General features: G+C 47.2%; 1 protein-coding gene, 1 long non-coding RNA gene and 1 pseudogene across 2 annotated transcripts; all 3 read left to right on the top strand.

The window, feature by feature from the left end:
• The first annotated feature begins 22,262 nt into the window (after nucleotides 1-22,262).
• LOC138428087 (COP9 signalosome complex subunit 2 pseudogene) lies at nucleotides 22,263-23,607 on the top strand (annotated as a pseudogene).
• Nucleotides 23,608-41,240: 17,633 nt separating this feature from the next.
• PARD6G (par-6 family cell polarity regulator gamma) lies at nucleotides 41,241-118,284 on the top strand. The gene is made up of 3 exons (XM_069568971.1): nucleotides 41,241-41,570; nucleotides 81,879-82,101; nucleotides 115,479-118,284. The coding sequence occupies exons 1-3, from the start codon at nucleotides 41,499-41,501 to the stop codon at nucleotides 116,297-116,299; spliced, it is 1,116 nt and encodes a 371-aa protein (XP_069425072.1). The 5' UTR covers nucleotides 41,241-41,498; the 3' UTR covers nucleotides 116,300-118,284.
• Nucleotides 43,058-45,010, top strand: LOC138428330 (uncharacterized). Its single transcript, XR_011252387.1, has 2 exons — nucleotides 43,058-43,354; nucleotides 44,357-45,010. It is a non-coding gene; the product is annotated as an uncharacterized lncRNA (long non-coding RNA).
• Nucleotides 118,285-129,754: the final 11,470 nt, after the last annotated feature.

Genomic DNA, 129,754 nt, shown 5'->3' on the forward strand with positions numbered 1-129,754 from the left:
CTGAGAGCCAGACATCCTGGAATGTGAAGTCAAGTGGGCCTTGGAAGGCATCACTACGAACAAAGCTAGTGGAGGTGATGAAAACCCAGTTGAGCTATTTCAAATCCAAAAAGATGCGAGCTGGACAGAGTAGATGCCCACTAAAAATGACATGACTGCCATACTTCAGTCCATATGCACAGAAAACTAACAATTCAAGCTTAATTCTATTTTGTTCAGTCATAGTGATTGCTTATAAGTGATAAGATAACCATAGCAAAGCATAACATCCTCTGTGTCTATTACATTCTAGGATGGGATCTTGATTCAACTGGTTCCTAGTGTGTTTTCAGTACAGATACATTTCAATGTTTTGCTACTCATCATAATTGCATATAACAGATGGCCTTGTACGGATGTTATTGGCCTTAGTAAATTGATGATTATTTAAATAAGTTGATGAAAGTAGTAATAATTAAATAATTTTAGTTTAAAACATGTAATTATATATCCATTTGTCAATCTGCTTTATGTACTACTGGGGCCATTTCTCTGTTAGATTTCCTAAGGAAATTGTATTTTCTTTCCTGATTAATGTATATCATAATTCATCCATTTTTGTAATCTTTTAAGAAAAAAAAAATATAGAATTTAAAAATACATGTAAAAAAAAAAAGATGATGCTGTGAAAGCGCTGCACTCAATATGCCAGCAAATTTGGAAAACTCTCCGTTGGCCACAGGACTGGAAAAGGGCAGTTTCATACCAATCCCAAAGAAGAAAAATGTCAAATCACACTCAAACTACCACACAATTGCACTCATCTCACACGCTAGTAAAGTAATGCTCAAAATTCTCCAAGCCAAGCTTCAGCGGTACATGAAACGTGAACTTCCAGATATTCAAGCTGGTTTTAGAAAAGGCAGAGGAACCAGAGATCAAATTGCCAACATCCACTGGATCATGGGAAAAGCAAGAGAGTTCCAGAAAAACATATATTTCTGCTTTATTGACTATGCCAAAGCCTTTGACTGTGGAAAATTCTGAAAGAGATGGGAATCCCAGACCACCTGACCTGCCTCTTGAGAAACATATATGCAGGTCAGGAAGCAACAGTTAGAACTGGACATGGAACAACAGACTGGTTCCAAATAGGAAAAGGAGTACGTCAAGGCTGTATACTGTCAACCTGCTTATTTAACTTCTATGCAGAGTACATCATGAGAAACGCTGGGCTGGAAGAAGCACAAGCTGGAAATCAGATTGCCAGGAGAAATATCAGTAACCTCAGATATGCAGATGACACCACCCTTATGGCAGAAAGTGAAGAGGAACTAAAAAGCCTCTTGATGAAAGTGAAGGAGGAGAGTGAAAAAGTTCGCTTAAAGCTCAACATTCAGAAAATGAATATCATGGCATCTAGTCCCATCACTTCATGGCAAATAGATGGAGAAACAGTGGAAACAGTGTCAGACTTTATTTTGGGGGGCTCCAAAATCACTGCAGATGGTGATTGAGGCACGAAATTAAAAGACGCTTACTTCTTGGAAGAAAAGCTATAATAAACCTAGACAGCATATTAAAAAGCAGAGACATTACTTTGCCAACAAAGGTCCATCTAGTCAAGGCTATGGTTTTTCCAGTGGTCATGTATGGATGTGAGAATTGGACTGTGAAGAAAGCTGAGCGCCGAAGAATTTATGTTTTTGAACTGTGCTGTTGGAGAAGACTCTTGAGAGTCCCTTGGACTGCAAGGAGATCCAACCAGTCCATTCTGAAGGAGATCAGCCCTGGGATTTCTTTGAAGGGAATGATGCTGAAACTGAAACTCCAGTACTTTGGCCACCTCATGTGAGATGACTCATTGGAAAAACTCTGATGCTGGTAGGTATTAGGGGCAGGAGGAGAAGGGGACGACAGAGGATGAGATGGCTGGATGGCATCACTGACTCGATAGAAATGAGTCTGAGTGAACTCCGGGAGTTGGTGATGGACAGGGAGGCCTGGCCTGCTGCGATTCATGGGGTCACAAAGAGTCAGAAACGACTGAGCGACTGAACTAAACTGAAAGAAGGACTTGCAACAATAGCCAGAATTTTTGTTTGCAATATTTATCCCACCCTCCCAAGAGGGACACAATGATTTTATCAATGTAAATGCATTTGGGTAAGGAAATAATCATAATTTTCTAAAACTGCTGGACACTTTATTTTGAGGGCTCCAAAAACAGGGCAGATGGAGAATGCAGCCATGAAATTAAAAGACGCTTACTCCTTTGAAGGAAAGTTATGACCAACCTAGATAGATATTAAAAAGCAGAGACATTACCTTGCCAACAAAGTCCATCTAGTCAAGGCTATGGTTTTTCTAGTAGTCATGTATGGATATGAAATTTGGACTATAAAGAAACTAGAACACTGAAGAATTGATGGTTTTGAACTGTGGTGTTAAAGAAGACTCTTGAGAGTCCTTTGGACTGCAAGGAAATCCCACCAGTCAATCCTAAAGGAAATCAATCCTGAATATTCATTGGAAGGACTGGTGCTGAAGCTGAAACTCCAGTACTTTGCTTATCTGGTGTGAAGAGCTGACCATTGGAAAAGACCCTAATGGGAAAGTTTGAAGGCGGGAGTAGAAGGGGACAACATAGGATGAGTTGGTTGGATGGAATCACTGACTTGATGGACATGAGTTTGAGTAAGCTCCGGGTTGGTGATGAACAGAGAAGCCTGTTGTGCTTCAATCCTTGGGGTTGCAAAGAGTTGGACACAACTGATCCACTGAACTGATCTGAACAGTGGTTGTGAAATGACATTGATTCCAAGAGACCCAAATTGTCACTGTGGTCATCAGTCAAAGCAGAATCTTATGGGGGTCAACTGCAGAGTGTTCCTGAGCTCATTCTATAGCTATTGTCCAAGTTCCAAAATGTATAATTAGAATAGATATTCTTAGCAGTTGGCAGCACCCCGACATAGGTTCCCTAAACTGTGGAGTGAGTGGTGTCATGGTGAGAAAGTCCAAATGGAAACCATTAAAACCGACCATTTCCTGGAAAATTTTACAGTAATACTACTTTCCTGGAGGTACAGAGATGGATGCTCTCTGGGTGCATGCATTTGTGCTGAGTCACTTCATTTGTATCCTACTCTTTGAGACCCTTCTGAACTCGATAGGAGGCCTGATAGCCTTGTTACAACTTGAGAGAAAAGCGGAGTTCCATGCCTCAAAACGAGACAAGGCATGACTCCCCTGTTGAAACTCGATAAGAACCCCAAGATGCCTGTCGCAACTGGAGAGGAACCCTGAGTTTCCCACCTCAACTCAAGATGAGGCCCTATTCCCCTGCAGCGACTCAGGAGGAATCCCGAGGTGCCCCTCGAAACTTGAAAGGAGGCCTGACTTCCCTGAGGCAACATGAGAGGTTCCCTGAGGTCCCTGTCGCAACTGGAGAGGAACCCAAAGCTTCCCGAATCAACTCAAGAAACACCACGAGATTCCCCCCTCAATGCGAGATGAGACCCGATTCCCCTGCAGTGATTCAAGGAAAATCCCGCGCTTCCCCTCACAACTTGAAAGGAGACTTGGCTTCCCTGAGGCAACACAAGAGGTTCCCTAGGAGCCCCATTGCAACTCAAGAGGAACCACAAGCTTCCCGCCGCAACTTGAGAAAAAAACACGAGATTCCCCCCTCAATGAGAGATGAGGCCCTGTTCCCCAGCTGCACCTTGAGAACAATCCTGAGTTCCCTCTCGAAACTTAAAAGGAGGTTGGACTCCTTTTATGCAACTCAAGAGGTTTCGCGAGATACACATTGCAACTCGAGAGGAAACACAAATTTCCCGCCACAACTTGAAAAGCGCCCCATGTTCCCCAACTCATCTCAAGATGAAGGCCAATTCCCCTGCTTCAACTCGAGAGGAATAAAGACTTTCCCCTCGAACGTCAGGAGGAGGTCTGTCTCACCTATTGAAACTCAAGGGGAACCCTATGGTTCATGCCACAATGACAGGACACTGGGTTCCCCCTCAAATCGAGATAAGGCCTGATTCCCCTGCACTGACTCGAATGGAACAACGAGTAACATGAAAGAAGGTCTGACTCTCATGTTGCACCTCTATATAAAAAGCCCAAATACCCAACCTGAACTCGACAGGCGGCCTCAAACCCCTTTAAAAACTCGAGAGAAAAGCGGAGTTCCATGCCTCAACATAAGACGAGGACTGACTCCCCTGCTGAAACTCGGTAAGAACCTCAAGATCTCTGTCACAACTGGGGAGGAACCCTGAGTTTCCTGCCTCAACTCGACATGAGGCCCTATTCCCCTGCAGCACCTCGAGAGCAATCCTGAGGTGCCCATCACAACTGGAAAGGAGGCCTGACTTCCCTGAGGCACGATGAGAAGTTCCCTGAGGTCCCCATCACAACTCAAGAGGAACCCCAATATTCTCGCCACAACTCAAGAAACACCACGAGATTCCCCTCACAAAGCAAGATGAGGCCCAATTCCCCTGCAGTGACTCGAGAGCAATCCCGCGCTCCCCCTCGCAACTTGAAAGGAGACTTGACTTCCCTGAGGCAACAGGAGAGGTTCCCTGAGGTCCCCATCACAACTCAAGAGGAACTACAGCTTCCCGCCGCAACTCCAGAAAAGCCACGAGATTCCCCCCTCAGTGCGAGATGAGGTCTTTTTCTCCGGCAGTGCCTAGAAAGCAATCCCAAGTTCCCTCTCGAAACTCAAAAGGCTTGACTCCCTTTATGCAGCTCAAAAGCTTCCCAAAGATACCCGTCGCAACTCAATAGGAACCCCGAGTTTCCCGCCAAAACTTGAGAAGAGTCCCATGTTCCCCACCTCATCTCGCGATGAGGGCCAATTCCCCTGCTTCAGTTTGAGAGGAATCCCGACTTTCCCCTCGAATATCAAGAAGCCCCTCTCACATATTGAAAATCGAGAGGAACCCCGTGTTTCCTGCCCAAGTTGAAAGGACACTGTGTACCCACTCAACTTGAGATAAGGCCTGATTCCCCTGCACCAACTCAATGGAACCCTGACTATCCCCTCACACAGGAACGGAAGTCTGACTCCCCTGTTGCACCTCTTGAAAAAGCCCAACTTCCCCCCCCCCCCAACCCGAACTCGACAGGAGGCCAAACACCCATTTCACAACTCGAGAGGAAAGCGAAATTCCATGCCTCAACTCAAGATGAGGCCTGACTCCCTATTGAAACTCGGTAGGAACCCTGAGATCCCTGTCGCAACTGGAAAGGAACCCTGAGTTTCCCACCTCAACTCGAGATGAGGCCCCACTGTCCTCCAGCGACTCCAGAGAAATCCCGAGGTGCCTCTTGCAACTAGAAACGAGGCCTGACTTCCCTGAGGCAACATGAGAGGTTCCGTGAGGTCCCCATTGCAACTTGAGAAGAATGCAAAGCTTCCCGCCACAACTTGAGAAACACCATGAGATTCCCCCCTCAATGCGAGATGAGGCCCAATTCCCCAGCAATGACTCGCGAGCAATCCCTCACGCCCCCTCACAACTCGAAAGGAAACCTGACTTCCCAGAGGTAACATGAGAGGTTCCCTGTGGCCCCCGTCGCAAATTGAGAGGAACCACAAGCTCCCGCGGCAACTTGTGAAAAAACACGAGATTCTCCCCTCAACGCGAGACCCATTTCCCCTGCGACGACTCGAGAGCAATCCTGAGTTCCGATTCGAAACTTGAAAGCAGGCTTGACTCCCTTTGTGCAGTTCAAGAGGTTCCCTGAGATACCTGTCAAATCTCGAGAGAAACCCCCAGTTCCCTGCAAAAACTCGAGAAGAGCCCCGTGTTCCTCACCTCATCTCGAGATGAAGGTCGACTCCCCTGCTTCAACTCGACAGGAATCCCGACTTTCCCTTCGCACCTCAAGAAGAGGCCTGTCTCACCTATTGAAACTCGAGAAGAACCTCACAGTTCCTGCCGCAATTTGAAAGGACACCGAGTTCCCCCTCAACTCGAGATAAGGCCTGATTCCACTTCACCGACTCAAATGGGACCCCGAGTATCCTCTCAAAAAATGAAGGGAGGCCTGACTCTCCTGCTGCAACTCTAGGAAAAGCCCAAGTTCCCCACCTGAACTCTACAGGAGGCCTGAAAAACCCTTTTACAAATCGAGAGGAAAGCGGAGTTCCATGTCTTAACACAAGACAAGGCCTGACTCCCCTGTTGAAACTCGATAGGAACCGCAAGATGCCTTTTGCAACTGGAGAGGAACCCTGAGTTCCTGACAACTCCAGTTGAGGCCCTATTCCCCTGCAGCAACTCGACAGGAATCCTGAGGTGTGCCCTTGCAACTTAGAAGGAGGCTTGACTTCCCAGAGGCAACACGAGAGGGTCCCTGAGATCCACATCACAATACGAGAGGAACGCAAGCTTCCCACCACAAGTCAAGAAACACCACAAGATTACCCCCTCAATGAGAGATGAGGTCCAATTCCCCTGTAGTGACAGGAGAGAAATCACACACTCACCCTCGCAACGCAAAAGGAGACTTGACTTCCCTGAGTCAACACGAGGTTCCCTGAGGTCCCCATCTCAACTCAAGAGAAACCCCAAGCTTCCCTCCACAACTTGACAAAAACCAACAGATTCCCCCCTTAATGCGAGATGAGGCCCTTTGCCCCTGCAGCTCCTCGAGAGCAATTCTAGTTCCCTCTCAAAACTCGAAAGGAGGCTTGAGTCCCTTTTTGCAACTCAAGAGGTTCCCCGAGATACTTATCGCAACTCAAGAGGAACATGGATTTTGTGCCACAACTCGAGAATTGCCCCGTGTTCCCCATCTCATCTCCCCTGCTTCAACTCAAGAGGAATCCCGACTTTCCCCTCGCACCTGAAGAGGAGGCTTGTCTCACCAATTGAAACTCGAGAGGAACCCCACGGTTTCTGCCACAAGTAGAAAGGACACTGAGTTCCCCCTCAACTTGAGATAATGCCTGATTCCATGTCACCGACTTGAATGTAACCCCAAGTATCCCCTCACAACACAAGGGAGGTCTGACTCCCGTGTTGCACCTCCAGAAAAATCCCAAGTTCCCCACCTCAACCCCTCAGGAGGCCTGACACCCCTTTTACACCCTGAACGGAAAGTGGAGTTCCATGCATCAACAGAAGATGAGGCCTGACTCCCCTGTTGAAACTTGATAGGAACCCAAAGATCCCTGTTGCAACTGGAGAGGAACCCTGAGTTTCCTGCCTCAACCTGAGATGAGGCCCTATTCCCCTGCATTGACTCAAGAGGAATCCCAAGGTGCCCCTCGCATCTTGAAAGGAGGCCTGGCTTCCCTGAAGTAACTCGAGAGGTTCCCTGAAGTCCCTGTCGCAACTCGAGAGGAACCCAAAGCTTCCCGCTTCAACTAGAGAAACACTATGAGACTGCCCCCTCAAAGCAAGATGAGCCCCGATTCCCCTGCAGTAACTCAAGAGCAATCACAAACTCCCCCTTCCAACTTGAAAGGAGACTGGATATCCCTGAGGCAACATAAGAGGTTTCCTGAGGTCCTCTTCGCAACTCAAGAGGAACCACAAGCTTCCTGCTGCAACCTAAGAAAACCCAGGAGATTCCCCCTCAATGCTAGATGAGGCCCATTTCCCCTGCAGGGCCCCGAGAGCAATTTTGATTCCCATGAAACTCGAAAGGAGGTTTGACTCCCTTTATGCACCTCAAGAGCTTCCCTGAGATGTGTCACAACTCAAAGGAACCCCGAGTTTCCCATCACAACTCAAGAAGAGCCCCGTGTTCCCCACCTCATCTCGGGATGAGGACTGATTTCCCTGCTTCAACTTGAGAGGGATCCCAACTTTATCCTTGGACCTCAAGAGGAGGCTTGTCTCACCTACTGCAACGTGAGAGGGACCCTGAGGTTCCTGACACCAGTTGCAAGGACACATAGTTGCCCTTCAACCCCAGATAAGGCCTGATTCTCCTGTAGTGACTCAAATGGAACCCCGAGATTGCCCTCACAACACGAAGGGAGGTTTGACTCCCCAGTTGCTCCTCTAGAGAGAGCCCAAGTTCCCAATCTCAACACGACAAGAGGCCTGACACCCCTTTAAAAAAAGGACAGGAAAGCGGAGGTCAATGTCTCAACACAAGACGAGGCCTGACTCCCCTGTTGAAACTCGATAGGAACCCCGAGATCCCTGTCGCAACTGGAGAGGAACCGGGAGTTTCCCACATCAACTCAGAATGAGGCCCTATTCCCCTGCAGCAACTCAAGAGGAATCCTGAAGTGCCCTTTGCAACATGAAAGCAGGCCTGACTCTACTGTGTCAATACAAGAGGTTCCCTGAGGTCCCCATCGCACCTCGAGAGGAACCCCGATTTCCCACCACAACTTGAGAAAAACCACAAGATTCCTCCTCAACCAAACATGAGGCCCAATTCCCCTGAAGTGACTCAAGAGCAATCCCGAGTTCCCTCTTGAAACTGAAAGCAGGCTTGACTTCCTTTATCCAACTCCAGAGGTTACCTGAAATACCCATCAAAACTTGATAGCAACCCCGAGTTTCCAGCCGCAACTCGAGAAGAGCCCCGTGTTCCCCGCCTCATCTTGAGATGAGGGCCGATTCCCCAGCTTCGACTCAAGAGGAATGCTGACTTTCCCCTCACTCCTCAAGAGGAGGCCTGTCTCACATTTTGCAATGTGGGGGGAACACCAAATTTCCTTCCTCAAGTCGAAAGAACACCGAGTTTCCCCCCAACTGGAGTAAAGGCCTGATTTCCCTGCCGCAAGTCCTATGGAACACTGAGTTTCCCCACACAACATGAAGGGAGGTCTGACTCCCCTGCTGCACCTATTTTAAAAAGCCCTTGTTCCCCGCCTCAACTCAACAGGAGGCCTGACACCCCTTTCTCAACTTGAGAGGAAAGTGGAGTTCCATGCCTAAACACAAGATGAGGCCTGACTCCCCAGTTGAAACTCCATAGGAACCCCGAGATCCCTGTCACAACTGGAGAGGAACCCAGATTTTCCCGCTTCAACTCGAGATGAGGCCCTATTTCCCTCAGCGACTCGAAAGGAATCTAGAGGTGCCCCTTGCAACTCTAGAAGACACCTGACCCCACTGTCGCAACATGAGAGGTTCCCTGAGGTCCCTGTCGCAACTCGAGAAAGACCACGAAGGTTACCTGCTCCACGTGAGAGGAGGCCCATTTGCCCTGCAGCACCTTGAGAGCAGTTCTGAGTTCCCTCTCGAAACTGAAAAGGAGGCTTTACTCCCTTTATGCAACTTCAGAGGTTCCTCAAGATATCCATCACAACTCGAGAGGAACCCCGAGTTTCCTGCTGAATCTCGAAAGGAATCCTGAGTTTCCTGAACAACTCTAGAAAAGCCCTGATTCCCCACCTCTTCTCAGATGAGGCCCGATTCCCCTGCAGTGACTCAAGAGCAATCCCGGGTTCCCCCTCCCAACTCGAAAGGCTTGAGCCCCTTTATGCAACTCCAGAGGTTTCCTGAGGTTCCCGCCACTACTCGAGAAAAACCACGAGATTCCCCCCTCAAAGCGAGTTGACTCCCTTTCCCCTACAGCGCCTCAAGAGCAATCTCGACTTTCACCTTGCACCTCAAGAGGAGGCTTGTCTCACCAACTGCAACTCGAGAGGAATCCCGAGGTTCCTGCCACAAGTCAAAAGGACACCGAGTACCCCCTCAACTCAAGATAAGGCCTGATTTCCCCCCAATGGAACCCTGAGATTTCCCTAACAACAGGAAGGGAGTTCTGACTCCCCTGTTGCACCTCTAGAAAAAGCCCAGGTTCCCCGACTCAACTTAACAGGAGGCATGACACCCCTTTTACAATTTGAAGGAAAGTGGAGTTCCATGCCTCAACACAAGATGAGGCCTAACTCCTGTGTTGAAACTTGATAGGAACCCCAAGATTCCTGATGCAACTGGAGAGGCAACCTGAGTTTCCAGCCTCACTCGAGATTAGGTCCTATGACCCTGTAGTGACTGGAGAGGAATCCTAAGGTGCCCCTCATACCTCGAAAAGAGGTCTGACTTCCCTGAGGCAACACGAGAGGTGCACTGAGGTTCCCATTGCAAAAACAGAGGAACGCCAAACTTCCTGCCTCAACTCGAGAAAAAACACGAGATTTCCCCCTCAATACAAGACAAGGCCCTTTTCCCCTGCAGCCCCTCAAGAGCAATCACACGTTCCCTCTTGCAACTTGAAAGGAGGCTTGACTCCCTTTATGCGACCTCAAAAGTTCCTCAAAATACCCACAGCAACTCGAGATGGATCCTGTGTTGCCTGCCACAACTCAAGAAGAACCCTGTGTTCTGCTCCTCATCTTGAGATGAGGGCTGATTTGCCTGCTTCGACTTGAGAAGAATCCCAACTTTACCCGTGCACCTCAAGAGACAGTCTGTCTCACCTGTTACAACGTGAGAGGAACACCAAGCTTCCTGCCACCTCTAGAAAAATACCTGTTCCCCACCTCAACTCAACAGGAGCCCGGACACACCTTCTACAACTCGAGAGAAAAGCGTAGTTCTCTGCCTCAACACGAGATGAGGCCTTACTCCCCTGTTGCAACTCAATAGGAACCCAGAGATCCCTGTCACAGCTGGATAGGAGCCCTGAGTTTCCCGCCTTAAAACGAGATGAGGCCCTATTCCCCTACAGCGACTCGCAAGGAATCCCGAGGAGCCCCTTGCAATTCGAAAGGAGGTGTGACTCCTCTCTGGAAACACCAGGTGTTCCCTAAGGTCCCCAACGCAACACAAGAGGAATCGCGAGCTCCCCACCACAATTCGAGAAAAACCACGAGATTCTCCCTTCCCCTGCAGTGCCTCAAGAGCAATCCCGAGTTCCCTCTCACAACTTGAAAGGAGGTTTGACTTCCTTTATGCAACTCCAGAGGTTTCCTGAGATACCTGTCACAACTTACGTGGAACCCCGTGTTTCCCGCCGCAACTTGAGAAGAGCCCTATGTTCCCCACCTCATCTCTAGATGAGGGCTGATTGCCCTGCTTCAACTCGAGAGTAATCCCGAGTTTCCCTTCGCACCTCAAAAGGAGGCCTGTCTCAACTCTTGAAATGTGAGAGGAACCCTGAGGTCCCTGACGCAAGTCCAAAGAACACCAAGTTGCCCCTCAACTCGAGATAAAGCCTGATTCCCTGGCAGCAACAGGAATGGAACCCCGAGTTCCCCCTCACAACATGAAGAGAGGTCTGCCTCCCCTGTTGCACCTCTAGAATAAGCCCGACTTCCCCACCCCCACCCCACTCAACTCAGCAGGAGTCCTGACACCCCTTTTACAACTTGAGAGGAAAGCGGAGTTCCATTGCCTCAACACGAGACGAGGCCTGACTCCATAGGAACCCTGAGATCCCTGTCGCAATGGAGAGGAACCCTGAGTTTCCCGCCTCAACTCACGATGAGGACCTATTCCCCTTCAAAGACTAGAGAGGAATCCCGAGGTACCCCTCACAACTCGAAAGGGGCCTGACAACCCTGAGGCATCATGAGAGGTTTCCTTAGGTCCCTGTCACAACTTGAGAGGAACCCCCAGATTAGCCCCACAACTCAAAAGAACCCCTTGTTCACCACCTCATCTTGAGATGAGGGCCCATTCCCCTGATTTGAATCTAGAGGAATCCCAAATTTCCCCTCACACCTCAAGAGGAGGCCTGTCTCACCTACTGAAACTCGAGAGGAACCCCAAGGTCCCTGCCACAAGTCGAAAGGACACAGAGTTCCCCCTAAACTCTAATAAGGCCTGATTCCCCTTAAGCAACACGAATGGAACATTGAGTTTCCCCTGACAACATGAAAGGAGGTCTCACTCCCCTGTTGAAACTCAATAGGAACTCCGAAATCCCTCTCACAACTGGAGAGGAACCCTGAGTGTCCCGCAACAACTCGAAATGAGGCCTATTCCCCTGAAGCGACTTGAGAGGAATCCTGCGGTGCCCCTTGCAATTCCAAAGGAGGTCTGACTCCACTGTGGCCACATGAGAGGTTCCCTGAGGTCCCAGTCACAACTCAAGAGGAACCGCGAGCTTCCCACCACAACAGGAGAAAAACCACAAGATGCCCACGCAACGCGAGATGAAGCCTGATTCCCCTGCAGTGACTCATGTGTAATCCCACACTCCTCCTTGCAAATTGAAAGGAGGCTTGACTCCCTTTACACAACTCCAGAAGTTCCCCGAGATACCCGTCGCAACTCAACAGGAACCCCAAGTTTCGCACTGCAACACAGAAGAGCCCCAGGTTCCCCACCTAATCTCAAGATGAGGGATAATTACCCTGTTCTAACTGGAGAGGAATCGTGACTTTCCCCTCACACCTCAGGAGGAGGTCTGTCTCACCTATTGCAACTTGAGAGGTACCCAGAGGTTCCTGCCACAGGTCGAAATGACACCAAGTTCCCCCTCAACTCGAGATGAGGCCCGATTTCCCTGCAGTGACTCGAGAGCAATCCCGCGTTCTGTCTCGCAACTCGAAAGGAGGGGTGACTCCCTTAATGCAACTCTAGAGGTTCCCCGAGATACTCATTGCAACTCAAGAGGAACACCGAGTTTCCCGCCTCAACTTAGAAGAGCCCCATGTTACCCACCTCATCGCAAGTTAAGGGCCGATTCCCCTGCATCAACCCCAGAGGAATTTTGAATTTCCCCTTGGACCTCAAGAGGAGGACTATCTCACCTTTACAACTCAAGAGGAATCCCGAGGTTCCCCTCAAAATTCCAAAGGAGGCCTGACTCCCCTAAGGCAACAGAAGTGGTTCACTGACATCCCCATTGCAACTCGAGAGGAACCCTGAGATACCTGTCACAATTCGAGAGGAATCCCGAATTTCCCACCTCACTCGAGATGAGGCTGGATTCCCCTGAAGCTATTTGAGATCAATCCCAAGTTCCCCCTCAAAACTTGAAAGGAAACCTGACTCCCCTTAGGCAACACAAGAGGTTCCCTGAGGTCCCCATCGCAATTTGAGAAGTACCCCGGCTTCCTGCTGCAACTCGAGAAAAACCACATCACCCCCTCAATGCGAGATGACGCCAGATTCCCCTGCAGCGACTCGAGAGTGATTGCAAGTTTCCCCTCGCTACTCGAAAGGAGGCTTGACTCCCTTTGGCAACTCAGGAGGTTCTCCGAGATTACTGTCACAACTCAAGAGGAACCCCAAGTTTCCTGCCACAACTCTAGAAGAACCTTGTGGTCCACACTTCATCTCAAGATGAGGGCTGATTCCCCTGCTTTAACTTGAGAGGAATCCTGACTTCCCATCGCACCACAAGAGGAGGCCTGTCTCACCTATGGCAACTCTAGAGGATCCCCAAGTTCCCCATCACAATGCAAGTAAAGCTCCAAGTTTCCCACCACAACTCCAGAAGAACCCCGAGATCCCTGCCTCAATTCGAGATGTGGCCCAATTCTCGAGTCTGCAGCTACACAAGAGGAACCCCAAGTTCCCCCTCGCAGCTAGAAAGGAGGCCTGACTACCCTGAGGCAACATGAGAGGTTCCTGATGTCCCCGTTGAAACTGGAGTGGAACCCCGAGCTTCCCATCATATCTCAGGAAAAACCACGAGATTCTCCCCTCAATGTGAGATGCATCTCAATTCCCCTGCAGTGACTGGAGAGCAATCACAAGTTCCCCCTCCCAACTCAAAAGGACCCTTGACTTGCTTTTGGCAACTCGAGAGGTTCCCCAAGATTCTCACTGCAACTCAAGAGGAAGCCCGAGTTTTCAGCCACAAGTCGAGAAGAATCCCGTGTTCCCCACCTCATCTTGAATGAGGGCCGATTCCCCTGCTTCAACTCGAGAGGAACCCTGACTTCCCCCTCGCACCTCAGGAGGAGGCCTGTCTCACCTAAGGCAACTCCAGAAGATCCCTGAGTTCCCCGTCGAACTCAAGAGAAACCCCGAGTTTCCAGCCAGAACTCAAGATGAATCCCAAGTTCCCCACCTCAATTTCAGATGTGGCCCAATTCCCCTGCACTGACTTGAGAGTAACCCCGAGTACGCCATCCCAATTCAACAAGGACCCCAAGACCATAATGCAACTGCAGAGGATTCCCAAGAGGAACTTCAGTTTAGTTCAGTTCAGTTCAGTCACTCAGTCGGGTCCGACTTTTTGCGACCCCACGAATCGCAGCACGCCAGGCCTCCCTGTCCATCACCAACTCCCGGAGTTCACTCAGACTCACGTCCATCGAGTCAGTGATGCCAGCCAGCCATCTCATCCTCTGTCATACCCTTCTCCTCCTGCCCCCAATCCCTCCCAGAATCAGGGTATTTTCCAATGAGTCAACTCTTCCTATGAGGTGGCCAAAGTACTGGAGTTTGAGCTTTAGCATCATTCCTTCCAAATAAATCCCAGGGCTGATCTCATTCAGAATTGACTGGTTGGATCTCCTTGCAGTCCAAGGGACCCCCAAGACTCTTCTCCAACACCACAGTTCAAAAGCATGGATTTTTCAAAACTCAGCTTTCTTCACAGTCCAACTGTCACATGCATATGTGACCACTGGAAAAACGATAACCTTGACTGGATGGACCTTTGTTGGCAAGGCAATGTCACTGCTTTTCAATATGCTATCAAGGTTGGTCATAACTTTCCTTCCAAGGAGTAAACGTCTTTTAATTTCATGGCTGTAGTCAATATCTGCTGTGATTTTGAAGCCCAAAATAAAATAAAGTATGACACTGTTTCCACTGTTTCCCCATCTATTTGCCATGAAGTGATGGGACCAGATGCCATGATATTCCTTTTCTGAATGTTGAGCTTTAAGCCAACTTTTTCACTCTCCACTTTCACTTTCATCAAGAGGCTATTTAGTTCCTCTTCACTTTCTGCTATTATAGGAGACTGGTATGCAAAAGTAGGAAGTCAAGAAATACCTGGAGTAACAGACAAATTTGGCCTTGGAATGCAGAATGAAGCAGGGCAAAGACTAATAGAGTTTTGCCAAGAAAATGCACTGGTCATAGCAAACACCCTCTTCCAACAACACAAGAGAAGACTCTACACATGCACATCACCAGATGGCCAATACTGAAATCAGATTGATTATATTCTTTGCAGCCAAAGATGGAGAAGCTCTATACAGTCAACAAAAACAAGACCAGGAGATGACTGTGGCTCAGATCATCAACTTTTTATTACCAAATTCAGACTCAAATTGAGGAAAGTAGGGAAAACCGCTAGACCATTCAGGTATGACCTAAATCAAATCCCTTATGATTATACAGTGGAAGTGATTTAAGGGCCTAGATCTGATAGATAGAGTGCCTGATGAACTATGGAATGAGGTTCGTGACATTGTACAGGAGACAGGGATCAAGACCATCCCCATGGAAAAGAAATGCAAAAACGCAAAATGGCTGTCTGGTGAGGCCTTACAAATAGCTGTGAAAAGAAGAGAGGCAAAAAACAAAGGAGGAAAGGAAAGATATAAGCATCGGAATGCAGAATTCCAAAGAATAGCAAAAAGAGATAAGAAACCTTCTTCAGTGATCAATGCAAAGAAATTGAGGACAAGAAAAGAATGGGAAAGACTAGAGATCTCTTCAAGAAAATTAGAGATATCAAGGGAACATTTCATGCAAAGATGGGCTCAATAAAGGAAAGAAATGGTATGGACCTAACAGAAGCATAGGATAGTAAGAAGAGGTGGCAAGAATACACAGAAGAACTGTACAAAAAATATCTTCACAACCCAGATAATCATGATGGTGTAATCACTCATCTAGAGCCAGACATCCTGGAATGTGAAGTCAAGTGGGCCTTAGAAAGCATCACTACGAACAAAGCTAGTGGAGGTGATGAAATTCCAGTTGAGCTATTTCAAATCCTGAAAGATGATGCTGTGAAAGTGCTGCACTCAATATGCCAGCAAATTTGGAAAACTCAGCAGTGGCCACAGGACTGGAAAATGTCAGTTTTCATTCCAATCCCAAAGAAAGGCAATGCCAAAGAATGCTCAAACTACTGCACAATTGCACTCATCTCACATGCTAGTAAAGTAATGCTCAAAATTCTCCAAGCCAGGCTTCAGCAATATGTGAACCGTGAACTTCCTGATGTTCAAGCTGGTTTTAGAAGGCAGGAGAACCAGAGATCACATTGCCAACATCCACTGGATCATGGAAAAAGCAAGAGAGTTCCAGAAAAACATCTATTTCTGCTTTATTGACTATGCCAAAGCCCTTGACATTGTGGATCACTATAAACTATGGAAAATTCTGAGAGAGATGGGAATACCAGACCACCTGACCTGTCTCTTGAGAAATCTATATGCAGCTCAAGAAGCAACAGTTAGAACTGGACATGGAACAACAGACTGGTTCCAAATAGGAACGGGAGTATGTCAAGGCTGTATGTTATCACCCTGCTTATTTAACTTATATGCAGAGTACATCATGAAAAACGCTGGACTGGAAGAAACACAAGCTGGAATCAATATTGCCGGGAGAAATATCAATAACCTCAGATATGCAGATGACACCACCCTTATGGCAGAAAGTGAAGAGGAACTAAAAAGGCTCTTGATGAAAGTGAAAGTGGAGAGTGACACAGTTGGCTTAAAGCTCAACATTCAGAAAACCAAGATCATGGCATCTGGTCCCATCACTTCCTGAGAAATAGATGGGGAAACAGTGGAAACAGTGTCAGACTTTATTTTGGGGGGCTCCAAAATCACTGCAGATGGTGACTGCAGCCAGGAAATTAAAAGACGTTTACTCCTTGGAAGAAAAGTTATGACCAACCTAGATAGCATATTCAAAAGCAGAGACATTACTTTGCCACCTAAGGTCCATCTAGTCAAGGCTATGGTTTTTCCAGTAGTCATGTATGGATGTGAGAATTAGACTGTGAAAAAGGCTGAGCGCCAAAGAATTGATGCTTTTGAACTGTGGTGTTGGAGAAGACTCTTGAGAGTCCCTTGGACTGCAAGGAGATCCAACCAGTCCATTCTGAAGGAGATCAGCCCTGGGTGTTCTTTGGAAGGAATGATGCTAAAGCTGAAACTCCAGTACTTTGGCCACATCATGTGAAGAGTTGACTCATTGGAAAAGACTCTGATGCTGGGAGGGATTGGGGGCAGGAGGAGAAGGGGATGACAGAGGATGAGATGGCTGGATGGCATCACTGACTCGATGGACATGAGTCTGAGTGAACTCCGGGAGTTGGTGATGGACACAGAGGCCTGGCGTGCTGCGATTCATGGGGTCACAAAGAGTCGGACCCGACTGAGTGACTGAACTCACTTTCTGCCATAAGGGTGGTGTCATCTGCATATCTTGGTCTTGAAGCTTTTTTTTGTACAGTTCTTCTGTATATTCTTGCCATCTCTTCTTAACATCTTCTGCTTCTGTTCAGTTCAGTCGTGTCTGACTCTTTACGACCCCATGAATCGCAGCACACCAGGCCTCCCTGTCCATCGCCATTTCCCGGAGTTCACTCAGACTCACGTCCATCGAGTCCGTGATGCCGTCCAGCCATCTCATCCTCGGTCGTCCCCTTCTCCTCCTGCCCCCAATCCCTCCCAGCATCAGAGTCTTTTCCAATGAGTCAACTCTTTGCATGAGGTGGCCAAAGTACTGGAGCTTCAGCTTTAGCATCATTCCTTCCAAAGAAATCCCAGGGCTGATCTCCTTCAGAATGGATTAGTTGGATATCCCTGCAGTCCAACACCACAGTTCAAAAGCATCAATTCTTCGGCGCTCAGCCTTCTTCACAGTCCAACTCTCACATCCATACATGACCACAGGAAAAACCATAGCCTTGACTAGACTGACTTTAGTTGGCAAAGTAATGTCTCTGCTTTTGAATATACTATCTAGGTTGGTCATAACTTTCCTTCCAAGGAGTAAGTGTCTTTTAATTTCCTGGCTGCAGTCACCATCTGCAGTGATTTTGGAGCCCAGAAAAATAAAGTCTGCCACTGTTTCCACTGTTTCCCCATCTTCTGTTAGGTCCATACCATTTCTGTCCTTTATCGAGCACATCTTTGCATGAAATGTTCCCTTGGTGTCTCTAATTTTCTTGAAAAGATCTCAAGTCTTTCCCATCCTGTTGTTTTCCTCTATTTCTTTGCATTGATCGCTGAGGAAGGCTTTCTTTTCTCTTCTTGCTATTCTTTGAAATTCCAGATGCTTATATCTTTCCTTTTCTCCTTTGCTTTTTGCTTCTCTTCTTTTCATAGCTATTTGTAAGGCCTCCCCAGCCAGCCAGCCAACTAGTAGGGGTATAAACTGGATGGCTCTTTTTGACTGCGTATGTGCTGTGAGAGGTACAGTGAGAGTCTGGTTGTTAGGGACAATACTCATCTGGGGAGTGAGGAAGGCTAAGGTGCAGATACCCATCTAATTGACAGGTAGACATAAGTAAGCATCTGCCTCACAAAGAAAAGGCCTTGATGAGGGCGGCACCTTCTGTTACAGTACAGGACACCAAAAGGCTGCACAGCAGCCTGTGCATAACAGATAACTGAAAACTAGCGAAAGGTTTCCTCCCCATCTTTTGTGCCAGAGGCCAACTCCAGCAGCCAGGGATTCAACCTGAAGAGGTGAACAGTGTCAGCGATGAGACAGCCTCTCATTTTTCTTTTGGACTGCCTGTTTATTCCAAGTTTAAGATTCTCTTTTATACTTTTACAAAAACATTAGGCCAGAGGTTTGACATTTTCAGATCCCCCTCTGGCAGACTTATTATCTCCATAAATCACTGTTGCTCTTCAGGGTTCCTGCTTCAGTGATTCTCTCGGAATCAGCCTTATCATCTATTATCTACCTCTTCTAATGTGTCCTATAGTTAACCTGTGATTACATTTTAACTCATGCAACATTCTTCAGTTTATTTCTTATCTTTCTAAATCCTGTTTGACCCTAACATCCTGAGCTCACTATCTCTTAAAAAGGCTTCTAGCTATCATTTCAGTTCAGTCACTCAGTCGTGTCCGACTCTTTGTGACCCCATGAATCGCAGCACGCCAGGCCTCCGTGTCCATCACCAACTCCCGGAATTCACTATCTGAGTGAATCTTCACGTCCATCGAATCCGTGATGCCATCCAGCCATCTCATCCTCTGTCATCCCCTTCTCCTCCTGCCCCCAATCCCTCCCAGCATCAGAGTCTTTTCCAATGAGTCAACTCTTCACATGATGTGGCCAAAGTACTGGCCACATCAGCTTTAGCATCATTCCCTCCAAAGAAATCCCAGGGCTGACCTCCTTCAGAATGGACTGGTTGGATCTCCTTGCAGTCCAAGGGACTCTCAAGAGTCTTCTCCAACACCACAGTTCAAAAGCATCAATTCTTCGGCGCTCAGCCTTCTTCACAGTCCAACTCTCACATCCATACATGACTACTGGAAAAACCATAGCCTTGACTAGACGGACCTTTGTTGGCAAAGTAATGTCTCTGCTTTTGAATATACTATCTAGGTTGGTCATAACTTTTCTTCCAAGGAGTAAGCGTCTCTTAATTTCCTGGCTGCAGTCACCATCTGCAGTGATTTTGGAGCCCCCCAAAATAAAGTCTGACACTGTTTCCACTGTTTCCCCATCTATTTCCCATGAAGTGATGGGACCAGATGCCATGATCTTCGTTTTCTGAATGTTGAGCTTTAAGTCAACTTTTTCACTCTTCTCTTTCACTCTCATCAAGAGCCTTTTTAGTTCCTCTTCACTTTCTGCCATAAGGGTGGTGTCATCTGTATATCTGAGGTTATTGATATTTCTCCTGGCAATATTGATTCCAGCTTGTGTTTCTTCCAGCTCAGCGTTTCTCATGATGTACTCAGCATATAAGTTAAATAAGCAGGGTGACAACATACAGCCTTGACATACTCCTTTTCCTATTTGGAACCAGTCTGTTGTTCCATGTCCAGTTCTAACTGTTGCTTCTTGAGCTGCATATAGATTTCTCAAGAGACAGGTCAGGTGGTCTGGTATTCCCATCTCTCTCAGAATTTTCCATAGTTTATAGTGATCCACAATGTCAAGGGCTTTGGCATAGTCAATAAAGCAGAAATGGATGTTTTTCTGGAACTCTCTTGCTTTTTCCATGATCCAGTGGATGTTGGCAATGTGATCTCTGGTTCTCCTGCCTTTTCTAAAACCAGCTTGAACATCAGGAAGTTCACGGTTCACATATTGCTGAAGCCTGGCTTGGAGAATTTTGAGCATTACTTCACTAGCGTGTGAAATCACTGCAATTGTGTGGTAGTTTGAGCATTCTTTGGCATTGCCTTTCTTTGGGATTGGAATGAAAACAGACCGTTTCCAGTCCTGTGGCCACTGCTCAGTTTTCCCAAATTTGCTGGCATATTGAGTGCAGCACTTTCACAGCATCATCTTTCAGGATTTGAAATAGCTCAACTGGAATTCCATCACCTCCACTACCTTTGTTCGTAGTGATGCTTTCTAAGGCCCACTTGACTTCACATTCCAGGATGTCTGGCTCTAGGTGAGTGACCATACCATCGTGATTATCCTGGTCTTAAAGCTCTTTTATGTACAGTTCTTCTGTATATTCTTGCCACCTCTTCTTAATATCTTCTGCTTCTGTTAGGTCCATACAATTTCTGTCCTTTATTGAGCCCATCTTTGCATGAAATGTTCCCTTGGTATCTCTAATTTTCTTGAAGAGATCTCTAGTGTTTCCCATTCTGTTGTTTTCCTCTATTTCTATAAATGATTACAGCCAAGTGTTAATCTCCTGGTTGTACATCATGGAGCATCTGACCTTTAATCCAAAGACTAGTTATTGAGATAAGCTTTGGAAACAATCTTAGAGTGTCCTTTTCAATAACTTAATTAAAACTTTTAGCAATATAACATAACAAGGAACTATCTCAGAAGTGAGTCTTAGTAAGCACACACCTTAATTAACAAAACTAGAACTTAATACTTAGTGACACATAATTTTTTCTTTTTTTTTTCTTTTTTTTTTTCTTTTTTTTTTTTCAGAACTCATTGTGAGGGCATTAACAATGTAGCCATGTAAGGCTTTAACCCATCAAATAAAACTAAGGACTGTCAGAGAACTGGGAAAAGCCAAGCAGCCATCTTAGATTTCCCATAGCCCTGGCTCTTTGATTTTCAGTTGTTGTTTATCTATTTTTAATTTCCTGATTTAAGAGCAGACTATCACCATGTTTTAAAGATATCAAGATAGTAAAAGTCTAACCATGAGGGGTTATCTTTTGCAGAATTTAAGTTTTTCCACCAGCTTAAACTCATTTAGGTAAACTTAATTAAATTTATTTTAAATTTAGTCAGTCCTAACCATGCACAAAACTTTTTCAGGGTCCACCTTCCACAAACCATTTAATCACTTTCTGTAACAGCTACCTGTAAATCAGACTTACTTTCTTTTCCCCTTATAAAATGTAATTTTATTTTTTACATTTTCTTTATTAAAAACATGCATCCTACTTTCTTATTAGATTACCAAACAAACATTAATACTAGATATTTAACACTGAATATTTCCCAGTTCACTTGAATCTGAAATTTATTTAGATTAATTTTTCTTGTATTTAGAATTGTTTAATTTGTAAGGGCTTACTTTTCTTTAGGCCAATTAAATTATAACTCGTTTACAATTTCAATGATATTATCAGAAAAAAGATACATAGTGAGACATACATAAATCCAGACAGACTGATTGACTGAGATCTTATTGTTTTTTGCTTGAGATTTAAAATATATCTTTGGGTCCCAGGAAAGGTCCATCTAGTCAAGGCTGTGGTTTTTCCAGTGGTCATGTATGGATGTGAGAGTTGGACTGTGAAGAAAGCTGAGCACTGAAGAATTGATGCTTTTGAACTGTGGTGTTGGGAGAAGACTCTTGAGAGTCCCTTGGACTGCAAGGAGATCCAACCAGTCCATTCTAAAGGAGATCAGCCCTGGGATTTCTTTGGAAGGAATGATGCTAAAGCTGAAACTCCAAAAATAATAAATAAAAAAAGACCAAAAATAAAATAAAATAAAAAAATAAAGCTGAAACTCCAGTACTTTGGCCACCTCATGTGAAGAGGTGACTCATTGGAAAAGACTTTGATGCTGGGAGGGATTGGGGGCAGGAGGATAAGGGGATGACAGAGGATGAGATGGCTGGATGGCATCACTGACTCAATGGACGTGAGTCTGAGTGAACTCTGAGAGTTGGTGATGGACCGGGAGGCCTGGTGTGTTGCAATTCATGGGGTCGCAAAGAATCGGACACAATTGAGCTACTGAACTGAACTGAACTGAACTTGGGCCCCAGCCAAGATGTCTGACATGGAGAATGATTTCACATGCAATGAGGAGGAGGACTACGACATGGAATACTCTGAAGATAGTAATTCTGAGCCAAATGTGGGTTGGGAAAATCAGTACTATAATTCCAAAGCATTAAAAGAAGATGACCCAAAAGCAGCAGTAAGCAGTTTCCAAAAGATTTTGGAACTTGAAGGTGAAAAAGGAGAATGGGGATTTAAAGCACTGAAACAAATGATTAACTTCAAGTTGACAAACTTTCCAGAAATGATGAACAGATATAAACAACTATTGATCTATATTCAGAGTGCTGTCACAAGAAATTATTCTGAAAAATCCATTAATTCTATTCTTGATTATATCTCTACTTCTAAGCAGAATTCTGGTTTTTTATGTCAGATGAATTTACTGCAGGAATTCTATGAAACAACACTGGAAGCTTTGAAAGATGCTAAGAATGACAGACTGTGGTTTAAGACAGACACAAAGCTGAGGAAATTGTATTTAGAATGAGAGGAATATGGAAAGCTTCAAAAAAATTTTATGCCAGTTACATCAGTCCTGCCAGACTGATGATGGAGAAGATGACTTGAAAAAAGGCACACAGTTATTAGAAATATATGCTTTGGAAATTCAAACATACACTGCACAGAAATAACAAAAAACTTAAAGCACTCTATGAACAGTCACTTCACATCAAGTCTGCCATCCCTCATCCATTGATCATGAGAGTTATCAGAGAAGGTGGTGGTAAAATGCACTTGAGAGAAAGTGAATTCGAAAAAGCACATGTTGATTTTTTTGAAGTCGTTAAGAACTATGATGAATTGGGAAGTCCAAGATGAACCACTTGCTTAAAATATTTAGTCTTAGCAAATATGCTAATGAAATTGGGAATAAATCCATTTGATTCACAGGAGGTCAAACCTTACAAAAATGATCCAGAAATTCTAGCAATGATGAATTTAGTAAGTGCCTATCAGAGTAATGATATCACTGAATTTGAAAAGATTCTGAAAACAAATCACAGCAACATCATGGATGATCCTTTCATAAGGGAACACACTGAAGTGTTTTTGTGAAATATCAGAACACAAGTGCTTATAAAATTAATTAAGCTTTACACGAGAATACATATTCCTTTATTTCTAAGGAGTTAAACATAGATGTAGCTGATGTGGAGAGCTTGCCGGTGTGGTGCATATTGGATAACACTGTACATGGCCAAATTGATCAAGTCAACCAACTCCTTGAACTGGATCATCAGAAGAGGCGTGGTGCCCGATATATTGCACTAGATAAATGGACCAACCAACTAAATTCTCTCAACCAGGCTGTAGTCAGTAAACTGGTTTAACAGAGAACAAGCTTTTACAGACATGCTTAAGGCAACAGGGCAGAGATGTAACCCTTAAAAGAACTGGGAATGGCAAAACTACTGTCGGCTGATGTGTCCTGAAAATTGTTGAAGTTATGGCAGAAGTGCTTTTTTTGATCAACTGGTTTGTGTTTTGCTGCTGCATTTATCCCAAAGGGGGGGGAGGGGGGTGGGAAACAGCTTTAATCTCCAGAAGAAAACCAAAATGCCATGGAATTTATGCTGTATTGACATCTTGCCCTAAAACATACAACATCATAGTAATTTGTCATGGGCAACATGACCAGAGAGATTTTTGTCATGATTTTAAATACACTGACATGCTACTGTTGGTTAAATTTAAACATGTTTTACCTGCAGAAATTCTCTCACAAATAACCTGCAATAACTTGAAATGCATACCCTTTTGAACATACCCTTTTCTCATGTATAAATTAAAATGTTTGCTGCATTTTGCAAAAATAAAATAAAATATATCTTTGACCCCTTTTTTCCTTCGCTTGAAGTTTTAATTTGCCTAAGGCTGAGGTCTCAGGCATAGCTGGCTGTGTATTTCAAGGACATGGAAAGGGTTAACTTCAAGCTTTCCCCTGGGCAGGTCTTTTCACAAGCTCATTGTTTTTAATTGCATATGCAAAAAGAATTGGTTTTGCAGTTTCCAAAAAGAAAAATTTCTCTCACTCTGTTCAATCAGCAATCACACACTCACAATCATCAGAGGCTATCACAATGCTTTCCTTACCCTGAGTCCCCAGGTCTCCCAATCTGTTGCTCCCTTCCTGGGAGCCCAAGGAGGTGATCAGTCTCTTCTTCCACCCGCTGCGGTAGGTTCCTGCCTGGGGATTGGCCCTGGGGCCTTACCTTATCCTGTGGCCATTCCTGGTGAGTTGGTCCATCCCTCCAATGAGTACAGTTGGAGCTCGGCCGTCTGGAGAGTCGGAAAGCCAGTATGAAAGAGAACCCGGAATACCGTCAGGTGGCCCGCCTCCTCCTTCGTCTCCGGGTTCCTTCACTCCAGCCTGGCCGAGTCACCAGTCTGGTGCCTCAAGGGGCTGGCGTGGTTGGAATCTTGCTGGGGCCTCAAGAAATGTTGCAGAAACCAGTACTCAAGAAACCAAGCACCACACTTGGAGAGTTGGAGAACTCAGGTTTATTATGCCAGCAGGCCCAGAGGAGTTAACACTTCACGCTCTGAGCCCGGAACAAAGGGATTAGAGAGTTTTAACAGACAGACTGTAGTGGGCAACACTAGCTGTTAATAGGCTGGTTTAAACTAAGGAAAGGGTGTGTGAGATAAACTCCAGTTCCTAGTATTGCAAGTACCCACTTTCTGAGACTACGTGATCCAGACTTTTCAAGGGGCAAGGTGAGTTACAGAGGCAGAAGGAGGTAAAATTTTAACTTTTCCTCTTCAGGAGGAGAAGGGTATGACAGAGGATAAGATGGTTGGATGGCATTGCGAATTCTATGGACATGAGTTTGAGCAAGCTCCAGCAGTTGGTGGTGGACAGGAAAGCCCAACGTGCTGCAGTCCATGGTGTTGCAAAGAATCAGACACATCTGAGTGGCTGAACTGAATGGAACTGGACAGCAAAGAGATCAAACCAGTCAATCCTAAAGGAAATCAACCCTGAATATTCATTGGAAGGACTGATGCTGAAGCCAAAGCTCCAATACTTTGGCATCAGATTTGAAGAGCTGACTCATTGAAAAAGACCCTGACGCTGGGGAAGATTGAGGTAGGAAGAGAAGGGGGCAAGATGGTTGGATGACGTCACCAACTCAGTGGACATGAGTTTGTGCAAACTCTTGGATTTAGTGAAGGACAGGGAAGCCTGGTGTGCTGCAGTCCATGGGGTTGCAAAGAATAGATGCAACTTAGCCACTGAACAACAATAAAAATGAAATTACCAAAGAAAAAAAATTGGGGAGTGAAGAAATGCTGCCATCTTGTAGCCGTTCACTGTAACAGCAACTTTTAAGGTGTGTTTGTGGCTCAGGAATGTCTGATTCTTTGCAACCCCATTGATTGTAGACTGCCAAGCTCCTGTGTCCATGGAATTTCTCAGGCAAGAATACTGGAGTGGGTATACATTCCCTTCTCCAGGGGATCTTCCTGACCTGGGGATCGAACCCAGGCCTCCTGCACTGCAGGCAGATTCTTTGCCATCTGAACCAGCAGGGAAGCCCTTAAAAGGTGTGCTGATGGGCATTTAATGTTCACATGGCCTGTGGGGCTGTAAGTAAAACTCACCTGCCCTCAATAAATGTCATAGGCATGGTCATCAATTTTTAAAAATCCAATACACAGCAGAAGTTCAAGAAGCCAATTTCAAGAGACATGTTTCACTCACACCCTTTTAAAAAATCACATGAAAAGAAAGATGTCAGCATTGCTAAATATTAGAGAAATGCAAACTAAAACTACACCAAGGTATCACCATAGAGTGGTCAGAATGGCCACTGGCAGAAACCCTACAAAGGATAAATGCTGGAGACAGTATGGAGAAAAAGAAACCCTCCCACACCGATGCTGGCCATGCAAATTGCGAACAGCCACTCTGGAGGACAGAGTGGCGCTTTCTCAAACAATGAAAAGGCCAGTGAAATTAGAATACTCCCTAACACCACACACAAAATTAAACTCCCAACAGTTTAAAAATCTAAACCTAGGGATGGGTACTATAAAACTCCTGAGGAAAATATAGGGAGATGTAAACCACAGCAAGTTCTTTTGGGATCTACTGCTTACAATAATCAAAAACAAAACAAGAATAAACAAATTGTGCCTAATTAATCTTAACAGCATTAATCTGCACAGCAGAGGAAATCCTAAAATAAATTCATTTCTTCTTCTCCAGAAAATAATTTAGGATGCACTGTAAATATAACCACAAACTGAGTCAAATATTACAGTAATGCTTTCTTATTATCCAGACAAAACATATCTTAGAGATGTTTTCTTAGGAAACATATATATATATGTTCTTAGGAAATATATATATATATATATATATATGTATATATCTGTAACAGATATTCAATCATAAAAGAGTCACCCACTTGATTTTCTCCTAACCCCCACCTTTACAGATTAAAGTCTTGGTGACCAGTGACTATTTAATAAATACATTTAAGAAATTGTTGGCAGAGATGGATCTTTTAAACAATAAATTGTAGTTATATCTCCGAACATAATTTACCTACAAAAAACACTTTAAGTATAGGGAAAGATTGCTTCTGTTTCCCTCAGCTGCAGGGATGACTGCAGTGGCGCGCAGTCTCCCCTCACGTATCACCCTGGGCAGGCCTAACCCTCAGTCGCTCACTGGAGCTCAGCTGCAGGGCTGGCCCAAGGAGCCTCTTCTGTCGAGGGGGATTCAGACTCGTGCTCCCCTAAGAGCCCACAGCACATGGAGCTAGGAGTGCTCACTGCAGCCCCCAGGCTACATGGTCTCATGAGGAGCTACTGTGGGAACAGAGGCGGTGCAGGCCTACACTCCACATCAGTTCGATTTGCCAACTCTGATTTGTGTCCTGAACTGCTTTTCTTTCCTTCTTCTTCTTTCAGAAAGCTATTTTTCTGGTTTTATTTATATTTGTGTCACAGCGTGGTTTTCGGGATCTTAGTTCCCTGACCACATTGGTGCCCCCTTGCAGGGGAGGCCGGGGAAAAACCACAAGGGAACTCCCTGGAACTGCTGTGCTTGGGGTGGTTCTGCTATGTCTGTCTTTCACCCTTTAATTTTACATAATAACCATTAGAACCAGTTTTTAGTTGAAGACAAAAGGATGATTTTTCACTAGGAATTAGCCAGTTATTTTGCACATCCCTTGGAAATTCAAACATTGGTGGGTGTTCCTATTTGCAAACAGTTATTATACAAGACCAAATGCCATGTTACATGGTTAGATGATGTTGTCAGGCAGAATCCACTTGCATGTAACAACTTGCACCTGGAAGGACCCAGAAATCCCAGGCCCCACTTTGTCCCAGGCCCTGCACCCACCAAGGCTGGGGGCACGTGGAGAGAAAGGTTTGCCCTGCGCATCCTGTTCTAGGACCACCGGTCCAGGATCCAGGCAGCTGCCATCAGTCAGCCAGCACACGCAATGGAAATTCACATCCACTGGAAAGGACAGACAGAGAAACAGAAAATGACAATGTGGCGTGGCACGTGCTATGAGAGGGGACATTCAGGGGAACAACTCAGACAACAGGAGGGCCAAGGGGGTGTGCAGGGCTGGCCAGACCAGGGTGGAGCTGTAGAGGCTCGAGGAGGTGGACACAAAGGTTTCCTTGAACAGCACAGGGGTCGGTGTGACCAGGAAACAACCAGCAGGGGATGCTGAGGAGCTGCCCAGGCACCAGGAAGAGATGGTAGCTGGCCCAGCTCAAGACAATCAGCCAGCACCTTGGGTCACCCAGGCCTGCTCTGGCCTTCTGTTTCCCTGGACACAGGCCACCGAGACAGCTCTGGGCAAAACTGTGTCTTCGCCCACCTCCACTCACTCCCTCCTCACCCACCTCAGGTCTTGCTGAGCCCAGAGCACCAGGGATGCCCACCATCCTCCCAGTTGAAGCCCTTCGAGGTCCTGCCAACACACTCACATGGGTGGTCACGAGATGCAACTGGAGTCCAAATCGCACAACCACTCATTTCACCTTGAGTTACTAGGAAACAGCTCTTTACCCATGAATCACACTTTGCATTTGTACTTCCATGCATTTCTGGTCCTTTACAAAACACATTTTCTTACGGACTTTTACACTGAAGTGTCTTTTGCAAAGCAAACATTCAGTTACAACATTTATTTTGGTACAGTTTTTTTATGTGCATAGATGTGTAGTTAAAGAGGGCCATGTATAAAATGAGCTGCTTAGTTTGCCATTTGTTTGAAGTCTGAGGCACCTGAGGGTGAGCTCGCCTGGTGTTTAGGATTGTTTTCTTAGAGTACTGTCTCCCCACCTTCAGCTCCAGACACAAGGGAGATGACAAAACAGGTCCGCATGCTAAAAAATGTCTTCAGGAATCTTCAAACCCAGCTTCTTCCAGGAGTTCAAGGTTAGGGACCAGGACAGTGAGAGGGTGTGTGGGGGAGGGAACAGCAAGTCACCGAAACCAAGTGTCTGTGACCAGCCCACCTTCTGTCAGGAGCACCACCTGGAGCTGGTCTCTGCATGGGCCAGCCCTTGTGCTGAGACAGGGGGAGCAGCTGACCCCAGAAACCACCAGCTAAGTGCTTGTGAGACCAACTGTAAGCCCCAAGCTAAGGTTAAACCGTAACTACATTTACCTGCATATTTACTGTGACAGGCAGTATGCTCAGTACCCTGAGTGACTGTATTCTCCCCTATTCTATTTCCTATAAACCCACTTTATGAAGGTATGATTGACATACAGAAAGCTGAGTTTGGAGAAAGGTTACATCCATGAAGCCATGACCACAGTCTGCACCGTAAACATTTATTTGTAATTACCAGTATCATCATCATTTATGTGTATGGTAAGAATACTTCAAATAGGCTCCATCCTATCATAAATTTTAAGTACACGGTGCAGTATTGTGAAGTACAGGGGCCATATTTCACAGCCAACCTCCAGGACTTATTCATCTGGCGTCACTGAAATGTGTGCCCTTGCACCAGCACCTCCCAACTTCTCAGGGACTCAGGAGGGTGAAGTATTGCCTTGGGCCTTTATAGCTGGGATTGTAGCAGCAGAGACTTGGTGTCTTCCTGCTCTGTCCAGACCTACCTGAGGTCGGTAAATGCTTTGCTCCCGACCCCAGCCCCTTGCTCACACACTGTGGTATAGAGCCCTGAGTTTGGACCCCACGCCCACCCATTCACTAGCAACAGAAGCCCTTGCTCCCTGGACCACTCTGCTCCTCTTTTCTGGTCTTCTCTCCCCCTAACATGCCCCTCCTTGCTTTCCACCAGAGAAGGAGCTGGTGGAGAAAAGGGAAGCCATCAAGCTACAACAATGGCTCACACATAGGTGTTTCCTGGCGTGAGGGGCTGCTCTGTGTGTCCTGTGGGGTCACACATTAATCTTCATGACAACCTCATGAGGGAAGTTCCCATCACTACGTCCACTTCACGGATGAGGGCCTGAGGAGGGGCAGTGCAGGAATAGAGCACCCTCACACACAATGAGACCCAGACATCCTTAACCTGTGGCTCACCTGGCTTCAGCCACTGCATCCTCGTGTTCTTGGAGACTCTGCTAGGTCCTTTCCACAAATCTCCTCAAGACTTACAGGCTTTTAACTAATCTATATGGGCAAGTTACTTCAAGTTTTCCTGAAAAACAACGCCAAGCAGGCTTCTACCCAGCTATGAGCACATGGGCGGCTGCAACCGGTGCACATAGCACGGCCGAGAGGAGTTACCCCACGTCCAAGGTCAGGGGCAGAAGCCAGGAGGACCTCATGCCTGAGGGACGGTGGCCAAGAAGAGTTACCCAACGTCCGAGGTCAGGGGCAGCAGCCGAGAGTGCCAGTCTGCGATGGCACAGGAACAGCCGAGAGGAGCTACCCCAGTCCGAGGTCAGGGGCGGTGGCCAGGAGGAGCAACCCCACGCCCAAGGAGCAGTGGCTGCATGGGCGCAGGAGAGCCTAGAGGAGCTATTCCATGTTCAAGGTCAGGAGGGGCGGGGGTGAGGAGATACCCCTCGTCCAAAGTAAGAGAAACCCAATAAGATGGTAGGTGTTGCAAGAGGGCATCAGAGGGCAGACACACTAAAACCGTAATCACAGAAAACTAGTCAATCTAATCACTCTAGGACCACAGCCTTGTCTAACTCAATGAAACTAAGCCATGCCCTGTGGGGCCACCCAAGATGGGCGGGTCATGGTGGAGAGGTCTGACAGAATGTGGTCCACTGGAGAAGGGAATGGCAAACCACTGCAGTATTCTTGCCTTGAGAACCCCATACACAGTATGAAAGGCAAAATGATAGGATACTGAAAGAGGAACTCCCCAGGTCAGTAGGTGCCCAATATGCTACTGGAGATCAGTGGAGAAATAACTCCATAAAGAATGAAGGGATGGAGCCAAAGCAAAAACAATACCCAGCTGTGGATGTGACTGGTGATAGAAGCAAGGTCCGATGCTGTAAAGAGCAATATTGCATAGGAACCTGGAATGTCAGGTACATGAATCAAGGCAAATTGAAAGTGGTCAAACAAGAGATGGCAAGGGTGAATGTCGACATTCTAGGAATCAGCAAACTAAAATGGACTGGAATGGGTGAATTTAACTCAGATGACCATTATATCTACTACTGCGGGCAGGAATCCCTTAGAAGAAATGGAGTAGCCATCATGGTCAACAGAGTCCGAAATGCAGTACTTGGATGCAGTCTCAAAAATGACAGAATGATCTCTATTCATTTCCAAGGCAAACCATTCAATATCACAGTAATCCGAGTCTATGCCCCAACGAGTAACACTGAAGAAGCTGAAGTTGAACGGTTCTGTCACGCGAGTGTATGTTCCTCGATTCTTTGTCTCGTCACAACAAAGATTTGGAGTGACCGACATTAAAGCCCCCTTGGCGTGTCACAGCTCTCAGGTCTTGGATAGACCATGTTATAGCTCTCAGGTCTCGAATGGACCATGTTATAGCTCTCAGGTCTCGAATGGACCGTGTTATAGCTCTCAGGTCTCGAATGGACCGTGTTATAGCTCTTAGACAAATCAGTGCTACAGCTCAGTGTTACAGCTCTATTTTATTTAGAAGATAGCAGGAAAATCCATCTTTCAGGTGTGAGCACGTCAATCTAAAGAGACGAGGAGAAGAGCGCCCCAGCGCGTGGGAGAGAGAGAGAGAGCTGGCTCTGGCTCTTCTATTTATATGTTTATCTCTCCCTGGGCCTGTCCTATGTAAATTAGGCCAGCCAGGAGTGTTGTTTGTTTTACCTGAGGTTCTCACTCTGGTCCTCGGACCTTCTTTTGTTTCATTTTCCACGGCTTTTCCCTTCCTTGTCTGTAGCCACCACCATTTTGGACTCCTTTTCCCTGTTCTACCTACTGAACAGTTCTGTGAAGACTTCGAGACCTTCTACAACTAACACCCAAAAACGATGTCCTTTTCATTATAGGGGACTGGAATGCAAAAGTAGGAAGTCAAGAAACACCTGGAGTAACAGGCAAATTTGGCCTTGGAATGCGGAATGAAGCAGGGCAAAGACTAATAGAGTTTTGCCAAGAAAATGCACTGGTCATAGCAAACACCCTCTTCCAGCAACACAAGAGAAGACTCTACACATGCACATCACCTGATATCAACACCGAAATCAGAATGATTATATTCTTTGCAGCCAAAGATGGAGAAGCTCTATACAGTCAACAAAAACAAGACCCGGAGCTGACTGTGGCTCAGATCATCAACTTTTTATTACCAAATTCAGACTCAAATTGAAGAAAGTAGGGAAAATCGCTAGACCATTCAGGTATGACCTACATCAAGTCCCTTATGATTATACAGTAGAAGTGAGAAATAGATTTAAGGGATGAGATCTGATAGATAGAGTGCATGATGAACTATGGACTGAGGTTCGTGACATTGTACAAGAGACAGGGATCAAGATCATCCCCATGGAAAAGAAATGCAAAAAAGCAAAATGGCTGTCTGGGGAGGGCTTACAAATAGCTGTGAAAAGAAGAGAAGCGAAAAGCCAAGGAGAAAAGGAAAGATATAAGCATCTGAATGCAGAGTTCCAAAGAATACCAAGAAGAGATAAGAAAGCCTTCCTCAGCGATCAATGCAAAGAAATAGAGGACAAGAACAGAATGGGAAAGACTAGAGATCTCTTCAAGAAAATTAGAGATCCCAAGGGAACATCTCATGCAAAGATGAGCTCGATAAAGGACAGAAATGGTATGGACCTAACAGAAGCAGAGGATATTAAGAAGAGGTGGCAAAAATATACAGAACTGTACAAAAAAGAGCTTCACGACCCAGATAAACACGATAGTGTGATCACTCATCTAGAGCCAGACATCCTGGAATGTGAAGTCAAGTGGGCCTTAGAAAGCATCACTATAAACAAAGGTAGTGGAGGTGATGGAATTCCAGTTGAGCTATTTCAAATCCTGAAAGATGATGCTGTGAAAGTGCTGTACTCAATATGCCAGCAAATTTGGAAAACTCAGCAGTGGCCACAGGACTGGAAAAGGTCAGTTTTCATTACAATCCCAAAGAAAGGCAATGCCAAAGAATGCTGAAACTACTGCACAATTGCACTCATCTCACACGCTCAAAATTCTCCAAGCCAGGCTTCAGCAATATGTGAACTGTGAACTTTCTGATGTTCAAGCTGGTTTTAGAAAAGGCAGAGGAACCAGAGATCAAATTGCCAACATCCACTGGATCATGGAAAAAGCAAGAGAGTTCTAGAAAAACATCTATTTCTGCTTTCTTGACTATGCCAAAGCCTTTGACTGTGTGGATCACAATAAACTGGAAAATTCTGAAAGAGATGGGAATACCAGGCCACCTGATCTGACTCTTGAGAAATCTGTATGCAGGTCAGGAAGCAACAGTTAGAACTGGACATGGAACAACAGATTGGTTCCAGATAGGAAAAGGAGTATGTCAAGACTGTATATTGTCACCCTGCTTATTTAACTTATATGCAGAGTACATCATGAGAAACGCTGGGCTGGAAGAAACACAAGCTGGAATTAAGATTGCTGGAAGAAATATCAATAACCTCAGATATGCAGGTGACACCACCCTTACGGTAGAAAGTGAAGAGGAACTAAAAAGCCTCTTGATGAGAGTGAAAGAGGAGAGTGAAAAAGTTGGCTTAAAGCTCAACATTCAGAAAATGAAGACCATGGCATCTGGTCCCATCACTTCATGGGAAATAGATGGGGAAACAGTGGAAACAGTGTCAGACTTTATTTCTGGGGGCTCCAAAATCACTGCAGATGGTGACTGCAGCCAGGAAATGAAAAGATGCTTACTCCTTGGAAGAAAAGTTATGACCAACCTAGATAGCATATTCAAAAGCAGAGACATTACTTTGCCAACTAAGGTCTGTCTAGTCAAAGCTATGGTTTTTCCTGCGGTCATGTATGGATGTGAGAGTTGGACTATGAAGAAACCTGAGTGCTGAAGAATTGATGCTTTTGAATTGCGGTGTTGGAAAAGACTCTTGAGAGCCCCTTGGACTGCAAGGAGATCCAACCAGTCCATTCTGAAGGAGATCAGCCCTGGGAATTCTTTGGAGGGAATGATGCTAAAGCTGAAACTCCAGTACTTTGGCCACCTCATGTGAAGAGTTGAATCATTGGAGAAGACTCTGATGCTGGGAGGGATTGGGGGCAGGAGGAGTAGGGGACGACCGAGGATGAGATGGCTGGATGGCATCACTGACTCGATGGACGTGAGTCTGAGTGAACTCTGGGAGTTGGTGATGGACAGGGAGGCCTGGCGTGCTGCGATTCATGGGGTCGCAAAGAGTCGGACATGACTGAGCTACTGAACTGAACTGAACTGATGAGCACACGGAAAACTGAGGACAGACCCCAGAGCCCAGGTCCCAGCAGACAGGAAGCAGCTGCTTTCACTGGAAAAGCAGAGGCAGACCTTGCGACTGGACAAGAGGAAGTGGGCCTGGGAATGAGGGGCCGTGATACCCCGTCACAGCCCCGTCCTCCACTCAAGCACAAGTCCTTAGCAGTGTGCTGGCTCTGCAGTCAACACACTGAAGATGACACGCCCTGTGGGCCAAGGCCAAGTGCCAGCCAACATCCACAGAAGCAAAGAAAAATATAAAACAAAGAGCTGTGCTCTGAGTTTTTGAGATTGAACTGTGATGGGCAACTGCAGCATCACCCCTCTCTAGCACATGTCTGTGCCCAGAGTAGCCTTTTCCAAGGGCAATTGTTGACATTTGTGAAACACTGTTGTTATTGTTGTTCAGTTGCTCAGTCGTGTCCTACTCTTTGTGACCCCATAGACTGCAGCACGCCAGGCCTCCCTGTCCATCACCACCTCCCGGAATTTGTCCAAGTTCGTGTTCATTGCATCTGTGATGCTGTCCAGCCATCTCATCCTTTGCTGTCCTCTTCTCCTGCCCTCAATCTTTCCCAGCATCAGCGACTTCTCTAGTGAGTCGTCTGTTCACATCAGAGGACCAAAATCCTGGAGCTTCACCTTCAGCATCAGTCCTTCCAGTGAATATCCAGTGCTGATCTCCCTTAAGATTGACTTGTTTGCTCTCCTTGCCATCCAGGGGACTTTCAGGAATCTTCTCCAGCCTTCTTTGAACCACGGTTCAAAGGCATCAATTCTTTGGTGTTCTGCCTTCTCTTCTGTCCAGCTCTCATACCCATACATGACCACTGGGAAGACTGTAGCCTTGACTATATGAACCTTTGGCGACAGAGTAACGTCTCTACTTTTCAACACACTGTGTAGGTTTGTCATCGCTTTCCTGCCAAGAAGCAATCATCTGATTTCATGGCTGCAGTCACTGTCCGCAGTGATTTGAGGAAGCTGAGAATCACAGAACTCAAGTCTCCCAGAAAGGAGCATGCCCTGTCTACAGGTTTTAAGTTGTTTCAGAAGGTCAGCACTGCTGGCCAGGCCCCAGCTTCACACAGAGGGTCAAGAATTGGGCAGGATCTTTTTGTAAAGCTGCCCCACTAAGCTTCCACTCTAACAAGGTCTTGATTACAGAAATGTATACTCATGCAGATGTTTTTACAATGCAGAAAATAATGGAGAGGAAGTCAAAACTCCCTGTGATTCCATCCCAAGAGATACTCGCCACTAACCTATGGATCCATGTCCTCTCCGCCTCGGGCTGACTGACCTCTCTGACCTTGACTTTGGTCTGGGATGGACATCACATCCCACACTACCCCCTAGATGTCCAGGGTGGAGCTGGCAACACACTGAGGGTCGAGGTGGGGGTGTCTGGCTGGAAGAGCCATCTGAAGAGGCACACTCTGAAGGGCCTGGGCTGCAGACTTGGTGTGAGTCTGTGTCCTCGTCAGACCTCTGTTTATCAGCTGACCCCAGAGCCATGTGACTAAAGGGTCCTCCACAGAGCAGCCACGACCTCACTTCTAACTGGCCCAGTCTGTCTCTTTCTACCCCAAACTCCACATTGTGTATTACCAGTGAGACCAAGACCAAGCCTGCTAGCACCAAGCCCAGCAGCACCCCCTGACTTTTCAGACCCTGCTCCACAGCACAGGGGAGGGCAGGGAATTTGGGGGTTAACCAGGCCCTCGATTTCCAACTCCTGAGGCCAGGCCACCAGGTCATTCACAAACACTGGACAACAAAAGGTCCTTAAGTCTCACCAAGCTACAGGAGAGGCTCGTCCCTGACTCTTGGGCAGAGAGAGGGATGGGCTCTCCTCCTTCTCTGCAGGCCAGCATTACCACATGCCTAGGCTTCTCCCCCTTGGCGTTGCTGACATTCTGGACTGAACTGCTCTGTGTAGGGCTGTCCTGGGCACTGAGTGTCCCGGCAGGGAGGGCCACATGGTTCTGCTCTGGAGCCCCACACTTGCCGCCCTGCTCCGATCAGCCCAGGGCACCCACAGGCAGGACTCACCAGGCACTCTGGAGTCGGGGGTGGGACTGGAGTCTTCTCCACTGCAGTTGACATCCAAAAATCCTAACTGCTAATTCAGTAACTCATGTGAGGTTGACATTTCTCCTCTCTGTTATCAGGGTCTTAAAAACAATTTATCTCTTTTCATTATTAAATCCCTTTTCATTCTGATGAAACACCTTTGGTCTTCAAATACCTAGAAGTTTTGGGGTTTTTAAAGTTTTTGTCTTTTTTCCATTTATTTATTTGGCTGCACTGGTTCTTAGATGCAGCGTGCAGGACCTTTAGTTGCAGGATACTATCTCTGGGTTGCAGCCTGTGGGATCTAGCTCCCTGACTAGGGATCAAACCTGGGCCCCCGCACTGGGAGTGTGGAGTCACCACAGGACCACCAGAGAAGTCCCTGGAGGTTAAGACTTTGTCTACTGCTACTTGCATCTTGGATGCTGATGACGGTGAGGCATACCCAGGACTTTGGGGAAACCTATTCCCTGGGTCTGTGGCATGTTTCCCTCGACATTGGGGAGATGGGGTACCAGTTTCAGATGGACTATTTGAAGCCATAGACATGAGGAGGACTGTACCCTTACACCTGCCCGTTTTCCTTCTTGGCCTCTGTCTGTAACTAGTCTGAAGCCGTGTACACATAGGGAGTGTGCACCTCTGCAGCTGGGCCTTCTGTGCAGACACACCTCTGCTGGGCCGTGCACACTCCCAACACCCTCTCCACGAGACCCAGCTGTGGCTCAGGGAAGGTGCAGTCAGTCTGACTGACAGACCTCTTTAAAGACTTCAAAGTGGGGCCACATGGTGTCCTTTTGCTGCCAGGATACGGCCACGAAGTGGGTGAGGGAAGAGCCGTGGTGCCCACCACACAAATAGAGAAGGCCGAGGCTCAGCTGAGAGAACAGTCCAAGCTTGCCTAGACCCAGGCCCCCATGGGTGCCTGCAGGATGCACGACTGAAGTAAAAGGCCTCCCCATGCTCCCAGCCCTCTGCTGAGGGCCTTATTTAATTGCACACGCAGCTCTGGAAACCTCACTGAGGCAGCCAGCTCAGTGATAATTAACAGAACCGCATCTTATGTCGGGATTGTGAGGCAAGCGTGTACTTTGCGTCTGCCAGCCTCAGACAGCCTCCCAGTGAGGCCTCCCAAGACTCCATGACCCCACGGGCCAGCCAGGTCAGGATGCACGGGAAGGTTTTCAATCAAGCTTCTGGACTTTGAAGAGATTTTCCCATTGGAAGACTTTGCTAGGCAAGTTGATTGTCTACACTGAACCCACCCACAGGCTTGAAGCCCTCAAGGACCTTGTTCAAGTCTCAGCTGGATGCTCAGCCTCCACACACAACCAGCCAGTGTTCCCAGCCTTTCCTCCCTACTACTGCACCAACCGACAAGAGCCTGCAACAGAGGAGAGGAGAGGAGAGGAGAGGAGAGACGGGCAGGAAAGACTGCAGAAGGCCGGGGGTCACTGACAGCGCCGAGCAGACACGTGGCGGGGCTCTGACCATAGGCCACCAGCGTGGCAGAGGTGACCACTGCTCCACCAAGTCCTGTGGCCTCAGCCTCCTCTCTCCCCCACCCAGAGAGCTGCTCATCTGCCCTCAGCCTCTTTCCCTCCTTCTTAGAACGTTTGGGCAGGAGCACCCTGTGGGCATGCCCGGAGCTGCTCCTACCCCCGGGAGACAAGAGGCAGCAGCAACCTGGGACTGTCCTTGGGGCCGAAAACCTGCATTCAGCTTAGGAAATCTCCCTTTGAGAGAAAGTCAGCGCTTCTGTACACAGTTTGCTCTGCTACTTGCCCAGTGTGTATCTTTGACATTTTTTGGTTCTACCTGGAATGTACGAGACTTCGTGTAGATGACAGGTTGATCCCAGTCCTTTCTAGCTATCAGAACAACGCTCGGGCTCAGTGTGCTGTCTGGAATAGTCTCCTCTTGACTCTGCGGAAATCTCTCAGCATTTCTTCTGTCTGCCTGCTTACTCCACTTGTTCTGGAACTCAAGTTCTGGCCAGCCTGCTGTTTCTCTTAAGAGCAGGGACTGTAAATCACTGCCTCTCTGATCATAGTCCCTGGCATCCAACAGCATATTTATTAAAAGGAAATAAAAATTAAATTTTAAGTACTACAATTTTGCAATCTGTATTGAAGAGGTTAGAGATATGTGTGCTTTATGGCCTAGTATTTTCATTTTTAGGAGTTGATTCTAATGAAATCAGAAATAAGTAAATTCAAGAAACAGACGATTAGATAAAATCTAAACATTGGAAACATTCTAAATATCCAATAATGAAATGATTAAAATTACACCTGTATTCAAATATTAAAAACAATATTTTCTAAGAACATTTAATGAAAATGCTTTTTATATAACATGAGGTTAAAAAAAGATGAAAATTTTTAAGATATATCAATATATATGCAGAAAAAGAAATAAAGATAAAATATACCAAAAGGTAATAGAATTGATTGCTAAGTAGTATGAGTGATTTTAACTTTTTCTATTTTGTGTTTGAATTCTCCAGATTTATTTCACAGTGAGTTTATGGGCTTCCCTGATGGCTCTGTGGGTAAAGAAAGAAAGTGAAGCTGCTCAGTGGTGTCCGACTCTTTGCAACCCCATGGACTGTAGCCTACCAGGCTCTTCCATCCGTGGAATTTTCCAGGCAAGAGTACTGGAGTGGGTTCCCATTTCCTTCTCCAGGGGATCTTCCTGACCCAGGGTTCGAACCCGGGTCCCCTGCATTGCAGGCAGACGCTTTACTATCTGAGCTACCAGGGAAGCCCCAGTGGGTAAAGAATCTGCCTGCAATGCAGGAGACAATGGAGACGCAGTTAGATCCCTGGAGTGGGAAGATCCTCTGGAGGAGAACAAGGCAACCCACTTCAGTATTCTTGCCTGGAGAATCTCACAGACAGAGAAGCCTGGCAGGCTACAGTCCATAGGACTGCAAAGAGTTGGACATAACGGAAGCAACTTAGCACAGCACAGTGCATTTTAACAAAGGTACAGTAGTTAATTTCACATTCTAGTTCCTGTCATTTTATTTCGTGAATGCTGATCAATGCAGTATTCACATATATTAGATCTTCATGTCGGCATACCACCATTTTCATTATAAAGGTTCATTGTATGCATGTGTTCCAAAAAATAGAGCCTTTTACTTAAATATCATGTAAGAGATTCCAAAGTCTTGTGAAGACTTCATCACAACTGAGTAAATTTAACAGGAGTAAGGAATAACATTATCCTTAAAAAAAAATTTTTGTCCATCTGATTTTTTTTTTTTTTGGTCCTCTCATCTGCGGTATCTCATTTCCATTAAATAGGGTAATGTCTTTGTCCCTAAAGCCACATAATCTTAAATTAAGAACCCCATTTTCTCTCTTTCACTGTTATTTTAAATTTCATCCTTTCTATGTCACTTTGTTGTAGTTGTATCTCCTTTACCATTTTTGACTGGATATTACTTAATGAACAAATCTGAAAGTCTTAAAATAGGTGCGTTTTATCTCATTCACGTTTACAGGCATGCAGATTATATATACTCTCAGTTCCTATTTACTCCACGTTGTGTTTTCTGTCTGTGGAACTGCTTTCTGGCTGCAGGGGCTCTGCACTGCCGTCTGCAGCTCCTTCTGCTGCACATGCACCTTTAGCTGCCCGGCAGCATGTGGGACCTTGGCTGCCTGGCCGAGGATGGAAACCCCGCCCCCTGCATTGGAAGGTAAATTCTTAACCACTGGGCCACCAGGTAAGTCCCTATCTAAAGAATTTTATAAGTATCTCACAATATGTTTGCATTAGTTTCGCACTCTATATATACATAGAATGTTCTGAAATTTTGGAGAGGCTATATTTTTGTTCTAATTCTGTTTTTGATTACATTTAAAACCATAAATTTAACTAATACATCCCTCTGTATGTATAATTAGCACGTTTGTATTTCTTCTTCCTTTTTCTCCTGTGAATTCAACTAAGAAAAAGTGATATATAATCTACTGAATTGGGTTGTAAATTTGTGTAGCACGCTTCACAGAACTCTTGAAGCACCTACTGGTCCTGTGTTCTTGGCTTCATCAGAGATTCCTCAAGAGCGAGGATTTCGGTTTCCGCAGCCCCGCTTCCAAGAGCGCTCTAGACAGGAAGCACCCACGACATTGCTCACACCTGACGATGTCTTTCTTCCGTTGCTCGCTTCTGCCAGCCCTGGCAGAAGTCTTCCTTCTCATCAGACAGGCCTATGGGTGCTTCTGACCCTTCCGAACCCTTTACCTTTGGCCTGTGCTAGACTACGCCTTAGGATGTTGCCTCCGTGCAGAACCTCTGCCCAAACCATCTACCACCTGGCAGCTCTAACGGACAGATGGACCCAAGGGGGTCAGGCTTCCGTGAGTCCAGTATCACCCAAGACAACGTTGAAAATCAGCCAAAACAGACCCCTTTCCTGGACGACGGGAGGAGGATAACAAAATCTTGGCGGAAGCGAGCAAGGGAGAAAAAGTGTGGACGTCCCGGGCGAGTCAACCGGGCTTCTCTCCCCTGCTCTTGATTTTGCGGACGGGAGTGAACACCCACCCGGCAGCGGCGTCCTCGGGGGCGGGCCCGTGGGCGGGGCTCGGGGCGGGGACTGGCCGGGGGCGGGCCGACGAGCCCTGGGTGGGGCGTCGGGTGAGTCCTCGGGACGGGGGGCGTGTCCTCCAGACTCGGAGGGTGGGGCCTCAGGGCGCGAGGCTGGGCCTTGAGGCTCGTGGGGCGAGTCCCCGGGATGTGAGCCGGGTTTTCTCAGCGCCGGGCCAGTCCTTAGGGAACCGGATTAGCGGCGGGTCTACAGGGCGCCGAGCGGGACGTGGGCCCTTGGGGCTCGTGGGGCGGGTCCTCGGGGCTCCGGGCGGGTCCTCGGGGGACGGGTGCTCTGGGCCCGGGGCGGGGACTGGCGGCGGGTATTCTGGGCGCTGGGCAGGGATTGGTGGCGGATCCTCCGGGCTCGGGGCGGGACGTGGGTTCTAGGGTATCGGGGGGCGGGTCCTTGGGGCGGCGCGCGCCGCCGTACCCCGCTCCTCCCGCGCGCGGCCCCTTGAGTGCCCAAGGCGCGCGGCCAGCCCTGCTCGGGCCGCTGCACTCGAGCTGCCCCGCGGCCGAGCGAGCGCGGGCAGGGGCCGGGGCCGGGGCCGGGGCCGGGGCCGGGGCCACGGCGGCGGGTGGCGCACCCAGGGTCCTTCTGCAGTCCCCATAGCGAAGAGCGAGGGCGAAGCCAAGGCTAAGCGGGGCCGGAACCATGAACCGGAGTTTCCACAAGTCTCAGACCCTGCGCTTCTACGACTGCAGCGCGGTGGAAGTCAAGAGCAAGGTGAGCCGGGGGCCGGCAGTCTGCGCACCCCCCCCAACGCCCCACGAATGAATGGGCACCCCGAAGGGGACTGGGCGGCGCGAGAGGGGCCGGCGCCGACCACAACTTCGGAGCGCGGCGCGCGTCCGTGAGATGCGCCGGGGTCCCTCAGTCCTTCCCGCCCCTGCGCGCGCACAAAGCCCGGCAGCCCGGTAAGGTTCGGCTCGAGCCCCGGCGCTCGGAGGGCCGCGCGGCCGCCCGACCCTTTGCGAGAGTGGCTCTTTTGTTCCACAAGCCGGCGGCGATCCGGCGCACCGCGCGGTGGAGGGGCGATGTTTCCGGGGCGACCCGGGGGCTGATCGGATTCGGGGCCCTGGAGGGGCCTTGGGGGCCCGGGCCGGGGAAGGGCCCTGGCTGCGCCGCCTCCTTCGCAGCGGAGGAACCTTGGAACCGGCGAGGGGGAGACACGCAGCGGGTCCTCGATCCCCGGACCGGACCCCCAGTCCCCAGCACGGCCCTGCATACCAGCCCCTCAGCCTCCCGACGCGCCCCAGGCCCAGATTCCCCGGGCGCGCCGGACCAGCGGCCCCTCCCGCTGCCCGCGCCCGGGCCCAAGCGTGCCCGAACTTGCGGGTGGCTGTGCGCTTTGGATAATTGGCTGATAGGATCTGGCGCTTCTGCCCGTTGCGGGGGCGGCACCTTCGCGGCAGAAGCTTTTGTCTGCGAGGGTCTCAGGGGTGGACCTTGCCGCAGATGAAGAGCAGCAGTTGTTCGGGGTGCTGGAGGAGGGGGCCTCGGGCGTACCGCTGCCTGGGATCGGCTTTCGCCCCTTCTCTGCGCTCCCCCCGCTCGGCGCGGTCAGGCGAGGAGGAGAACCCGAGTGGTGGCAGACGGGCCAGGCCCGAGGGTGGGCTCTGACCTCCAAGTCTGTGCACACTTGGTCGCCGGCGTGTGTGTCCTGGTTCGCTCTCTGGGAAGACTAACCCGATGGCCCCTGTCTGGGCTGCCCGTACCAATCAAGGTGGGGTCCTTTGACATAGGATTTGCAAGGCTTCCTCCGAGGATGGGGGTTCTCTGCAGGAGTCCCACAGAATGAGTTGTGGGATTTCATCACATCTTGTTGGGCAGTCTATTTATGAACCCTCATATCTAATTACCTCCAATGCTAATTCTGTGACCCTGGCCCAGCACTCATCTCTTTTTAGCCCCAGAACTCCCCACACCCCCAAATCAAAAGTGACCTCTGTGAGTTGTGTGGGGGGGAGGAACCAACAAGCCTGAGTGGGAGCACCAAATAACTGACGTTTCTTCAACTCAGTGGGAATGTGGCTTCTTAGAACTCATTGTCCCCTGACAATAGCCACTGAGCACCCATGGTGTTTCACTTTAACTATTTATTTTGAGATCATCATAGATTAACAGGCAGTTGTGAGAAAGAACACAGAGGCTTCCCCACAGGTACCGTCTTGTATCACAGTGTCACATCCAGGGCCTTGCGGTGTTTTCAGGTCACAGTTTGTCATGCGTGCGTTCCTGAGGCAGTCTCCACGAGGACCACTTCCATCGCGAGGGGACCTCCTGGCAGCCTTTCACCCCTGCAAGGTGGCTGTTTGGTTCTAAGTGATGAACACCCCAGGCTGTTCAGGAATCTCGCTGGCCGAATGCCCTGGGCTCTGCAGCCATGGTGGCAGGCAGCTGCCTGACCAGATGCAACTCCGGAGGGCTAGCCCTGGAGGAAATGCCCTCACCAGCCTTTATCCTGCAGTCGTGCGCTCTGGACACGGTGGACCCCTGAGGCCTGAAGAGTAAGAGTCTGCCTTTGCCTCTCCCAGGGAACTGGGGGCCATAGGTGTTCTGGTGGCCCAGTGGGTTACCTCAGGCTGCCCCTCCTCCTTGACCCCCAGTGAAGAAGGAGGGCTGCCCCATGGCCCGAGCCTGGGTTCAAGTTCAGATGCAGTGACTGCTCCACCAGGGGTGAGTGGCAGAGGGGCAAAGTTTTGGTTGAATTTGGGAACAGTCCTGGAGGGCCACACCAGGCTGGGCCCTGCTGGGCTGGCTGGTTATACACACAACACCACCGCCCCAGGCCCTTTTGGATAAGGTGGTTTGTCTTACTGTCTGTCCAGTGGGGCCACCTGGCTCCCCCTTCTGTACCACTCTGTCACCCACCCACGGAGTCCATCTCTGCAGGGAGCCTTATTCCAGCTGCTCTTGTCAAAATATGGGAGGCAAACCATTATGACAGTGATGTTTTTATCCAATCTAAATGGTTCACCATAACACCTGGGTTTGCATGTGAAGAAAAATCGTGCCAAAATCCAGCCAGTTCTACCACCCAACCTTGTGAGCTTTCAGACAAGTCATTTAACTTTTCTGAGCCTTAGTTATTTCATATGTACAATGGTCATTGAACCTATTCTGGTAGCCCGACAGGATCAAATGAGGCAATGAACGGTAAAGCACCTGTAAACTGCAGGGCACCCACAGTTGTAAGAGCTAAGCCTTGCAGATCAAGACTCTGTGGCATTTCAGGATATCAGGTCTGAAAATTGCCTCTGATCCTCTCAGAATTGTTGGTGTTAGCCCTCTGCCACAGCTGGTCAATTCCCAAAGCCTTGAGACAGAGAAACTGTCTAGATCTGATGGCTCTCCCCCATCAGATAGCCCCTAACTCTACCCAGCATTTCTGTCAAATACCTGTGATTTGTCTGTCCCTCTCCCAGCCAGCTGCATGCACTTCTGACTCCCCAGTTCTGGTAACGGGGCTGGCATTTCACACTCAATCTGACTTTTTCCTCTCTTCCCAGAAGACCTACAGTGGGAACGGGCTATGCAGATGTCTGGGGAGAATGTCTCAGGCCAAGGGGAGCTGTCTTGGCCCTTCAGAGGGATAGGAGGAAGTCCAGTGCTGGAGAGGAGTCTACAGGGGCCAAGTAGTTGGAGTTGACTGGCTGTGTGAGGGGAAGACAGAAGGCCACACAGGGCCATTTTGAGCTCTGTAGTAGCTTTCACTATGTGACTGTCTCATCAGCCCCACCAGCATCTGCATGTGCCTGGAAAGTCTAAAGGAACACAGCTTCCTCATCTCCGCAGTGCGCTCTACACTGCGCCCACCCCCACCCCCGCCTGGAGACCCCTGCCTTAAGTGAGGTCCATGGCGTCCCGGCTTCCTTAGCAGGCAGGTCTCTTCTGTCTTCTCTTTGGCCTCTGGGGCCCTGGTTATGTGGCTTCCCGCACCTGAAGTGTTTTCTCCAAGAATCAGCGCTATCCTGACATTCCTCCTGCCAAGCCTCCTGACGTCTTTGCAGGCAGAGCATTTTCCATCCCACGTCCCTTCCCCACGTTTCCCTCGTTTTGTGGCCTTAGTACTGGTGATGGGGGCCCAGGGCTATGTGACTCACCCGTGGCCTCTGGTGTCCATTGTGTGGGGGGAGAATAACACCACTAAAGGTTTTAATCCAGTTTTGGCTGCTTGGTTTAGATACTGAAAAGTGAAAGTCACTCAGTCTGACTCTTTGAGACCCCATATTCTCCAGGCCAGAATACTAGAGTGGATAGCCTTTCCCTTCTCCAGGGGATCTTCCCAACCCAGGGATCAAACCCAGATCTCCTGCATTGCAGGCAGATTCTTTACCAGCTGAGCCACAAGGGAAGCCCAAGAATACTGGAGTGGGTAGGCTATCCCTTTTTCAGCATATCTTCCCAACCCAGGAATTGTACCGGAGTCTCCTGCATTGCAGGCAGATTCTTTAACCAACCAAGCTATCAGGGAAGCCGTACTGCTGGAGGCTTTTCTGGATTTTAAACAAATACGCTATCATTGTGGAAGATGTGGAAACCACAACAGGCACAAAGGAGGTAATTCTCGCATTCCAAGCATGGTCGCATGTCCCTCTGGCCCTTTATGTGCATCTGTGCATGAAGATGTCTTCGTCAGACAGAATCAGGTCGTATTTTATAGGTGTATTTCTCAGCAGCCTTCAACGTTCCACTTTCAACTTAACAGTGAAGTGTTGTGTTTCCTTATGTCATTAATATTTTCAGAAGACATGTTTTTGAAATGACTACATAGTATTTCATCTTATATGTGAACCATAATTAACCTAACCAATATCCTATTTGGGTTATTTTCCATTTTTTTAGAGTAAACAATGTTGTGAATAACAACTTTGCATTTAAACATTTATATAAACAGTACATATAGAATGTATATCATATAAAGTATATAAAGCATGTCAGGGATTGGAGAAGGAAATGGCAACCCACTCCAGTACTATTGCTTGGAAAATCCCATGGACAGAGGAGTCTGGTGGGCTACAGTCCATGGGGTCACAAAGAGTCGGACACGACTGAGCACGCCAAGTTTATAAAGATATTGATTCTCTTACTTCATTGCAGGACTTTTATTATTTCTTTAGGACAGATTCTTAGAAATGAAATTACTAAGTGAAACGTATGCAAATTTTTAAGACTTTGTATACCTATTGCTGGATTTTCTTCCAGAAAGTCTCTTCTATAAATGTGTACACCCTGCTTCATGTCTATCCCCTCCCTCCCTCTGTATACCCTCCAGTACTGGGTATTTTCTTATTCTTTTAAAATTAGATAAGTGAAACACTACCCCACTGTTTTAATTTGTAGTCTTGGGTTATTGGTGAATAGAATATTCTTATATGTGTTAGGTATCTCTGTGTGTATTTTTAGCTGCCGTATTCTTTCCTGCGTTCTTTTGTCAGTGATCTTATTTTTCACTGTTATGGACCTGCTCATCCACAGGAGATTTTCCAATCAGTGCAGATGCTGCTAGGTGTCGGTGCACCCTGTGGTCCCAGATCTTGTCTCTGCCTGGCCATGCCCTTCCATCTGGGGCTGGAGCGGAGGCCACGCCCTCCCCACGCGCTGGCTGGGCACTTGCCTCCTGCGGGCCAGTTAAGAACCGCCTGACACAGTTTGACTCACCTCTGTGTGTGGCTACACCCTTTTAAGATTCTGGTTTTGTTGTATCATGCACGTCTGTGTTTAAACAGGTTCGGTGACTTGATTTGGGAAATTGTGTCCAGAGGAGACTGTCATCAGAGACCCAGGTGGGGAGTGTCATCTGGTGGGCATGGATGGTGGTGCTGCCCACACCCTGTGAGCAGCAGAAAGCCCCTGTGGACCTTCCTGGGGGCACCCAGTTAGCAGAGGTTCCGGCCATTTCCTGGGACTTGTGACATTTCAAATAGAGGGGTCTTCCAATTTTAGGGCAGGGAAGGCATGTCAGGGATTGGGAGATGCAACCATTCAAGTTGCCTTGAGGAGTCAGAAGGTTAGGGTCAGGGTTAGGGTTAGGGCTACTGTTTGTGAATCAGCAGAAAGAGAGCGGCATCTTGCCCCTTTCCTTCAGAGGGGCCTCCTGGACTTTTAGAGGCAAGCAAGGAGGGAGCCCGAAGTGACATCAGAGCATCGCTGAAACGGACCTCGGGGGCCAGGGAGCGGCAGCACAGTTAGAGTCCAGCGGGCTGCTCACCTGCTTACTGTTCCGCACGTCCTCTCACAGGTTGCTCCTACTGTGAGCCTGAGGAGCAACGAGAGGTGCTGCACACCTTCCAAGCCCCAGTACATACCCTGCAACCCTCCTCTGAGGCGCCCCTGAACACAGGGTCCAGGCTGGACACTGCCCTCTGCGAACAGGTTGCATCCAGAAGTATTTCTTTATACATATATATATAGGCTTCCCAATTGGCACTAGTGGTAAAGAACCACGTGCCAGTGCCGGATACATCAGAGATGTGGGTTCGATCCCTGACCTGGGAAGATCTTCTGGTGGAGGGCATGGCAACGCACTCTAGTATTCTTGCCTGGAGAATCCCATGGACAGAGGAGCCTGGCAGGCTATAGTCCATAGGGTCACAGAGAGTTGGACATGACTGAAGCAACTTAGTGTGTGTGTGTGTGTGTATACACATATATTATATATAATATACACACATATATAATATACACATGTATAATATATACACATATATAATATATATGTTTTTTTAATTTTCCTACACCAGGTGTGTTAATTGCACTGTGAAAGATCTTTTAGTTATAACATGTGGGATCTAGTTCCCTAATCAAGGACTGAACCCGGGCCCCCACCACTGGAAGCACGGAGTCTTAGCCACTGCACCATGAGAGAAGTCCCAGAAGCATTAAAATAAGTTTAACCACATATATATATTCATAAATACATTTTAGTTGCAAATGATAATCCATTACTCTCCATCACAACCTTGCCAGATAGGTTCTGTTACCACCCCCATTATACACTGAAAAGTCTGGGGGGTTCCACTCAGCTGGCCCCAGTCGAAGAACTCGGGCTGTTCGGCTCCAGACTCCAGTCTCTACCATGCACTGTCTGTGGCCCTAGTGAAGGAGGGTTCCTGCCCTGCCTCCTCCGACAAGCCCTCAAGTCCGGTCCAGATACTGACACAGGTATTCCCACGTAGAATGAAACAGACCCCTTGGGCTCTCTGGGTCCAGAGTTTGGAAGAGTTAGGCCTAGTGCTCAGAGGAAGGAAGTTCTATTTTGCTTCCATCCCTGCAGCAGGTTTTAGCTGTGTGGCCTCAAGGGAAGTACACTCTGCAGTAGTTATTCTTAAAAGTCTACCATCCATTCATGTATTCACTTACTGAGCACCTACTGTATGCAAGGCATGGGGTTCATGCTGGGGTACAGAGGTAACCAAGATAGCCACTATCCCCAGCTTAAAAGCAAATGGCCCAACGAAGGTCCAGTTGTGTGTAGGCAGACTGGAGTGGGTGGGTGTGGGGGTCCTTTATCCTGATGCCCAAAGTATCGCCAGAGCCACAGGGTCGCAGCTGGAGGCTGAGGTCTCCAACCCCCCTGCCACCCGCCCACACAGCAGGAGTAGTCGTGGTGCTCGGGCCTCTAGGAGCTGCTCTCAGCTTCTCTGGAACCAGCAGCGGTGGCACCTGCGCGGGCCGCTTGGAGCCGAGGCAGAGCGCCCTCTCCCCTCCTTGCTTCCAGGAGCAGCTAGGCTCCTCCGGTCTCCAGTTTTCCTCGCCCGGGGACTCTAGTTCTCTCCTAGCCCTGCATTTCTCAGTAGTATGCTCCAAGGAAAGATTCAGTATCTAAAGTGACCAGCAGGGCTTTGCATGAAGTAGGTGCCCAGTAAATGCCACTCGAGTTAACTTCAGATGAGGAACAGGTTTTCCAGCTAGCTACTAGTGCAGGAGATAGTGAAGAACAGGGGAGCCTGGCATGCTGCAGCCCATGGGGCCTCAAAGAGGCGGACATGACTTAGAAACTCAACAACAATGGCTAGTTCAGCAGTGGTCTTTTAGGGTACTTTAGAAAGGAACTGCTTTTTGAGGAAGGTGACCAAAGCTGGAATCACTAATTGACTTGGCCCCAGGGCATCTCTGAGAGGGCTCAGGGGCCTTGTCCCCTCCCCACTAGTGCGTGGAGGGAAGGGAAAGAAGTGGTACAAGATGAGCTAAACAAAAAAGAGAAGCTTTGTGGCTTACTTCATGTATACTATCATGTGAATTGAATCACCAGTCTATGTCTGACGCAGGATGCAGCATGCTTGGGGCTGGTGCATGGGGATGACCCAGAAAGATGTTCTGGGGAGGGAGGTGGGAGGGGGGGTTCATGTTTGGGAATGCATGTAAGAATTAAAGATTTTAAAATTTAAAAAATAAAAAACTAAAAATTAAAAAAAAAAAAAAAAAAAAAAAAGAGAAGCTTTGGAAGTCCAAAGGAAGCGGATTTCAAAGGCCACGTTGGGGGCTTCCTTGGTGACTCAGGCGGAAAAGAATCTGCCTGCCGATGCATCAGACACAGGCTCGATCTCTGGTCCAGGGAGATCCCACAGGCCAGAGAAACTAAGCTCGTGTGCCACAACTACCGATCCTGCACCCTAGAGCCCGGGAGCCGCAACCAGAGAGGCCCCTGCAGTAATCAGCCGCGCCCCACAGCCAGAGAGTAGCCCCGACTCAAGAGAGCTCACGCAGAAATGAAGACCCAGCACAGCCAATTAAATAAATAAAATTATTTTTTTTTAAATCCACATTGATAGTGTCACCTAATTTCCTTAGGTGACAGCTTCGGGGGCTCAGGGCACCTCCTCAGAGCCAGCCCTACACATCTCCCTGCGTGGTGCTCACACCCCTTCCCTGGAGACGGCGCCAGCCTTCTCTGCCTCCTTCAGAGTCACCAGGCTGCCCTGTTACCCACAGGACTGGGTGGGGCAGGACTGGGCACCACTGTTACAGCTGGGGCATCAGTGACCTTTGAAACCTTTCCCCATCCCCTCATTCAGTGCGCCTCTGGTTCCTGGGCTCTGGGAGGTGTGTCCCACACCCCACCGTCCAGCTCTCCGATTTCCAAAGGCTGTGCTCCTTTGGGGCTCTGTGAAGATGCTTGTTGGCAGAGGAGACAAGGGAATGGCTCCTTTCACCATCCCCAGCCAGAGCATCTGCTCTATATTTTGGGGAAAGTGTGTAGCATTTTACTTGTTGCTGCCAAGTCACTTCAGTTGTGTCCAACTGTGTGCGGCCCCATAGATGGGGGTCCATAGATGGCAGCCAGGCTCCGCCATCCCTGGGATTCTCCAGGCAAGAACACTGGAGTGGGTTGCCATTTCCTTCTCCAATGCATGAAAGTGAAAGTGAAGTCGCTCAGTCATGTCCGACTCTTTGTGACCCCATGGACTGCAGCCCACCAGGCTCCTCTGTCCATGGGATTTTCCAGGCAAGAATACTGGAGTGGGATGCCATTGCCTTCTCTGAATTTTACTTGAGGAAAGTAAAAAAAAAAAAAAATGTTGCTGCTTAATGAGTTCAAAAACCACCTGGACCCTTCTGCACTGCCCATCCCTGTTAATTCTTCCTTTGTCAGCCTCCCCTTGTCCACAGGCTGCCCTTGCACGTGATCCTCTCCTGCAGTTCAGTTCAGTTCAGTTCAGTTCAGTCGCTCAGTCCTGTCCTACTCTTTGTGACCCCATGGACTGCAGCACCCCAGACCTCCCTGTCCATCACCAACTCCCAGAGTCCACCCAAACCCGTGTCTATTGAGTTGGTGATGCCATCCAACCATCTCATCCTCTGTCATCCCCTTCTCCTCCTGCCCTCAATCTTTCCCAGCATCAGGGTCTTTTCAAATGAGTCAGCTCTTTGCATCAGGTGCCCAAAGTATTGGAGTTTCAGCTTCAACATCAGTCCTTCCAATGAATAGTCAGGACAGATCTCCTTTATGATGAACTGGTGGATCTCCTTGAAGTCCAAGGGACTCTCAAAGAGTCTTCTTCAACACCACAGTTCAAAACCATCAATTCTTCAGTGCTCAGCTTTCTTTATAGTCCAACTCTCACATCCATACATGACCACTGGAAAAAATCATAGCCTTGACTAGATGGACCTTTGTTGGCAAAGTAATGTCTCTGCTTTTTAATAGCTGTCTAGGTTGGTCATAACTTTCCTTCCAAGGAGTAAACATCTTTTAATTTCATGGCTGCAGTCACCATCTGCAGTGATTTTGGAGCCCCCAAAAATAAAGTCTGCCACTGTTTCCACTGTTTTCTCCATCTATTTGCCATGAAAGTGAAGTCGCTCAGTCGTGTCTGACTCTTTGCAACCCCATGGACTGTAGCCTACCAGGCTCCTCTGTCCATGGAATTTTCCAGGCAATAGTACTGGAGTGGATTGCCATTTCCTTCTCCAGGGGATCTTCCCGACCCAGAGGATCGAACCCAGGTCTCCCACATTGTAGACAGACGCTTTACCGTCTGAGCCACCAGGGAAGTTTGCCATGAAGTGATGGCTAATAGAGTTTTGCCAAGAGAACACACTGGTCATATCAAACACTCTCTTCCAACAACACAAAAGAAGACTCTACGCATGGACATCACCAGATGGCCAACACCAAAATCAGATTGATTATATTCTTTGCAGCCAAAGATGGAGAAGCTCTATACAGTCAGCAAAAACAAGACCGGGAGCTGACTGTGGCTCAGATCATGAACTCCTTGTTTCCAAATTCAGACTAAAATTGAAAAAAGTGGGGAAAACCACTAGATCATTCAGGTATGACCTAAATCAAATCTCTTATGATTATACAGTGGAAGTGAGAAGTAGATTTAAGGGACTAGATCTGATAGACAGAGTGAGTGCCTGATGAACTATGCACGGAGGTTCGTGACATTGTACAGGAGACAGGAATCAAGACCATCCTCAAGAAAAAGATCCTTTCCTGCACTTGCCCAGAAAGCTCTGCCGTGCCTCGAGGCTGAGACTGCTGCCTTTCAGGGACCCGTTCACATGTGACACTGGAGTCATTCCTGAGTGGAGTTCAGTGTGTGTGACAGTGTGTGTGTGTGTGTGTGTGTGTGTATTAGTGGCTCAGTTGTGTCTGACTCTGCAACCCTATGGACTGTAGCTCACTCACCAGGCTCCTCTGTCCATGGGATTCTCCAGGCAAGATACTGGAGTGGATAGCCATTTCCTTCACCAGGGGTCTTACTAACCCAAGGATCAAACCCCGGTCTTCTACACTGCAGATGGATTCTTTACCATCTGAGCCACCAGGGAAGCTGTGCGTGACAGTAAAACACACTAATCTCAGGCGTGCAATCTGATGAAATTTTACATGTTTGCACACCTGGTGAACACTGTGCACATCACAGTAAGTGTGCAACACTCCAGCCTTTGAGAAGGTCCCTCCATGTCAGCACCCACCCCCAGTGTAACCGCCGTCAGGGCTTTGTCACCAGGGTGAGCACGCTGGTGCTCAGACTCAATGTCACGGTGCACTAAGCATCCAGAGGGTCCATCCGTGTTGTGTGTATCTGGAGATCGGTTTTTTTAAATGGATTCAGAGTATTCCTTATGCATCTGTCTGTATGGATGGAGATTCAGGGGCCCAAAGCCTCCTGTGAGCTCCTCTTCAACACACTTGTGGATTCCACTAGCGGTTCTCAATGTTGCTGTGAGCTGGCTGGGCGTAACCCTGGTCAGCCTCCTCCCAGCCCAGTGTGCTGTCCCGGAGCCCTGTACAGACCCCAGCCCTGGACTTGAGTGGACCGGGGTGGAGCAGCTGCTGTCAGAGGTCTAAGGGTTCAGGAGTTCCTGAAGGCCTTGAACCACAGCTTATTCATTGTCAATTAATAAATCAAATCAGGGATCTGTTTACCGAGTTGAAAGGCTTTCCTAGCCCTTCCTTTAATTCTGCACTGTGACTCACAGCTTTCAGGCTGTCCTGTGCATTCCGTTACCTGCTGTAGCCCTCTCGGGGGGCTGAGACGCCAGGTGGACAGGGTCGGGCCTGGTGCTGCTCAGTGGGTCCAGGACAGCACGTGCCACAGTGTCTTCGAGGAAAGTGAACCGCTGTCCTTTTGAAAGTTGTCTGACTTCCACGTGTGAAATCAAGACCCCGACAGCAGCCTTGATGGTGGTGGGCTGTGGGGCCATGAGCTTCGGTGGCCTTCACTTGGGGTTTGCCTGTGTCGTCCTGCGGCTTCCCACTCGCACACCTGAGGGTGTTGGTGAGTCACATCCTTTGCCTTTGGGAATTTCTTTGCTGCTCCTAAAAGTCCTGCCTAGTGATCGGGTATGTTTATTTTCCGCTTCATCACGTCAGTGTGTCTGTCAAAAGCTGAACTGTGTGTCCATCGGTCTGCAGAGCTTCTCTCTCTGCACCTTTGCTCCCGAGACAGGACACGGGGGACTGAGGCACAGGCCCAGAAAGCCCCTCAGATGGCGTCTCCTGGGAGGTGTGCTGTTGTGCATGGGCCTGGGTAAGGGCCATGGAAGCAAGCCACACCGGCAGCTAAAGCCGGCATCTACACGGCCAGCTGTGCCTGAGGAACTGGGAGACTACAGTGCTGCTCGCATCCTGTTTTGTGTGGCTCGGGGGCCTGAGCCACTGGCTCCCCGCCCACACGTCATGACCTTGCTTCCCTCACCGGTCTGGAATAATAACGGGGTGTTGCTATGTGACCAAACAAATACTCTGCCTGGAGTGTGGCCCCTCTCGTGGAGGAGGAGCCCCTGGCTCCGGCAGCAGCTGCAGGGATGAGCAGGGCCCCCAACCTTCACAGGAACGCGCTCCTTTTGCCAGAAGGTGATGCCGAGGCTCCACAGGTCAGAATGCTCTTGTGAGAAATGGTGTGTTGGGGCAGCTGCACTCCACCCTCAGGAGAGGATCTGCCCTGGAGCAGCTTTGTCCCTGTTCACCTGGAGCTGGAGTCACTGCGCTCCCCCGCCCCAAACTGGGAACAGTTTCCCAGGAATGTGGCCCACTGCTTGTCAGTGGTGAGCTGAGGGTCCAGGAGGGGCTGGGGAGGGAGGGAGAGTGACACACGCAAGCCTCCGCACCAGGCAGGTGTTGTCTATCTCCTCACAATGCCTCTTCTCCACCCACCCGGTCACAGCCATTCATCAGAGGAGGGTCAGCACCTGGCCCTGGAGAGTAAGCCAACGTGCGCTGTTGAGGTTGCCCTGTGGTTCTTCCTGGAGAGAATTCTGGGGGGCCACTGTCTCTGGGCTCCCTCCCTGTCCTAGGAGCTCGGTCCAGCCTGGTAGGAGCAGTTGCCGCCCGGTCACATCACCTGAGTCCTTTTCTCTTCTTGGGGTTACCACGTCCCTTCTTAGAGCATCAGCTCTGTGCCAGCCCTTCTACTGGGCACTCAGCTCAGGTGCTTCGTGATGCTCATGACACCATACCTGTGGGCTGCAGAGAGGATGCTCATGACCCCCATGCCTCTGGGGTCTAGACCAGGCTGCTAACTCGCCCCAAACAAGGCCCCAGCAACCTTCCATTGCTCCACCATCCTGCTTCTCACCTAGTTCTTGTTATTCCCTGATTCTACCTCGTGGAAAACGGACAACACCTACCTGGTCCAGACTGCTCTGCAGCCCCAGCATGTATCGCTCTCTCTCTCTCCCCAGCCCCTCCAGGACATGGCTCAGAGCTGCACTGCCTCTTCAGTATTCTTCCCGTGTCCTGGGAATCCCCCTCTCTGAGGCCGCCCCATGCGCTTTGGCCTGTGTGCAGTCTGCTGGGGGCAGAAGGGGTGCTGCAGGCAGAGCCCCCTCTGCAGCTGTGCTCAGAGTGTCAGCGGTGACCGAGCAGAGGCCCCTTGGGCTGCAAGGCTGGGGTGGGCAGCTTCTGCTCAGCTCAGCTCTGAGTCCCCATCTAGAGATCGGAGTTAAGGTCATGCTCCTGAGCACCACTTTTCTCTCACAGAGTAATAAAAAAGTGTTTCCTTGTGAAAAAAAAAAAAAAACCCTGAAAAATAACTGCCAGTGATGGAAGGGACAGGGCCTAAAAAAGTCATGACTTGTATTCAGAAATTAGGAAGGTGGCTTAATTGAAGAGGGGTGTACTCCTGTAGGGGCATGCTTCCTGCTCTGTCTTTTATAAACCACACGGGCAGAGGTCTCAGTGCAAGTCTGGGTGCTTGAGAAGGGCTCTGGCAGCCCTGTGGTGCATGTGGAAGCCTGGTGTGCCCTGTACACCTTCCCCACGTGCACTTGGCCAAGAAGAGCAAAAGCTCTGGAACAAGGTGATCGAGTGCAAGCTGCTGTTCAATGGACTCTCACTCAGAACAGGACAGGGATTTGATTCAGGACTCACAACAGCCCTCTGGGGAATATATTGTGTCCTTCTTTTACAAAGGAGGAAATATGCTTGGAGAAGTTTAAATGATCCAGTGTCACCAGCCAGTTCAAGGTGAGTCAGGAGCTTGAACCGAGGTCTCCATCCAGGACCTTGCCTCTTGATGCCTCTGCCTTCTGTCTGCTAAGGCACCACTGACCCAGGCAGTGTCCCCCTCAGCCCATCCCATCCCTGGACACTGCCTCTTTTCCAGGCACTTTTCCTGAGCTCAGGTCCAGATGTGACCGTGCTTCCCTACTCGGGCTGGGGCTCCGGGCCTCTGCCTGAGTGCATTTCTGCATTTCTGTTCCGGGGAAGTGCTATGAAGGAGAGGCGGATGAGCAGCCTGGCACTGACCTCCACACCTGGCCCAGGTGGGCGCTCCAGCCCGCCAGCTCCACCTCGACAGCAGGCTCCCTGCACCTTTTCCTCAGCTTCTAGAGCAGCCGGTTCTGGTCTGCGATATTCCGCCCGCCATGTGTGCCAAGTCGCTTCAGCTGTATCCAGTTCTTTGCACCTCTGTAGACTGTAACCCACCAGGCTCCTCTGTCCATGGAATTCTCCTGGCAAGAATACTGGAGTGGGTTGCCATGCCCTCCTCAAGGGGATCTTGAGTAACATTGAATTACTTTTCTTGATAAGTTTGTAAGAGAATACGAGGTATTAATTTAATACTGAATATTTCCCAGTTCAAGTGAACCTGAAATTCACTTAACTTCTCTTGCATTTAGAATTGTTTGATTTGTAAGCACTTACTTTTCTTCAAGCCAATTAAATAGAGCTCATTTACAAGTTAACCATGGCAGTATTATCCAAAGACATATACTGAGACATACATATACCCAGACAGACACGAGAGATTTAGCTTCATTTTCTAAACTTAGTCATGAATCAGCTATCACAATGTAAAATTCACTAATTTATAGTGAATAAATAAAAATTGGAATGAATAAAAATTTTGGAATAAATTTGGAATTTGGAATAAATTGGAATTGGAATAAATTTGGAATAAATAAACATTTTGAAGGCTTCTCCTGCCCACCATGGCCCGCTTTGTCCCCGTTGCCAGCTGGCCTGGGCGTCCCCTTCCCGTGGAATTCCTGCACCCCCCGCTGGCGCTCCTTAGACCTCGTCTAGACCCTCTGCAGCGTCAGCCTCAGGTCCTCTCTTTGCTAGTAGCCTTGTGCCTGTGCACAGCTGTTGAAACTTCTGGGTCTCAGCTTCCTGGTCTGTAAAATGGGAACAGCGACACCTGTGGGGTGCTGTGAGGCGAGCTTGGCCCGGACCACACCTTCTCTCCCACCGTCGCGACCACAGCCGTGTCCCGAGATCTCTCTGCTCCCTTCTCGGCCCTGCCCCACTCCTACATTGAGCAGTCCTGGGTCCACAGGTGGAGAGCACACGCAGGGCTCACACAGCCCCCGGCAGCTGCTTGGCAGCCTCACGCAGGAGCCGCTGCTTGTCTGAGCAGTTCTGCAGGTGCTGACGGCTACGCCATCACTGCTCCAGATTGAAGTGGGTGGACGGGGCACAGCAAAGGGCCAGGCTCGGCTGTCCGCTCCACCCCGTCTGACTCACAGGTCTGTGGCCTGATTTTAAACTGTCCCGACGTGTCTGCCCCGGAGGTCACCCCCTGGCAGGTCCCACGCTCTGACAGATGCCTCGTGAGGTTGGCAGCCTGTGCTGCCCGATCGTCCCATAAATGGACGTCTCTCCATGGTTTTCTACACGGCATGCGTGTGTGCGCATGCTCCTTGGCCCTGTCCTGAAGTGGCCCTGACGTGTTCGTGCTCCTTCACGGTTGGATGTGTTGTGTTGATTGTGATTCCAGGACCCACCTCGATGAAAAGCAAGCAGGACGTGAGGCATCACAGCCCACGGGGCTGCCCTGTGGCCTCTGGCGCGCAGTGAGGTCCTGCCCCCCTGGTCCCGGGCCATGGTGTGGGATGCGCTCTGGCCCTCTCTTCATCTGATTCCTGCTTTCCTGATACACTCAGTTTAAACCAGGGCCTACGTCTGTCATACAGCGTCTTTGTGTACTTTTCTCAGTTTGTCCTTACACATTTGCACATGCAACCGAAACATCTCAACACTGGGCTCTCAAACCGTCAGCCTTGTGAAGACACTCAACACTAGCCCAGGGCCATACTGGGCACTCAGTTCAGTTCAGTCGCTCAGTCGTGTCTGACTCTTTGCGACCCCATGAATCGCAGCATGCCAGGCCTCCCTGTCCATCACCATCTCCCGGAGTTCACTCAGACTCCGAGTCAGTGATGCCATCCAGCCATCTCATCCTCGGTCGTCCCCTTCTCCTCCTGCCCCCAATCCCTCCCAGCATCAGAGTCTTTCCCAATGAGTCAACTCTTCGCACAAGGTGGCCAAAGTACTGGAGTTTCAGCTTTAGCATCAGTCCTTCCAAAGAAATCCCAGGGTTGATCTCTTTCAGAATGGACTGGTTGGATCTCCTTGCAGTCCAAAGGACTCTCAAGAGTCTTCTCCAACACCACAGTTCAAAACCATCAATTCTTCGGCGCTCAGCCTTCTTCACAGTCCAACTCTCACATCCATACATGACCACAGGAAAAACCATAGCCTTGACTAGACGGACCTTAGTCGGCAAAGTAATGTCTCTGCTTTTGAATATACTGTCTAGGTTGGTCATAACTTTTCTTCCAAGGAGTAGGCGTCTCTTAATTTCATGGCTGCAATCACCATCTGCAGTGATTTTGGAGCCCCCCAAAATAAAGTCTGACACTGTTTCCACTGTTTCCCCATCTATTTGCCATGAAGTGATGGGACCAGATGCCATGATCTTCGTTTTCTGAATGTTGAGCTTTAAGCCAACTTTTTCACTCTCCTCTTTCACTTTCATCAAGAGGCTTTTTACCTCCTCTTCACTTTCTGCCATAAGGGTGGTGTCATCTGCATATCTGAGGTTATTGATATTTCTCCCGGCAATCTTGATTCCAGCTTCTGTTTCTTCCAGTCCAGCGTTTCTCATGATGTACTCTGCATAGAAGTTAAATAAGCAGGGTGACAATATACAGCCTTGACGCACTCCTTTTCCTATTGGGCATTCAGTGCAATCTTAATGAATGAATGAATGGGTGCTAAAAACTAGCCCATAACAGTAACTAGCAAGGTGCTTCCTGGGATGTTCATGACACAGCTTTTTAGACTTTAGTGTGCACCTGAGTCCCTGGGGATCTTGTTAGACTGCAGATTCTGAGTCCCTAGGCCTGGGGCCTAAGGTCATGCATCTCCAGCAGGTTCCAGGTGTTGCTGGCATTGCTGGTTCAAGGAACACACCTTGAGCAGGAGTTGGAACGTAGCACAGGCAGGAGTCCAGGCCTGGGGCTGGGCCTTGCTGCTTTGTTCTGTGTTCAGCCCGAGTACAATATTTTTCTATCTGATTGGGTCACATTGGAGACTTACCCTTGGGTTGTGTTTTCTCTCACTTTCCATATTGTAAAGGCTTCCTTGAGTCCTTCAACCCTTTCTAATACAGCACTTCTGTTGGCTTCATCCTGGCAGCAAGTTTAATCTGTTTGATGAGCTTTTACAGTTTCCACTTTTCACCTTTGTGCATATTTTGATGATGATTTTCCATCAAAATCTACCTGTGCTTCTGACGTCCTGTGATTGCTTTCACCTGAGAGGTCTGAGGTGGCACCTTGGTATGGGTGGGGCTTCGGGGTGGGGCCTCGGTGGGCGGGGCCTTGTGGGGGCGGGGCCTCTGCTGCAGGGTCCGGAGTGCTTGGCTGGGTTTCTGTCTGCAGTGAGGAGCTTGGAAAGATGAGTAATGTGTGGGTTTCCTTTTAACTTTGCGTTGTAAGACAGACTTTAATTACAAGGGGTCGGTCGTCTGTGAAAGAACACAGTAGCTCCCTAGATGCCCTGAGTATGTTCATGATAAACACAACATTTCACAATAGGAGAACAAGCTGAGGAATCCTGGGTGCTTCAGCCCCAGGCTCCTGCCAGGGAGCAGTCAGTGGATATTGGAATGTCTAGGATCCTCCTTGGTCCTTCGAGACTGGGGCAGTTTTAGGATCACTGGAAGAGTCTAGCCTTGAAGGATTTTCCAAGGAAAGTACTGCTATCATAGTAACAAAATGTCCCTTGTGGCACTTACAAGACAGGAGCCAGATGACTTGACCTTTCTCATGTTCAGGAGCATCTGCAAGTCCAAGATACATACCTACCTCCTGGGACTATAAACATCCAGCAAAAGAATGTTTTTCAAGTATAGCAGATAAGTGAAAAAAATCAGAGTAGACCAGTGTGGACAACGTGCTGCTTGTCAGAGAAGAGGGCAAGGGGACACAGGTCACAGATACTTCCTTTTGAAGGAACAGAGGACTGAAATCATTGGTTCCTGTGGAGACTGTTCACTGAATACCTTTTGAATTTTGAGCTGTGTGGTTCTATTCCATTCACACCATAAAGAAAAATATACCAGGCTCTATGATCCTAATTTTTCTTTAAAAAAAAAAAAAAGCATGTTGGAGAAGGTTGAGGAGTGTCCTGTCCCCCATGCAGAGCTTTAGTCACTGGGCCTGCCCAGGTGAGGCTGGGACGGCTGCAGGACAGTGAGCCCTGGGCTCCCAGGGCACCTCAGTATCACATCACACACTGGACCGGATTTCCCTCCTTCTTTTCTGTCCATCATGAATCTTGCTGCTTTCTCCAGAGTGACTGTGCTCACGGGCACGAGTAGTCAGCTCTGTGGACTGCCTCCAAGGTGAAGATTATCGTGAGCTGTGTATGCAGGAGGGGAAAGAATGTTGTTGTGTTTTTTTAAGAGTATTTTAAGGAAATGATGAAGGAGGATAGAAATTCAGAGTTGCAGACATTTGTCCTTAAAGTTCAGTTCCCCCTTTTTTGTGAAAACTAACCTGAAAGGGTGGAGAAGGCAGTGGCGCCCCACTCCAGCACTCTTGCCTGGAAAATCCCATGGATGGAGGAGCCTGGTGGGCTGCAGTCCATGGGGTGGCGAAGAGTAGGGCACGACTGAGCGACTTCACTTTTCACTTTCATACATTAGAGAAGGAAATGGCAATCCACTCCAGTGTCCTTGCCTGGAGAATCCCAGGGACGGGAGAGCCTGGTGGGCTGCCGTTGATGAGGTTGCACAGAGTCGGACATGACTGAAGGGACTCAGCAGCAGCAGCAGCAGCAGCAGCAGCAGCAGCGGCGGCAACCTGAAAGGGGAGGTGAGCTGGGGGTTGGAGGTGATTGAGTCAGATACGGTGGCAGAGAGTGACCAGAAACATCTCTGGATATCAGTTACCTATATCAGGGATTGAGGAGGGGGCAGCTTGAAAGCTACAAGAACGTGGTGTGCTTCCTGCCCCCCCAAAGCTGTCAGAGACACAGCCCCATGTGCACCGTCACCTCCCACAGCCTCTCCCCAGGTGATGGAAACAGTGGCCCTGGGGCCACCAAGGGACAGCACATGGGGTCAGGTGTAGGAGCGCTCCCCAGACAGAAAGACAACAGCATGAAGGCCCAAGGTGAGAAGACAGTACCATTTATAATCTTCCTCTCCCTCCTTTGATGTTAGATCAGCAGGAGGGTGCTTTACTCAGACTAGGTTTCTTTGGGAATGATATTCCAGTATTAAGCCAGAAGTGCATCTTAATCATCAAAAATATGCTAGACTTTTTAAGTGAAAGTAGCCAAGTGACTTTAAGATGAAACCTGGGGACCATGATTTCAGTTGTAAAAAGAATGAGCTTTTTGGTTGGTTTGAAGTGGGAGTAGCTTAGTGCTGCAGATGGAACACAGGACCAGAGTCGGAAGATGGGTCTGTTTCCAACCTGGAATCCATCAGCTCGACAGCTCTGGGCAGATCTCTCTCCAAGCCCCTCAGCATAGGGGTTCAGAAGTGCACTTCTAGGGGGAACTTATGGTTTAGTTGCGGGCATGAAGACAGCCAGTAAGACTTGCTGCTGCTGCTGCTGCTGCTGCTGCTGCTAAGTCACTTCAGTCATGTCCAACTCTGTGCAACCCCATAGATGGCAGCCCATCAGGCTCTGCCGTCCCTGGGATTCTCCAGACAAGAACACTGGAGTGGGTTGCCATTTCCTTCTCCAGTGTGTGAAAGTGAAAAGTGAAAGGGAAGTTGCTCAGTCGTGTCCAACTCTTCGGGACCCCATGGACTGCAGCCCATCAGGCTCCTCCGTCCATGGGATTTTCCAGGCAAGAGTAATGGAGTGGGGTGCCATCGCCTTCTCCGAGTAAGACTTGCAGTGCACACCAAATGAGCCTGGCATGTGCTGAATTAAATATGTTTCCATACAAAAGGGATTTGTTTAAACATATGGATAACTGTAGAGAGAACTCCTCAGGTCTCAAGAAAAAGAAAATTTTACATTTTTAACCTGGAAAGTAAGAGATAATTATGATAGTGGTAATGAATGAACCATAGAGTGACGTGACTTTGGATGATGAAAATACATTTGTATTGTCAGAGACTTGTGGCTCCAAAAGCATCATTCATATAAAGTTTTAGCTTCTACATGGGACAAGAGGGCCTGAGGGCCTTTTGCCGTTTGGGGTCAGGGTGGAGATGGGCATGTGAAGGAGGCAAGTCCTACCCTGTTCAGAGTGCCTGCCCTCTGTCTTCCCTACCAGTTCAACACTGTTGGACCAATTCAAACTGGAAAAGCTTGCCCTTCCAGCTTAGATGAAGTCTCACATCCTGTTCTCCTCTGCAAGGCCCAGCAGTAATGGGAGTGGGGGTTTCCCTGAGTTCTTAATACATCTTCATCATCTAAACTGATGTGTGCTGACGGGGGATGCCGGACCCTTAGTCTCTCAGTGTTTTCCATCTGCCTGGAGCGAAAGCAGGAGCCTCCATGTGCACCAACCAGTCTGCCACCACCTTCTGGAGTTTCCATATTTCTCAACACAAACTTCCAAAAAGCCTTCAGTTGGCTGTTAAAATAATTATTCTTAGGCTTCTCTGTTTGGAGAAGGCGATGGCACCCCACTCCAGTACTCTTGCCTGGAAAATCCCATGGACGGAGGAGCCTGGTGGACTGCAGTCCATGGGGTCACGAAGAGTCGGACACGACTGAGCAACTTCCCTTTCACTTTTCACTTTCACACACTGGAGAAGGAAATGGCAACCCACTCCAGTCTTCTTGCCTGGAGAATCCCAGGGACAGGGAAGCCTGGTGGTCTATGGTGTCGCACAGAGTCGGACACGACTGAAGCGACTTAGCAGCAGCAGCAGCAGGCTTCTCTGTTGGTTCAGTGGTAAAGAATCTGCCTGTCAATGCAGGAGATGTGGGTTCCATCCCTAATCCAGGAAGATCCCACATGCAACTAAGCCCATGCCCCACAATTACTGAAGCCCGAGAGACCAAGAGCCCGTACTCCCCAACAAGAGAAGCCACCGCAATGAGAAGCCCATGCACCGCAGCTAGAGAGCAGCCCCTGCTCGCTGCAACTAGAGAGAAACCCGAACAGCAACGAAGACCCTGCACAGCCAAAAATGAATAACTAAATAATTTTTAAAAATTATTCTTTGAAGTGAAAGGTAAAACGCCCTATAAACTACAATTCATATGAAATAAAATTCGTATCTTTGAAGTATAAATTCAGTAGGGTCTAGTATTTTCAGAGTTGTGCAGTCATTACCATTATCTAATTTTAGAACATTTTCTTGCGCCTAAAAAGAAACCCCATACCCATTAGCAGCCATTCTCAATTACTTACTACTTCTAGTCCCTGGAAACCACTACTCTACTCTCTTTATGAATGTGCCTGTTCTGTATATCTCATATAAATAGGATCATACAACATATGACCTGACGTGTCTCATGTCTTTCATTAAGATAATGTTTTCAAGGTTCAGATTCGTCATACTTCTCTCCTTGTCATGGGTGAATAATATTCAGGAGTAAGAGCATGTATGGCTTTTGGTTTATCCGTTCATCAACTGAGGAGTTTTCACTCTGTGGCTATCCTGAATATCGCTGTTATGTACGAGTTTTTCTGTAGACCGTTGTGTCCCTTCATCTTGGGTACATACCTAGGGATGAAATTTCTGGGCTATATGGCAATTCTTTGTTCCACATTTTTAGGAGCTGCCAAACTGATCACCAAAATAAAGACATATTTTATATTCCTACAAAAACGTATGAGAGAGTCCAGATTCCTCCACATTCTTACCAACACATTGTCGTTTCTGTCTCTTTCTTTCCACATCAGATGGCACACAGGATCTTACTTCCCTGACCAGGGATTGAACCCATGCTCCCTGCAGTGGAAGCATAACATCTTAACCACTGGAAAGCCTGGGAAGGCCCTGTCCCCTATCTCTTTGATCGTAATCATGCCAGTGGATGACATGGTGGCTTATTACAGTTTTGATTTGTGTTTTCCTAATGACTAATGATGTTGAACATCTTTTCATGTATTTATTGGCCATGTGTATATCTTCTTTGGAGAAATGTCTATCTAGTCCTTTGCCCATTTTTAATAGGTTGTTTGTTGTCATTGAGTTTTAAGGGTTCTTTATATATTTTTGGTGCAAGTCCATTATATATCTAATTTGATAATTTTCCTCCCATTCTGTAGATTATCTTTTCACTTTCCTGATGCACAGAAGTTTTCAGTTTTGATGAAGGCCAATTTATCTAATTTTTTTCTTTTGTTTTGCATGCTTAGTATCATATTGAAGAAATTATTGCCTAACCAAAGTAATGAATGTAATCCTATGTATTCTTCTAAGAGGTTTATAATTTTAGTTCTCATATTTATGTCTAGGATCCAGTTTTAGTTTCAGTTCAGTTCAGTTCAGTCGCTCAGTCATGTCCGACTCTTTGCGACCCCATAAATCGCAGCACGCCAGGCCTCCCTGTCCATCACCAACTCTCAGAGTTCACTCAGACTCATGTCCATCAAGTCGGTGATGCCATCCAGCCATCTCATCCTCTGTCGTCCCCTTCTCCTCCTGCCCCCAATCCCTCCCAGCATCAGAGTCTTTTCCAATGAGTCAACTCTTCGCATGAGGTGGCCAAAGTACTGGAGTTTCAGCTTTAGCATCAGTCCTTCCAAAGAAATCCCAGGACTGATCTCCTTTAGGGTGGACTGGTTGGATCTCCTTGCAGTCCAACGGACTCTCAAGAGTCTTTTCCAACACCACAGTTCAAAACCATCAATTCTTCAGTGCTCAGCTTTCTTCAGAGTCCAGATCTCACATCCATGCATGACTACTGGAAAAACCATAGCCTTGACTAGACGGACCTTTGTTGGCAAAGTAATATCTCTGCTTTTCAATATGCTGTCTAGGTTGGTCATAACTTTCCTTCCAAGAAGTAAGCGTCTTTTAATTTCATGGCTGCAGTCACCATCTGCCATGATTTTGGAGCCCCCCAAAATAAAGTCTGACACTGTTTCCACTGTTTCCCCATCTATTTCCCATGAAGTGATGGGACCAGATGCCATGATCTTAGTTTTCTGAATGTTGAGCTTTAAGCCAACTTTTTCACTGTCCACTTTCACTTTCATCAAGAGGCTTTTTAGCTCCTCTTCACTTTCTGCCATAAGGGTGGTGTCATCTGCATATCTGAGGTTATTGATATTTCTCCCGGCAATCTTGATTCCAGCTTGTGTTTCTTCCAGCCCAGCGTTTCTCATGATGTACTCTGCATAGAAGTTAAATAAGCAGGGTGACAATATACAGCCTTGACGTACTCCTTTTCCTATTTGGAACCTGTCTGTTGTTCCATGTCCAGTTCTAACTCTTGCTTCCTGACCTGCATATAGGTTTCTCAAGAGGCACATCAGGTGATCTGGTATTCCCATCTCTTTCAGAATTTTCCACAGTTTATTGTGATCCACACAGTCAAAGGCTTTGGCATAGTCAATAAAGCAGAAATAGATGTTTTTCTGGAACTCTCTTGCTTTTTCCATGATCCAGCGGATGTTGGCAATGTGATCTCTGGTTCCTCTGTCTTTTCTAAAACCAGCTTGAACATCAGGAAGTTCACGATTCATGTACTGAGGAAGCCTGGCTTGGAGAATTTTGAGCATTACTTTACTAGCATGTGAGATGAGTGCAATGGTACGGTAGTTTGAGCATTCTTTGGCGTTGCCTTTCTTTGGGATTGGAATGAAAACAGACCTTTTGCAGTCCTGTGGCCAATGGAGAGTTTTCCAAATTTGCTGGCATATTGAGTGCAGCACTTTCACAGCATCATCTTTCAGGATTTGAAATAGCTCGACTGAAATTCCATCACCTCCACTAGCTTTGTTCGTAGTGATGCTTTCTAAGGCCCACTTGACTTCACATTCCAGGATGTCTGGCTCTAGATGAGTGATCACACCATCATGATTGTCTTGGTCAGGAAGCTCTTTTTTGTACAGTTCTTCTATATATTCTTGCCACCTCTTCTTAATATCTTCTGCTTCTGTTAGGTCCATACCATTTCTGTCCTTTATCGAGCCCATCTTTGCATGAAATGTTCCCTTGATATCTCTAATTTTCTCGAAGAGATCTCTAGTCTTTCTCGTTCTGTTGTTTTCCTCTATTTCTTTGCATTGATCGCTGAAGAAGGCTTTCTTATCTCTCTTTGCTATTCTTTTGAACTCTGCTTTCAGATGCTTATATCTTTCCTTTTGTCCTTTGCTTTGCTTTTCTCTTCTTTTCACAGCTATTTGTAAGGCATTTCTTTTCCATGGGGATGGTCTTGATCCTTGTCTCCTGTACAATGTCACGAACGTCCGTCCATAGTTCATCAGGCACTCTATCTATCAGATCTAGTCCCTTAAATCTATTTCTGAAGTAGGAGTCCAACTTCATTGCTTTGCCTGTGAGTATCAAATTCCCACACCATTTGTTGAAAAGATTACTCTATGCCGCCATTCAGTTGTCTTAGAATTCTTCTTAAAATCAATTGATCACAGATGTAAGGGTTATTTTCCTGGACTCCCAATTTTATTCTATTGATTATATGTCTACTTTTATGCCAGCAGTACACTGTAAGTTTTGAAATTCAGAAACATGAATCCCTGCTGTTCTTCTTTTTCAAGAATCTTATGGATTTTCTGGGTCCCTTGCATTTCCATATAAATTTTAGGGACAGCTTGCCAATTATTGTAAAAAGGCAGCTACGATTTTGATAGGGCTAGAAATGGTTCTGTATTAACAGTCTTCCAGTTCATAAACATTGAATCTTTTTTCCCTTTCCTTCCTTCCTTCCCTCATTCCTTTCATGCCATAAGTAACCATCTGCTTCCTGAAGATGTCTGCCAATAACTTTGAGAAAAATACTTGGCAAAATGCGAACTCATCAGAGAATTATAGGTAATATATTAGAAATGAAGAACAAGATGGCTACTATTCCAAAAAAGTCTTACTTTATGAATTAAAGACTGTTTATTTTGTCCTTTTTACATGTCTATATATGTGCTCACACTATTCAGGTCTTCTTTAATTTTTCAACAATACTCTGTACACTGTAGTTTTCAGTATATGAGTCTTTCACTTCTTTTGTTACATTTATTCCTAAATATTTTAATCTTTTCTGATGCTATTATAAATGAAATTTTCTTAATTTCATTTTCAGTTGCTCATTGCTAGTGTACAGTAATAAAATTAATATTCATATGTTGATACTGTTCCCAGCAATCATACTGAACTCATCTATTAGGTCTAATAAGTAATTATTGCAGATTCCTTAGAGCTGTCTACGTATAAGAATGTATCATTTGGGGATAGACATATTTTTAATTCTTCCTTTTCAACCCAGATGTCTTTTATTTTTTCCCTAGGTGCCCTGGGTAGAACCTGTAGCACAATGTTAAACAGTAGTTGTTAGAGTGGAAATTCTTTCCTTGTTCCACATCTCAGGGTGAAAATCTCTGTCGTTAACCATTAAGCATGAGGTGTTGGGACCGTCCTTGTGGCTCAGATGGTAAACAATCTGCCTGTAGTGCAGAAGACCCAGGTTTGATCCCTGGGTCCGGAAGATACCCTGGAGAAGGGAATGACTACCCATTCCAATATTCTTGCCTGGAGAATTTCATGGACAAAGGAGACTGGTGGGCTACAGTCCATGGGTTGCAAAAGGTCAGACATGACTGAGCAACTAACACACTTTCAGGGTTTATTTGGAAACAGCAAAAAATTGCAATTTGAGCATGCAATCTATGGCAAACCACAGGCATGTTCACAGAACAAAGGAAAGGAATCTGCTTTTATGGGGAAAATGGGGAAGTTGCAGGGTCTGTTCTAAGTGAAAGTTCATTGGAGGAAGGTAGAAGTTCAGACTGGTGATGGCTTCTCATTGGTTGAGCTGTGATGTTTCTCATTGGCAGGACTGTTGCTGAGCAAGGAGAAATTCTTCCTTTGGGATAGTAATGTAGTCACTTCCTGTTTGGGAGTGCAAGGTATGCTTCTTCCTTTGAGGTGTGTACATGAAGATCAGTGTGTGCAAATGATGGTGGGTGGTAATGCACGAGAGCTCCCTCTGCAGGTCATTCCCGACTCTAGTTTTAGTTGAGGTCTCCTTTATTAATTTCCAGAGGTTACCTATGGATTTTCGTAGAAGCCCTCTATCAGGGTGGAGAAGTCCCCTTATATTCCTAATTCATTGAGTATTTTAGATCATTAAAATGTGTTAGATTTTGCCAAATGCTGTTTCTGCATCTACTGAGATGATCATGTGGCTTTGTTCTTTATTAATATTATATACAACATGATGTTCAGGTGTTAAACTAATCTTGCATCCCTGTGATAAATCTCACTGGTCATAATGTATTGTTCTTTTTGTATAGTTCTTTACTGGATATGGCCTACTAGTATTTTGTTGAGAATCTCTGAGTCTCTATTCACAGTGGATATTAGTTTGTAGTTTTCCTGTAATGTCTTTTTCTGGCTTTCACAGGGTAATAATACTTCAAAGAATAAGCTGGAAAATGTTCCTTCTCTTTTGCGTTTTAGATTTGTGAAGAATTGGTGTTATTTATGTAAATGTTTACTAGAATTCACTAGTGAAGCCATATGGACATGGGCTTTTCTTTGTGGGCAGTTTCAAAATTACTAATTAAATATCTTGTAATAAGTTTAATCAGGTTGTCTATTTCTTGTTGAGTCAGTTTTGGTAATCTGTGTATTTCTAGGAATCTATCCTTTTCACCTTGGTTATCAAATTTGTTGACACACAGTTATTAGTAGCATTCCTTTGTCATACTTTTAAAAAGAAAACTTTTAATTTTAGAACAACTCTAGATTTATAGAAAAGTTGAGAAAATAGTACAGAGAATTTCCATATGTATACCACATCAAGTTTCCTCTGTTATTACCATCTAATGTTAATAAAATCTAATGGTACATGTGTTATAATAGGTCTGTAAATATTGTACATTTCAATGGAATGCATATTTATTTTTCCTTCAGTTCAGTTCAGTTTAGTCGCTCAGTCATGTCCAACTCTTTGCGACCCCATGAAGCGCAGCACGCCAGGCCTCCCTGTCCATCACCAACTCCCAGAGTTCACTCAGACTCACGTCCATCGAGTCAGTGATGCCATCCAGCCATCTCATCCTTGGTCGTCCCCTTCTCCTCCTGCCCCCAATCCCTCCCAGCATCAGAGTCTTTTCCAGTGAGTCAACTCTTCGCTTGAGGTTCTCATCTAATACTCTTTTTAGCTTTGTGTTTCAAAATCCTGTACAGGATACATTATATTTGTTGTGATATCTCCTTAGGTTCCTCTTGACCATGAGAATTATGCTCTGTTTTGTACTACCTCTATAAGTTGAATGTTGAATTTAATCCATATGTTGAATCCTTAATCCCCAGTTTGATGGCATTTGGGAGTTAATTAGGGTTACATTAGGGTCATGAGTGTGGGAACCTCGTGATGCAATTAATGTCCAGAGGAAAAGACACAAAAGTGCTCCATCTTGTGAGGACACACAGTATGAAGGCAGCCATCAGCAAATCAGGAAAAGAGCTCTCACCAGATACCGAATCTGCCAGCACCTTGACCTTGGAATGTCCAGCCTTAAGAACTGTGAGAAAAAAAAATTCTTGTTTAAACTAGCCAGTCCATAGTATTTTGTTATAGCAGCTCAAGAGGGACCTGAGCAGTTTTAAGGAGTGTTGGTCACTTCTTAAAAATCCACTATCTTTTGTGGATTGTCCTTCAGTGAGATTTGCCTGTTGGGCTTCGCATTACTGTACAGAGAGTACTGGTTTGGAGAGGAAGACTGCAGAGGTAAAGTGCCATTTTCATCACATCTTATCAAGAGTGCACACTGTCAACATGGCCCATTACTGTTGCTGTTGACCTTGATGACACAGCTGGGAATGTTTGCCCCATTTCTCCACTTATCCTTTCTCTCACTTTCCATACAGTATTTGGGATGAGCTCTGGGTTATGTTCTATCTCCTTGAAGGTGTGTATCTACATCAATTACTTGGAGTTCTTCTGCATGATAGATCTGTCTATTCTCTCCCAATTACTCTTCAGCCATTTATTATGTCATTATGGACATGTGAACATTTATTTTGTACATTGAGTTTAATCCAGTACCACTACTGATTTTGTTGCTCATATTATACCAGCTTCAGCAATTTGGAGCTTTTTCAGTTGGTTTGTATTTCTCTTTGACATATCCCCATGCTTAGGTATTTTGTTTTTAGCACTTTCCTACTGTCTGGTATTATAAAATTTCCCAGGCTCATCTTGTGTATTCTGTATACCATTTCTAGAGTCAGTCAATTCTTCAAGGAGTTTCTTGGGTGTTAGGTATGAGTGTTACTACTGGGATGCTTATGATCCTTCTTTTTTTAATATAAACTTATTTACTTTAATTGGAGGCTAATTACTTTACAATATTATATTGGTTTTGCCGTACATCAATCCTTCTTAATCCCTTAAGCTCAATAGTAATGTTTCCTCTTTCATTCGTGATTTTAGTACTCTAAATCTTTTCTTCTTGACCCCTCCTACCTAAAATTGGTCAATTTTGTTGATCTTTGATCTTTTCAAAAACCTATTTTTGCGTGTTATTTTCTATAGTTTTTCTATTCTCTATCACATTCTGTTCTAATCTTTATAATTTCTTACTTTCTACTTGCATTGGATTACTTTTGTGCTTTTTTAGTTTCTAATGGTGGTAGTTTTCAAAACTATGGTTTTTCCAATAGTCATGTATAGATGTGAGAGTTGGACTATAAAGAAAGCTGAGCACTGATGAATTGATGCTTTTGAACTATGGTGTAGGAGAAGACTCTTGAGAGTCCCTTGGACTATAGGGAGATCAAGCCCATCAATCCTCAAAGAAATCAGTCCTGAATATTCATTGGAAGGACTGATGCTGAAGCTGAAACTTCAATACTCAGCCACCTGATGCAAAGAATTGACTCATTTGAAAAAAACCCTGATGCTGGGAAATTGAATGCAGGAGGAGAAGGGGACGACAGAGGCTGAGATGGTTGGATGGCTTCACCGACTTGATGGACATGAATTTGAGCAATCTCTGGGAGATGGTGATGGTCAGAGAAGCCTGGCATGCTGCAGTCCATGAGGTTGCAAAGAGCTGGACAGATTGAACAACTGAAATGAACAGTGGTAGTTTAGGTTATTGTTTTGAGATCTTTTTTTTTTCTTTCACTATGGCTATTTATAGCTGTGAATCTCTTTTAAGCACTGTGTTAGCCAAGTCCCATAAATTTTTGTATGGTGTGTTTTCATTTTCTTTAATCTCTTTGTGTTTGCTAATCTCCATTGTGATTTATTCTTTAACCCATTGGTTATTTATTGAGTGTGTTGTTTAATTTCATCATATTTGTGAATTTCCCCAATTTCCTCCATTGTTGATTTCTAATTTCATTCCATTGTGGTTGGAATTATACATATTTTGTATTATTTCAGTCCTTTCAAATTTATTAAGGCTTGTTTTAGGGTCTAAAATATGATCTATCTTGGAGAATGTTCCATGTGACAGATTTGCCTAGCTTTTGTTTATTTGGGAATGTCTCATTTTTCCTTCATTTTGGAGGATAGTTTTGCTGGATATAGAATTCTTGGTTGATTTTTTTTTTCCACCCACAACTTGGAACATGTCATTCTGCAGCATTTTAGCCTCTGTGGTTTCTGATGAGAAGACAATTGTTAATTTATTGAGGATCATTTGTACACAACAAATTGTTATTCTCTTGCTGCCTTCAAGATTTTCTCTTTGACTTTGGGTTTTGGTAGTTTGACTATAATGCATCTAAATGTGGGCCTGAGTTTATCCTACTTATAATTTGTTGAACTTTGGGATATGTAAATTAAACTTTTTCATCAGATCTGGGAAGTTTTTGACCAGTGTCTCTTCAAATATCCTTTAGCCTTTTTTTCTCTCACTCTGCTCTAGGACTTCCAGATGTGTTCCTTGGTATGCTTGATAGTATGGCACAGATAGAACACCGCTAAGACTGTTCATTTTCCTTCACTTCTTTTTCTTTTCTGCTTCTCAGACTGGATACTCTCAACTGACCTATCTTCAAGTTTGCTGATTCTTTCTCTGCCATGTCTAATCCACTGTTGAGATTAGGGAATTTTTCATTTCAGTTATAATTTTCAACTCTAGAATTTCCATTTGGTTCTTTTCAAACAAAAGATTTTCGTCTCTATTATTTTCTATTGGTGAGACATCATTTCATGGTTTCATTTAGCTCTTTGTGTATGGTTTCCTTCAGTTATTTTTAAGTATTTACAATAGTTTATCTAAAAATCTTTGTCTAGTATGTGCAACTTCTGGGCCAGCTCAAGGACAGTTTGCATTGAGTGTTTAACTCTGTTTAGGCTTTTTTCACTGTTTCTTTGTATATCTCATAATTTTGTTGAAAACTAAATATTTTAAATAATATGATAACTCTGAAAGTCATATATGATATGATAACTCTGAAAGTCAGCCTGTTCCCTCAAAGGTTTGTGGTAGCTGCTACTGTTTGTTCAATAACTCTCCTGGGTTAATGCTGTAAAGTGTATTTTTTCCTCATATGTGACCACTGAAGCTCTGCTCATTTAGCTTAATGGTCATCTGATGATTGGACAGAGATATCATTAAATGATTTCAACCAATAAGTCTCCCATCCTTTGGTTTATATGTATGTACTATGGTACATCTTCAGCACTCCAGCAGTTTACAGCTTTGCTTTAGCCTTCAATTCCTGATTGCACAGAATCTCACAGTCAGCCAGCTACGAGAGACTGCAACATTCTCAGGTCTTTCCTGACCATGCCCACAGTCCTGCACATGTATGTGCACTTATATATTTCCAAGGAATATATCAGAGCTTACCAAAGCCTGCTTCAGACAACTCATTCCCCAGCATTTCAAAAATGTTCCTCTATTTTTCTATTGTAGTAAAATTTACCATCTTAGCCATTTTAGGGGTACAGTGTAATGGTATTAATGCATTCACATTGTTGTGCAGTCATCACACTATTGTAACTTCTCATCTTTAAACCCTATACTCGTTATGGGCTTCCCAGGTGGCACTAGTGGTAAAGAATCTGCCTGCCAGTGCAGGAGCCTCAGGAGACACGAGTTAGATCCCTGGGTCGAGAAGATCCCCCGGAGAAGGGCATGGCAACCCACTCCAGTATTCTTGCCTGGAGAATCCCTGGCAGGCTACAGTCCATAGAGTCGCAAAGAGTCAGGACTGAAGCGACTTAGCATGCATGCATGCATACCCATTAAACAATAACTTCCAGGAGTTCCCTGCAGTCTAGTCATTAGGGCTTTATGCTTCCACTGTAGGAGGCATGGGTTTGGTCCCTGGTTGGGGAATTTTTTGAGGAACCTCCCTACTGTTTTCTACAGTGGATGTATCAGTTTACATCCCTAACAACAGTGCTCTAAAGTTCCCATTTCCTCATATCCTCCCCAACACTTGTTTTCTGTTTTTTGGTAGTCATCCTAACAGGTGAGAATCACCACATTCCTTTTTATTGTCTTTGTCCTAGCTGGTACGTTGACTCAGGTATTTTTGTGGCAATTCCTACGCCCTATGCAGTAATCTTCATACATTACAACCCTGTGAAAAGAATTTTGAGAATTACCTGTATAGTGAAGTGAAGTGAAATTTGCTCAGTCATGTCTGATTCTTTGTGACCCCATGGACTGTAGTCCATGGAATTCTCCAGGCCAGAATACTGGAGTGGGTAGCCTTTTCCTTCTCCAGAGGGTCTTCCCAACCCAGGGATTGAACCCAGGTCTCCTGCATTACAGGCAGATTCTTTACCAGCTGAGCCACAAGGGAAGCCCAAGAATACTGGAGTGAGTAGCCTATTGCTTCTCCAGGGAATCTTCCCGACCCAGGAATTGAACTGGGGTTTCCTGCATTCCAGGCGGATTCTTTACCAAGTGAGCTATCAGGGAAGCCAATATATTTTGAAGTTTACATCTAAGTTTTTTTGTAATAAATGTAGTTGATTACCCCAAGGACTATAGCCTACCAAGCTCCTCCATCCATGGGATTTTCCAGGCAAGAATACTGGAGTGGGTTGCCCTTTCCGTCTCCGGAAGATCTTCCTGACCCAGGGATTGAACCCAGGTCTCCTGTATTGTAGGCAGACACTTTACCATCTGAGTCACCAGGGAAGTCCCTAATAATGTAGTTACAAAAGATAATTTCCAGAGATTTCCCTGGTGGTCCAGTGGATAAGACTCAGAGCTCTCAATGCAGGGGGCCTGGGTTCAAATCCCTGGTCAGGGAACAAGATCCCATGTGCGGCAACAAAGACTGAGCATGCTACAGCTAAGACCCAACATAGCCAAATAAATAAAGATTTTTTTAAAAAAAAAGATAATTTCTATCACATTGTAAAAATTCCATTTAAAAATGAAACTTGTACTATATAATCTTTATTCATTAAACAATTGCTGCTGATTGTTTTTAACAGATGTCCTGAGGAAAGGGCTTTTCCCAACAAGTGAGTTCTGACTCAAGCCAAATAAAGACAAACCCTGTGAACAGGGCTTTTCTAGGGACCTGTGAAACAGGTTTAATGATGATAGCTCTGTGCATATGGGGCTCTGAGGTGAGCTCCAAACCAGTTCTGCCCCCTGTAAAACTATTAGGCTGCTGGTTTTCAAAGCTGAGGAACAGAGCACAGGAAGTTAAAACACCGTAAAGCTTGCCACTCTGAGATTCAGATGCTTTTCTGGAATAAACACACCTTGCATTGTTGCTTGCAAACCTTTGATTAATTTCCAGAATTCTCAAAAAGTTGGATTTTTTTACTCTCTTTGCCAGTGCTCTCATTGCTTTTATGGAGGAGCAGGTTTGTGCTGATCATTACTCCACTGTTTTAGACATACTTCAAGGTTAACTTTTAGGACAGCAAATAACTTGTGTTTCCCAAGTTCTTAGCTTTATTGGGTTTCTACCACTCGTTTTGCCTCTTTGCTTCTTGGCCAAGGAAAGGCTTCTCAGTGAAAAAGAACTTTATCAGAAACATAGTTTACTCAATAGCATATTATGTTTGTAGCAACTGAGTCCTAGGTATTGTTCATTCAACAAGCATTTGTCAGAAGTATCCCTTCTTCCTGAAGGAAAAGAGTGTCAAAATAGATAAGACAGATAAATCTTTGTTTTGAAATTATAATGGTCATTTTATTACTTAATATTTTAAAGGAAATAAAAGTGAGTTTCATTTAAAGACTGATTCATTTTTGCTTACTGACTTCCTTATTTCATTTGAGATAACTAAAAATTTTAAAGAAGTGAACTCCACCCTCCCCTGCCATTTTTACTATTCTATTGTAGGAATAACAGGTATGGTCAGCTGTAAAATTCAATAAATATTAATGCTTGATTCTTTCTTTTTATTTACGTATTTTCAAAATAGTAGGTTGGGACTTCCCTGATGGTACAGTGGATAAGAATCCATCTGCCATTGCAAGGCACATGGGTTTAATCCCTGGTCCAGGCAGACTCCACATGCCACAGAATAACTGAGCCTGTACACCACGACTACTGAACACATACTGTCAACAAGAGAAGCCACTGCAATGAGAAGCCCACACACCACAACACAGAGTAACCCCCACTCACAGCAACTAGAGAAAGCCTGCACAGTAACGAAGACCCAGTACAGCCATAATTGGAAAAAAAAAAAAAAATAGTAGGTCGGTTCCTAGGAAACTTCCAGAAATTATCATCCTTATCAATGATAAACACACAAATGATCCACTGTTGGGAGATTATTCAAACTAGTTCCTGAGTCCTTTTGATATGACCCTAATAGTCTTTGATCATTCCTTGCCTCTTAGAAGGATGAGATTCATAGGCTCATACGAATTTCTTGACTCATATCTAGAATTAGCCAGTTTGATAAGGAAGCCTAGATCTTTTTTGAAAAATTGTGTTAAATACACAGAACAAAATACACAAAGCTAGTGGAGGTGATGGAATTCCAGCTGAGCTATTTCAAATCCTAAAAGATGATGCTGTGAAAGTGCTGCACTCAATATGCCAGCAAATTTGGGAAACAGCAGTGGCCACAGCCCTGGAAAAGGTGTTTTCATTCCAATCCCAAAGAAAGGCAATGCCAAAGAATGCTCAAACTACTGCACAATTGCACTTATCTCACACACTAGTAAAATAATGCTCAAAATTCTCCAAACCAGGCTTTAACAGTATGTGAACCATGAACTTCCAGGTGTTTAAACTGGTTTTAGAAAAGGCAGAGGAACCAGAGATCAAATTGCCAACATCCACTGGATCATGGAAAAAGCAAGAGAGTTCCACAGAAACATCTATTTCTGCTTTATTGACTATGCCAAAGCCTTTGACTTGTGGATCACAACAAACTGTGGAAAATTCTGAAAGAGATGGGAATACCAGACCACCTGACCTGCCTCTTGAGAAATCTGTATGCAGGTCAGGAAGCAACAGTTAAAACTGGACATGGAACAACAGACTGGTCCCAAATTGGGAAAGGAGTACATCAAGGCTGTATATTGTCACCCTGCTTATTTAACTTCTATGCAGAGTCCATCATGAGAAACGCTGGGCTGGAAGAAGCACAAGCTGGAATCAAGATTGCTGGGAGAAATATCAAGAACCTCAGATATGCAGATGACACCACCCCTAAGGCATAAAGCAAAGAACTAAAGAGCCTCTTGATGAAAGTGAAAGAGAAGAGTGAAAAAGTTGGCTTAAAGTTCAACATTCAGAAAACGAAGATCATGGCATCTGGTCCCATCACTTCATGGGAAATAGATGGGTAACAGTGACAGACTTTATGTTCTTGGGCTCCAAAAGAACTGCAGATGGTGACTGCAGCCATGAAATTAAAAGACGCTTACTCCTTGAAAGAAAAGTTATGATCAACCTAGACAGCGTATTAAAGAGCAGAGATATTACTTTGCCAACAAAGGTCCATCTAATCAAGGCTATGGTTTTTCCACTAGTCTTGTATGGATGTGAGAGTTGGACTATAAAGAAAGCTAGAGTGCCAAAGAATTGATGCTTTTGAACTGTGGTGTTGGAGAAGACTTTTGAGAGTCCCTTGGACTGCAAGGAGATCCAACCAGTCCATCCTAAAGGAAATCAGTCCTGAATATTCTTTGGAAGGACTGATGCTGAATCTGAAACTTTAGTACTTTGGCCACCTGATGCGAAGAGCTGACTCATTTGAAAAGACCCTGATGCTGGGAAAGATTGAAGGCAGGAGAAGGGGACGACAGAGGATGAGATGGTTGGATGGCATCACTGACTCAATGGACATGAGTTTGAGTAAACTCAGGAGTTGGTGATGGTCAGGGAGGCCAGGCATGCTGCAGTCCATGGGGTCGCAAAGAGTCAGACACGACTGAATGAATGAACTGAACTGGAGTTGATTTAAAGTATGGGCATGTGGAGTGTGTGTAGGTTACATTCAAATATTGCAGCATTTTATGTAAGGGACTTGACCTTCTTAGGATTCTGCTGGAATAAAGGTAGGACTGTCCTCACCACTTTTCAAAGCCTTTTTACTCTGTGGATATTGTCCTCTGATGAATAAAATAAAGTTTAAGAATTCTAGTGTCTTTTTTAATTTTGTTACGTGTGCCTTTGGTGTCATATCAAGAAATCATCACCAAACCCGGTGTCCTGAAACTTTTGCCCTATGTTTTTGCTCAAGAATTTTACAGTTGTATGTGTTATATTTAGGCCATGGATACATTTTGAGTTAATTTTTTATAATGGTGTTAGGGAAGGGTCCAACTTCAACATGACAAAATTATTTGATTTTTTAATTTTATATTTTTACTTTCCCGTTAGATCAGATCAGACCAGTTTCTTCTAAATGAAGGAATTAGCTGGCACAATTCATTGCCATATAATTCTTGGTATAATTACCAGAAATTGAAAAAGTTAATGGCTTTAATGACTGGGCAATAAATCTTCCAAGTCACATATTTTCCAAATCTGTTTTCAGCAGACTTGAATGTGGTCCTAATTGAATTGTCGTCTAATAGACTGTTTGAAACAATTCTAATCATAGGCTGCTCTATGGATATTTCTGGCCAAGACTTGGTGAGACTCACAGGCTGAGCATCTCTGTGCCTTCAGAGCTCTCACTGCTGTCTCCTCCTGTCACATGAAAGGCCTCTCAGTACCAACACCATGACAATGAGAAGCAGCAGAAGAATCACTGCTACCCGTGCCATATTTAGCAATCAGGACTTCTCATTAAACCAAAGTTTTTTAAATGTTTCCTTTGGAAGGCTAATAATCATTTGTCAAATCTTATAACTATGTTCCAATTTGATTTAATAATTGCAAAGACAATCTAGAAACTTTTTTACTGTAAAAATCTATTTTTTTTACATTACTTGATTTATAAATGTGATAAAATACACATGCATAAAAGTTACTATCTCAGCCACTTTTTAGTGTACAGTTTGAGGTGAAGTGAAGTGAAAGTCACCCAGTTACGTCAACTCTCTGCAACCCCATGGACTGTAGTCAGCCAGGCCCCTCTGTCCATGGAATTCTCCAGGCAAGAATACTGGAGTGGGTAGCCTTTCCCTTCTCCAGGGGATCTTCCCAACCCAAGGACAGAACCCAGGTCTCCCGCATTGCAAGCGGATTCTTTACCAGCCGAGCCACCAGGGAAGCCCAGTGTAGTTTAGTAGTGTTAATTACATTCACATTGTTGTGCATCTGCTCCAGAACACTTCCATTTTTCAAAACTAAAACTCTATACCCAATAGAAACAACTTTGAAATATTTTCACAAAGAGAGACTTACGGCCTCAAGGGTAATGTTTAACTTCAATTTATCTAATTTTGTTGTAGAGGAGAGTGATAGGGTAACCAAACATAGATTATTAGGATAAAATATCAGGATTAAATTCTCCTGGAGCAGTGCAATGGAAACCAGAGATCAAAGAGAAAAAAACCACCTTGTTCGATTTTCTGATTATTATACAAGAGCTCGTTCATTCTATTTTAAAATGTATGTTGGTAGTATCAAATGACGATGACATTTAGATTTCATTGACTATATTTAAAAGGTCATACGATAAAATATTTATTTTTAAATAAAATATTTACAGCATGCTGGAAATTAGGGCTTCCCTGGTGGCTCAAACAGTAAAGAATCCACCTGCAATGCGGGAGACCTGAGTTCAATCCCTGGGTTACGAAGATCCCCTGGAGGAGGGCATGGCAACCCACTCCAGTATTCTTGCCTGGAGAATCCCTGGGACAGAGAAGTGTGGCAGGCTACAGTCCATGGGGTCACAAAGAGTCAGACATGGCTGAGCGACTAAGCACAGCACAGCTGGAAATTATATTCTTTGCAACTATTTATTTTCATTATGAAAAATTTAGATGCCAACTTAAAGGTGTATTATCCCTTTTATACTGGTAGGTTTTTCCAAAATTTTTGACAGGATATGTCACATGTGAAGACCGCTGCATTAGGAGAGAGGGATCCCTATGGAATACTGAACCAAAATTGAAATTCACTGGAGAATCACATCCTAATGTGTTCAGCGTCTCACTGTGGACTGTGTCTCCACAGCAGGACTCATGAAAGGGTAGCCGCTGAGCTTCACCCTTTTGTCTGTTACATTATTCCATAATCAAACCTGTAAAACAGCTACCAGTTTCAAAGAAAGTTTTAAGAAAAACTTGCATTACTGTGCCTGGCCTAGGTTAGGAAGTAAGTTACACAACTGTATCAAAAGTCTATCTTTCCCTCCCAGCACCACAGAGTAAAAGACAGATGGGAGGAGAGGTTTACAAATCATGTATCTGATAATGAATTATATGCATATATATATAGAGAGAGAGAGAGAGAAATCTATACATATGTAGAGAGAGAGAAAAAGTGAAAGCACAGCGGGGTCAGGGTCAGGGAGCCAGGAAATGGTAGTTACTGCTTGATGGGAGCAGAGTTTTAGTTTTACAAGATAAAGAGTGAAGGCAGATGATAGTGCCGTTGGTTGTGCAGCAGTGTGAAAGTACTTAATGCCCCCGAACTGTATACTTAAGAATGGTTAAGATGGTGAATTTTATGTGTATTTTGCCACAATAAAAAAAGTTCAAAAAAAATGCTTTTATCATCTCACATTTCACACTTCTTTTTGCCCAACTTTGGAACTCATTCAGCAAATGAAGCATAGGCAACATACAGCTGGATTGACAAAGCCAGCCTCTTTATCAAACACAAACCAGACTTGCTTTCTGTCAGGAAAAACGCAGAATTCATCTGCATTTCAAATTAACATGTATTTTGAGGAAAAGTACTAAAAGAACTATGAAACAAATTGAATTTCATCTGAGATTAATATCAAGTGCAGTCAAGACTATAACACTGCAGAACTAACACGCTGCTTCTCATGACTTAAATATGTGGCCTAAGGCTAGGAGTAGGGAGGGGGACAAGGCGTCTGATGTCCCTTGGAGGGAAGTGAGTGTGTTGTATTCAGTTTGGGGGAATATTTGACTGAGGTAAAAGTCAAAAATAGTCTTACTGGTTTCATTAGATATGATTAAACTCTTCTTGCGTATTTAGTGAAAATGAGGCAAGTGTTGATAAAAACTAATTGCTCTGGAAATTAGCATATGTGAGATAGCAAACAGGAAAGATGATGGGTGACTCTTATTGAAATAAACATCATGATGTGACTGGATAACTGATTATGAAAGAAGTCACATTAAACTTGTGTTGTCTGCTTGATCTCGTGTCTTGAAAAGTTGCCAGCCTAGGATGTCTCCCTGTGTGTAAGAGGGGGTGTGCCTTGCCCCCCGGCAGCCTGGCAGCCTGCTCATGTGTGCGTGCTTAGAGAAGATATTGAGAAGTAACAGGGAGAGGGCAAGGGGATGGAGGAGAACACACCCCTGGACCTCAGCGTGTGGAACAGGCTTTAGTTTAATTAGCCACTGAAGGTGGATTTTCCCAAACTTGAAGTTTTTTTTATTTCAGGGGCAATGAAGAATGGTGTTTTCCTTTGCTTTTTAAAAGGGAAATGAGATCTGAGACTGTTTCTCAGGGATCTGTGTAAGCTGAGGTCTGGAGATATTCCCTTTAAGTCAGTGGTTTTATCTGAGTGATTCCCAGACCAGCAGCATCAGCTCCTCCTGGGCACTTGTGAAAAACACACATTCTTGGGCTGCATTCCAAAGTAGCCAGTTCCAGAACTCGGGGGTCCTCCATGACGGATGCCTCCCCAAATTTTAGAGCCACTCACACCTGCATGGTTTGAGTTGCATTGCCCTTGTAGTTGACATAATGTCTAGGTGATGTAACTATTAGTTTTATGTAAACATTAGACATTTCATTTTTGTGTGTTTTGGAACCAATGTAATTAGTTTTCAGTTATATAGAAGAGCACAAAGTCTGTCCTGCCTGATGAATAAAGTTCCCTTTTGCCAAGTGAGGAACAACAGCGTGTCCTAAGCCAGCAGCCTCAGGCCAAACAAACAGGCGGTGTTGTTAGATCGCTGGACAGGTCAGCCTGCGGGAGGTGACCCAGGGTACGCCTAGCAGGTGGCCTGGAGGTCTGCAGGCAACGCTGTGGGCATTTGAGCCAGAGCCAGGGGCTGACAGGAAAGAGGTGGGCCCGACTGTTTCCCAGAGCAGGGCAGCGAGCTGCATCTTTTTTAAAGGGACCTGCTCTTTTTAGCCAGAACCCATGCTCCTGTCTCCCAGAGGCTTGTGAAGCATGGTTTTCACCAGGTTCTTTTCTTTCAATTTTGCTGCCACTTCTGATCCTTTTGAAGTGCAGCCATTTGGTGTTTTTAAAATGCAAATCATATCCAGACATTTCCTTCCTTAATATTAAAACTGCCCAGGACTTCCCATTCCCCTTAGGGGAGAGTTCAGAAGTTGCAGCTGGCCTTTGTTTCACTCATGCCTCTGAGTGTCTGATGGATGTCCTGGGCTGTGCAGTGTGGCCCAACCTGGGGATGCTCCGGGGTCCCCAGTGAGGAGGGACCCCCACCCTACAGCCTGAGCTGCGCACCTCTCCTGGGGTCCGCAGGACAGGGGTCCATGCGCATGAACTGTTCCCCCATGCTTCCGCCTCCCTTCTCTCAGGGCTCCACGAGGACTGGGGTGCCGATGCAGCCACGTCCAGGCCTCCGGGAGGCCCGGTCATGATGCCTCATCTCCGATGCTGGTCCCTGCTGTTCACGCACCGCTATCTGTTTCCTCCTAGTTTGGAGCCGAGTTCCGAAGGTTCTCTCTGGACCGCCAGAAGCCTGGGAGGTTCGAAGACTTCTACAAGCTCGTCGTGCACACCCACCACATCGCCAACACCGAGGTGACCATTGGCTATGCGGACGTGCATGGCGACCTGCTGCCCATCAACAACGATGACAACTTCTGCAAAGCCGTCTCCAGCGCAAACCCCTTGCTCAGGGTTTTCATCCAGAAACGAGGTACTCAAGAGGCTGAGCCCATGCTCCTGCTTGGCGCTCATTTAAAAAATAAATACACTTTCCAGTTTCATCTGTCATTTCAGAACCATGTTATTCTGATTTCTTTTTTTAATTTATTTTTTAACTGGAGGAAAATTGCTTTACAGTGCTGTGTGGTTCCTGCCGTACAACAAAACAAATTATGTATATATCCCCTCCGCCCATCCCACTTACTCTGTTTTCTGGCCTTTGATAAGAGACTAAAGAAATTAAGATCTGTTTGGTCAACATTAATTTCTTAGAAAATATTCTTAACAATATTTAAACTGCATTTTCCACCTGAAATTGTGTTGACTCGTGATTTTTAAATACTGAGGAAAAATGACATCTATATTTTCAGTATTTTAACCGTAGTCATTAGCCAGTAACCCAAGAATTAAAGTAAAGGTTGTTAGTATATGTTTTCCATTGTCTTTTTAGGATTGGGGGAAAATGTAAGCTTTAGATTATAACTTTGGTTGGTTTTTAGCTCTGAAGGCCTGTAACAGCAGTATAACTTCATGTGAAAATAAATCGCTAACACGGGTTGATGACTGAGGCGGAGGCACTCCGGTGGATTTACTCCTCAGAGCTGCACATTAGACTTGTTTTCTTGTCTCTGGACTTGGGAGAACCTTGACAATTCTAAATACCGTCCTGAAGAGAAGGACACTAGTGGGGGAGGCCTGGCGTGGGGAAAGGGCGCTTTCCAATTCCCGTGTGGGGACTGTCCCTCGCTCCCTGAGGGGCCTCTGCGCTGCCCTGGGGGAGCAGTGTGCGGGCGGGGCCCTGCTCACAGTGTTCTCTGCTGGGACTCCACCGTCTGGGGAGGAGGGAGACTGGCCTTAGTCCCGGGGGCTGTGGGCTCTTCCCGCCCGGAGCAGCAGCAGTGTGAGGGCGGCCGGAAGCGGAGCCCAGAGCTGCCGGCAAGGGGCCGGGGCCTGGTTGTCTCTCCTCCACCTGAGTCCCTGCTTGACTGACAGTGTTCTTACATCGCTCGCCACCAGTTGTCCTGTGGCGAGGGGGCCACACAAGCAGAGCGCGCTGAGCATCGGCCAGGGCCTCCTGTGTGCGGTGGTGGAGGGGACGTGGAGGAGGGCCCGCAGGGGCGCCGCTGACCTCACCTCGATCTGGTTCTCTGGCACCAGATCAGAAGTGCTGCATCTGCGGCCCTGGCTGAGCCGGGGTGTCCTGCTGCTGGTCGCGAAAAGTCAACACAGCTGCCACTTCCTCACGGTGACGGGGGTGGGGCGGGCGCGGGCGCTCCGTGCAGTCGCCGGGGCGTCGGGCCCTCCACGGCCCCTCCTTCTGTGTGGCTACACCTGCACCCACTGCCCGGCACATCTGGGTGCCTGTTCTCCTGCGACCCTCTCAGCCAGGCCCGATCTCGATCAGCCTGCACCGCCGCCATCCTCTCGTCTCTTTGTTCTGGCCTCTCAGTGTTGTATCGTCATGTGCTCCCAGGGCTGGTGTGTTGTCCAGATCCCACGTCCACAGCTCTGCCGGCCATCCCAGGTTGTGGCGTCGTCTCCCGAGGTGCAGAGAGTGAGGCGTGGGTGTGAGCCGTGCGCATGTGTGAGAAACGGGTCTCTGTGCCGCTGGCACGTGCAGTGGGGTGGGAGGCACTACGGGCGCCCTCGTGACACACCTGTGACGTCGGCTCACCAGGGGAGGCGGGACGCTGCCCGCGGGGCCGCACACGAGGCTGTGCTGCTCGGGCGTGCGGGCTCAGGCCCCGCGTCCTGTCCTTTGTATTTTCGCTTTTTCCCGGCCTCACAGAAGTAGCCCAAAGAATAACCAGCTGCCTCAGGGCTCTAACCCTCTTGTAAGCGTTTTGAGCATCGGGGCTTTGCCTCCAGCCGCTGCCTTTCTGTTCTGTGACCGCAGGGGCGCGCTCACCCCCGCCCTCAGCACTCTCTCAGGGACCCTGACTTCAGGGGGCGCTCACCCCCGCCTTCAGCACTCTCTCAGGGACCCTGACTTCAGGGGGTGCTCACCCCCGCCCCCAACACTCTCTCAGGGACCCTGACTTCAGGGGGCGCTCACCCCCGCTCCCCAACACTCTCTCAGGGACCCTGACTTCAGGGGGTGCTCACCCCCGCCCCCAACACTCTCTCAGGGACCCTGACTTCAGGGGGTGCTCACCCCCGCCCTCAGCACTCTCTCAGGGACCCTGACTTCAGGGGGTGCTCACCCCCACCCCCAACACTCTCTCAGGGACCCTGACTTCAGGGGGTGCTCACCCCTGCCCCCAACAGTCTCTCAGGGACCCTGACTTCAGGGGGTGCTCACCCCCGCCCTCAGCACTCTCTCAGGGACCCTGACTTCAGGGGGCGCTCATCCCCGCCCCCCAGCACTCTCTCAGGGACCCTGACTTCAGGGGGTGCTCACCCCCGCCCCCAACACTCTCTCAGGGACCCTGACTTCAGGGGGTGCTCACCCCTGCCCCCAACACTCTCTCAGGGACCCTGACTTCAGGGGGTGCTCACCCCCGCCCCCAACACTCTCTCAGGGACCCTGACTTCAGGGGGCGCTCACCCCCGCTCCCCACCACTCTTTCAGGGACCCTGACTTCAGGGGGTGCTCACCTCCGCCCCCCACCACTCTCTCCGGGACCCTGAATGCAGGGGCGCTCACCCCCACCCCACCCCACCCCCACCACTCTCTCCGGGACCCTGACAGCAGGGGGCACTCACCCCCGCCCCGCCCCCAGGACTCTCAGGGACCCTGACTTCAGGGGGTGCTCACCCCCGCCCCCAGGACTCTCTCCGGGACCCTGACTTCAGGGGCGCTCACCCCCGCCACCCAGCACTCTATCACCGCCCCGGAGGCCCCTGAGCCTACCATTCTCACCGGTTCTGTGGGGGAGCCCACCTCAGGTTGTTGTCAGGCTTCAAGAGGAGAATGTTTCCGCTGTGTAGGAAGCCTGGCCCCTCGATCCTGTCGCTGTCGTCGGGAGAGGCAGGGGCAGCTGCGCTTCTCCGGACGGCAGGCGGGAAGCAGCACCACCCTGATGCCCCCCGTGCTCAGGAAAGGCCCACCAGCCCTGTGACGGGGCTGCCCTTCCTGGGGGTGGACTGGCCTGAGAGTCCTGGAGGGAACACTCCAACCCCACGTCCTTTCCCACAGCAGGAGCTCTGAGCTTTTGGTCACAGAAATGCTATTTCTGTGATTTTACTGTAACCACACCCACTCGGTCATCTACTTCATAACTTTCTGTACATTGATGGTGGATGAACAGATAAACGAAATGCGAGGTATCTGCCCACTAAGGTATTATTCAGCCATCAGAAGGAGTAAAGCGCTCTGGGGTCCAGCCTGCAGTACAGATAGGAAGCAAGCCCTCGTGGATGAAACCGGCCTGTGTTGTACGGCTCCAGCCCGATCCACACGTCGTGTGTGGGTTCCGTTTGTGACCAGTTTATCTGTAGCAGCGCTTTCACGGCTGTCTGCAGATGCGCACAGGTTGCCAACGCACGTTCCCGCCAAAGCAGAGCAGGCGCTGCTCTGCCTGCTTGTTTCAGCTCACACTGTGAACTGTGTGCTTTTCACGGTCTATTTAGTGCCACATTTTCCACATTTTTCTTTTTTTAAATGTATTCAAATACATATAACATAAAATTTAGCAGTGTAGGAGCTTCCCTGTTGACTGAGTGGTAAAGAATCCACCTGCCAATCCCATAGACAGAGGAGCCTGGTGGGCTGCAGTCCATGGGGTCGCTAAGAGTCGGACAAGACTGAGCAACTTCACTTTCACTTTTCACTTTCATGCATTGGAGAAGGAAATGGCAACCCACTCCAGTGTTCTTGCCTGGAGCATCCCAGGGACGGGGGAGCCTGGTGGGCTGCCGTCTATGGGGTCGCACAGAGTCGGACACGACTGAAGCGACTTAGCAGCAGCAGCAGCAGTAGCAATGCAGGAGACACAGGTTGGATCCCGGATCCAGGAAGATCCCACATGCCGCAGAGTCCTCGAGTCCATGTGCCTAGAACCCGGGGGCCACAACCAGAGAAGCCAGCACGATGAGTCTGTGCACCACAACAAGAGAGTAGCCCCCATCTCCACAACTAGAGGAAAGCCAGCACAGCCATGGAGACTCAGCACAGCCAAATAAACAAATAAAATTATGAAAAGAATAGCATTGGGACCATGCAAGTGTTCAGCTCTCCGGCATTAAACGTGCTCCTGCCGTCGTGCAGCAGCCACAACCATCCGCCCCTGAAACTTCATCTCATAAAACTGCATCACTCTGCCTGTTAAACACTGACTCCCCATTTCCCCTCCCTCAAACCTGGCAACCGCCACTTTTTGTCTCTATGATTTTGACAACTCTGAGTACCTCATATAGGTGATATTAGACAGTATTTGTCCTTTTGTACTGGCCTGTTTCAGTGACTGAGCAAAATGTCCTCCAAGCTTCATCCATGCTGCAACCTATGTCACAATTTGCTCTTCCTTTAAGGCTATTCAGTACCTTCTGTGGCTACCACGTTTTGCTTTTCCACTATTCCATTGATGAACACGTGGGTTTCTTCCACGTTAAGCTATTGTGAATAATGCTGCTGTGAACATGAGAGACAAAAAGCTCTTTGAGACCCTGCTTTCAATTCCTGAGTATGAGCCTAGAAGTGGAATTGCTAGGTCACATGGTAACTGTATTTTTTGTTTTTCTGAGGAAGCCCCATACTGTTTTCCACAGTGGCTATTCCATTTTACATTCCCACCAACAGGGAATAGGGGTTCCGGTTTCTCCACACGCACACTGACACTTATTTTCTGGTTTGGGGGTAATAGCCATCCTGATGGATATGAGCTGGTAGTTCACTGTAGTTTTGATTAGTGTTTCCCATCATTAGTGATGTTGAGCATCTTTTCACTTGCTTAATCATCATTCATATGCCTTCTTTGGAGAGATATCTATTCAAGTCTTTTGCTCATTTTGCACTGGATGGTTTGTTTCTGGTTGTAGAGTTTTGGTTCTCTATTTATCTGGATATTAATCCCTCATTCAGACACATTATTTGCAAATATGTTTCCCTGTTCTGAGCGTTGTCTTTTACTCAGTAGAATGTGTCTTTTCTAAGATATAAATGTACCTTTGTGCCGCATCTTAGTGGTGACATCCTGGACATTTAGTTGCAGCACGTGACTCTTATTTGTGGCACCTGGGATCTAGCTCACTGACCAGGGATCAAACCCAGCGCCCCCCCCACCCCCCCATAGCCTTCACATCGGCAGGTTCCTTTCCTTCTGCATTTACTACACTTATCCCTCTTCTGCCCAGGGCTGTCTACTGTTACAAGCTGTGCAGGTTTTCCCCTCGGATGGGTAAGAGATGTCACTGTACCTTTTACTTTAATGCTTTGCCCACTTAAGAATAACAGCAGTCCCCAGAATGAAGTACTCACAGTGGAGGAATCCAAATCTGGTCAAAATCTGCTCCCTCCCGGCACACTCCCCCCGCCACACACACACACTCCTGTCCTCCCCGGTCCTGTGAGAACAGCTGGAGACTGGCCCAAGGCGGAGGGAATGCAGCAGGAGACCAGCAAAGGCACTGGGAGTGTCTCTATTTTCAGCAGAATAAACAGGAAGTACAGACACTCACTTGTCACCACTTACCCACAAAATAAACCCTCCCAGTACTAGCGACCCCTGTGTTCTTATCATCTATGAGATGGGCCTGTACCCCTCTGGCCCCAGACCAAGACCAGAGGAGGGGCCCTAATGGAATCTCAGTGGCTCTCTGCCCACGGGGTAAGGGGCCTCCCACAGTGCCAGCAGAGGCTTGATGACTTAAGTATACCAAAAGATCTCCAGCATAATTAGAGGACTCTCAACTATTTACTTTTAAAATAAACATAAATGTGGGTCATTTGCAAGTGTCTGTTAACTGTTCTTGGCATTCTGACATTCTTTTGGGTTCCTAGAATGAGGAAGATACATTTTAAAACTTTTTTGGTTATCAGAAACTGCATGATTGGGGGTAGGGTAGGGAGGTAAGGGTATTTGCTTGTGATGTCACTTAAGTGAGTTGCCAGAAAAAGTAATAAAGGGATGTTCTTCAAAATAAGTTGGTTGTGAATTTGGTTACAGATACTGGCAGAATCTATAATTTCTGCTTTGTAAATGCTTTTCTTGGATTCTGCATTAAGTAGCAGGAGGTGTGTTTGGTTTTGGAGTTAGGGGTTCACTGCAGAAAGCACTCAGTGGGTGTAACATTTTAAGTGGCCACAACTGAATTTCTGTATTTTTTTCCATATTTTATTCTGTTTCCTAAGATACTCCCTAAGGTTTTGAGGCTGTGTGTTGAGGGCAGGGTAAGGATGTAATTTCACTGAATTCACTTCCTCTCTGGGCCCACACTTTTCGGAACAGGCGTAGAACCTGCAGGTAAACACCCTCTGCTATGGGAGATGTGTCACAAGACACATTGGCTTTTTTGTCACTGATTTCTGGACGTTTACATGTTTGGAAATTTCCTTTTATTTTCTAATTATAAAAAAGGACAAAAATTCTCCCACTGCTCTACCATGGGAACATGCAGAAAACAAAACGCCTGAACCCCGTGTTCACCCTGGAGTGGGAGTGGATGTGGGAGAGAATGTGCTGACACAGCTCATTAAAAAGCAAACAGAGCCCGAGCCACGCACCATCCAGAAGCGTCCGGGGCTTGTCTTGGGGAGGCTGGCCACTCTGCAGGCGCCATCAGACAGCCAGGGCCGCCCCGTCTCCCGGACGCACTCCCTCCATCCGTGCCACTGCAGCGGCTCCTCCAGCTGGGCCTTTGGGAGGGAGGGGAGACACAGCTGGCTGATCCTGTTCTCTGACCACCCCGCAGACACCTTGTGTATGAACAGTGAGCGTTTACACAGATGGAATGGGAATCTACTTCTTCCTTATTTACTTGCTAGTCATATATACTTTTCAATGTTTTCAAGCCCATAGTATATTAATAATTTGGACTCTTTTAAAAATCTTTACACATCACAAACATATCCTAGGTCATTAAATCCTTTGTAAAACATTTGTTTTAAAAAATGTTTTGTTTTGCTTTTTTCTGGCACATCCCTGGTGGTCCAGTATAAGAATCCATCTTCCAATGTAGGGGACACAGGTTCTATACCTGGTCCAGGAAGACCCCACATGCCACAGGCAACTAACGCCCGTGTGACACAGCTTCTGAGCCTGTGCCCTTGAGCCTGCGAGCCACAGCTTCTGAGCCCCTGGGCTGCAGCTGCTGAAGTCCGAGCACCTCGAGCCTGCACTCCACAAGAGACGCCGCCATAACCAGAAGGCTGTGCAGCAGCGAAGAGCAGCCCCAGCTTGCCACAGCTAGAGAAAGCCCTTGCACAGCAACAAAGGCCCAGGTCAACCAAAAATTAATTAACTTCAAAAGAAACGTTTAAAAAAATTTTTTACTATTTATAACATATTTGTAAAAGAAAATTCAAACAACACGAAAATAACTCCAGCACTCTGAGATGACCACTGTTAAGTAGTTTGGTGAGGCGCCTCCAGACCCCTTGGTGTAGATACAGCTCATTGGATACAGTTTTATATAAACAGGGTCATAATACACATACTACAGAGATCATTTTAGTCTAGCATCACATTTTTGACTCCTTGTAGATTATATTGTATTTACCATCTTTTTAACAGACATAGCAATTGTATGAATGTAACAAACTGTGACTAATCCCATATTAATCTAAACTGTTCCAATTTTTCACTATAGTAAACTGTGTTGTACCTTTCATAAACGTGTCAGATTCAGGATTAATTGGTAGAAATGTTCTTGCTGGATTAAAAGGCATGTTTTTAACTAAAGTGTATTTATGCCAGTAGGCCTCTCTTTAGCCGGGCATTAAAATGACATTTGAATTGGGTCTTTTAAAACACACCTTTGAAGACTGTTCTTATGTGGCATGAAAACTCACGAGCTTTGCATTGACCCTCCTGAACACTGCAGTGAGGCCAGCAAGGGTCTCTCAGCGCTGTGGGGTGAGGGGCTGCCCTCGGCTAGGATAGCACCCCTGGGGCCACTGGGAACTCCGAGTCCAGCCTGCCCCCACCCTCCGAGTTCAGGGAGCCCCTCCCAGCCAGGTCTCCCGGGGGGACCTTCAGGACGGGGCTCCAGGGGAGAGGCCATGCAGGGGGCACTGTGCCTGCTGAAGCAGTGCGCTTCCACAGGGGCCGGAGGGTCATGGGGCTGAATGTGGTCACAGTGTCGTTTTCCTGTCTGGTCCAAGCGGGTCGTTTGCCACAATTAACACATGTATTTAAGCTGGTTCTCCGTGAGCATGAGCTCAAGGATTTCCAGTCTGATGGGAAATAAGGCCCAAAAACAGAAGCACGGTTGGGGCTTTCTTTTCATGTTTGAGCTGATAATCCTGGTTGTCAAGCTGCCAGTGTGAGTAGGATTTCTCTTTGTAAAAATCTGTCTAAACACAAAGCAGCAGACTCCTCTGATAACATAACAGGGCTGTGTTTCAGTTTCCAGAGTGGGTTAGGGTTATGTGCCATTGCCCATTTTTAAAGGGAGAGATTCCTTGGCCTTCTGGAACAGCCCTGCCTATAGACTGCGACTGCACCAGCCTCCCCCACGTGCCTGGCGCTGGGGCGCCTCCCACGGAGGCAGAGCCCCGGCGCCCACCTAGCATTCAGACCGGCGAACATGGCCGTTCCTTTCTGGACTTGCTGAGTCTCCAGCGCTGTGGCGAGCAGGTTGGTCCTGTTTGTCCTTTGGGGGGCGGGTCGCGGGGCCACTGCAACTCCAGAGAGGGGCCAGGTCCTGCAGGCTGTGCAGGTTGTGCCGAGGCTGATGCAGAACCATGGGAGGTTTAAGCGGATGCTCTGTGAACTGGTGGAGTGTCCTCGTTTATAAAGTGGCTGGTTAAAACAGGGATTTCCCTGGTAGTGCAGTGGATAAGAATCTGCCTGCCAACACAGGAGACGTGGGCTTGATCCCTGGTCCAGGAAGATCCCACGTGTCATGGACCAGCTAAGCCCAAGAGCCACGACTACTGAGCCTTGCGTCGCAACTACTGCAGCACAAGCACCCTGGAACTCACGTGCGGCAGCTACTGTGCCCACACACCTAAAGCCTGTGCTCCACAACGAGAGAAGCCATCCCAGCGAGAAGTCCCTGCACTGAAACGAAGCGCAGCCTCTGCTTGACTCAGCAAGAAAAAGGCCAAGCAAAACAGCAAAGACCCAGTGGCTGGGTCTTTAACAGTGGCTGGTTAAAACATCTTTTGTTTAGATGAGAAATAGTTGATGAGTATTCATCTTAAATGTTTAAAGATCTTAAGCATTTTGTATTTGATACATTTTTACTGGAAAAAAAGCTCCAGGATACTGGAAACTTAAATCTTCTTTCTTACCCATCTAGTCTACACCTGCCTGTGTTCTCACGGTCAGTGAGCTGAGGAAGCTGTTTTCATTCCTGTTAGTAATTGCTTTGAATCCAATTAAATGCCACTGCATTTGGAGGGAAATCTTTTGGGGTGAAAATGAAGACAGCTGGAGGAGAAGCTGCACTTGGTGGGGGCTCCACAGGCACCCCCTGGGAGAAGACTGTGCCCTGGAGCAGCTCCTGTGAAAGCGCCCCACACAGAGACACTAAGGGTGTTCTTGAGACAGGCCATTTCTGTTTAAAGGGCTTCTCATGGCAGAGGACACCTGTGGAGACTGGAGGCAGGTGGAAATCCAGGGGGTGTGTCTTCAGCCCACCCATCCACGGTGATGCAGCCTCAGTGGGGCTCACCAGTGGGGAGGAGGGATCCGCTGTGAACAGGCAGCAGCCGAGGAAAGGAAGCCCTGCTTTCAAAGAGTGGCCGCAAGCCCGGGATGAAGCCGCCCTGTGCCGCCTTCCTCCAGGCCCGAGCTCACAGCTCTGGAGATGCTCGCTTGCTCCTTTTTACCTTTTCCTTCTCCTTCCTTCCCAAGCTCCGGCCTGGCTCCCAGCACTGCAGACTGCTTCTCAGCCTTCTGCCTGTCTTGCCCCCTCCTCTTTCTCTCTGGCTGCACTGGGCCAGGCTGGCCCCCTGCCCATAACTCCCTCCTGGTTCCAGAGCTTAGAGGCAGGACTGGCCCCTGACGCACCGCCTGGCCCTGCAGCAACCTCGGGGACCCTCGTCACATTCGTATCACAGCGCACCACGGCGCCTCTCGTGGGCACCCCACACTGTGCCTCGTGTATGTTTGTGTCGTTGCCCAGCTCCATCGCAGCCTGCTTGTTTCCCTTTAACGTCCATTCCTGCCTAAGATCCATCGCTGTTACCTACCCGCTCAGGGAGCCCTTAGAAGTAGCTCCCATCTGGTCTGGAGATCACCAGCATCAGTGCCCCAGGGAGGGGAAGGCCTTGTGAGACGCTTGTCCCAGTTGCAGCCAGGATCCCCGGGGTGAAGGTCAGAGTTGATCCTCCAGCACCTCGTGTTCATGGCCCCAGAATGCACCTATCCCTTCTACTCTCATAACAAATGCTCATTTAACAGTTTGCTGTTGACCAAGGACTTTCCAGCCATCATGTGACTCTCACAACAAACCAGGCTGTAAGATTGTTCTCATTTTGTGCATGATGAAACTAAAGCTTCAGAAAAGGTCAAAGCTTCCAAACATAATTCTCAACTGAAGTTGTTTGGAATCTATTTATAATAGTCCCTGGTGAGGGCTTATCTGGCACCTTTCAACAAAGGATGTACAGAGGTGACATCCAGGCGTTTCACTGTGATGGGTGTGACTTGTGACTGTCAGCAGTCAGAGGAAGCCCCAGCCTTGGGAGCTGGAACCAAGGTGGGCCCCCACCTCACGACCATGTTGTCTTCCTGTCGCCAGGAGAACCCTTATTTAGAATACAGTCAACTTCAGTGGGACCTCAGCACAAGGTGCTTATCATGGGAATGGTTTACCTGTGCTGGTTAGGAGTCCAGAGATTAACATTTCCATCGTGAACTTTTCTCTTTTCCAGAGACGTAAGCAAGATTTGGATTTCCTCTTGCATAGTGATCTGTCTTCCTGTTTTTGCCCTTTTCTCTGTACTTTCCACCCTCTCCGGTGGGAAAGTGATTTCAGCCCGGAGCTGCGTCTCCGTTAGACTCCACCTGCACCCAGGGTCTCATAAACCCGAGCTATCTTGTAGCATTTAACAGGTGCAGGTGGACATTAGGGCGATACTGACGGTTGGCACTGGAGCTGCTCACTCCTGCATTGTCTTCTGTGGGGACACCAGGGCAGGCCATGCCCCCGGCCTGCCCGCCACACTCCCCATCCCATGAGAACCACTGAGGGAGGGAGGTGCCCTGAAGAGCTGCGCCTTGTCGGCCTGCAGAGGAGAGAGAGTCCTGACACTACCCACATCGAAGGCTGTTTCACTGTGAGAAGGCACAGACAATACCACACTGACCATTTTACCCGTTTTTGAGAGTGTGGGTCAGGGGCACTCAGCCCATTCACGGTGATGTGCAAACACCACCCACCTCCTAAATCTTTTCGTCTCCCAGCTGGAACTGCACCCATTAAAAATAGTGTGTTTTAGTGAGTTAAATCAAATGCCAAAAAGTACCTCTATCCATCTAAGTATAAATCCTATAAAAATGCCCATGGGGCACACTTATAGCTGATAAACGTCTACAGTCTTGTTAGAATTTCTAATCCAAAGTGAGGGATTACACTTTTTCAAACAGTAAATCACTTAGGAAATAACTGTCACTTGCTAGTGGAGTCCCTGCAGAGATCCCACGCCTTCCTGGGGGCTGTCTGTGGCCAGCCCTCCCCCTGGCTCCCATGCACTGACTGCCCTGGCCTGGAGGCCGGCAGTGGGAGCTGTGCTTCTTGGGCTTCAGCTGCGTGTGGGGTCTCAGCAACTCCGGACACGTCGGGGCATCAGCAGTGACTCAGAGGGTCAAGCGCCCTAACTGGTCTTCCTCTTGCCGGGACCCCAGTGAGCTGGCAAGTGCAATCTGTGTCATGACATGTGTTTGCATGTTGGGAGTAGAGTCCCCTGAGACACCGGGACCCCTCAGCCAACAGCCGTGCTGCCTGTCAGCCTCCCTGCAAACCTGCCTCCTTCCGCCTCCCAGACTCAGGAGAGGGAAGCCAGGTGACAGCCGAGCCCGCATGGCTCCCACCTGTGGCTAATAAGCCTTTGACCTTGGAGCCACCCTAGTCTCTTTAAGCATCTTTCAGTGGATGAAATTTCTTTGTGCAGTTGACACTGAAAACACCAGATGCATGTTTCTGACGCTCAGGACCATCAGAGGGCAGAATCTGAGACTGAGGTTTAGATTCAGTGTTTGTCAGCGTGAAGAAGAGAACCCCTAAACCATCTCTCCAGCAGCTTTCTGGCGGCCCTATTGTCGAGGCACGTGGGCACACTTAACTAGCGCACACTGACGGATCTCCTGTGCCGGCAGAATCAGTGGAATCGCCGTAATTCAGAAGGACCCTGCACTCGGTGCAGCAGCTCCCTGGGCTTTGCATGAGGAGGCTTCCAGATCCGGCGGCCCTGGGTCCTCCTCAGGCCCCTTGGGAGATCCCTGCCGACCACACTCTGTCGTGAGGTGCTTCTGAAACTAAAATACATCCTCCTCACCTTTGCTACTTTTTAAGTCCTCATCCACTGGTGCCACAGACCAGTTAACCTCGTGTGCTGTGAGCTGCTGGGGTCGCTCTGCAGACACTCTCTGCCAGGCCCCGTGGTAACTGGCAGGGGTCCTGGCATCCTGAGGACGGGGGTGAAGGGCGCTGCAGAGACTGTGTGTGCTTCACCAGGAGTCAGGTGTCAGGTCCAGATCTGTTGTCGCAGCGGGAACTCAATGAGCCCTGTTTCCTGCGAAAGGAGGTGGTTTTGTCGTGTGGGCTGCAGGGGCCGGGGAAGACTCCCAGGGTTGCGGAGCCTCACAGGGAAGCCTCGCGTCTTTGAGTCCATGGAGGACTGAGGGGGATGACCTGTCCCTCCTTTACAAAGGACAAACCTGAGTCCCAGAGAGGTCGTGTGGCTTCTCAGAGGTTCAGGTGTCTCCTCCCACAGATGGAGCTGCAAGTGAAGGAAGCTGCGGCTGTCTGGGGCGGTCCGCAGAGGAGCTGGGCACTTGCACAAGCCTGGCCCACAGGCTGAAGTTTCCATGGGCCTAAAGGCGGCATCAGAAAGTGTCCCTGGACAGACCACAAATTCCTCTGGAACGCAAGAAGGATGCGCACTGTGGTTCCTGGCTGCCATGGTTTTTCCGTCTTGGATGCCCCTGCTGTCCAGCCCCTCTGCTGACCTGGCTTGTTGCCAGGGTACCAGACAGCTCTTCAGAAACAGCAGGAAGATAACCTATTCAGCTCTTAAAATCTGGGTCCTCAAGATGTACTGAGGAGAAAACACAGGGTGCAGAGTTGTATGCACACGATGTTACACTGAGCAGGGGGTGACGGTCTGTGTTCATACCTGCTCATATTTGCACAGACAGACTCCGGGGTGATTGATAAATGAGCAAAAGTCATAGCCTCGGATGGGGATGGGGAGCAGCTAAGGCCTTGGGGTTTGCTTCTGGGGTGATGACAGTACTCTGGAATTAGGCGACAGTGATGGTTGCACAGCTGAGTGCACCGTTATCGAGGGCCACGTCGAATATGGCTCAGCCAGCAGTGAAAGCAGGTTCTTGAAGCAGGTGTTTCACTTGACTTTGAGCCTCTGCCACGTATATAACATGAGCTGGTCTTCGACCCTGCTCTGGATTCTGGGACTGAGGGCCCTGTGAAGTTGTGTCTTCTGCAGAGTCTTCAGGGTGTGTGGGCTAGAGAGCCCGGGGGAGGGCTGGCCTGAGTGTGTGCAGGGTCCTGGATCTGCTTGCGGGCGTTCATCCTCAGAGGCTGCTGGCGAGGCGCCCAGGTGGCGTCGGCGGCCTTTGCCGTGGGCTCACGGAACAGACATCTGCCTGTTGGCACCACGCAGTGCCCAGCAGCCTCTGCTGAGTAAGGGCTGCTGCCGTGTGTGGGCACTCAGCTGGCGGGCGCTGTGAGGCTCACAGTGCCTGGAGGGTGCAGAGCCAGGCCAGCTGAGGGCAGGGGCGAGGGCCTGTACCCCCTGCCCAGCCGCACTCTGGCACATCCGTGCCCTCCTCTGCTGTCGGGCCCAGTCGTGGGAATTGCTGAAGGAGGTCTGCTCTAAGTATGGGCTTTTCTGCCAACAGTTATTTTCAGCTGTTTGAATTACAGTTGTCCCCTCTGGTAACCGCTGTAGCGTCCTGTAAATACAGGCTGAATCACAGCCCCAGGCAGGAAGGGTGGACACGTGGATGGCTCCACTCCTCCTGGTGGGGCCGGCGACCCCTGAGGCTTTAAGTGGCCACTTGGAGGCAAAGGAGCCATCGAATGTGGCCCTTTCTCTCTGATTCAGTCCTGATACTCTTCCCACACCATCTGCTCTGCAGCTGAACCAAGAGCCCATCATGAGCTGGTGGCAACCCACCGGCTCCAACGTGGGTTGGAAAGCCGGCTTTTCAGAAGTGTCCAACCCCGTTCTGCCCCTGGCAATCCCGTCCTGCTCCTCAGACAGACCCCTAAGAGGCCCGTGTTTTCCTTGGAAATTGAAGGTTCATGTTTCATTTCATCTGACCTCTTGCCTATTTCATAAAAACGATTAAATCTGAGAGGGTGGGAGATGGGGACAGCTCTTCCTGGGATTAATATCCACGAAATGGGGGGCCTGAATCGGGCTTAGCCCCCAACACAGTGTGCTGGGGCTGGTGAGATGAGACCGAGGGTCTTTCATGACTGTTAGTCTTGGGGTGTGGTGTCTGGACCACGAGACAGCACAGCAGCCCCAGCTGGAGGTGAGGGTGGAGGAGGTGAGGGCAGAGGGCAGGGCTGGCATCGGGGCCTCTGGTTCCAGGCTTCTGAAAATGTGCCTCTCGAGAGAGACATCAGCTCCATCTCCTGATGCTTCGTGAAGTGATGGATCCACAGGGCAGCTGCTCACAGCCTGCTCCCTGGTTGCTGAGCTGGAGCTGTGGATTAACCACACTGTTGGAGGGCATGGTGCTGAGTCTTCAGCTGAGCTTCTTGTCTGAGGTCAGCACCTCAGGCCCGGAGGTAGGAGGCTCCGGACAAGACCTGCCTGAGGACCCAGGGAGAGGGAGCGGGGCACTCATCAGGGCCCCACCATTAGCCCTTCTGCAGTGACGCTGAGGCCTATGACCTGCGGAGGGCAGGACACAGTCCTGGCAAGGAAGGACTGTTCTCCCATGACGGCCGGGGGCGGAAGGCATGTTGCTGCAGGTTGGGGCGTGCGCGCCTAGCTGAGAAAGATGACTTCACTCTGCCCTGGCCTCACATGTGTCTGAGGCGGCAGCCCCGAGACACACCTGAGTGATTTCAGATCCCGGAGTAACCGAGTAAAAATGTTCCCCTCTAGTCAAAAATATGACGGCAGCCCTCCTGCCAGGCCCTCCCCGTGGGCTAGGCCGTGGGCACAAGGCCGGGAGGCTTGGCAAGAAGTCCTCCCACATGGGCTTGAGGCGGGAACGGCGAGTTCCGATTGGTGCTTTGTGATCCGTCCCCCTTTGTGGCTTCTGCAAAAATGTAAGAAATTGGGCGGTTGGCTCTGTGTTTCCCTTGACTCGGCATGTTCTTTATTAACCATCTGCCCAGGCTGGGTTGTCCTCCTCCCTCTTCTTCCCAAGAGGAGGAGCGAATGGCCTGCAACCTTCAGGCTGTTTGGAGTTGACATGGCCCCCCAGGTGGGAGGGGGCTGGGGCCGAGGAAGGAGAGAGCACGCCCTCCTGTCAGCCTCTGCAGCTTGGCTTGGGGGACAACATTCAAGGAGGCCATGCTGGATGCCCCGAACTGTGTTCCCTGCCCCTTCCATCTTAAATCCACGCCCTCTTGGAGCAGCTGAGAACTGGCCCCCAGCCACTCCCATGTACCTGGTCTACACTGCAGGCCCTGGCGTCAGCGCCAGGAGTGTCCCCAGAGAAGCCGTCCTCCTCTATCTTCCAGGCTGATCCTCACCACAAACCCAACCCCTCCTCTCCTCCCAAAGCCCCTCCTCCAGGAACCCGCTTAGGAGTTCCTGCTCTCTGACCAGAAAGACATCACGGTGTGTTGCTGGGGCTCGTGGGCGGTTGGGGTCACTGGATTTAAAGATGTGGCCTGCAGCAACATCACAGAAGCGGGCCTGGGGTGGCTCACCATGCGTGTTGACCCAAAGCTCAGCAGCCTCACTTCCAGGAAGAGCCCACGAGAGGCACGAAGAGTGGGGGCCTGTGGGGGTCCCCACACAGAGCAGTTGGAGGGTCGCATGGGTACAGAGGCCTGTCCCTGCAGTGTGCACTAGACATTGCAGAGTGACAAAGACCTGCCCCACACGGACGGCGCTCAAGATGCAGAAAACGAGAAGAGCTGGTGTGAGCCGTGCACACGCAGCACAGACCGAACTGCCCCAGAGCCGCACCTCGAAGCCCTAACCCCAACGTGAGGCTCTTCAGGAGGCAGTTAAGGTTAAATGAGGTCACGGGAGGGGGCCTGTGTCCTTCTAGGAAGAAGAGGAGCCACCAGGGTACCCTCTCCACTGCGAGGAGGCCTCACAAGAATCCACACGCAGCACCAAGTGCAGCTCCAGCCCCAGGACAAAGAATAAACTACCTGCGGTGCTTTGCTCAGCAGCTCCACCTGGCAAGCTAACACAGCGCCCCATTCCGCTCAAAACATGAAGTGTTACTGAGTGGATTTTCTGCATTTGTGTCACGATGGTTAATCGTACATGTCAGCTTGACTGCCGTGAGTGACGCCCAGAGAGGCTGTGTCTGTGCTCATGTCTCCAGGAGAGATGGGCCTCTGAACCAGGGACTGGCTCTCCCCCACCCCACCGGCCAGAGGACCAAATGAGGACAAAGGTGAAGCAGAGGGCCCTCTCTTCTGGGGCTGGAGGGTCTGCCCTCAGACACGGGGACGCCCGGCCTCCATAAACACCACCACGAATCTCCTCTCCTGTCTGTGTCCACATGTGCTGTCAGCTCCGTGTCTCTGGAGAACCTTCCTACACAGACACATGGACACAAAACAGCCTGGAGGACCCCTGCCGCACAGACCCGTGTTAGGCGCATGGAACAGCCTGGGAGGGTTTGCCCGAGACATTTACTAGGGAGGAGCAGGACTGTCGGGGCATTTTCTTTCTGTTTTGTGTATTCAATCCACTTGATCCAATCCGTTTAGTGTCGGCTCCCAACAGGTGCCGAGCACTTTCTCTGTACATTGACTGAATGAACAAGCCAACAGGAGGGAGTGAGTCTTCCTGACGCTGCCTTCACTCCTGCCACCTCTGGAGCAGTGTGCAGGCGAGCACCAGGGTCCTGTACCTAGTGGCATCTGCATCTAGCCTCAGAGGGAGGTTCCCTGGGCCTCGGGGGCCCTGAGGACCGAGGAGGAAGGAACTTTCTTAGCCAGCTCGGCCTCCAGGAAAGGGTGATCCCAGCTGACGTGGCCTCTCCAGGCCTCAGGAAAGTCACCCTAGTGGCTCCTGGCCCCCTGACCTACCTGTGTCTGTGGGCCTAAGGCTGGACCCTGAGCACCTGGAGTGGGTTGGAGAGGGCAGTTCAGACTTCCTGGCTCCATGCGCCTTTGCTTTCTTGCTCTGGAGCCCTGGGGAGGTTGAGGGGTGGCTCAGAAGGAGCAAACCGCTCCCTGGGCTACGGTGACCTAGCTGGGCCTCAGCCTGGCTTCTTCCTGAAGCCATAAAGCTTCACTGGTCATTGACCTCCGAGGTCCCTCCAGCAATCTAGACCCTGAGTCTCGGTGGAGAATCCTGGGTGCTGCCCAGAACTGGCCATGCAGGACCTAGCACTGCTCATAGTGGGCTTTGACAGCATCTCAGCCAACTCTTTGGGGGAGTGGATCAAACATCTCGCAGAACTTGGGCATGGCTTCCTCTTGGCAGAGAAAAGTGTTTCAGAGTTGACTTTATTTTCACTTTGAGGTGCTTTCAAGATTCATCTGCTTGAGGAAATTTTTAACAGAAAACACGGACGATGGTCTGAGTCTTGTCTTCCTGGTAAACTTGTTCAGCCTCCTGGCATGCGTCACCCTCACGAGGCTGGGAAACTGGGAGGAAACGCCATGCTTAACTTTTCAAATTAGGACTCTGTGCATTGTGCGGTTGCATTGCTCATATTCTCATCATGCTGGTTCCAGCAACTTCTATTAACGCATGGTATTTTGTATTGGGCCTCTTCTGCAGGGCAGACAGAAAAGAGCTCCTAAGACCAGCTCCCCCACACACGGTGTTATTTATGTTTCTGTTTTTTAGAACCAGGGCCATAGCTACTTTTGTTTGCTGCTTTACTTAGAAATGCACGGGGACATGACCCTGGGTTAGGCGATGGCTTCCTAAATATAATGCCAAAAGCACACCCAACAGAAGGAAAAATAGATAAACTGGAATTCATCAAAATGTGAAACTTCTGTGTATCAGGGGACACTATCAAGAAAATGGAAACCAACAGAACAGAGTATTTGCAAGTCATATCTTATATTTGTATCTAGAATAGCCGTCTATGGGGTCGCACAGAGTCAGACACGACTGAAGCGACTTAGCAGCAGCAGCAGCAGCAGCAGAACAGAAAGAAAATTCTCACCAATGACAAAAAGGCAAAGGATCTGAACAGACATTTCTCCAGAGAAGATATTCAGATGCCAATAAGCACATGAAAAGATGAAGACAATGAGAAACAAATGTGGAAAAACTAGAGCCTTCAGGCCCTGCCGATAGGAATATGAAATAGCATAGCCACCATGGAAAATAGTTCAGCGATTCCTCAAAAAGCTGAAGTTATGGTTACCATATGACCCAGCAATGTCACTCCTAGCTATCTACCCAAGAGATATGAGCACATGTGTCCACACATTCACACAGCACAGTTCACAAAGGCCCAAAGTGGAAACAAGCCAAGTGTCCATCAAGGATGCATGAATTTTAAAAATGTGGTCCATCTGTACAGAGGAATATTATTCAGCTGTAGATAAGAAATGAACTTGAAAATATAATGCTTACTGAAAGATGTCAGACATAGAAGGCCACATACGGTATGCATCCAGACACTTATATGAAGCGTCCAGACTATAGAGACAGACAGTAGATGAGCACTGGCTTGGGGCTGGAGGGAGGAGGTTGTTTTGAATGGTGGCGTTTTTTTCTGGGGTAATGAAAATGCTCTGGAATTAGATAGTCGTGGTGTTTCCACAACATTATGAATTTACTAAACACCCCAGGATTATACATTTTTTAAGTGGTTTAAATGGTGAATTTTGTGTTATGTGAATGTTATCTCAAGAAAGCACACAACACTTTTTAAGGCAAATGCTCAGGGAAGGAACACGGGCTGGTGAAACACGCAGCTGGGTGGTGCCACTTGGCGCTCTGTGCTGACACCCCTCCATGGACTGGGGCAGGTGTGGGGGCCTTCAAGCTCCTCTCTGAGATTTTGCAGGGGAGGAGGGTGGTGTGGAAATATCCTCCTGGGGTGGGGATACCTCTAGCTGCGTCCATGCTCACCTGCTCGAGGGGTTCACAGGGGAGCAGGCAGGCACGGCCTGAGACAGTTCTCATGGGAAGAAGATACACCGACAGTGGTGACCGAGCAGTGGGTTATGGCTTTGGGGTCTTTCCAAGGAAAATTTAAACTCTATCCCGCTGATTCCTTCCTTGTGTCTCCTTGCGCCTCCTTGTGTGTCAGGGCCAGCAACACACACTCCGTGCCCTGGACTTGGGGTGGGGAGTGGTCTAAAGAATTCTACGTCCAAGTTACCGAAAACAGTACCCAAGGGAAAACTAGAACAGTTCACCCTCTATATCCGCGGTCTCACGTCCACGGATTCGGTTGAACTGAGGACTGAAGAGGATGCGGATGCAGAACCCACAGACGTGGAGGGCCGGCGGCACTGGGCCATTTAAGAGGCCTGAGCCCTCAGACACCCAGGAATGACTTATTTGTTTTGCTTTGTTTTTCGTCAAAAGAAAGCCTGTTGTCAAGCGCCCAGCCTTTCTGAAGCTCACATGAGGAGTTTACTTTGAAAGAACATGTTTTAGATTGAGAGGGAAGCCGGGCTGGAGGACTGGCGAGCTTGTTAGGGAGCGGTGCTCCAGCCTCCCCGCCACAACCACTGCCGTACGAGTTGGAGGTGCCCCTTCCCACCTTCCCAGCTCTCGATGGGCACCTGTGCCCCGCCTGTTTTCAGGTCTCTGGCTCTCTGCACACCTAGCTGACGGGTGTGTCTCAGCCCACCTGCCTGCGGCTGATGCTCACCTGAGCACCCCAGGGCAGCTTCCAGGCCCGTCACCTGCTTGGCAGATGTAGGACCCAGGGTGCTACTCTGCCATGAGGTGGTTATAAGTGAATACTTCTAATAATAAGGGACCAAAGATTCTTAGGTTTACCAAAAAGGGTGGATCCACAGGTGTGATTATAAGGAAGCTTTGTCACTCAGTCAGCTTTTGGGGTTGGGGGAGGCTGCTGGCCATCCCACAACCCAACCTATGTGAGAGGCAGAGAGGCTAGGAAGCTGGTTAGTCCCTGGCCCCAATGTAGGTGGAGGCCACTGCCTGAGACCTGCTGACCACCATCTGCAGTTTGGTCAACCGAGAGCCAGCCTCGGGGCTGACAGAGCCCGTCCTGCTGAAGTTGCAGGGGGGTGGGCGGGGGCAGGCAGGCAACTAGCATCTCTCGTGGAAGGAGGAGGGGAAAAAGAAAAATCAAGCAACTGGGAGCACACAAGACACCTCTGTGCCAGTTAAAACAGATGTTGTCACCTGAGAAGCACAAGCCCCAGAAGCCAACTCTAGTTCATGGACACAGTTCAAGGCCCCCGCCCGCCCCGGGACGTGGAGCTCACAGCCACTGAGAAGGCCACACCCCGGGAGCCCTGCGAAGGGCCCTCAGCCCTGCTTCCGGGTGCTCTCCTTCCAGGCTCCTGACACTGGTCTGCGGGGGTCTCTGCAGATGGCACAGACGGTGGACCTGCCTCCCTTCGTCCCCAAGATGGCCCAGTGACCCAGGGCTACCAGGGCTTCCCTGCTGGGATGATTAGCAGAGACGCTTAGACACATGCTGAGTGTCCATGGCAAGCCCCCCAGAGCCTGTGCAGCCCCTGCTAGAACAGCTGTGTCTGCCGCCGGGAGGTGCCACACCCTAAAGCAGCCCCTTCTTCCCAGAAAGTATTGAAATGCAGGTTTACCTCTAGGAAGGGTCCTAGGGCCACAGCTCCAAGAGGGGCCCTGACTGGCCTGAGCCCAACCCCAGCCCCACCCAAGATCTTGGTTCCAGAACCAGCTGAACCATTGCAGGGCAGGAAAGGACAGACGACCACAGACTGGCAGGTGCCAGGCTCGCTTTCGGCTCCCGAGCCATGCGTTCCTTGATCCTTAGAGCAGTTTACTGCTGGGACATCTTTAGGACTCACTGCCCTACGCCTGACTCTGCACTTATTTTGAGTCATTTCTTTAAAATCCTCTTTAAACTTCCTTTGATTCTGGAACCAGCCCTGATAAAAGCAACCATGATGCCAGACCAACGCCTGGCACACGATCAGTGTGTGGCCCTCAGGTGCCCCTGGAGCCGTCCCACCATGCTTCCTCCCACAGGGGCTCAGCAAGCCCAGGGGCTGCACTCTTGGGGGAGATAGGGGCTAACAGGACGGCTTCCTTTGAGGAAAACGGGGGGTGGTGTGGTGGGGGCCAAGACGAAGCATCTGGAAGTGGCATCTGAATCCCTGCAGCCCAGCGAATCAAATGAGCTGGGAGTGGAGAGAGCTGAGTGCCTGGCGTTGGGGTGGGGGGGACCCTCCAGGGAGTTCTGATCACTGCAGGAACTGAGTTTATCAGCGGCACTGAGGGAAAACAGTCTAAGGAGACAGGTCTTGAGGCTTCAGGACAAAGCTTGTGAGGAAAGAAAACTGCAGGAGTTTCAGATGCCTTTGCAATATGTGGCACATTTTGTTTTTCAGCTTATGTGGCAGACTTTTTAAATGTTGAGGCTTCCAGTGTCTCTAAGAATAGACTCGTTCTGACTTGTGTTTGATCCAGCAGCGCAGCGCTTCCGGGAGGTTTGCATGTCTGCTTAATCATGGGCAGGGGAGCTGCTTGGCCTTAGCTACCCTGGACAAGCTCAGACTGGAGGCAGTATTTGCATGCAGATGGGTGATGGCTAATCAAAGGCCCCGCGTGAGCTTCTTAACCCGTGCGGTACGCGTCCCTGAACGGTAGAGGGCCGTTCTCGGCCGCTCCCCCTCCTCTCTGTGCCCCTCCGCCGTCTCATTTCTGCGTCTGGAATCCCTTTCACTTGTAGAATTCCACACAGAAGCCAGCAGTCTGCTCGCACCACTTCCTGTGCTGTGGGTCTGGGTGCTCCTCCGGTGACCATGCAGCAGTCACGGGGGCTCTCCTGTGATCCCGACAGCGATCAGACTCATTCCTGAGCTCTTCCTTCTCTCCATGACGCTAACTCTGCTAGGAGCAAAGAAGACCTCCCCAGCTTGTGTCTGAAGAAACTGAGTCAGCAGCACAAGACGGAGGACAGCGGACCTGGCTTATTGGACGGCAGGCGGGGCGCCTGGAGAGGCCTTCTCCTCCCCGCAGGCCTAGCCTAATCGGCAGGAAAAGCTGAGGACACCCCGCTGAGCACCAGGGCAGGGGCTTTCCGTCCGGCAGGCAGAATGCACCTTGGTTTCTACATTTGTCTGGAGCTTCCCAACTTGAGCAGTTACAAGAACGGAGGGGAGTGGGTGGATCCTGTAGTGTGGCCTGTAGGCGTGAGGTGTCTGGGTGCTGAGGTCCGGCATAGCCTGGCCAAGGCCACACCACCTGCCTCCCGCACTTTATTCGAGGGCTTTCCATTGTCTCATTGATCTGTGTCTGTTTTGTGCCAGTACCATATGGTTTTGATTAGTATAGCTTTATAATAGCCTGGATTCAGGGAGCATGTTACCTTTAGCTCTTTTCTTCTCAAGATTGTTTTGACTATTCAGGTTTTCTGTGTTTCCATACATATTTTTAAATTACTTGTTCTGGTTCTATTGGAAGTCTCATGGGTATTTCGACAGGGATTGCATTACTTCTGTAGATTGCCTTGAGCAGTATGGTTATTTTCACAGTATTATGATGACTCTTCCAATCAACAGCATATGTTTCCTTCTATCTGTGTCATCATCAACTTCTTTTGTTAATGTCTCCTAGTTTTCCAAGCACAGGTCTTTACCTCCTTGGATTTATTCCTATGTAATTTATTCTTTTCTGATATGACTATAAATGAGACTGTTTGCTTAACTTCTCTTTCTGATAGTTCATTCTCAATATATAGAAATGAAACAGATTTTGAATACTAATTTTGTATGCTGCAACCTTACTGACTTAATTGATGAGCTCTAGTAGGTTTTTTTATGGCATCTTTAGGATTTTCTATGTATAGGATCATGTTATCTTTAAATAGTGACAATTTTATTTCTTTCCAATTTGGATTCCTCTTTTTGCTTTTTCCTGTCTGCTCCGGTTAGGACATCTAGTACAATGTTGAATATAACTGGTGAAAGTTGGTGACCTCGTTTTCTTCCTCATCTTAGGGAAAGTGGTTTGAGCATTTCACTGTTGAGTATGATGTTAGGTGTGGGCTTATCCTATATGACCTTTCTTCAGTTCAGTTCAATCGCTCAGTCGTGTCCGACTCTCTGCAACCCCATGGACTGTAGTATGCCAGGCCTCCCAACATCACCAACTCCCAGAGTTTACCCAAACTCATGTCCACGGAGTCGGTGATGCCATCCAACCATCTCATCCTCTATCATCCCCTTCTGCCTTCAATCTTTCCCAACATCAGCGTCTTTTCAAATGAGTCAGCTCTTTGCATCAAGTAGCCAAAGTATTAGAGTTTCAGCTTCAACATCAGTTCTTCCAATGAACATTCAGGACTGATATCCTTTAGGATGGACTGGTTGGATTTCCTTGCAGTCCAAGAGACTCTCAAGAGTCTTCTCCAACACCACAGTTCAAAAGCATCAATTCTTCAGCACTCAACTTTCTTTATAGTCCAACTCTCACATCCATACAAGACTACTGGAGAAACCATAGCCTTAACTAGACGGACCTTTGTTGGCAAAGTAATGTCTCTGCTTTTGAATGTGCTGTCTAGGTTGATCATACCTTTTCTTCCAAGGAGGAAGTGTCTTTTAATTTCATGGCTTCAGTCACCATTTGCAGTGATTTTGGAGCCCCCCAAAATAAAGTCTGACACTGTTTCCACTGTTTCTCCATCTATTTGCCATGAAGTGATGGGACTGGATGCCATGATCTTTGTTTTCTGAATGTTGAGCTTTAAGCCGACTTTTTCACTCTCCTCTTTCACTTTCATCAAGAGGCTCTTTAGTTCTTCTTCACTTTCTGCCATAAGGGTGATGTCATCTGCCTATCTGAGGTTATTGATATTTCTCCCAGCAATCTTGATTCCAGCTTGCACTTCATCCATCCCAGCATTTCTCATGATGTATTCTGCATATAAATTAAATAAGCCTGATGCCAATATTCAGCCTTGACATACTCCTTTTCCTATTTGGAACCAGTCCGTTGTTCCATGTCCAGTTCTAACTGTTGCTTCCTGACCTGCATACAGATTTCTCAAGAGGTGGCCTGGTATTCCCATCTCTTTCAGAATTTTCCATAGTTTATTGTGATCCACACAATCAAAGGCTTTGGCATAGTCAATAAAGCATGTCCGACTCTTTATAGCAGAAATAGTTGTGTTTCTGGAACTCTCTTGCTCTTTTGAGATCCAACAGATGTTGGCAATTCGATCTCTGGTTCCTCTGCTTTTTCTAAAACTAGCTTCAACATCTGGAAGTTCACGATTCACATATTGTTCAAGCCTGGCTTGGAGAATTTTGAGCATTACTTTGCTAGTGTCTGAGATGAGTGCAATTGTGCAGTAGTTTGAGCATTCTTTGGCATTGCCTTTCTTTGGGATTGGAATGAAAACTGACATTTTCCAGTCCTGTGGCCACTGCTGAGTTCTCCAAATTTGCTGGCATATTAAGTGCAGCACTTTCACAGCATCATCTTTCAGGATTTGAAATAGCTCAACTGGAATTCCATCACCTCCACTAGCTTTGTTCGTAGTGATGCTTCCTAAGGCCCACTTGACTTCACATTCCAGGATGTCTGGCTCTAGATGAGTGATCACACCATCGTGATTATCTGGGTCATGAAGACTTTTTTTGTACAGTTCTGTGTATTCTTGCCACCTCTTCTTAATATCTTCTGCTTCTGTTATGACCATACCATTTCTGTCCTTTATCGAGCCCATCTTTGCATGAAATGTTCCCTTGGCATCTCTAATTTTCTTGAAGAGATCTCTAGTCTTTCCCATTCTGTTGTTTGCCTCTATGTCTTTGCACTGATCACTGAGGAAGGCTTTCTTATCTCTTCTTGCTATTCTTTGGAACTCTGCATTCAAATGGATATATCTTTCCTTTTCTCCTTTGCTTTTCACTTCTTTTCACAGCTATTTGTAAGGCCTCCTCAGACAGCCATTTTGCTTTTTTGCATTTCTTTTTCTTGGGGATGGTCTTGCTCCCTATTTCCTGTACAATGTTATGAACCTCTGTCCATAGTTCATCAGGCACTCTATCAGATGTAGTCCCTTAAATCTATTTCTCACTTCCACTGAATAATCATTAGGGATTTGATTTAGGTCATACCTGAATGGTCTAGTGGTTTTCCCTAGTTTCTTGAATTTCAGTCTGAATTTGGCAAAAAGGAGTTCATGATCTGAGCCACAGTCAGCTCCCAGTCTTGTTTTTGCTGACAGTATACAGCTTCTCCATCTGTGGCTGCAAAGAATATAATCAATCTGATTTCAGTGTTGACCATCTAGTGATGTCCATGTGTAGAGTCTTCTCTTGTGTTGTTGGAAGAGGGTGTTTGCTATGACCAGTACGTTCTCTTGGCAAAATTCTGTTAGCCTTTGACCAGCTTTGTTTTGTACTCCAAGGCCAAATTTGCCTGTTACTCCTGGTGTTTCTTGACTTCCTACTTTTGCATTCCAGTCCCCTATAATGAAAAGGACATCTTTTTGGGGTGTTAATTCTAGAAGGTCTTGTAGGTCTTCATAGAACCATTCAACTTCAGCTTACTGGTTGGGGCATGGACTTGGATTACCGTGATATTGAATGATTTGCCTTGGAAACGAACAGCGATCGTTCTGTCATTTTTGAGATTGCATCCAAGTACTGCATTTCAGACTCTCTTGTTGACCATGATGGCTCCTCCATCTCTTCTAGGGGATTCTTGCCCGCAGTAGTAGATATAATGGTCATCTGAGTTAAATACACCCATTCCAGTCCATTTTAGTTCGCTGATTCCTAAAATGCCGACATTCACTCTTGCCATCTATTTGACCACTTCCAATTTGCCTTGATTCATGGACCTAACATTCCTATGCAATATTGCTCTTTACAGCATTGGACCTTGCTTCCATCACCAGTCACATCCACAGCCTTGTCTAATGCAGTGAAACGATGAGCCATGCCATGTAGGGCCACCCAAGACAGACGGGTCATAATGGAGAGTTCTGACAAAATGTGGTCCACTGGAGAAAGGAATGGCAAACCGCTTCAGTATTCTTGCCTTCAGAACCCCACGAAGAGTATGAAAAGGCAAAAAGATAGGACATTGAAAGATGAACTCTCCAGGTCAGCAGGTGCCCAGTATGCTACTGGAGATCAGTGGAGAAATAACTCCAAAAGAATGAAGAGATGGAGCCAAAGCAAAAACAACACCCAGTTGTGGATGTGACTGGTGATGGAAATAAGCTTCAACCTTTCTTATGTTTAGGTATGGTCCCTCCCTACCCACTGTGGAGAATTTTTATCATAAATAGATGTTGAATTCTGTCAAAAGCTTTTTCTGCATCTAGTGAGATGATCCTGTGATTTTTATCTTTCAAATTTATGAAAATGCTATATCACATTGATTGATCTGTGAGTGTGAAACCATACTTGCTTCCCTGGGATGAATCCTGTGTAATCGTGGTGTATGATCTTTTTAATATATTGTTGGATTCAGTTTGCTAACATTTTGTTGAGAATATTTGTGTCTATGCTCATCAGAGATATTGGCCTATAATTTTTTTTGATAGCTTTTTCTTGATGAGTCTTGCTAAAAATTTATCAATTTTATCTTTTCAAAGGACCAGCTCCTAGTTTTATCTGTTCTATTTTTTAAGCCTCTATTTTATTTATTTCTGCTGATCTTTATGATTTATTTCCTTCTACTAACTTTGGGTTTTGTTTGTTCTTTTTTCTAGTTCCGTCGTGTGAAAGGTTAGATTGTCTGAGATGTTTCTTGTTTCCTTAGGTAGGCTTGTATTACTGTAAACTTCTCTCTTACATTTGCTGTGTCCCATAGATTTTGGATCAGTGTGTTTTTATTTTCATTTGTCTCCAAATATTTTTTTATTTCATCTTACTAAAGATGCATTGGTTCTTTAGTAGTATATTGTTTAGCCTCTACACGCTTTTGTCTTTTGCAGTTTTTTTGTTGTTGTTGTTCTTGAGTTGGTTTTGTAGTCTCATAGCATAGTGGTAAGGAAATGGCAACCCACTCCAGTGTTCTTGCCTGGAGAATCCCAGGGATGGGGGAGCCTGGTGGGCTGCCGTCTATGGGGTCACACAGGATCGGACACGACTGAAGCGACTTAGCAGCAGCAGCATAGTGGTTGGAAAAAATGCTTGACGTGATTTAAATGTTTTAAAATTTACCAAGACTTGGTTTATGGCCCAGCATGTGATCTATCCATGTGCACTTGAAAAGAATGCATATTCTGATGCTTTGGGGCAGAATTCTATAAGTCCATGTAATCTAATCTTATCCTAAGACCAGTTTCCTTAATGATTTTCCATCTGATCTGTTTATGTTGTTGTTGCTTCGTTTCTCAGCTGTGTCTGACTCTTTGCAACTCCATAGACTGCAGCCTGCCAGGCTCCTCTGTCCATGGGACTTCCCAGGCAGGAATGCTGGAGTGGGTTGCCATTTCCTTCTCCAGGAGGTCTTCCCAACCCAGGAACTGAACCCACATTTCCTGCACTGGCAGGCGGATTCTTTGCCACTGAGCCACCAGGGAAGCCCTCGTTGATGTTAGTGGGATGTTAAGATCCTCACTATTACTGTGCTGCTGCCGGTCTCCCCCTTTCTGTCTGTTAATATTTGCTCTCTGTATTTAGGTGCTACTGCTTTGAGTATGTATATATCTACAACTATTATATCTTTTTACTTGGGTGATACCTTGATCATTACTGAACGTCGTTCTTTGTTACTTGTTACAGTCTACCTTAACATCTATTTTGTCTAGTATTCTTATCTTGGCTTTATTTCCATTTCCATTTGCATGGAATAAATTTTGTCTATACCCTTTCAATCTGTGTTTTTAGATATGAAGTGAGTTTCCTGCAGCATGTACGTAGCTCTTGTTTTTGTAGGCATTCAGCCATTCTGTATCTTTTGATTGGAGGATTTAGTCCATTTACATTGAAAGTAATTATTAACAGGTACATACTTATTGTCATTTTAGTTAATTTTGAGTTGTTTTGTAGCTCTTTTTTGATCCTTTCTTCTTTTGTTCCCTTGTCTTTTGACAGTATCTTTAGTGTTATGTTTGGAAAACTTTCTCTTTTGTTTGTATTATAGGTTTTTGGTTTGTGGTTACCATGAGGGATGATAAGTTGTTGATCTTGCAATTCCAAACACATTTAAACAACTGCAGTTTTACTCCCCTCCCCCCACAATTACCATTTGACATCACATTTTACATACTTTTTGTTTTTCTATCCCTTAACTACCTATTGCAGATACAGATGATGTACTGATTTTGTCTTTTAACTTCCCTACTACCATTGTATGTGGTAGGTTCACTATCTTTCCTCTATATGTGGTTTTACTGGTGAGCTTTTTTCCTTTTGTAGTTTTCATGTTTCTAGTTGTAGTCTTTCCTAGTTTGCTTAAAGAAGTCCTTTTAACATTTCTTGTAAGGCTGGTTTCATGGTGCTGAACTCTTTTAGTTTTGGCCTAGCTATAAAACTTTTGATCTCATCAGATCTGAATGAGAACCTTGCCAAGTAGAATATTCTTGGTTGTAGGTTTTTCCCTTTCATCACTTTAAATATATGGTGCCACTCCCTTCTGGCCTGCAGAGTTTCTGCTGAAAAGTCCCTTGTGTGTTGCCTTTGTTTTTGCCTTTAATATTAATGCTGCCATTAATATTCTCTGCCATGAATATACTCTTTATCTCAATTTCTGCCATTTTAATTACAAATTATCTTGGTGTGGTCCTCTTTGGACTGATCCTGCGTGGGCTTTCTACTTTCTGGACCTGGATGTCTGCTTCCTTTCCCAGGTTAGGGAAGTTTTCAGCTAGTATATCCTAAATGTATTTTCAGCCCCTTTTTGTATTTCTGGGACCCCTCTGATGCAAATGTTAGTACAGTTGATATTATCCTAGAGACCTCTTAAACTACCCTCATTTTATTTTTCTGTTCAGCTTGCACTACTCTGATTTCCACTACTCTGTCTACCAGCTCGCTGATCCAGACCTGTATCATTTAATCTGCTGTTGATTCCTTCTAGTGTATTTTCATTTTAGTTATTGTATGTCTCTGATCATTCTTTATATTTCCTTGCTCTTTGTTTAAAACTTCTAACTTTTCAATCTGCTCATCCATTCTTCTCTCAAGTTCTTTGATTACTTTGATGATCATTACCATAAGCTTACCATGAGTTTTACCATGGTAAAACCAGTTTACCTTGCTCAGTTTACCATGAGCAAAATGAGTTTACCATTTACCAGGTAAACTGCTTATCTCTATTTCTCTTGGTTCTTCTGGGTTTTGTTTTTTTCTCATTTGGAATCTGTTCCTCTATTGCCTCATTTTGCCTAATTTGCTGTTTTTATTTCTGTGTATCTCATATGTTGGTTACATTCCTGATCTTAGAGAAGCAGCCTTTTTTAGGAGATATCATATGTTCCTCACAGCACACACCTCTCTGGTCACCAGAGCTATATACTGCATGAGGGCTTGTGAGCCCTTCTGTTACAGCAGGATGGCCCTATGGGCAGTCTGGTAGGTGCAGCTGGCCCCGTCTGCCGGTTTGCCAGGCTCTATTCTGGGTGGAGGCTGCTGGCCTCCGGGTGGCAGAGCCAGGTCACAGGGCAGCTGGCTGCAGAGCCCTGCCTGCCTGAGGTCTAGTGCTCACTGTTGGGTGGATCCTGGCTCCAGGGTGGATGGCTGCAAAACCAGATTTCCTGGATCTAGTGTTGGCCTGTTGGTGGGTAGTTTCTTCAGTATCCCAAAGCTGATACTGGCCTGCTGGTGAGTGGGACTTTCTCCTTGGGCAGCTGGCTGAGGATTCTAAGGTATCTCAGAGCTGCTGTTGGCTTTAAGGTGGGTGATTCTGGGCACTGGGGGTCCATGGGTTAGTTCTGGCTCACTGGTGGTTGAAGCCAGGTCCTGAGGCCTCTCACTGAAAGGCCATTGGGGTTTCGTAGCAGGTTTCATCCCACTGTTGGCAGTGGAGGCGAGGTGGGGCGGGGGGCGGGCGGTTGACAGTTGGATCCTGAGATATCCTGAGACTGTGGCCAGCCTGCCCATGGCCTGAGAGCTGATAAGGCAAGCTGCAGTAATCCTATGGCCAGTGTCCACCCACTGGCAGGTGAAGCTGGGTCCTGGAGTCTCTGGTTGTGGTGCTCCTGGGGCTGATGTCTGTCTGCTGGTGGCCAGGGCTCAGGGGGCTCTGAGGCTCATTGGTGAGCAAAGTTGGGTCCTGGAGTCTCTAACTGCAGTGTTCCTAGGGGAACACTGGATGTAGCTCCAGTGTGTGGTGCCAGGGCCTTCTGGTGGAGAAGGTGTTTGCAGGAGTGGCTGTGGACTCAGGGGGTCTTTAGGCAACCTTCATGCTGGTATGTGGGGCTGTGTCCCTGCCCAGCTCCCAGTGCTGGTGCCTTCAGACTGTTGGGCAGGGGATGGGCTGGGTCCTGAAGCTAATAAACTAGAGGGAGAAGTCAAAGATGGCACTTTCTAGTGCTAGAGTCCAGGTGACAGGTGAGTTTCCCTGAATGGCTGCCACCAGCATCTGTGTCCCTACGGTGATCTGCAGTCACCTTCTACCTACCCAGGAGACTCTCTGAGACCCACAGGTGGGTCTACCCCAGCCTCCTTTCATATTGCTGCTTCTGGGTTCTGGAGCATGTAAAATTACATTGTGTCTTAATTAAGCTTGATTATATTGTCACCTTGGGTCTCTTTGACTTCTTCTTACTTAGAGTTCATTGAGCATGGGCATTTACATTTGCACATTTCATCACATTTGGGAGTTTTTAGCCATTATTTCTTCAAATAGTCCCTCCACCCTTTTCTCTTCTCCTGCTGCTGCTGCTTGCTGCTGCTAAGTCACATCAGTCGTGTCCGACTCTGTGGGACCCCATAAACGGCAGCCCACCAGGCCCCTCCATCCCTGGGATTCTCCAGGCAAGAACACTGGAGTAGGTTGCCATTTCCTTCTCCAGTGCATGAAAGTGAAATCGCTCAGTTGTGTCCGACTCTTAGTGACTCCGTTGACTATAGCCTACCAGGCTCCTCTGTCCATAGGATTCTCCAGGCAAAAGTACTGGAGTAGGTTGCCACTGCCTTCTCCACTTCTCCTTCTGAGACTCTCACAAACATGTCAGTGTGCTTAATGGTGTCCAGGTGACTGCGTAGGCTCTGTTCACTTTTCTTTAATCTTTTGTTGTTTTTCCTCAGAAAGGATAATTTCTACTGTCCTGTCTTCAAGTTCACTAATTCCTTCTTCTGCCTGCTCAAATCTGCCTTGGAATCCCCCATTCACTACTTTCCATTATTGTAATTTCATCTCCAGAATTTCAGTTTAGTTTCCTTTTAGGTTTTCTGTCTCTCTACTGATATTTCCATTTTGTTCACACATTGTTTTCTTGACTTGCCCTATATCTTTTTGTTTTTAATCATGTCTTAGGCCATTGTTTTAAAGTCTTTGTCTAGTAAATCTGCCATCAGGTTGTTTCAGGGACCGTTTCTATTATGATTTTCCTTTGAGTGGGGGCACATTCTTGTTTCTTTGTAGGCTTTGTGATTCTCTGTTGTTGTTGAACAATGAGGATTCATAATGTGGTAGCTCTGGAAATTAGATTGTACCCCTTCTCCAGGATTTGCTACGGTTTTTTCTTTTTTCTTTTTTTTTTAATTGTTGCAGACCGTCTTTGTGCTGAGTATCAGCATTAAAGTGTGAACTTAAGGTCTTCTAAGGTCCTTTCTGAGCCTTTCCCTGACCATGCACAGTCACTTTCTAACTCTCCCTATATATAGAGCTGTTTTTAATGTCCTGGACTTTAAGCTTTGGCTTCCAAAATGGGAAAAGGTGAAAAATGAAGGGAGAGAAAGGGTGCCAGTCCTCTCACTCTCTGGGATGTTCCTTCAGGTGGAAGGGGAGGGGCTTGGAACAACACAGGGAGGTGCAGCAATAGCCACCCACCCATCTACACCTTTGTGACGAGAAGGATCAATCAGTAGTCAGAGCAGATACCTGATGTTTGGAGGACAGGTCCCACAAACTGCTCCAGGATCAGTGCACAGCTGCCTGCCAGGGTGCTGGGGTGGACTGGGTAGCTGCTACTGTGCTAAGAGTTCAAATTACCCAGAATTGACTGCCATTAGCACCCAGCTCTTCCCTTGGAAGTTGAGCCTTCAACAGACTCTCAAGTTCCAAATTAGTTACATCAGACAGACTCTGCCCCTGCAGTTGTTGTCCAGGTGGGGGGCCATTCCTGGTGTCCCTGCTCCACTGTCACTGCAGAATCCAGTCAGGCACACATAAACCTTGCATCTATTGTTAATTGTCTTAACCTTTCAACCACTCTTTTGGTTGCCTGTAGAGCTGAATTTAGGGAGGTGACTGTGCTTGAACTTGGCATCCAACATTTGCCTGGTAAATATTGTTGGGCCAGTTTGGCTGATGGCAGGATTGCTGTGGGTTCATCAAAACCACTAGTGAAGCTATTGCAGTAGCCTGCATGTCATCCAAGAAGCTGACGTGTGACAAAATGAACTGATGATTCAGCTCCAAGGCATGTGTGGGAGCTTTGTGTTTTAGTTAGTTCTTTACACCACTTGATTTGCTCACCCTCTCAGACTTCCTGGGGTCACACATCAGAGAGGTGTTGCAGAAAGTCAGGACTTACTTGACGCTCTGAGTGTTCAGTGCAGCCTGACTTGTGCTTTCCCCCACTGCCCCCGATCTGTGCTCTCACTGTCCTCTCTGTGCTTTTCCAGAAGAGGCTGAGCACTGCAGCTTCGGGGCGGGCTCGCTGTCCAGGCGGCGGCGCCCACTGGCCCTGCGGGAGGACGGCCCCCGCCGGCGCACACACCTGCACATCGGCCTGCCGCGCGACTTCCGCCCCGTGTCCTCCATCATCGACGTGGACATCGTCCCCGAGACGCACCGCCGCGTGCGGCTGTACCGGCATGGCTGCCAGAAGCCGCTGGGCTTCTACATTCGCGACGGCACGAGCGTGCGCGTGGCCCCGCAGGGGCTGGAGAAGGTGCCCGGCGTCTTCATCTCCCGCATGGTGCCTGGCGGCCTTGCGGAGAGCACCGGGCTGCTGGCCGTGGACGACGAGGTCCTGGAGGTGAACGGGATCGAGGTGGCCGGGAAGACACTGGACCAGGTCACGGACATGATGATCGCCAACAGCCACAACCTCATCGTGACGGTCAAGCCCGCCAACCAGAGGAACAACGTGGTGCGGGGCAGCCGAGCCTCAGGCAGCTCCGGCCGCTCCTCGGACAGCATAGCCAGCCGCCACAGCCTGCCCGCGGCCCACGTCCTGCAAAACTTGCCCCCGGACGAGATGGAGAGCGACGAGGAGGCCGACGTGGTCCTCGAGGGCGTGCTGGAGCCCCGGCTGGCACCCAGGCCACCTCCAGGCAGCCTCGCGCGCGTCAACGGCGCGGGCCTGGCACCCGGCCTCCATAGCCCTGGGCGGGAGGGCAGCGTCCAGAGGCTTCTCAGCTCCCTCCGCTCTGACCCCCGCCACAGCCTGGCCCTGCCCCCAGGAGGGGTGGAGGAGCACGGGCCGGCAGTCACCCTGTAGGGCCAGGCACCAGACAGCTCAGTTTACCAAGGAGAAAGAAATACTTCTAAAATTTTATTCCAATTTTAAAATAAGAAAAAATTGTATACTTCACTCCTCCTATTTGTTGTTTTTACTTATCTCTCCCTTTTCATCCATAACCCTATTCTTTCTTTCAAATCATGAATAGAAAAAAACTTTATAGAGTTTCTCCGTAGAACATAAAATACACACACACGCACAGTATACTAGCCCAGGCGCAGGGTCCAGCACCTTTGTGAAGTGGTAGAAATGACCTGAGTGCAGAAAATAGTTCATTTTTAAATTTTAAAAACACAATTTTTTAAAATGAAGTCTTTAAATTACTTTTGTATTGGGTTGGCCAAAAATCTCATTCAGGTTTTTCTGTAAGATGCTATGAGAAAGCCCAAAGAAACTTTTTGGCCAAACCAGTAAATAGTCATCATGTTTTCACTGTGCTTCCTGCCGACTTGCACTCATCCTGCTGAGACTAGAAGGCTGTGAAGACAGAATGTGGCCAGAAGGCAGAGACTGGAATTTAAGAGCAAGTGCACCCAAACCTGTACTAAGCATGACTGCAGAGGGTGAATTTCAGAATTTCACAGTTTGTAGTCCTGTCTCAAATAGCCAAGTGGGGGTTGAACTCCCACACCTCGCTTGGAAGAGAGAACCCATGTGAAATGGTCATGGTGGTCATGGCAACTGTGGGCAACTTTGTGAGACCTTTGAAGGTGAATTTAACTTTGGAAGAGAGTGGAAGGTGCAGCTCACCATCTGTGATCAAAAGCCATTATCTCCTCTGAGATAAACACCAGGCTGTTCCTGGGACTGTGACTCTGAGCGTGGTTATGACGTGTTTCCGTGAGGAATGGTGGCCAAGCCAGGCACACGTCACTCGGGCCTCTGAGAGGTCTCAGCCATTCGGATGTATGCGTTCTGCATCTTTGCTTTTAAATAACAAGTCACATGAAATGTAAAGATTTTTAACACAGAGTAAATTCAATATCACTTCCCTTTGATATTTGACCAATATTTACATATTTAGTCATCTTAAAGGTTTATTCATGTTTCATCCAAATTTTATATGAAGTGTATTTTTTGGTTGAACCCAGTGTTGAGGAGAAAATGTTACACTTATCCTTTGAAAACTGAACTTTCACCCAAAAAAGTTTCCATGTAAATACAGGTAGATGTATTTTTTTTGTAGGTTGCCCTTTGGGAAACTATGCAGCTGCTTCTCCTGTGGTCTAGCACTCCCTGCTGGTCAGTGGCAGAACTGACTTTATGGATGTCAGTTTGATAACAGATGTCAGCGTATCACAATGTTTTTATTTCTCCTGAATTCATTAAGTGAAAAGAAAATTATTTTTCTCTTGGAAACTATTTATTGGACATAAATAGCTTTTACTGAGTAGCTGTGGTCTCCTGCACCTTTGTTTTTGTTATTTGTATGCCAGGATCACTGTCTGTTTTGGTCCTAAAATACAGGGAAGACCAAGGATGCTCCCCTTCTGAGGTCTAGGACGCCCAGGTTTATGGGCTCCAATGAACTGTATGAGCATTTTGGGGCCCCAGGAGTAGGAAGTATTTCTTTTACTATGATAAGTGTTATAGAACCAAAACTCTAAGGCAAAGTTTCTATCACTAAGTTATTGCTGGTCACTGAATATCTTCTCAAAAGACAAGGTGTGTTACCAAGAAGGAAAGTTATATTTCTTACCGTATCTTAAGTTGTTAAACAAATGTGAATAATTTTTTAAAGGAAAAAAAGGCTTATGCTGAGATTTGTGTGCTATTGTTCATAATTTTAGGAGTTACAAATTGTCTTGAGCAGCTGCTTGAGTGTATTTTTCTACCCAAGTCTATATTTCTACAATTTTCTTCTTAAAAAAAAGAAAAAGACAAAAAAAACTTATGTTGTATACACATGAAAGTTTTCTTGGTTTTTATATATCAAAGAATAAAAACTCCTTCTTTGCTTTTAATATTTGCCAGCTGGTTCTAAATATCGGAGACCATGTGTGTTAATGATCAGCAGAGATAAACTTACCCTCAGGATGAAACGCCTCTAATGTTTACCAAGTGCCTCTCGTGTGCCAGGTTTGTTCCCTTGATGCTCATACATTCTTCACAGGCAAGCAGCAGTAGCCCCATTTTACAGAGGGAAAAATGGGCTCAGACTGAAGTAGGCAGTAGGGCATTTCAAATGACAAACTCCACTCATATTTGACCGGAGGTGGTTGTGTTTAGGTCCAGGACCTTCTTTGGAAGTCAATATGAAACAGCTTTTCTGAAAAACTAACCATGCAGCTTTTTGAAAATACACCCTGGTTTGAAAATTTTCCAATAACACTTATACATTCAGTACTGTCAATGATAAATACATCAAGATCCACTCATGCAGTAAATTACAAATGTCAAGGTGACGGCAGCAAGCACCAACAATTCCTGGAAGAAATAGCACATATGCTTTGCCAGCATGAGGCACTGCACAACACCCTCCCTGACACACTGGGCTACAGACAGCCCTTTCCATTGGGAGGGAACACCAGCAGCGCTTCTAGAGTGACCCCACACCTGTGAGAGGCAGATGGGGAGGCAGGTACTGAGGCTGGATCCATGCTCTGAGTTGACTCAGGGGTGGGGTCAGAGATGCAGGGGAACATACCTGGCTGACCAGCTGGGGAGTGCAGGTCACGTGACCTAGTAGTGATGCATGTTGCCAGCCCCAGAGCCTGCAACACCTCGGGAGAACCAGCCTTGCAGCCAACAAGGAGACCCTATCCACCAATCAGTGGTTATGTAGCATCTCAGTTTTACAGAGCAGCCAAAGACTGGCAGTGGCGTCTTGCAGTGAGTTACAAAGATGTCTGGAAAATGCTGGTACTAAGATCCTAACTTAACATCAGGTAACCTTCAAAAAGTGTTTCCTGACAGGCAGAAATACTATTCAGTGATTAACTTTTTCTTCCAACACACCTACTCCTTTCTGCCTCTGACATCAACTTGCTACATATTTCTTATCCCAAAGACCTCCCAGGTCAACACACAAGTTCCTTTTCCATGTTTCCTCATTTATCTTATTTTCTTCAGGATCTTCATAAAAAGATAACTTTCAGGGATTGAGAACTTTGCTTTACCAGACAGTTTCCTAAGCAGTGGTCCCCTCTCTAGGAAATAAGCACTGTTTTCCACATTCCCTTTCCCAGGGAGCTTTGTAAGGAAACATTTCTTGAGTTGAACCTTCTTGACCCCAAGCTAGTGTTCTGGGGAAAGAGCTCTCTCCACACAAGTGTTGCTTCTAGTGGATTCTGTCAAGCATGCCCACATGTGTTTCATGGCAAACCGAAGGTCTGTGTTATTGCTCCAGAACTAAATCACAGTCTTCATACAAGCCCACCCACATGAACTGAATATAAACTGAAGCAACTACCAGGGAAACACTGCAAATTCCACCCAGAATGGAATATTACTACACACACATAATGGAATATTACTACACACACACACACACACAATGGAATATTACTACACACACACACAATGGAATATTACTACACACACACACAATGGGATATTACTACCCATACACACAATGGAATATTACTACAAACACACACTGGGATATTAGTACACACACACACAATGGAATATTACTACACACACGCACAATGGGATATTACTACACACACACAATGGAATATTACTACGCATACACAAAATGGGATATTACTACACACACACACAATGGAATATTACTACCCACACGCACAATGGGATATTACTACACACACACACAATGGGATATTACTACATACACACACAATGGGATATTAGTACACACACACACAATGGAATATTACTACACACACACATAATGGGATATTACTACGCATACACACAATGGAATATTACTACGCATACACACAATGGAATATTACTACGCATACACAAAATGGGATATTACTACACACACATAATGGGATATTACTATGCACACACACAATGGGATATTACTACGCACACGCACAATGGGACATTATACACAAACAATGGGATATTACTGTATACATATACAATGGGATATTACTGTATACATATACAATGGGATATTACTGTATGCACACACAATGGGATATTACTATATACACACACACACACAATGGGATATTACTATATACACACACACACACAATGGGATATTATAACTCCACACAATGGGAATCACAATCATTACTTTGTAATAATTTTACTATACACACACAATGGACTATTATTACACACACACACAATGGGATATTACTACACACACACAATGGGATATTACTACAGCCACAATGGAATATTACTGTACACACACACGGGATATTACTACACACACACAATGTAATATTACTACACACACACACAGTCATAAGAAAAAAAGGAGTCAATGCCATTTGCAGAAACACGGGAGGACCTAGAAAGTACACTTAGTGAAATAAATCAGATGGAGAAAGACAAATACTATAATGATATTTATTTCTAGAATATAAAACTAATGAATATATATATATATATATCAAAACCAAAACAGACTCACAGATAGAAAAAACAAACTAGTGGTCACCTCTGGGGAGAGGGAAATGGGCAGGAGCATGTTAGCAGGATGGGACTAAGTTACAGAAACTACTGTGTATAAAATTCATAATCAGCAAGGATATACTATACAACAAAGGGAATTATAATCATCACTTTATAACAATTTTTAACGGAGTATATTCTATAAAAATATGTATTCACTATGTGGTACACTTGAAACTAATGTAATATTGTAAATCTATACTTCAAAAAAAGCAGCAAGAGAAAAACAACTTATATACAAGAGAAGCTCCAAAATACCATCAGCAGTATTTTCAGCAGAAACTTTGCAGGCCAGTAAGGAGTAGAACAATATATTCAAAGTGCTGAAAGAAAACATTTCCAACCAATAACACTCTCTTGGCAAAGTTACCATTCAGAACTGAGAGAGAGAGAAAGAGTTTTCCAGACAAGCAAAAAGTAATGGAGTTCATCACAAGTAAACCAGCCTTACAAGAAATGTGAAAAGAATGATTTTAAGCTCTAATTAGTAAAAAGAAAATATATGAAAGTCTAATTCTCACTGAAAAAAGGTAAAGGTAGCGGATTGTTGTTGTTGTTCAGTCACCAGGTCATGTCCAACTCTTCAGGACCCCGTGGGCTGCAGCACACCAGGCTTCCATGTCCCTCACCATCTCCCAGAGTTTGCCCAAGTTCATGCATAACTCGAAATTATGAGCCATGCCACTTGGGGCCACCCACGATGGATGGGTCATAGTGAAGAGTTCTGACAAAAGATGATCCACTGGAGAAGGGAATGGCAAACCACTCCAGTATACCAGCTGTGAGAACCCCATGAGCTGTATGCTGCTGCTGCTGCTAAGTCGCGTCAGTTGTGTCCAACTCTGTGCGACCCCAGAGACGGCAGCCCACCAGGCTCCCCCGTCCCTGGGATTCTCCAGGCAAGAACACTGGAGTGGGTTGCCATTTCCTTCTCCAATGTAGGAAAGTGAAAAGTGAAAGTGAAGTCGCTCAGTCGTGTCTGACTCTTTGCGACCCCATGGACTGCAGCCCACCAGGCTCTTCCACCCATGGGATTTTCCAGGCAAGAGTACTGGAGTGGGATGAACTGTATAAAAAGGCAAAACATGGATTCATCACTTATAAAGCTAATATGAAGGTTAAGAAACTAAAGTAGTAAAAACAACTCTTAACTACAACATATACATAATAGAAAGGAATCTAAGAACACTAAAGAAAGTCATCAAACCACAAGGGAGAGAGTAAGAAGAAGCAGAGAAACTACAAAACAGTCAGAAACCAGGTAACAAGATGGGAATGTACATATACCCATCAATAATAACTTTAAATCAAATTGGTTAAGTTTTCTAATCAAAAGACTGACTAGGGAAAAAAAAAGACAGGGGCTGCTGGATTAAAAAAAAAAAAACAAGACCCATCTATATGCCATCTACACATCAGATGTAAGAACACACATAGGCTGAAAATGAAGGGGTGGAAAAAGATGTTCCATGCAAATGGAAACCAAAAGAAAGCTGCAACAGCTATACTTTAAAACAAAATAGACTTTAAAACAAAGTCTGTGATAAGAGACACAAAGGGCATCACACAATGATAAAGGGGTCAATCCACAAGAGGATATAACATTTGTAAATATTTATGCTGGAGGAGGAAACAGCAATCCACTCCAGTATTCTTGCCTGGGAAATCCCATGGGCAGAGGAGCCTGGAGGGCTACAGGTCAGACACGACTTAGCAACTAAACAACAAGAAGTACTACTGATGCACCCAACACAGGGGCCTCTACATATATAAAGAAAATACTAACAGGCCTAGTATAATTATATACATATAATTTTCATTAATGTATTTACATAAACACATATACATACAAAGGAATACTACTCAGCCATAAAAAAGAATAAACTCTTGCCATTTGCGACAACATGGATGGGCATGGACCACTTAGCATGGACCTGAGGGCACCATGCCAAGTGAAGTCAGTCAGACACAGACAGACACTCTGATCTCACTTATGAGTGGGTCAATTGGATTTAATCACATTTTCCTGGTAACTCTGGCAGATGACACACCCCTTGTATTTTTAAAGAACTGACTGAACGCATCAATTTTAGAAAATGTGTAAAGTACAGAAAAACACCAAGAAAGGAGTCATGGCTCGTCTCGCACCAGGTGCAGCTTGCCCTTCTCTCATCTCGTGCACATCACAGCTGACCCTCACCGGCCCTATGCCCTGAGCACTGAGTGAAAGCAAATGCGTGAGGCCTTTGGACACCCATGTTCACGGCCGCCTTGCTCATGGAAGAACGGGTAAACAGAAAATGGAAATGCATACAACGGAATATCATTCAGCCTTTAAGAGAAAGGACACTCTGACACACACCACAACATGGATGAATCTGGAGGACACTGTGCTCAGTAAAATAAGCCACTCATAAAAAGACTAGCACTGAATGATTCCATGTAAAGGAGATCCCTATAGCAGGCAAAAATCATAGAGAGACAAAAACTAGAATGCTGGGTTCTAGGGGTGGGGGGAGGTGAGATTTGGGAGTCAGTGTTGAATAGAGACAGCACTTCAATTGGGGAAGATAAAAATGTTCTGGCGACTTGCCTGGAGGTCCAATGGCTAAGACTCTGTGCTCCTAGTGCGGGGGACCGAGGTTTAGTCCCTGGTCAGGCATCCCGCAAAGCAAACCAAAGACCCCGTGTGCCACAACAAAGACCCAACTCAGTCAAAGAAATAAAATGTTTTAAAAGTCCCATCAACCCATAAAATGAATATTTTTTACACTGTTCTGTGGCTGGATGGCGGTGGCAGTGGCCCAACAATGTAGAACCATTTAATGCCACCAAACTGTAAACGTGTTAGGTAACTTTTATGTTCTGCATATTCTAACACAACGTTTAAAACTGGGGGGGAAGGAAAGGAGTCCAAACTTCTAAGCTGTCCTAAGCTGTCGAGGAATATGCTTTGGACTCAGCTGATTTGTTCATTCGGCTCCTTCCCTGTCTCTTCAGGCTGCTTGGGTACAAACATCCTTTTGCACACACGCTACCCTGTTGACCTGTGGTCTGATAACCAGCAAAGTGTGGAGCATGAATCACTTTGGGGTCCGTGCTTGAATGGGTCTTGAAGGTCACATGACACTTTCCTGGAGTACATTAGTTTCCCAACAACAAATCTGAGGATAACGCTGATCCTTCCAGATCAAGGAACAAAGAAGCAGCTGACTGAAGCGTCATTTGACTTCCCTGGCGGCTCAGACGGTAAAGCGTCTGTCTACAGTGTGAGAGACCTGGGTTCGTTACCTGGGTTGGCAAGATTCCCTGGAGAAGGAAATGGCAACCCACTCCAGTACTCTTGCCTTGAAAATCCCATGGACAGAGGAGCTTGGTGCAGGCTACTATCCATGGGGTCACAAAGAGTCGGGCACGACTGACCGACTTTATTTTCACCTGAAGCATTCCAGACGGAAACAGAAGGGCAGCGAGGCTGGGGGACGAGAAGTAGCTTGAATGTGATGTTTCCTAACTGAATGCAGAATTCAGGACCCAAGGAAAAGCATGGAATGAACCCCAGACCCCTACAACAAAGACGAGACTCATGCACCACTTAGATTCCAACTGTTTAAAAAAAAAAAAAAGTGATTTTCTGACTTCCCTGGTATCTAAAGGTTAAGAGTCCGCCTGCCAGGGCAAGGGACGCGGACAGTTCCACACGCCAAGGGACAACTGCTCCCACGCATCACAACTGCTGAAGCCCAAGCGCCCCAGAACCCAGGCTCCCCACAAGCCTCCCGATGAGAGAGAAGCCAGCGACCGCAAGGGAGAGCAGGCCCCTCACCGCATCGAGAGAAAAGCCTGCGTGCGGCAAGGGAGACACAGCGCGGCCGCTAGACCAATCAATGACGCTTCACACGCGCTTGGCACAAGGCCAGCCAGCACGGCGACCAGGGCCGTACCGACACCCAGCTTGGGAGAGCAGGCAAGCCGGGGGGAGGTGGTCCAGCCGTCCAGGGCCGAGCAGGGCTCGGGGCCTCGGGCCGTGGGGTCTCCCGGAGCCGGAGGCGCAGACTGGGATTCTCCTCGCGCCTGAGGGGGTGAGGCCGAGGCGGCTCCAGGCCGCGGGCGCGCGCCACTCACGAGCGCTCGGACCTGACCGCCGGCCCTTCGGGCGCGGCGCTCTCTACCCGGCGTCGGCAGCAGGGCCCACCCAGCGGCAGGCCGCGGGCGGAGACACCCCAGGCCCGTCGGTGATCCACTTGGGCGGCTCACTGTCCAGCTCGGAAAGCGGCTCCTTCTCACCCTCCTCAATCTCTGCAGGGTGTTCCTGCCCTTCCCAGGCTGAAAAGCGCAGTTGGAGAGTATGAAAGCCAACACACCTTGAGTCAGTTGGCCAGTCCCTTCCCTCCCCTCCGCGGGGCTCAAGGGCTGGGGGCCGCCCGCCGGCGCCCCCGCCCTCCGCGCAGCTTCGCGGTGCTCTTGGAGCAGCCTTCCAGCCTCGCGCCACATGACACGGCCACACGTGCTCAGCAGGCGGGCAGTCACCACGGCCCCGTGTCACCCGGCCTGAGTAAATGCACGCACCCCTCCGGGCGAGCTGGCTTGCCCGCAAGTAGGAAACCCTAACCTCTCTCTCCCACAGATCAACTAGAGGCTCAGGTGAGCGGCCTGCAGGCATTATGCAAATACACTCTCCGGAACCATTTCTACTGAAATGAAAAAACAAAAACTTCACACCTGTTTCTTATTGGGACTCTCAAAATTTGCCTTTAAAGAAAGCCTCATTTCTCATCAAACAAATGAGAAGGCACAAGGAGTATGAGCCTGTGTTAAGATAGCTGCTCAGGAGGGCAGGACTTGGGTGCTGGTTCGAGCTCGGGTTACCCGAGGAGAGTCTGTTTTCTGCCGCTTCACCACTTATGGAGCGGGGATGATGGACGAAGGAGTGATGTCCCCGGCGGCTACGCTCGCTGTCTACAGCCACACCAGTGCTGCGTTACAGACATAGCAGGCTCTACTGCACGCGATCAAGAATTGAATATGTGTCCTTTAAAATTAATACGAGTAGAAAGAACCTCAGCCCCTACTCCACTATTCCTACAAGGTTTTACAAATTGCGATAATGGAAAAAAGAAAGAAGTTAAATTAACACTTCTATTTTGCAACCCTATCAACTTAAAAACAAACATTCCACGTGAAAAATTTTGCAATTCAAATTACATAGTTTCTAATACACTACTCTTTGCACAGTTGTTAAAACTTAAAAACTTTTTCTTCATATATTCAATGCACAAATTTAGCTACTCCTAAACAGTGGAAACAGTGTCAGACTTCATTGTTTTAGGCTCCAAAATCACTGCACATGGTGATTGCAGCAATGAAATTAAGACGTTTACTCCTTGGAAGGAAAGTTATGACCAACCTAGACAGCATATTGAAAAGCAGAGATATTACTTTGCCAACAAAGGTCCAACTAGTCAAGGCTATGGTTTTTCCAGTGGTCACATATGGATGTGAGAGTTGAACTGTGAAGAAAGCTGAGCACTGAAGAATTGATGCTTTTGAACTGTGGTGTTGGAGAAGACTCTTGAGAGTCCCTTGGACTGCAAGGAGATCCAACCAGTCGATCCTAAAGGAGATCAGTCCTGGGTGTTCATTGGAAGGACTGATGCTGAAGCTGAAACTCCAATACTGTGGCCACCTCATACGAAGAGTTGACCCATTGGAAAAGACCCTGATGCTAGGAGGGATTGGGGGCAGGAGAAGGGCATGACAGAGGATGAGATGGTTGGATGGCATCACTGACTCGATGGACATGAGTGAACTCTGGGAGTTGGTGATAGACAAGGAGGCCTGGCATGCTGTGATTCATGGGGTCGCAGAGTCAGACACAACTGAGCGACTGAACTGAACTGACTGAAACTAACGAACTGAGCGACTGAACTGAAACTAACGTTTCCTTATTACAGAACAAACCTTCAGGTAAGAGTTTTGAAGACCTTCAAATGAGCTGATGAGTTTGTGGATATGTTGGATTATATCTTAAACACTGCTGTCATTTAAACACTAAGATATGGTCATATGTTCAAATTACCAAGATATATGGATTTTTAACTAATCTATCCAAATGTTCAGATGCCAACTGAACTTGCAACAATAACAAAAAAAGCTATTTGATGTATTTACTATCTTTTCATTTCAGGTTATGATTTTGTAACCAGCACCTGGCAAAGAATAAGCATTAGGATCCAAATCTCTACAGCAATTCATGCTTTCAGTCTGGGGCAGTGTAACACCAGCTCACAGGTGGGCTCAGGTGAACCACACAAGGACCAGAAGCGATGTAAACACAGACCCACATCACACACGTGTGCCAACTCCACGATCCTCCAGTGACGAGGCACTGAGCAACTGAACTCAAAGTGTCCAACATTAATTAATGGCCAAAATTCTGACAACTTTTAGAAACCTCTAATACGTAATACAGTAATGAAGACCACATTTATACAAAACATCAGTGACTTCTTGTCGGCTCACCCTTTTCTGTTAGAGTTTAGGTTTGCAACAACTCCACATGACTGTAGTGAAAGTGCATCTCACACCCTAACCCACTGAAGTGAGGCAGACACAGACCTGCACACACTTGATGTGTGTAAAGCATTCTGAATGCTTCAGAGGGTCTCAAGTTGAAGCACTTGCTTCAACAAGCTCCATAGTTGAAGCACTTCACCTTCTTTTATTGGGACTCAGGTTGCCCTTTGCATTTTTATTACCATCATTCTCCTCCTGGACATGTCACTCTCAATCAAGATAAGCTCTGATAGGCAGACAGATGTACACAGCACACACCCAGGAAAATCTGGACCAAAGGTACTTTACTGCTTTAAGAACAAAGGTCTGTAACATCACCTCTACAGCGAAATATTTATAAAAGGATGTTACTGATGCTCTTAGGTGTGCACACAAATATTGTCTCAGCCATGATAAACCACTATTAGAAGATTGTAACATTACCAAATGTAGGTAGCAGCTTTACTTTACAAACATATATTCCATTTTAAGTCAAAGAAAATTAATCATTCCAGCACTGTCTTCCTTCACATCGTTTATCCTCATGGGCAGAAGATCCTGAACATAAGGAGTGCATGGAGAAATAGAAGACAATTTCCTAGACTCTTATGCTATTCTACATAGTTCTGAGGCAAGATGTTGCGAGTGCACACGCACACACACGCACACTCAGTAAAGCAATTGGAGATTCATTCCCTGTGGACCAAAACTCCCAAGACAAGAATAGCAAGACAATTAGGGGAGGAGACTGGTCCCTGCCCAGACCACATATTTCTCAAAGTCAGGAGACCTCTGTGACCATATATGAGGAAAAAAGGCTCCCCCTGGAGGTCCAAGGGGAGTGATGCTAACTAATGACAGGCTACCCACAGGCCTCTTCAGTAGAATCCATCTTGGCTAAGACATGTGAGTGAACACATGGGAGGATCCTCAGTTCAGTTTAATTGCTCAGTTGTGTCCGACTCTTTGCGACCTCATGGACTGCAGCACCCCAGGCCTCCCTCTCCATCACCAACTCCTGGAGTTTACTCAAACTCATGTCCACTGAGTTGGTGATACCATCCAACCATCTCATCCCTTTGTCCCCTTCTCCTGCCTTCAATATTTCCCTGCATCAGGGTATTTTCCAGTGAGGGAGTTCTTCCCATAAGGTGGCCAAGTACTGGAGTTTAAGCTTCAACAGTCCTTCCAATGAACATTCAGGACTGATATCCTTTAGGATGGACTGACTGGATCTCTTTGCTGTCCAAGGACTCTCAAGTCTTCTCCAACACCACAGTTTAAAAGCATCGATTCTTCGGCGCTCAGCTCTCTTTATGGTCCAACTCTCACATCCATACATGACCACTGGAAAAGCCAGAGCTTTGACTAGACAGACCTTTGTTGGCAAAGTAATGTCTCTGCTTTTTAATATGCTATCTAGGTTGGTCATAACTTTCCTTCCAAGGAGCAAGCATCTTTTAATTTCATTGCTGCAATCGCCATCTGCAGTGATTTTGGCACCCAGAAAAATAAAGTCAGCCACTGTTTTCACTGTTTCCTCATCTATCTGCCATGAAGTGATGGGACTGGATGCCATGATCTTAGTTTTCTGAACGTTGAGCTTTCAGCCAACTTTTTCACTCTCCTCTTTCACTCTCATCAAGAGGCTTTTTAGTTCCTCTTCACTTTCTGCCATGAGGGTGGTGTCATCTGCATATCTGAGATTCTTGATATTTCTCCCGGCAATCTTGATTCCAGCTTGTGCTTCTTCCAGTCCAGCGTTTCTCATGATGTACTCTGCATAGAAGTTAAATAAGTAGGGTGACAATATACAGCCTTGACGTACTCTTCTTATGTGGAACCAGTCTGTTGTTCCACGTCCAGTTCTAACTGTTACTTCCTGACCTGCATATAGGTTTCTCAAGAGGCAGGTCAGGTGGTCTGGTATTCCCATCTCTTGCAGAATTTTCCAGTTTATTGTGATCCACACAGTCAAAGGCTTTGGCATAGTCAAGAAAGCAGAAATAGATGTTTTTCTGGAACTCTCTTGCTTTTTCCATGATCCAGTGGGTGTTGGCAATTTGATCTCTGGTTCCTCTGCCTTTTCTAAAACCAGCTTGAACATCAGAAAGTTCACAGTTCACATATTGCTGAAGCCTGGCTTGGAGAATTTTGAGCATTACTTTACTAGCGTGTGAGATGAGTGCAATTGTGCGGTAGTTTGAGTATTCTTTGGCATTGCCTTTCTTAGGGATTGGCATGAAAACTGACCTTTTCCAGTCCTGTGGCCACTGC

The sequence above is a fragment of the Ovis canadensis genome, chromosome 23 (genome assembly GCF_042477335.2).
Source record: "Ovis canadensis isolate MfBH-ARS-UI-01 breed Bighorn chromosome 23, ARS-UI_OviCan_v2, whole genome shotgun sequence".
NCBI lineage: Eukaryota > Metazoa > Chordata > Mammalia > Artiodactyla > Bovidae > Ovis > Ovis canadensis.

Coding starts and splice junctions, on each gene's coding strand:
- PARD6G (XM_069568971.1), top strand. CDS start 41,499: ATGAACCGGAGTTTCCACAAGTCTCAGACCCTGCGCTTCTACGACTGC. Junction 41,571..81,878: donor CGGTGGAAGTCAAGAGCAAG/GTGAGCCGGGGG, acceptor GTTTCCTCCTAG/TTTGGAGCCGAGTTCCGAAG. Junction 82,102..115,478: donor GGTTTTCATCCAGAAACGAG/GTACTCAAGAGG, acceptor GTGCTTTTCCAG/AAGAGGCTGAGCACTGCAGC.